Source organism: Mytilus trossulus, chromosome 6 (genome assembly GCF_036588685.1).
Source record: "Mytilus trossulus isolate FHL-02 chromosome 6, PNRI_Mtr1.1.1.hap1, whole genome shotgun sequence".
Taxonomy (NCBI): Eukaryota; Metazoa; Mollusca; class Bivalvia; order Mytilida; family Mytilidae; genus Mytilus; species Mytilus trossulus.
In genome coordinates, this window is record NC_086378.1 from 5,008,444 (window position 1) to 5,152,622 (window position 144,179).

Genomic DNA, 144,179 nt, shown 5'->3' on the forward strand with positions numbered 1-144,179 from the left:
ACAGTTTTATAGTTATTGCTCATTTCCGCGTTCTACTTCTAGAACATCATTTAAAAGCAACGAATTTGACTACGTTTGTCTACTATCAAGTAAGACCGATAATGCGCTAAAATGGAAATTACATTCTCGTGCTGTTTTTGTGTCGCTTGTTGCGAATTTAAAAAAAGGCATGATATTTAGCGATCCTAAATTTCGTAGTCTTGTTTACAGACACTTTAACTTTGTCAAATTATTTCTTGGAATTGTAAGAATCTTCCTGACATAGGAATAATATAAATATGTCATAGTCCCAGTTCATGGCCCAGAAACAACATTAGGAGACAATGTACGAGGACCACAAGCCGAGGCCTGGGTTGAAACTTCTCTATGCGGTGGGAAGGCTTCAAGCCGCGGACGAGAGTCCGAGCGGTATACCGTGGGTCTCTCGATCTTGTTATTTTCTCTCCTCATTTTAACGATAAATAGATATTGGATTAAATAAGATAATGCAACCAAGGCGCGACTTTTGTCGAAGAAAGCTCGACATAGGGATAGTGATCTGGCGGCGCCCGGCGTTAGCTAACTTCTTAAAAGTTTTATAATTTAGAAGGTGGAAGACCTGGATGCTTCATACTTTGTTTAAGGATGCATCATGATACGAAGTTTCTGTCAGTCACATGTCCAGTGTCCTTGATCTCATTTTCATAGTTCAATGACTACTTGAAAAAAGTTAGGAATTTTTGTAATGTTAAATTCTCTCTTGGTATAAGTAACAGGATAACTATATTTGGTATGTGCGTAGCCTGCAAGGTCCGCATGTCCATCAGACAGTTTTCACTTGACCTCGACCTCATTTAATGGATCAGTGAACAAGGTTAAGTTTTGGTGGTCAAGTACATATCTCAGATATGTCTAGTATATTCGGTGTATGGAAAGACTGTAAGGTGTGCATGCATGTCCAACTGGCAGGTGTCAGGCTGGGCTTGACCTCATTGAAATGGTTCAGTGGTTATAGTTAAATTTTTGTGTTTTGGTCTGTTTTTCTCATACTGTATGCAAAAGGTCTACCATATTTGGTGTATGGAATGATTGTAAGGTGTACATGTCTAGCAGTCAGGTGTCATCTGACTTTGACCTCAATTTCACGGTTCAGTGGCCAAAGTTAAGATTTTGAGTTTGGGTCTCTTTTCTGATACTATATGCAATAGGTCAACTATATTTGGTGCACATAAATATTTTATGATGAACATGTCAGTCTCGCAGGTTTTACTTGACCTTGACCTGATGTTAACGGTTCATTGCTTAGTGTTAAGTTTTGTGTTTTGGTATGTTTTTTCTTAAACTATAAGCAATTGGTCAAATATATGTGTTGTATGGAAGAATTGTAAGCTGTACATGTCTGTCTGGCAATGTTCATCTGACATGGACCTCATTTTCATGGTTAATTGGCCAATGTTTCGTTTTCATGTTTTTAAAAATCTTGTTTCTAAGAAACCATAAGCAACTGGTCAACTACATATAGTGAATTGAATGAGTGTAAGATGTATATGTATTTTTAGTTTAGTTTTAATGACCTTAACCTCATTTTCTTGGATGATAGTTGTAGTTAATCTTTATACTTAGACTATTTTATATGGAATAGTAACCATAACACCTTTACACTGACAGCAACATTCTGGTATTTAGTTTGCTCAACTACCTCAAGATGGACTTTTGGTTTTATATTAACAACTGTGTATTACATTGTATTCTAATGTTATCTAACTTATTCGAACAATATTGGCTGGTTTTTTTTCCGTTGATTGTATTCAACATTTTATAGTTATTACAAAATGTACATATTTCAGAAAGGTTGTTTTAAAATCATTAGAACCATCAATGTGGCTAATTGTCGTAAAACATTATTTTCAGAGTCAGGATTTCCATTCTAAAATATGCTAAATAGTAAACTGAGACATTTTCAAATATTTGGCCTATTTGTGTATATTTTTGTATAAGTAATATGCGTGTTGTCAGCTAGTACATCGTTATGCATGCATGACCGACAGTCCTACTGCAACAGAATGAACTTTTAGCAATATATTCACGAAAATTATCACAGAAACGAGCGCATTTAGCCAGGGGTGGTGGTGTGTGTGGGGGGAGGGTGGTGTTAAGAAAATGGTCGGATTAAATTCATTCAGACAGAAATAGTTATATATATTTGATATTTTCGGCTCCTCTTCTTTTACAAAACAAAATATTAAGAAACGTTTTCTACGTCTCTCGCTTCCTCTTAAATGCCATAGATTTTTTGGGGATCATAAACGCCTCTTGCAGACTCCGGTCTGGTCAAATATATTTGAAGCCGAACGATTCTGACACAAGCGGAGTTCAAACTCACAACCTCAGTGTTGATATGCAAGTGGTATAGTAGTTGAACTACTTAGAACTTGGCCATCGAGGTCCTCTACACAAGGAAAATATTTTCTTGGATATTAAAGTACAGATATGAGTCAATCGGTCGTATCTTTATACTTATAAAAGTAAATATTTTATCACTTTTCATGCAGGGAAATAACTTGTGAACATTAATATTTATGATGGATGGATTACGCAGTTTATGAAGGAGAATTTCGTTGCAATATTGTCATATTCAATAAATTGGCAAGCATGATTCTTTAATCGTATTGTTCGTGTTGCTAATGTTGAAAAACTGAGGAAACTGTAACGCTGCTAAAAGTCTTGACGTAAATAAAACCCTTCAAAAACAATTAATATCTTTATTAATTTCTCATAAACTTTCTCTTTGCAGTTCACTGCCTTTAAAATTGTATTTTTATATGTAAAGTTATTGCCTTTTTATTTTTTCTAGTCACATAATGTTGTTGGAATTCAGGTATATGACTCAAGTTAAATGCTGATATTGTGTTAATCTCATAAACTTGTTAATCCAGCCAAATACTTCTGAGTGTCCATAGGGAGATATATATTTATTTTTCCTCAATTGTTATATATATATATTTCGTGTACTTTCACAGTACATGCACACAAACAGTCTTGACTTAAGTATTGTCTATACAAAGTTTTATATAGTTTTGAACGACTTGCAAAGACTCGACTGGATAATAATTTGTGGTTAAATATCAATTATGTGTAATAATTTACTATTCAAATGAATGAAAATAACTTCCTGTATGTTCGATACCGGTTTTATAATTGATAGATGTTTAATTTATGAAACAATAAATCCGTGTGTTTCTTTAGGAAATATCTCGTTTGCATATTTCACAAAAGGTGTAAATCGCTCATAACAGCATAATTTACGACCAATCAAAACTGACACTGTGAAAAAAAATTAATTTGGAAACGCTCATTTTTCTTTTTTCAAATTGAAGGATACAGAAAGAGCAGGTATGTTTTTATGCATCAAATAGTTAGTAAGATTAACTTAAATATTATAAAGTGTTGATTAACTTAAATATTATAAAGTGTTTTTAAATGAAGAACGACGAGTTTAAGTAATGCAATTATGATATTATGTAAAGTAGAAACTTCTTAATTTATTTAACTTGTGTTTGATCTTCTTTGTCTATCCGAGTATTTTTTCATATTTTTCTCTCCCAAAACCGGGCATGGCTTGATGTCGGGATGGTGGGTTCCTCATTTATCGTGCGATTGGTTCTATTTGTTTTATTAACAGATGGTTGTCTCCGACAACTTTACTTTATACAGAATATATATAATACAATTATGTGAGAAAGATGGAAAGAAATATTGACGTCAGAACTTGGAAAAAAAGTATTTTAAGAGATAACTTTCGTTGAATATTTCCACAAAGGGAAATTGTGATTACTGAGTTTATAGCAAAATAGATACTCTATTAACATTATAGATTCAAATACCTCACTACTGTATTTCAACTTATTTGAATTTGAAAAAAATGTGTACACTAGTATGACTTTTTTGTCGAATTTTACTAAGTCATTTACATTTGTACGTAGCATTTTTTCCCCCGCATTATCTTTTTGAATGATTGGAATTTGGAACAATTTCAGGGATTAATTTCCGAGATGTTGATGCAAAATATTTGAGCAAACAATTATTTTGCTTTCGAATATATATATTGTTCAACTGTACCCTATATATATATATATACTAAATTCTTAATATAACACTCTCAATCAAATAACTGCCAACAAATTCAACAATAATCAGGTCAATAGGTTCTTCTCTAATTTTTTTCTGTCAAATATCATACATTTGGTAAACAAAAAAGTGTTGAAAAACGATGTTCTAATGAATATTGATTTGCGGTTTACATGAAATTTATATTGTTAACTATTAACGAATACCACGATATGTCAGTTAAATTAAATATTGCAGAATACAAGTATATTAAGTAATCACCATGATCATATATATAGTAAACGTACTTAAATAAAACAGGAAGTGTCCCAGAAATACAGTAAGCTATATAAATTTAAAGAAAGACACGAGGCAAACTAAAGTGCAAGTGAGCAACACGATCCCCCCTTATTTTTCAACTCGGCCCAAAAGTAGGGGAGTGAACTCAATTACTCCGGGAGAGTAGGCAGAAACTGAGCCACTAGTTTGACGTTATCGGTCACAAAACACACTTAGTTTAGAAGCTCCATGCACTGTAGGCAGCAACATATATAAAATATTTTAAAGAATTACTCATTCTATATAGATTTTGAATAAACTTTAGAATTTCGATCTATCAAAATCTAGATATATTTATGAGTAGATCTATATTTAAATTAGATTGTAAGAAGTTGTAAAAACGTACAAACAATGTTTAGATTAATTTGCCTGTGCAAGCAAGAGACCATTATCACCACTTACAAAACATATATAAATCACACAGCATTATGCCATAATTTTTAAGTTTGAAATAAGATGTATGAAATTACCGTTTGTTTCATAATCGAATTAAAACTTGCTTTCTTTGACTGAAAAAAGCAACAACACCTAAAATATATTCTGTTATTATATATACAAAGGGAGATTATTATTTAATCATCTTCCATCAGAATCCCACAATTTATTGTGAAAAGATACACATTTTCCAATAGGCACGTTTCCAATATTAAGTCAAGCTAGATTTACATAGTTTATGGATCTACACTCCCTTTTTTATTAACAAAATTGATATTATAAATAGCGGGATCATTTTCAGTCAAGAAAAGAGAAAGATAACACAAAATTTATCAAATAAGAAAAAAAAATGCAAAAAAAAACTGTAAACCTGTTTACGACTTTTTGTCAGTTTTCGGAATCCTATCAACACCTGACCTGTAGAATCTTTTCAGGGCTATGTACAGAATTTCGATCCCTTTTTAGCGCTACCAAATTCGTACTAATTAATAAAAAATAAACGTATAACAATCCTTCATTTTTTCCGGCAATTAGCCAACTGTTGTACAAATAACAGGTATACAAATAATTTTTTGCTTTATTTGTACTTGTCTAATTCATCACTTGAACAGATATCTTCCTAATGCCAATCCACTCATATTAAAATCGAAGCAATGAAAATTTGGCATAGAAAATACTGGTACATAACATCTTCCCAATGACGATCAAGTTATATTTTTTTATAGTTATCAACGGTCTTTGTAGGCACACTGTGTCAATCGTTTATAATTCGTTGGAGAACATCGAGGATTTGTAAGCTAAAAGCTGTATCCACGAGTATTAGAAGTCAAAGAAACAGTGAAATACCTTTCATGTAGTATAAATGGTTGTATCATGTCGTAGTGCAAATAAAATTTTTGTCCACTGACCGCTACTTTCTTTTCAAAGTTTTATTGCATATAGTTTTAAAAGTAATTTTTGAAAATTTTATAAATCCTTGTTATTTTATCGTAGCATTTAAAAGGGAAAGCTGTTAAATGTATGAAAAAATCTAAATGGAACTATTTCCCGCCCTTTTTGAATTGATTATTTCCCAGACCTATTTGTAACTGTTTTCCTAATTTTTATGTTCACTTATTTATATTATATCCTTTTAAAAATCTTGTTATTTTGAAACAGAGGAGCAAAGTTTTAACATGCTTTTATTATACATTGAAACAATTATGATTGGCAAATCCAATGTATATATGATACAGAAAATCTGAAAGGGGAGATCAGATTATTTTGGTGGAAATGATGAAATAAACAGGAAAATCAATTTCTATTAAATTTTTAATCAGACAATATTAATATTTTTGATTTTCAATCAATCAGTCATACGTACCTTATCTTCTTATTTTGATGTGTATCACGGTTCTTCGCATTAACTCTTCTTAGGTCTTTATAAACGTGCATCCAATTTCAATATATGAATATTAAAAATAATTGTCCCAAGTCAGGAGCCTGTAATTTAGTGGCTGTCGCTTGTGGCTGTAAATCATATTTGTTTTTCGTTCCTTAATTTGTACATGAAGCCAGCCGTAAGTTTTCTCGTTTGAATTGTTTATACATTTGTCATTTCTGTACCTTTTGAAGCTGACTATGCAGTATTGGTTTTGCTCATAATTGAAGGCCGTTCGGTAATCTATAGCTGTTAATTTCTATGTCATTTTGGTCTCTTGTGGCGAGTTGTATCAAAGGCATACCACATCCTCATATTTTTATTTTTACTTTTTACTGTGTAATTTTTTTAATAGGAATATTTATGATTTGTATAGATTTGTAAACTTTCAAACTACTGCAATATAACTTTGTAACGATAAAAAGGCAGTAAAACTATATTGTATTAGCTTCACCTGAATTCCTGAGCTAAATTAGATATAAAATGATGTCAAAATATAGAGTATATTTGTATCTGAATGATGACTTAACAAACGTATAATAAAAAGTTTCATTAAAATATTTATATACGAATTAAGTGACTGGAGTACATAAGTAAAAAATGTACGACTGTCAAATTTGATTAATCTTATCAAGGTGTTAATTTGTTCTTTATTGTTTTAATGAATATTAATCTATTAGAATAGATTTGTCTTCTTTTATACATGAATGGAAGTGAGGCATACTTGAAAATTTCTTTATATTTTGTATTCCATTTATACATGAATGAAAATGAGGCATACTTTCTTTATATTTTGTATTCCAATTATACATGAATGAAAATGAGGCCATACTTTCTTTTTGTTTTGTATTCCAATTAAAAATGAATGAAAATGAGGCATACTTTCTTTATATTTTGTATTCCAATTATACATGAATGAAAATGAGGCCATACTTTCTATTTGTTTTGTATTCCAATTAAAAATGAATGAAAATGAGGCCATACTTTCTTTTTGTTTTGTATTCCAATTAAAAATGAATGAAAGTGAGGCCATACTTTCTTTTTGTTTTGTATTCCAATTAAAAATGAATGAAAATGAGGCTATACTTTCTTTTTGTTTTGTCTTCTTTTATACATAAATGGAACTAAGTGCGGGAGTTTCTCGTTGCATTGTAGACCCATTGGTGGACTTCGGGTGTTGTCTACTCTTTGGTCGGGTTGTTGTCTCTTTGGCACATTTCCCATTTCCATTCTTCATTTTAAAACAATCTGTAGTAGATCTTGTGTCCGCTTTGAGCATAACCTCTGCTGTGCTGAGCTATGTCCTTGCCGCAAGAAGTGGTCTTTATATGAATATGTTGACCGATGAGAATGATGCGATAAAAAGTTAAAATGTAGCTCTGATATTCCGAAACCTAATTGGTCCAACAACTAATATAGTCCATATTTTGATTGGCGTACAAATCATCGGGACGTTGGACTATATTAGGTATTGGACTGTAGATTTGATATTAAAAGCAATGTCTAGCTATTAAAATAAAATCTAAGAATAGTCGACACTGATCACTGTAGTTAAAGTAGTGTCTCCTCTACGAGTCTTGAACATTAAAACTCAATATTAAATAAAAGACACTGCTATTTTCAGTGTTTGGAACAGGTTGACTGTCACTGTTCAGGTCACAGCCAACAGTTCAACATAGAACTCTATAGGGAAACCAGAGGACCTTTTTTGTCAGAAAACAGTCAGACATCCAAAGATACGACCCACACTGATCTGTGTCCACACTTATTTATATTTGATATATATATCTTGAATAGTTTTTTGTCCCTTTTATATATTGTGTTAGGCAATATTGACAGAATTGTGTTTATATTTAAGAATTGATGATTATTATTGAACTAAACACCTTCTCTATAGTAAATTGATATCTGTATAATATATCTAAAGATTGACATGTACACCTGGTAAAATATTCATGAGCAATTTTAAATAGTTGACAGGAGTCATCAATAATGACGATTTTCATAGACGGTGGTGTCATCATTTTAGAAATATCCGAATCGTCAAAGAATTTCATATTTAACGATGTGTCTGTGTCTCAACTCGATCACTATCAACATATTCTTGTGGCCTTAATTTGTGGCCTAGATTTTTATATACCTTGCAGAATGGTCTTCTGATCTGTATATAACGATTGTGGATTTTTATTCCGATTGTTATGTTATACTTGATCATATTTTTAAATATTTAAAGCCCGAGGCGTAGCCGAGAACTGATACTTAAGTTCGTGGTTCGTAATTGGTTTCCTTTGAAGTTTGCCTGATGTTGTTACATGTCTTTGTAAACGACAATTATTAGTATTGAATTATATTTTCAGATGGAGGCTCCAACTTATGTCACACTTGCCTTGTTAACACTTGGATATGCTGTAACAGTTGTAGTCAGCTTGATAGAACCAGTGTCTCTACCATACGACCTTGACCGTTGTATAACACAGCATATATTACAGTCGAATACCTCTCATACACCGCCTCATTTGGCTGAGGCGTTCTGCGTGAAGAAGTTTATTTTACATAACCCTAATTTGAGGGTGAAAGTGAACTTTACAACAGACGAGACTGATTATATACAATCCTTGTTCAGACAAGTAGAAGCAGACGCCGGTGAAGATACTCAGAAAGGTAGATTCAAACGGCAAACGGGAGGATGGAGAAGACACCGGAGGGAAATTAGATCAGCGCCGTATATAGAGTGGCAACAGTATGTTCGTGCAGTGACACGCTTGAAGAGGGTCCAGGTAATAAAAACTCTCTTTAAAAAAAACTTGTATGCTGAGCCTTTTCAAATTGAACAGAAACAATAAAATATCTCCCTTGCAAAAAGTTATAAATTGTACCTCGCTTGATCTTTTATTTTTATTTTTTAGAACTGACTTAAAAGTCATTTAAAAAAAGACGAAAAAGGTAACGCATCGACATAAAATCCTTTCCAACAGCTATCTTTACAAAACATATCAGTATCTATAGTCATGATCAAATAGACTTAAAAATATATTTTTTGACTTTGTCACAAAAACATAATCATTTACATTGCAGAGCGGAACCAATGGAAGAAGCCGTTATGATACCTTGGCAGCAATACACACTGCAGCAGTTGATGAAGTACATTTTGGTCCATCCTTTTGTCCATGGCATAGACTTTATCTAATACTGTAAGTACTAACACTAGTTCATTTTAAATTTTATTTTGAGGCAAAATCGTTCATCTTTTATAACACGTCGCCAGTAAACTTAATTTGCGACCATCAAATCACCAATTGATGCATGCCGTTGGAGTTTGAAATGTATATGCATATACAATACAGATATCTTCTAAGTAGCTATTTACACATACTTCGAATATTAGGACTCTCCTTGAAAAGCAAAGTTATTTAAAGACAAACTTGATATAAATGTCTCCCCAAATAAATGCGAGTAGACTTAGTTGTTCAAGATTGACACCAGTTTCTGTTTCTCTATTGAAATTAATTTTGCTAACAAGTGAAATATAACTTTTCTTTTTTGAACTTTCCATTTCTTCTTTTTATAGAGTTGAGACAGCTCTTCGAGTTCCCATACCTTACTGGGACCCAACTGTTGATGGTGCCATGGACGACCCAACACAGTCCGTTGTGTGGACCAATAAATATTTTGGTAACGGCAATGGTCCGGTAGTGGTTGGTCCATTTAGACATTATTATACACCTACAGGACCACTTTCTCGTGATATTGGGTCTGATGGACTTTTATTCTCAAAAGAAAATATACAGCGGTTGTTTAGATTTCGTTTTAATAGAGATATTTTTGAACCGGCTTCATTAGGTGATCAGATGTCTACATTGGAAGGACAGCATAACATGGTACATTTCTGGATTGGTGGACATATGAATGAATTTGAATACGCTGCATATGATCCAGTGTTCTGGAATTATCATGCATACGTTGATTATGTATGGGAAAATTTCCGTAGATTGCAAGTCAGGAGAGGTGTGAATCCCGAGCTTGATATTGTGAGGTCTTGGCAACAAGATCCGGATAGTTTTGCAGTTGGATTGCAAGGTTTAAGAATTCGGGAGGGTTATTCCGGACGAATTGCAGGAATGGTGACCTATGAGTCAATGCCAAAATGTCCAGAATGTGGGAATAGTGCTGACATGTATTGCCGCCGAGATGTCTGTGTAGCAACAAGTGGGTCTTATAGGAGAAATCGAATCTCTTTTCCTCGTCGTGTGTTCAACCGTGGAAGTTTTAGAAACTTATTCAGTCGTTTACGAGGGAAACGAAGTTTAATAAGTCAATTCAATGGTGTTAAGGACACCAGTGTTGAATTAACAGATTTGGCTTTTGTGCCTGTGAAGGTAATCAGAAATCGGAAAGAAGACATAACTAACTATACCTCTCCCAACATAACTACTGACATTAGCCAAGAATGTATAAGACACCCAGAAACTCTGCACAATAATGTCATTTACGTAGAGGCTGACGGACTAAACTATAAAGGAAAGTATAAAGACTCTACTTACGTGAATCAGTCAGCTATAATTTACATAGGTGCTCAGAAACCGACAAATGATACGTCGGAGGTCTTTATAACTGCTTATGACAGATGTGGTAGAATATGTATTCCGAATTGTTTGGTCAAAGACAGTCAACCACCAATATATAAAACATGTACAGGGGCAATTCGAATAACATCACAAAATCCAGTTATGTACTTATCATTTCCCTATGACTCCGAACTCCAACAACAAGCAAATACGACAATACCACCAATAGAATTTCATTGTACATTCTGAAGAATCATTGAGTTGGTAAAACATCTTACATATTGCAGAAAATAATTATTTGGATAAAGGTTTATTGTAGTTTTAAGGAGAAAAATACTGCTAATTGAGCATTATGTTATAAGAAGAAGAAAACGTCTTAATTTTTCAGGTATATGCCACCTATAGTACAAGATAATTAAACAGAAAAACGCGGATAAATAAAACACAAAGCAAATAATACTGAATTCAAAGAATTAGTGACATGGCCCTTTTTAAATTTTCAAAAAAACAAGTTAGATATAAAGATAATGATAATAAAATTAAAATAAAAGTTGGGCAGATATATCAGTATGTTTCAATATTTGTTTAAAAAACAAATAAAAAAACCCACTACAAATCAGAATAGCACAATTGCAATCCGTCCCGTAAGATAGTATCAATGATACCTTGAATGCAGTTGACACCAGAAATATAAGCCTGGTTGATATCTATGATCAGTTTTTGCATGCTTAGAAATAAATGTGTGAATGTAGATTTCCCATTCGTGTCAAAAACGTATACATTAGTCCTTTGAAACATGTGGTTATTTTTCTTCTTGTTTGACACATTTTAGTGTATAGTTTTCAGACAAGAGGGAGCGAAAAGAGCCAACTACGTGTATCTGATGAAATGTATAAGAAATTAAAAAAAATGTTTGTCATTGATTGAATGCATAAATATACAAATTCTTTTCTTGTGTATAATTTGTAATGAATATGCTGTTTGGGTTATACCCCCTGTTTCAAATAATTAACGTCGTTGACATAGGAACATCGATGAAATATGAATGCTGCATGAATATTTATGAAAGGAAAATCTCAATAAATACATGGTAGTAACAGAACAATGTTTATGTTATTCCTTTTCCAACCAGTTATTGGAGTGTGTATGTTACTACGAACTCGAAAATAAGACGAGTGTGTTTGTTACTACGAACTCGAAAATAAGATGAGTGTGTTTGGTGTGTTTTTTTTGTACATTACAATCATTTCGGAAATACATATAAATATACACTAAAAGGGTAGCTTCTCCAAGTTTTGAACATTATAATGAAGTAGACGCATCAGTATGCATTATATATCCCATATAAAGCGCATGAGCCTTTGAAATAGTTTTTTTTTATAACCATAGCCGTATTTGACACTTGTAATAAGGACTAATAGTTAAAACAAGAGGCTCCCAAGAGCCTGAATCGCTCACCTTAATTCTTTTGGTTAAATCTCTCATCAATGATTATTTTGGCTTTTTAATTTATTTAAATGTTTTTTGGATCGTCCTATTTTCTTCAAAAGCCCCAAAAAATAATCATTTTCTCCTATGTTCTATTTTAGCCATAGGAGCTATGTTTCTTGACATACAAGGAAATAAAATATAAAATTTATACTAGATACTCTGAAACTCATTTAGCCTAAGTTTGGCTGAAATTGATAAAGCAGTTTCAAAGGAGAAGATTTTTTAAAGTAAGTCAACATGATGAACAAATTGTGAAAAAAGTCTTTAAAGGGCAATAACTCCTTAAGGGGTCAATTGACAATTTTGGTCAGATTGAATTAATTGAAGATCTTACTTTGCTGAACATTATTGCTGTTTACAGTTTATTTCTATCTATAATTATATTCAATATAATAAACAAAAACAGCAAAATGTCCTTAAAATTATCAATTCAGGGGCAGCAACCCAACAACAGGTTGTCTGATTCATCTGAAAATTTCAGGGCAGATAGATCTTGACCTGATAAACAATATTATCCCATGTCAGATTTGCTCTAAATGCTTTGGTTTTTGAGTTATAAGCCAAAAACTGCATTTTACCCCTATGTTCTATTTTTAGCAATGGCGACCATGTTTGTTGATAGATCATAACTTCGTATACAATTTACAAACTAGATACCCTAAGGAACATTCAGTTAAAGTTTGGAAGTATTTGGCCCAGTAGTTTCAGAAGAGAAGATTTTTGTAAAAGATTACTAAGATTTACGAAAAATGGTTAAAAATTGACTATAAAGGGCAATAACTCCTAAAGGGGTCAACTGACCATTTCCGTCATGTTGACTTATTTGTAAATCTTACTTTGCTGAACATAATTCCTGTTTACAGTTTATCTCTATCTATAATAATATTCAAGATAATAACCAAAGACAGCAAAATTTCCTTAAAATTACCAATTCAGGGGCAGCAACCCAACAACGGGTTGTCTGATTCATCTGAAAATTTCAGGGCAGATAGATCTTGACCTGATAAACAATATTATCCCATATCAGATTTGCTCTAAATGCTTTGCTTTTTGAGTTATAAGCCAAAAACTGCATTTTACCCCTATGTTCTATTTTTAGCAATGGCGACCATGTTTGTTGATAGATCAAAACTTCGGATACAATTTATAAATAAGTTACCCTAAGAAACATTCAGTTAAAGTTTGAAAGTATTTGGCCCAGTAGTTTCAGAGGAGAAGATTCTTGAAATAGTTTACGACGACAGACGACGACGGACGACGACAGACGACGGACGACAGACGACGACGGATGCCAAGTGATGGCATAAGCTCACTTGTCCCTTCGGGACAGGTGAGCTAAAAAGTAAAGGTTTTGCTCCAGTTATCTGAAATCTGAAAAAGAAAGAGGACCGTCACATTGAACACAGTTTAACATAGAACACTCCGTGAAAGGCAACTTGAAAAGAACGCCCAAAAACATTGGAAGGAGACAATCAATATATAACCTATAAACAATTACTATCCACATGATCTGTGTCCAACTAAACTAAGTTATTGTCCGGAAACGTATTGCGTCTTCGAACGACAACATAGCATTATACGACGCAAAAATATGTTTGCAGTCGTATAACAAATGTTTTATAATATGAAAGAGAAGATTGGTAAGATTGCCATTGAGACAACTCTTTACAAGAGATCAAATGATACAGAAATAACAGATAAAGGTCACCATACGGCCTTCAACAATGAGCAAAGCCCATACCGCATAGTCAGCTATAACTTAAATGCTCAGGAATTAAAAATGTTAACAATTCAAAAAAGATTTGAAAATGGCTTGATTCATGTACACAAAAAATATAATGTAACACAGCAACAAACGACAACCACTGTCTTCCAGCAATTAGTCTACAATATAACATTTTTTTTTATTATCATTCCATGTAACCGTAGCATGTGCCTTGTTTATTTTCATTGGCTGTTGTGCATTCTTGTATTTCTCCATGGGTTTGCTGAACCGAAAACTATTTTCTCTTCTGTACACATTTGATTCTAGTTTTCATTTTGTGTTTAATACAAAATACTAATACTCATTTTACATGGTCTGTCTTGTGCAAAGTTTATTTTAAATTCTTACCAGACCAAGTCATTATTTTACAAAATCCTCCTGATAGGGGTTCAGTGTTCATTAATTTAAAGGTCAACTATATTTAGGTAAAAGGGGTGAATTTATACGTGTATGTCTTGCCCATGAAAATAAGGTCAAGGTCAAATGATACCTGCAAGATAGAAAAATTTGTAAGGGTTCCGCGGAACCCAGTGTCTCGCCTATTTTTGCCGAAAATCACAGGCTCAACAACAATGAGGAAAAAAATCAATAAAAATATTCCTCTTTTTACTATTTTATGATTGTAAAAAAATCTAAGTCTATTTAGAAGTAAATTCCAGAAAAAACGGAGTTATCTTTTTACAAACTTGACTTCTGGATACAATCTTATGATCATAAATAAGCTTCTGTCCAAGTTTGGTACAAACCCAGGATAGTTTAAGAAAGTTATTAAAATTTTAAAAACTTTAACCACAGAGTAAATGTAATGGTTCCCCGCAGAAAAACTAAGTCTATTTAAAAGTAAAATATGGAAAAAATGGATTTGTTTATTTACAAAATTTACTTCTGGATACTATCTTATGATCATAAACAAGCTTCTGTCCAAGTTTGGTACAAACCCAGGATAGTTTAAGAAAGTTATTAAAATTCTAAAAACTTTAACTACAGAGTGAATGTAATGTTTCCCCGCAGAAAAAACTAAGTCCATTTATAAGTAAATACGGAAAAAATAGAATTTTATTTTTACAAAATTTACTTCTGGATATTATCTTATGATCATAAACAAGCTTCTGTCCAAGTTTGGTACAAACCCAGGATAGTTTGAGAAAGTTATTAAAATTCTAAAAACTTTAACCACAGAGTGAATGTTTTGTTTCCCTGCAGAAAAAAACTAAGTCCATTTATAGTAAAATACAGAAAAAATGGAATTTTATTTTTACAAAATTTACTTCTGGATACTATCTTATGATCATAAATAAGCTTCTGTCAAAGTTTCGTAGAAATCCAGTATAGTTTCAGAAAGTTCTTAAAATTTCAAAAACTTTAACCACAGAGTGAATATTTGTTGACGCCGCCGCCGACGCCGACGCCGACGGAATGTAGGATCGCTTAGTCTCGCTTTTTCGACTAAAGTCGAAGGCTCGACAAAAATACGCCTTACAACCATTCAATACACCAGATATAGTTGTCCTATAATTGCTTATAGTTTTTAAAATACAGATCAAAGTTGAATCCACAAAAACTTAACAATGGACCATGAAAATAAGGTCAAAGTCAGATGGAACCTGCCAGACTGATATGTACCTATTACAGTCATAAAATACACAAAATCTAGTTGACCTATTTGTAAAACAGACCAGAACACAAACACTTAACATTAACCAATGAACCATGAAAATGAGGTCAACATCATATGTAACCTGCCATACTGACATGTACGGTCCATTACAGTCATTTCATTCAACAAATAAAATTGACCTTCTGCTTAAAGTACTATCTAGTATTGGAGTAACAGCCATTGTCATGCAACTTTAACTTTGATCACAGGTTCATAACATGAGGTCGAGGTCAAGTGAAGACGGTCTGACAGACATGTCGACTTTGCAAGGAATACTTTACCAAATATTGTTATCCTATTACTTATAATAAGTGATAAATGCAAATGACGACAAATGATTTTTTTACAAACAGTCGCTGATCCATGAAAATGAGGTAAAGAAAATTAGAAAAGGACACAATGACAACGGTTAATTCTGGTAGTATAATACAAATAGGCTTAACAATGTAAGCTAAATGACAATCAAACCTTGAAAATGAGGTCAAGGTCAGTTAAAACCTGTCTGATATGTATGAAGACCTGAAAGGATTTTATTAACTCTCTGGTTTCCATCACAAATATAGGCTTGCTACCATAATATATACACATGGAAAAAAGTATTGCAACACCTTGATTTTTTAAAAATTGAAAAATCAGCCTCTTTTTATGGATGACAAATAATAAAATATGTGTATAATATTATTGAATCATAGTTCATGATAACATAGGCATAGAAACGAACAAAAAATGTTTGAAAAAAAATGATTTATATAACCACAATTTTTATAACCAGGAGAGACAATCACATAAATTTAAAAACTTGGTTATTTAAAGTGTTATAAAAAACAATGAGGATAAAAACATCTGTTTTGCTGTTTATGGGTACAGTAGCTGCATGTGCAGATAAAAACTCAGGTGATAGAGTGGGGTGCACATTTTCCCACATCTTTTCATGTTTTCTACAGTTTATGTTCAGGTTTAAATGTTTTTGAAGTATACTGATATTTCTATATAAAGATAACTTCAAATGCAAAACATTCTTAAGCTTGAAAACGTGTCTGTTTGAATATAATCATCTGAAAAGTAAGATTAAAGCGTGTTTCGAAATTTCCTGATTTTTTGTCATTGGGGAACACATATTGGCCATTTTTACACATCTGTTTAAAACCAAATAACCACAGCTTTAAACAACATTGATCAAATTAATTTCATTATAGATAAATAGCAGACATTTCAAAGGTGTTAAGAACTAAAATTTATGGCATTCAGTCAAAGAATTACTTAGAAATACTTCTTTGAATTCGTTTTTTTCTTCTTCAGGAAATCGGCCGAAAATTGTTGTCCGTTTTTCGGTCCTTTTTAGTAAGTGCCGCAATTTTGTCTCGGTTTTAAAAAATAATCATATTTGCTATATAATATCATTTACCGGTATATGTCTTCCATTTCAGTCATCCTTTTAAGTTTTTACACCTCAAAATCGTTAAACGGCGAAATTGTGTCCCCACTCTACTTAAAAATAATGGTTAACTAGTTCTATTTTACCAAACTATATCACAAAAAAATAAAGAGTGTTTTTTTAATTTCAATTTCAATTTGGTGTTGCAATACTTTTTTCCATGTGTATATATATAGCCTACATGGGAAACAAGACGTCAAAATGTTCAAAACGACCAAAAGCCTGAAGACATTAGAAAATAAATAAAATCAAAAACTCAAAACTGTTTTGCATGACAAACAATTTTAACAATACTAAACCACAATGCTGCTAATGTCCCAAGGCATACAGAAATTAATTTAAAATTAAAATAGCAATTTGTTCAGGTGTTCTTAACTAGCTTGTGTTGGTTTTTTATACTTGGAAAATACATGTTAATGTATTATAAAATAAATAGTTGGTTAACAAATAATAGTTGCTTGTTAATAGATAATTGTAATACCCTAGGCCAAAAAAATCTCTTTGTCATTCTGAAATTATCAATCCACATGTGAAGGTTGAACAATTTCCATATACTAACTGAGGTTAGCCATAAATACAGAAACAATCAAGTATGAATTCAAAAAAGAACAGATTTTTTTTAAATAACTGTAATTTAGTTTCATAAAAATATTTTATTTTAAAATAATTTTATAACATATATATATATAATAAACTCTTTGTTAATATAATATTCATGTAACAAATTCCATTCTTCCTTTGAAAATAAAATATTCCAATAAAAATTCCAACTTGCACATAGTAGAATATTACAAATAAACATTTTAATAGCACCTCTCCATATGGGATTTATTTATGCAATTTCTTCCACATTATTGGCCAAGATCATGAAGATCAGTCAGTCTCTTTGTCTATTATTATTCAAATTCTATTAGCTTTGTTCCAGCTGTCCCCCTTGTAATCACAACTCAATAAATCTGTTTCTAAAGTGTTTTTTTTAGTTTAAATGAAAATTATTCCAAGTACAATATTTAATTTTTTAGATGTGAACAAGAACTAAACAAATATGTGATCTGAGACTTATCAATCTATAGTCGGACACCCCTCATGTTCTTTTTTCAGTAACAGTTGCTAATGATGCAATGTCATTCATCATGTTCATGTTGGTTGATTTTTTGTTGATTTTTTTTTATCATATTCAAAATATTACAAGGATTGTGGCAGAGTTGTATTCTTTGGACTCAATGGATTTATTAAAAGAGTTATGAAAAAGTTTAAAGACTAACAGTTAAAATGCCATAGACTGAAGGACATTAAGGAACTGCTCACACTGGCATCTTTTTGCTATAAATCAAACCATTGGTTTTTGTTTCCCATTTTGTCATGTCTGAGCTGTTTAAAGGGGTATGGGTTTAGTTATCAAATTATTAAAGTTTGTACAGTGATCTTCGGTTACTTACATCCACATAGTCAAGTCATCATTCAAGCTATGGTCAAATCAGGTGAAATCATGCCACATAATATTCTTTTTTTCATGAAACTTTCCAGATTTCATTCAAATATTCATTGATTGATGCAAAAATATTTCATCATGATCAGTTCAAACATTAAACTTTTATACGAATATTTCTAGAATCAGATAGAATGACACCTTTTAAGGTTTAAAATTTGTAATAAGAAAATCAACTTTGTGTGACTTGTGCTCAGTCAACATTAAACATAACAGATAAGATAAATGTACAATAAATAATGCCATTGCTTTAATTCTTTGTAAAAATTGATAAATCACTTATAATTAATATAAATTTTTGCATGAGTATACTAAATATTAACCAATATCAACTTTCTACTCGACCATTTTTACCGTATTTTATCCTAGAAAAATAAATATCAAATAAAAATGAGATAGCATTGTCAAAGAGTACTCTGTAATGAGTTGGTAAGAAATAAAAATTGAAAAGTTGTGCTGGTGGCCATACAGCTAACTCAGCAACATATAATTTCCCGCCTTTTTCCAAAAATTCTTCTTTCACAGCAGTCAATGATTTCTTTTCTAATAGAGTTGTTATTCCTAGAAATAGTCCAATCACAACAGGTGAACACACCAGCTGATCAACAATCACCTTTTTAGCCAATAACCTATAGCATCTACCTGGAATCCACCAATCAAGAAACAGATACCAATAGTGACAGAATGGTCCAATGAAAAGACCTGTAATAGCTACATCACGTGAACGTAGTATATCGAGGCTATCAATTTCCTTTTTTGTAATTTGGAATCGTTGATTTATGAAGTCTCCTGTTGTAGATAAAGTTACTGCTATACCTACATTGGTATATAATAAATACTTCCTTGAGAACAATATTCTTCCCCTTGCTGCCCAGGTTTTTACAATAGGATGAAATGCAACTCTTACTGAACCAAAGTTCATCTTTGAATGGTAATATCTGGTATAAATGTTTTATGGCACACATTTACTCATTGTTTCTGAAAAAAAAAAAAAAAAAAAAATATTAAAAATTTCAATAATCAGCTTTAGTAACAAATTGCAGTTTTTGTCTGTTTTACAGTGCTTATCCAGTGACCTTTGTGGTATCACAATAGCAATGACTGAAACAGTTTACCATATTGCAGTTAGATTTCTACTCCAACTATCTGATCAACTAGTAAAATTTTTAGCAGATTGCTCAAGTGAAATGTTGTTAGTATGAAGTGAGTGCTGTAAAATAAAAAGTAATACTTACCATCCAGAACCTGAGTTTAATAGTTGATACCTTTGTCAATCATTTCTAACAAAAATAATATCTTACTATAGTATGAGTAACTAAATAAAAAGGTCTAATTTTGACATGGACACTTCCATCATAAATAAATATCATCAACGAATAGTTCAAAACATTGTTTTGTAGGTGTATATTTTATAGCTTTGCCTTCTAAGAGAAAGTTATTGTGCAATTGTGATTCGAATTATATTTTCTATACAAATTACTGATCTGCTGGCATTAAAGGGAAATAATTTACATGATTGATAATCAGCAAAATTTTGATCTGTCTGACAAATATCAAATTTCCCCATTTAATTTGTTTGTAACATTATTTCTGTGATTATTCAACTTTTATCCTCTGTTCTGAAAAGAACAATGAAATTTATTGAGTTATGAAAGATGATTTAAAATATTGAAAAAAGATGTTAAAACCCTGATTAAATTTTTAGTGTACATTTGAACTCAATAAAAATTATTTCCCTTTAATGCCAGCAGATCAGTAATTTGTATAGAAAATATTATTCAAATCACAATTGCACATGTACAATAACTTTCTCTTAGAAGGCAAAGCTATAAAATATACACCTACAAAATAATGTTTGGAACTATTCATTTATAATATTTATTTATGATAGAAGTTTCCATGTCAAAATTGGACCTTTTTATTCAGTTACTCATACTATAGTAAGATATTATTTTTGTTAAAAATGATTGACAAAGGTATCAACTAACTGGTTCTGGATGGTAAGTATTACTTTTTATTTTACAGCACTCACTTCATACTAACAACATTTCACTTGAGCAATCTGCTAAAATATTTTACCAGTTGATCAGTTAGTTGGAGTAGAAATCTAACTGCAATTTGGTAAACTGTTTTAGTCATTGCTATTGTGATACCACAAAGGTCACTGGATAAGCACAGTAATTACAATATGTTCTACATGTTGATAGGCAAATTACATGGTTTGTTATAACATTTTAGATAGATGTATAAGGGGTGAAAAAAAAATTTGTAAAAATTTTCATCAAAGGGCAATAAATCTAATCAGTAGTTGTCGTTTGTTTGTGTAATATATACGTGTTTCTCGTTTCTCGTTTCTCGTTTTGTTTATATAGATTAGACCGTTGGTTTTCCCGTTTGAATGGTTTTACACTAGTAATTTTGGGGCCCTTTATAGCTTGTTGTTCGGTGTGAGCCAAGGCTCCGTGTTGAAGGCCGTACTTTAACCTATAATGGTTTACTTTTTAAATTGTTACTTGGATGGAGAGTTGTCTCATTGGCACTCACACCACATCTTCCTTTATCTATGAGGAGTCTACCAACGATTTTGACCATGAAGATTTATTTGTAACACTTATGCTAATCATTTTTGCTACAGATTTTAACATGTTTAGGAAAAAAGACAAAAAATGAAAAAAAATGTTAAAAAATTTGTTATGTAAGGGCAATGACTCCTATAAGATTAAAGTGAAATCACAAAAATACTGAAATCAGAGGAAAATTCAAAACATTTCAAAGTAATCTGAAAGTTTGGACATAGAAAATTGGTAGAAATCAACACCCTGAACATTTTGCTACAGTCAGATTTTCTAATTTTATAACAGTTCTTAAAATAATCTGACAAAATTTGCATTTAACCCCTTGTCTTTTTTGTCGCGCCTTCAACATTATAGTCAAATAAGCAAGACATAGCAATCCTACATTCCCTAGGTGGCTGCTTCACAAATATTCACTCTGTGGTTTAAGTTTTTAAAATTTTAATAACTTATTTGATCCTAAATTTGTACCAAACTTGGACAGAAGCGTGTTTATGATCATTTATAGCATGATTAGATAGAATCCAGAAGTGAAAAAAAATAAAATCCATTTTTTCCATTTTTACTTACCCCCGTACATGACTTTAAATGAACTTAGTTTTTCTGCTAGGAAACAATACATTCACTCTGTGGTTAAAGTTTTTAAAATTTAATTAACTTTCTTAAAACTATCCTGGATTTGTACCAAATTTGGACAGAAGTTTGTTTCTGATCATAAGATAGGATCCGAAAGTAAATATTTTTTTTCCCTGCATGTTACTTTTAAATGAACTTAGTTTTTCTTTCAGTTAACATTACATACAGTCTGCAGTTAAAAGTTTAAAACATTTATTAGATTTATCTGGGACTAAATACAATAGTCCCAGGATTCATAAACTATCCTGGATGTTATCCAAACATGGACAGAAGCCATATTACAATCAAAAGATAATCAGATAGCATCATGAGTATTGAGAGGAATATTTTTATTGATTTTTTTCCACATTTTTTGTCGAGTCTGCGATTAAAAGCAAAAGTAGGTGAGACAATAGGTTTCGCAGAACCCTAACAAATTTTTAGCCATGTTGGCCATCTGTATCAATATAAATTCTGCCAATGTAGGCACACCTCCATCTTGATTGACAGGCAAGATCATTTGACATTTTTAAAACTAGATACACTGATAATGATTGTGACCATTTTTGTTTAAATTTGGTGCAGTAAGTTTCAGAGAAGATTTTTGTAAAATTTAACAGACCATGACTGATGCCAAGTAATGACCACAAATAAGCTCCATTGATGTATTCATATTGTGACAGAGCTACAGTCACTGTGCTACAGCCTACACAGTCCTTCAAGACGTCATAACTAAATGGACTTCAGTCTACAATGTAACCTGTCCCAGATTTATATCAGGTTACATCTTATCGTGGTTAGCAAATATGGTCCATCATGTATAGGCCTATGCCCCACAGGCACTTGTTTGACCTCTTGTTTCTATCCATTGGAAGAACCACTATCAACGTATATTTATACATATCTCTCCTTCTCTTCATACCAGAATATGTGACAATGTAGACTGACAATGATTGTCCCAAATTCAGCAGATCCTTTGTATCGTGTGTAAAACTTACCCTTATGTTTTATAACCGGTCCAAGGTTATGTAAAATTAGTGAGTTACTTTCGGTTCTCCACGGCATGAGGATAACATATAAATTGCTAAATTTCAAGGAAAACGAATTATCCACACTCAAAGCAGGTGCCGGTTTGATATATGAGTGATTATTATGACATATATGGACGTGTATAATAATCCGAGTAATTATTTTTGCTTTTAACAGCATGTAGGCCTGCAAGACAAAAGGAAAAATGAAAAATATCAACGTTGTACTTCAATTTTACGGAACGGCGTCAGTATTGGCGGGCACCACACTTTTTTTGGCTCACCTGCCCAATAGGGGCGTACATCTCTAAAACCTGGGAGCAGTCAGTAAAACTAAAACATTTAGAGCAAAAGAAAAAGATGAACTTTTATACGCATCAGAAAATGTTGGTTTACTGCCTCATGGACATTTTGCATGTTCAGTTGGTTATTAGGCTATCTTGAACATTTTAATAGATAGAGATAAACTATAAACACTCAATATTGTTCGGCAAAGTAAGATCTACAAATAAGTAGAAGTGTTGATAATTGTCAATTGACCCCCAGAAAAAATGAAGTCAGTTTTCCACAATTTTTATTAATTTTTTTTTACAAAAATCTTCTCACAGAAGTTGCTGGGCCAAAAAAAAAACTTAGACTAAATCATCCTTTTGGGTATCTCGTTTTAAAATTTATCCGATGACTCCAGCCATTCGCAAAGTTGACCCTATGCCTAGAAATAGAACCGGGGAGAGGGGGTGTTAAATTGCAGTTTTTTACTTATATATATCTGAAACTAAAGCATTTCGAGCAAATCCTATGCGATTAAAATTGTTCATCAGTTCATTTTGAAAGATATATCTGACAAGATATTTTCAAACGCAACAAACAACCCTTGTTGGATTGCTGTCCCTGGTTATTTTTTATTTCAAAGAAATCCTTTTGCCGTTTTTGGTTATTATTTTGATAATTATAATACTGATTAGAGATAAAAAAAAAAAAAAAAAAAAAAAGGACGAAAGATACCAGAGGCACAGTCAAACTCATAGATTAAAAAAAAAAAAACTGACAACGCCACATGGCTAAAATATATAAAGACAAACAGACAAATAAAAGTACAGAAGACAAGACATGGAAAACTAAAGACTAAGCAACACAAACCCCACCATAAACTGTGGTGATATTAGGTGCTGCGGAAGGGTAAGCAGATCCTGCTCCACATAAATCAAATCAAAGTTTAATTCATTGTCGAGACATAGTAAACAAAGTACGTGAGCTTTTTAAATCGACATTATAATTAATTACACACAAGCAAATAACATGCAAACAACACACATATATTAATACAAAATACATACAATACAGCAGGATATTAAAAGCACATGCATGACATAAGCAAATAATATACTGTTCATGCAGATAAGATATAAAACAAGAATGTGTCCATAGTACACGGATGCCCCACTCGCACTATAATTTTCGATGTTCAGTGGACCGTGAAATTGGGTAAAAACTATAATTTGGCATTAAAATTAGAAAGATCATATCGTGGGGAACATGTGTAATAAGTTTCAAGTTGATTGAACTTCAACTTCATAAAAAACTACCTTGACCAAAAACTTGAACCTGAAGCCGGACGAACGAACGAACAGACGGACGAACGGACACATAGACCAGAAAACATAATGCCCCTCTATTTTCGTAGGTCGGGCATAAAAATAGCTATTTTTTCCATGTTGTGTCTTCTGTATTTTTATTTGTATGTTTGTCTCTTTTTATTTTTAGCCATTTTGTATGTTTGTCTCTTTTTATTTTTAGCCATTTTGTATGTTTGTCTCTTTTTATTTTTTAGCCATGTGGCGTTGTCAGTTTTTTTGTTTTTTTCAATCTATGAGTTTGACTGTCCCTCTGGTATCTTTCGTCCCTTTTTTTTTCGTTTCTCGTTGTTTTTTATATAGATAAGCCCGTTGGTTTTCCCGTTTGAATGGTTTTACACAAGTAATTTTGGGACCCTTTATAGCTTGATGTTCGGTGTGAGCCAAGGCTCCGTGTTGAAGGCCGTGCATTGACCTATAATGGTTTACTTTTTTTAAAATTGTTATTTGGATGGCCATCTTCCTATATCTATTCATATATGAAGTGGAGAGCTCTTTCCTGTATTTTTTCAATTTTTTGCGTATTTATTTCACTACAGAAATGCCAAATTACCGGACAATAATTAAAATTTGAAAGAATGAAAGAGTAGTAAGCTGTTAGACGTCCAACCTGTTTAGATATTTGCCAATACGTTTAAGAATGTTCATCACATGACCTTCTATCGCCTTCTTGATTAAAAGTTAGATTATTCCCAATAAACGTCACGCACGCTGTTCCTACAACCCCTTTGATTTAAAACAGAATCTTCAAAATTTCCTCCGCAAAACAAAATAAAATGTTAACAAACACTAACCACTATAAAAGCTAATTCAGTATATGTTTTCCTTTATGTTTTTATAGCTTTTGGTCATCTGCTTAGTAATATCTAGTATATTTGAGGATTAAAACAACAAAACTATGTGAAAAAAACGGATGTCCAACGTTACAATTTTGAACAACTGTTTTATTTCTTATGTATAGTGATCCTATTTCTTATTCTCTGATCTTCCCGAAACTTGGCAGACGCAACGAAGTGTGTCAGTTCTTGGTTAAATCAAAGCCGTCCTGCTGTCGAATTTCGTTTGACTCGGCGGCTGCTTATTAAGCTGGAATAAGAAAAAATGTCCAATGACGTTTTTCGTTGACTTAACGGCTGAAAGGTAGTTTTATAAGTAGACATAGCTAAAAATGTCTAAAAAAAATGTGAGATAATTACAACATCTACCGAAAGAACAAACATTTGCCTCATTGTTCGTGAGTTCAAAAATTGTAGATTCTATATAAACCATCTCTACACATTCGTTTTTCAAGTGGTAGCCATTTTGTCCAAGTTGATATTTCATTTGTCCAAGCAATAAATGCAGGTTTTTCATCAGTTAACTGATATTTCAACAAGTAATTTATAATTTACCAAAACAAAAGTTAGATACCCGAAAAGAACATAAAGTCTAGATTCTTTTTTTATTAACTGCATGTTTGGGTCTTACAGGAATAAAATGCTACGAAACCATTACAAAACGGTAGCCATTTTGTCCTAACGTCGAAAAACGTCGAAAAATCCAAACAAACGCTTTTATTTTGACGTTACTTACATGTACAAAAATTTGTTCCAAATGTATATTCCTAATAATTGAAACGAATCGCGTGGTGAAATTTAAAAAAAAAATGCTGGTTGTCGAAAAAAAAGTACGGTGCATGTTGTGCATGAACGGAGGTAACTAAAAGACTTATCGGAAACAGCGACAAAAACAGTTTCATTGATATAATGCAACCCCGTATTATACGCACGATTCAGGAGAAGATAGGTACATATTAGAAAAAAGCAACTTCACTTTGAAATGACTGGGAAAATAATTTTTAAGATCGGGTTATAATAAAAAAAAATAATGGTTGTATTTCGACAAGTTATGTGTCAAGCAAATTTTTAATATAACTCAATTCAAATTAATCAAGGGTAAATATGTTTTTATTTACTTGCAGAGTGTTGGATATATTTGTATTCGGGTTGAATCAAGATATGAAAAATTTACAATGACAGATAATATGCAACATGTACTATTGTATTAGCAGCCTGCGATTAAAGTTTTGTTGTGATTCATTTATTGAAAAACGTATACTTCTGTCCCATTTTTCCTTCCTTCAAGTTCATTAATTTACTTACGACAATACAACATTTTAAGGTAAATTAAGGGTAAAAATTATTTAATCGATTTCCAAAACTTGAGGTAAATAAAATCATGGTAAAAAAGTTTCAGAAAACTCTCTAAATGACGTCGTGGTGGTGTAACGTCGTGTTGTAGGAACATCGGTGCGCAACGTTATATCAATGACCTGGAACTTATCCGGATTTGCTCTCATTAAATTTTGTGAAAACCATTTTTTCACTGTCATTTTCAAGTGTTTTTAGTAACATTATTGTCGCAGTAAGACAGGATATTATCATCTGCATAATTATAAATTGTACACATGTGGCAACCGTCGTGATGCTTATGTTATTACAAAGACGTAAGTATTAATAAATGACATTTATGTATGCGGTGGCGAGTTACCCCAATTTCCCCTATATGCCATTGACAAGAAACAGATGATACCAAGAACAACAATTAAACTCATAAGTATCAAATTTATTTGTATGGAAAGACGGGAAAATAGAGATAGACCGGTCGTGATGGACTATTCTGCCACATGGACGATTGTCAAATATCATGATTAAGGCGGGACTTATATCATTTTTTATCTGAGAAAGGGAGAGGGCTGGTCAAAATACAGGGATATCAAGTTTTTTTTTCTGTATGTCATGAACGCAGGGTAAACATGTCAGGTAAATTAGAGAATATTCAACTATGTGAAAGACTTTGTCAATATTGTAATTTGAATGTGACTGAGGATGAACTCCATGTTTTGTTGGAATGTCCTCTATATGTAATTTCAAATTCAAGAACCATTTTACCTGATGATTTGTTTATGGAATATCCAAAACTAAGAATAGTTAATTCGCAAAACCTATTTATATTGATTTGTATGTAGAAAGGGGGTTAAAATTTTTATATAAATTCAAAGTGGGGGGTTCAATATTTTTTACACATGGAAATAAGTATTTCACATATTTCAAGAGACAAAATGACAATTTGTATGTGGAAAGGGGGTTAAAAAATTTATATAAAATCGGGGAAGGGGGGGGGGGGGTCAAAATTTTATACACATGGAAATAAGTATTTCACATATTTCAAGAGACAAAATGACAAGAAGAACATTACAACAGTTAAATCGAAATATATTTTTAACACCATTCATATGCAGTTTGGTAAGACATCACAAGACTTTGGTGATGTATAGGAAGCTGCATAGGTGCTTCACAATCCAAATAATCCAGTCGCTTTCATGACATGTATATTTCAATCACTTTGATCACTAAGTTAACAATTAAGCATTGCTGTCAATTTTTGTTTTAATCAGCTTAATAGTTTTAGAGAAATTATTAGTATAAATTGTATAGTAATTGAACTGTTAGCACAATATGGAAAATTAGAAATAAAAGTTTAAAAAAAACTACTCAAAGCACTGGCTTGCTCTAAACTACCTATAATAGGCTATTATTTGAACTTGGAATTATTTTTAATTATGGAATTTGCATAATTTTTTGTGCTTGAATATTTTTTATAAATTGCATATTTATTCTGTACTGTAATGTTCTGTGCTGCGCACAACACTTTCTATCACAAAGAAGATCGTTCATTTTCAATAGAATGTTCTGTGCTGCGCACAACACTTTCTATCACAAAGAAGATAGTTCATTATTAATAGAATGTACTGTGCCGCGACAACACTATCTATACACAATATTTTGTATCTAAAGTGTTATGAACAGCTCAAAACAATATAATAACAAATAAACATGGAATTTTAAAAAAATTCAAGAACAAGAAATTATGCAAATTCCATAATTAAAAATAATTCCAAGTTCAAATAATAGCCTGTTTTATATATTTATACAAATCCTTGACCTATATTCATGGAAGAGAGGCCCTAATTCAAAACATTTTCCTCCCAAATATGTTTTTGAATATTAACTCATCATAGATACTAGTATGACCGGACTATTTGGACAGTGCAATGAAATTAGTTTTTAAACAATATTTTAGTAATTCAATGTATATTTAGGTTTTGCATTTATTTTATTATTCTAGACTTTGTCGTAAATTTAGGCATAAGTGTTTAACACGGATTATGTGTCATAATCTTGGACAAAGGTCTTAAATGCATTTACTCTATTTATTTCATTATTTATTTTCTGTGACAGTTTGGACTATAATTTACAAATAAGTGTCGGACACTTATTACTCTTTTCATCTATTGTTATTTATAATTTGTCATCTGTTAATCTGCTTAATCCTTTAATTGCTTGTGCTTATATATATATATTGTTATTGTTTGTATGATACATTACATTTAGTTTGGTGTTTGTTGTTCGGTCTTGCCGGACTGCTAAAATAAAAGTTTAAGGAGCGAATCTTCCTTCTTGATTTACATTTAGTCGAATAGCCATTTCACTCGGCTATATCTGGTGTTAGGACGTACGAGCAACGGATCTTTCGGATACCTTGTTCTACTGTGAAGCTGATCCCCCAGCAAACAGAAAAATGGATTCGCAGAGAACCAGAAATTTTGGCCGAAACTGGAGATACCAGATGTCTGATAATGGAGCTACCTTTCAGACCAGAAATTCAACACAACATATGGACAACTGCCTATGTAAGTTTTGTGGAAAGACTGTGAACAATCAATTTCATTTTAGACAATGTATAGCAAAAACGTCATTTTGCTATAAGTGCAGAAGTTTTGGACATTACGCCAGAATGTGTAGTTATCACAGACAACCGGACGTGAAAGTTGTCAAAGTTAAATCGAAATCAAAATTACGCCGCGACGCAGAAAGGATGAGGATATTCAAAGAAAACAAAGCTATGTCAATATTTCCTTGTGCGGAACTTACCACTATTGAACTGATGGATTTCTTTCCCGCCTTTAATTATGATAGAGAATTCATTGATAGCGTTACACTCAGGCACGACCGAGTGCATTCAGAGAGAGTTAAATTTGAAATTAAAAGTGTGCATTATGAGAAGAAGTTCAAAGATATAAATCAAAAGCATTCCAGTGTCGTTAGCAATTTAGAAAAACTTCAAAAACAAAACGTAGATGACCAAAAAGAAATAGAAAAATTACAGGAACGCAATACGGATCTCAAAGCAGTTCATTCTCGGCTATACGATCAAAGATGTAAAGCCATCGACCAGCAATATCAATTACAGCGCGACAAAGAACGTATGTTGAATCGAATCGCCACACTAGAAGACGAACTTGACAATATTCGGAAAAATACAAGAGCAGATGATCATCCAAACCAAAACTATCGTTACAGAGGACGCTACAATCACAGAAGAAACTTTAGGAACAATTTCAGTTGAATATAATATTAAGACCCGGGACGTGTCTTCAGAGGCCGCGGGAATATATGACCGGACTATTTGGACAGTGCAATGAAATTAGTTTTTAAACAATATTTTAGTAATTCAATGTATATTTAGGTTTTGCATTTATTTTATTATTCTAGACTTTGTCGTAAATTTAGGCATAAGTGTTTAACACGGATTATGTGTCATAATCTTGGACAAAGGTCTTAAATGCATTTACTCTATTTATTTCATTATTTATTTTCTGTGACAGTTTGGACTATAATTTACAAATAAGTGTCGGACACTTATTACTCTTTTCATCTATTGTTATTTATAATTTGTCATCTGTTAATCTGCTTAATCCTTTAATTGCTTGTGCTTATATATATATATTGTTATTGTTTGTATGATACATTACATTTAGTTTGGTGTTTGTTGTTCGGTCTTGCCGGACTGCTAAAATAAAAGTTTAAGGAGCGAATCTTCCTTCTTGATTTACATTTAGTCGAATAGCCATTTCACCCGGCTATACTAGGATAAAAAAAAATAACGCCAGACGCGCGTTTCGTCTACAAACGACTCAACAGTGACGCTCGAATAAAAAAATGTTTAAAAGGCTAAATAGAGTACGAAGTTGAAGAGCACTGCAGGACCAAAAATTCCTACTGAAAAGTTTTGCCAAATACAGCTAAGGTAATCTATTCCTGAAGTTTGAACTCAATCCACTGAGAATATTTCATTTTCAATATTTTCGTGAAATAATGATATGATAAGTGTTTTGCGCGGCATGTTAAAAATTTGGCATGTTTAATAGCTAGAGGACCACGAAAAGTGGGGGGATCAAATTTTTCAAATGATTTTACTGGATCAAGGATCAAATAAAAATAGTAAAATATTATGGAGGGTGGGGAAATTTTGTATGGATGATTTCAAAATGACCAGCCCCTCCCAGGTAAAAAAAATGACTGAGAAGTCATAACAATGAATGCTTGCAGTTAGTATTCTTTATTTGGTAATTTTTAAAGATGACTTCATGGAACGTTTCGTACATTTTATTTTCCATCTGTTGATATAGATCTATACTGTGAACGTTTTAGGGAGCTACCATTTGATTTTTATAGGGGCTAGGATGAAATTTGAATAAAAAAGGCAGGACAGGATTTTGAGTCAGGATAAGCTAAGAAAAAAAAGGCAGGACCGAATAGACTGAAAAATAAAAAGGCAGGACAGAGATTACAGCTATAAAAAAAAGCAGGACAAAATGTTTCATCCTAGCCCCCCCCCCCCCCCCCCATAAAAATCAAATGGTAGCTCCCTTATGAATATATTCATAAAATATTTTAACCTATTTGAAAAAAGTAATTATCAGGTCACCGACTTACGGGTCTTCTTTTGTAGTTCGTTTTGTTTTGAAATTCGAAAAATATCTGCTCAAAACAGGAAGTTCTTCAAACGCCATTTCCCCCGCTAAGAAGAAAGGAACATGTGTTGAAATAAGAGAAATCTTTGAAATTCTCTGTTTAAATACACTCTCATTTCACAAATGTAAGAAATATTTGAATCGTTTAAATCAGCCAGCAAGTCAGGACTAAAAAATAGAGCGCAAACATGATATTTTTTATAAGAAACCTCAAAACATGAAACGATATCCCTATCAGTTTTACCAAGCGGACTGAGGCATTGGTATAAATAACTTGTACATACAACACTTTTATTAAACCATAAACGGTCTGCCGTAAAAGGCATATGAAAGTTCAAGGCATCCGGTTCAAGATACAAAGAAATATGTGCAAAACCATATGATATTGCAATTGGCCCGCTTGACCCACAGGGGCTTGTTACAATTGCCGTGTTTACTATCCATACGAACCCCTAAAAAAACACAAGGGAAGAAGCTAATTTGCGACAATGCTTCAAATTATTGTTGTAAATTTTTTCTAAGACTTTCACTTACTTTGTGACCTGGATAAATATGTTCCCAATTGAATTATCTCTCCAATGACATATATTTGTTACCTTAAGAAACCTATATAACTATTGTAATCCTTAAAACAAACTCGACATTTTTGAAATAGAACGAATCGAGGCCCTAAATTTGAAAATGAAAGAACTAAAACGACACCTATCGGAAAATATATTTTCGGCACTCTCCGGTGTTTACCATAAATGTTATGCTTTTCGGAAGTCTATGGTATTTTTGATTTCAATAATGTAAAAATTGGCGGTAATTTTTCGGAATATACTGTCTTTCATCCTTATAAATATGTAAACTCCCGAGACAGCCGAAAATATATTTTCCGGTAGATGTCGCTTTAGTACTTTCATTTTCAAATTTAGGGCCTCGACAGTCACACCATGTCTTATTGGACAGGACATTTCATGACTTAGACACAACTTACTTTGTTTTTCATTCCTTTATTTTCCTATAATTATTTAAACTAACGTTTAGAAACTAAACCTGGATGCAATACTTTTCTCTTGTATATATATTTTTTATGCAGGTCATTCATGTCTTTGCTATAGTGATGTACAATTCATAATATAAGGTATATGGTTTGCTACTGCCCCCTTCAGATTCATAGAGGGTTAGTTATATCCATACATGTACATTCATGTACAATGTAAATGTAGGTGATGCCATAGACTGAGTCCACCATGGATTTTACTAACCCTCTATGAATCTGTAGGTGGGTCATAATTGGGGTACTTTCATGGTGAATAACCTTAAAAATTCTTGCCCAATGACATTAACAGTAATCATGGTGTTTGACCATAAAATGTATACTTTCTTTCAAACGATAAAAAACATTGGCCGAGTTTGACTAATCACATTATTTTTTTCCAAAAATTACAGTAGGGTTAATTAATTGAGCCCTCTGACGAAACACGATAAAATTTTCACCAATTTCAATTTGACGCTTATGGATGTATGGTAGCCAAAAATTGACTGTTTGACACATGGCGATAAAGGACAGTACTACCCTCCTGTAGGGGGCAGTAGTAATAAACATTTATTAAATTCAAATCATTTATTTATCACTAGAATTTCTGTTTGGTACACTTTTTTAGCGATACAGGTACGAAAGAAAAATATAATTACAACTTACAAACTCATGATAAGCACTAAACTCAATATACAATATAATAACAGTTGTACATTTTCCTAATGTGTGATTACAACATATATACAGTACGCCCAGAGAGTATGTAATCACGAACTCTAATCACCGATTTCCGTGTGTAGCGGATTGACACCGCGAATCACGGATTATACTCCCAATTTCCTCCAAAGATTCCCTCCCAACACAGCGTGGCTGTTAATTGGTTTATTGCCCATCGTATGAACTGAAAATTAATGACGCGTGACAACATCATCGGATTAGCCAGATTTATTACCTTTGTACATTTAATCGATTTTGATTGCACCTGTGTTTTTTAAAATACGGTATTTAAATGTCCTTTCATTGTGAGATAAAAGTGTGACATTTTTATTTAAAACAAGATAATTATTTTTGTATGTTTATGCCCATGTCATTGTCTTATGACAGGCAACGTATAAAAATATGAATAAAACACTTATTTTGTATTTTCATTATAGTCCGATCCAGTCATAATTTTTGTTTTTTCAACAAAGATGATTTTACCACAATCAGAACCTTTTATGACCTACTCAGTGAGCAATATTCGGTTCATTAATAGTTCAATATTATATAATTAATATCAACTGGCTTAAATCAAAATGATGTTTTTACGGTTATATGTATGAGCAATATTCGGTTCATTAATAGTTCAATATTATATAATTAATATCAACTGGCTTAAAACAGAATGATGTTTTTACGGTTATATGTTCAATCTAAATTAAACCCAAGAGTTAATTTATCTGATCAACAAGTGAACTCTGTTTAATACTTTCAATTTATTTTGAAATGTAAAATATAATGTTTCACTACCTCGGTAGATTACCGACTTGAATTATTTGAATTTAAAAAAGAAACTATAAAGTGACAAATACATTTGTAGTTTTGTATGTATGCAATGTGGCAGCCCTATATTCATAAATACTGAGATACATTCGCAGCCTAGACACAACACAATAATCACAACCTTATTTATTTATATGGAAAAAAAAATCATGTGTTTTTTTTATCCGAAATGATCTGTTATTGATCTTTAATTATTTAAAATAAAATTGGATTAGCGCAATCCGTCCGTATTTTACTGCTTGTTAAAAGCCTCGGCGAAATATAAAAAGAAGTATTTCAACAATTTATAAAATAGAATATAAAAATGAAATTATATCGTATTTCAAGAAAGAAATATGTAAAAAAAAAATGTGGATCGGATTTTTACGATATCGACAAATTTTCACAAAGGATCTCTACCAACGCCCATTAGGAACTGAACGACATGCATCCTGTTTTCATCTACCATTAATATATAGTGTTGACTATGGACGTATAAATAATGTCCGGTTTTATGTCCTCTGTTGACTGAGAAACGTAAAAATAAAAGACTGATGTTGGTTTATTCAGAAAAGGAATATAATTTAGAATCCGGTTAATCAATTGTAAAAGGACCTTCTAGAGCCTCAATCTTAACGCACACACATGTATGTCAATTTTATACAAAGCAAGTTTAAACCTTGAATGAACTTTCCCACGGTTATCCAGAAAGGTCACCTGAGTTTACTGTTACATGATACTATTTCCCGCCAAATAAAAATCTCGTGGACAAAATTGATGTCACTATTTTTAGCATTCAATATTGTGAGCAAAGTCAAGTTCAAGTTCAACTACGCACTGTTGACCACTGAGATGTGTATATTCTTCCCACGGCAATTAATTGCTTTAAAAATATTTAAAGATCACTCTTCTAAATACAACACAAAAGTTTACATTCATTGTGCGTAAATGAATATTATGGAATGACAAGTTGATGCAGCTATAGAAGTAATCCTGTTGTAGCCGAAATGTATTATTTATCCTAAAAGTAGTGCTAACAAACCGTGAATAGAAAATGCCGTAGACTTATTAAGCATAAGGAATGGTTAATAGTATTTTCTTTTTTTCTTGCATATTGCATATACAAGTTTTAAAACGTTATTTTCTTTCTTTCTCACATTTTATACCTTCAGCGTTAATTTCCGTTTATTTTCACGCAAGTATGTCTCTTTTCGTAACTTAAGTTATATAAATTACAGAGATCATAATCAAGTATAGATTTTTTTTTATAAAACTTTAATGCAATTGTAAGCATTAACAACAACCTTTTGCTTTTTAAAACTTTTATTTTGTAATTGTAAAATGGAAATTGCGTAGACTTATTAGCATAACAGATAGTGAATAATATTTTCTTTTTTACTTGTATAAACAATTTTGAGACCTGTAATTTTTCTGAACACTGCCTTAATTTATTCAGCGTTAGTCTCTGTTTATTGTTACACAATTATATCTCTTTTAGTAAATTAAATATTTATTAACTGATAAAAAACGGAAGTCAAAATCAAATATAGTTTGTTTTTAAAACTTGATTTAAATGTACAGAGTCAGTGCAATTAAAAGAATTAACAACTATGTTTTTATTTTTATTTAATCTTTCAATTGTTTCAAGCAATCAGATATATACTGATAATCAATAGACAGGAAATGCAATTGTTTAATTACATAAGAAATCTCGCATACCTTGACTGTCGCTTGCCGGCATAGATCAGAAGGATTAGGGCAATTAATTACCTGGTGTGACACCGTGTCACTCCAGACTGGGAGAGATGTCGCTAATACAATAAACAAAAGGTAACGGATTTACGCGAAAGTCGGAGGGAATACTCCCAAATTTCTCCGAGAATTTAGGGAGTGATGTCGGAGTTTCCTGGTGTAACACCAGGAAAAAACTCGGTGTATGGAGTATGGGATGGCTTTCGCAAAAACTGTACTGTACATGTACATGTAATGTTTATGCATGAGTATTTATATTATAATTGATAATATTATTTTTGCACAAATTTCATAGACTTAAACCTCTAACATGTCTAAAGTAAGTTATATTGTCAAATGAAAAAAAAAATAACTGTAAATCTCATGTTTTAATAATGAATACTATGGAACATGACTTGAGTAAGAAATTACTGTATCATTTACTGTAAATTTCAATTGTAAGTGATTACAACATATGTACAATGTGCATGTAATGTTTTTGCATGAGTTTAATCATAATAATTTTATTGCTTTACAGACTTATACCTCAAAAATTGTCATCATGATGCCCAGAATGAGAATGCCGGTTCGTCATATGGGACCCCGTGGCATGCGTCCGAGAGGTCCACGTCCTGTCCCCCCACCAGGAATCAGACAAATGAGAGCTCCAGGAGCACCACCAATGCGTCCACGTTTAGCCCCACCACCTCAGCCAGTACCAGCTCCATCTATGACAGGAAATGCTACAAATGATCCATCGACAGCTAACAAAAGGGTATTTGTTGGAAACCTTAACACAATAGCAATCAGCAAAGAAGAAGTGGAGAGAATATTTAGCATGTATGGCATTATAACTGGCATATCAATGCATAAAGGTTATGCTTTTGTGCAGTTTGCTTATGAACATGAAGCTCGAGTAGCGTGTGGAAGTGAAGATAATAAGACATATGCAGGACAAAAGTTAGGTATGTTGAATGAAGACAGAATAACTGCAAATCTCATGTTTTAATATTGAATACAATGGAACTTAGACTTTAAGTAAAAGATTACTGTACCAACTACTGTCAATGCAGAATGCAGTAATTGCTTCAGATGGTTTATTGTTTGAATCACTGTAAAGACTTTGTTTGATCAAAAACCTTTATAAAAATATGGCAAAAAATGCATACATTTATTTCTGAAATACTATTTCTGATAGAACATTAGTACATATGACATACAGATCATATTATCAGATAATAAATATATAATTATACCCCCGCTTTAAATTATACCCCGCTTTAAAAAAGGGGGGGTATACTGTTTTACCTCTGTCTGTCAGTCCGTCCGTCCATCAGTCCGTCAGTCAGTCCGTCCGTCCCACAAAACTTTCGTCACATTTTTCTCAGGAACCACACATCCACCCTTTCTATAATTTAATATCAACATTTATATATGTCAGCCATACCGTGTGATGCGTTTTCAGATTCATCACTTGACAACTTCCTGTTTACCGACAACACTTGTATGATTTTACACATGATAACCAAATTGAAAATTTTCGTCACATTTTTCTCAGGAACTACAATACAAGGATTTCTGAAATTTGGTTTCAGGATTTATATAAGTCAGCTTTACTGTGTGATGCGTTTTCAGATTCATCACTCGACAACTTCCTGTTTACTGAACACTTGTATGATTTTACACATGATAGCCAAGTTGAAAATTTTCGTCACATTTTTCTCAGGAACTACAATACAAGGATTTCTGAAATTTGGTTTCACGATTTATATAAGTCAGCTTTACCGTGTGATGCGTTTTCAGATTCATCACTTGACAACTTCCTGTTTACCGAACACTTGTATGATTTTACACATGATAGCCAAGTTGAAAATTTTCGTCACATTTTTCTCAGGAACTACAATACTTCTGAAATTTGGTGTCAGGATTTATATAAGTCAGCTATACCGTGTGATGCATTTTCAGATTCATCACTCGACAACTTCCTGTTTACCGAACACTTGCATATTTTTACACTATTAATATTATCCACTTGCGGCGGGGTATCATCAGTGAGCAGTAGCTCGCAGTTTCACTTGTTTTACATGTAAAACCTTCAAGAATGATCAGACTGCCATAAGTACAGGAAATGCAGCATTTCTGAAATTCTTGACTAATCCACCTATCTTGTGTAAGAGAATGCTAAGTTATGAGATTAGTGATTAATCCTAAAAACAAGACCCAGAGGATAGTGTTGTCCCAGGAAATTTTTAATTGAAACCTAGGTTGGAAGAAATTTTAAATAGTACAATGTATCTAGTAGCAAAAACTAATAGCATCAGGGTTACCCAAATTTATTAATAAACCTTTAATGAGTAAGAAAGGAAAGATGCAACGGAAATTGGTTGTATTGCATATTAAAAATATATATGTATATAAATTTGTTTATGAATAACATATATACAATTAATTGAAAATGTTTCTTATTTTGTAGATTGCAATATTGCTTCAGAACCAAAAAATAAAGGTGCAGTAAATCTAGGTGTTAAAAGGTACTTATCTTTTATGTCTTTAATAGACCAGGAAAGGTTGAATATTCACTTAAAGCAAAGCAATAATGACATTTTATGAAAAAAATCCTTGTACAGATGTCAGACACATTGTTCAGTTTAAAAATGTCAATGCAATAAATTTCATTCTTGAAAAAAACCCAGCATAATTTATCACATTATTTTGAAACAAATTGTAAATAAAATATTTAATTTTACAGACCTGCAGTAGCCTTACAGACAGTGAAAATGGGAGGCCCTGGACTATCTGTAGGACCTCCAGCTATGAAGAAAATAAGACAAGATTCCATACCCACAATAAAACGTACCTTAGTAGACCTCACAGGAAATGCAGCTAGTATAGAGACAAAAAAGACTATCACACCAATCACAGCTAACTCAGCATTAAGGAAAGGTAAGGAGATTAACTAAGAATCAATATCAACCTCTGCTATTAAATTGACAGTACAAAAAAAGGTGAAAAAACATCAACCATAGTTATTTAATTAAACAAAAGATAGGTTAAAGTGACAAAAAATGCACAAGACATGGTTATCTTAGAAATAAGAACAGTTACAGTAGGCAAGACACACTTTCATAGCAGGATCAAATACATTGTCTCTGTTTTATGTACACTTTGGATTTTTGATTAACAGTGTGTGAATACACAAGATGTGATATAGGTTAGAAAGTTGATAAATAGTTTGTTTAAGTGATTACTTATTATTTCTGTTTTATGTAGACTAGAGTGTTGATGCAATTGCAAATTAAAAAATTGTATTACTTCATCTAGAAGAAATAAAGAATGGTTGTATGAAAACCCAATTTTTAAAGCTACATGTACATGACATAAAGATGTACAATATGTTTTTAGTTGTCACTAAAGATGTACTGATTTGTGGAAATTGCAAGACAAGTTTCATGAGTTTACACAGTTTGGCACAGCACAAGAAAGTTCCCTGTAAATTACGGTTTGCCTGTAAATGCCAGAACGCTCCTGTTCCAGAACCTGGTAAGTTTATAAACTTTTATGATCCTAAAATTTGATTAATTGCAAAAAAATATTTTAGAGTTCAATTCTGTATTGCCAATGAGAATTTAATGAATAATTACACCTTGTATAAGAATGCTAGATTTTAATTAGTTGTTAGCCAGTTTTCACATGTTCTAATCTATTTTCCTGATTTCATACAAATTTGCCTGTTTTTCACCATCGCATGTGAATATGCCTCAAATTCCACTCTCTGTCATGGTATTTGCAATTTTGGATATTCCTTTTTGCCAAAATGATTCAAAATCCTTCTCACTCTATCCTGATGATTAAGACAACATGGTTAAGCAATTATTGATTAAATTTGACTGAAAACTGTTAACATAAATGTCAGACAACACAGCACCAATCTAATAATATACATATATATATATATCAAAAGACATTGATACAAAGAAAGGTTTAATGATTAAATAACAAGAACTTTTACACATACTGTTAAAGCAGAAATTTTCATGGAGGATTTAAAGGGAAACTTCGCCAAAAAATCAAAAATTGATATTATGTTCATTCTGTATAAAAATGCTCAAATTCATAGATATTAAAGTTTTATTCCGCTAGATAGGTGATCACTATCGATTTTAAATTTAGAGTATCAATTCTCTGCTATCCGCCATTTTGTCTTCTTTCCCGATTAATGAAATGATATGTCTATAAACCGCAAAGAAACAAAACTACAGTAACCGATGTAGTCGTAATTGCGTGTCGATATCTTGTCAATCGTACGGTTGTTTTATCTGACTAACTAACTTGATACAGAAAATATTCTTTAAATTACCATGGTCTGTTGTTTTTAAACTTGATATTGGAATTAGGTGAAAAGTCAAAGTTGAAATCATAAATAAGTGTTCCGTGAAAATTGGTTTCGAAAATCTAATTTGTTCATAATTCTTTAAAGTAATAAACTGTTTTCAAATAAATTTTGATCTTCCCTCTTCTAATTACCAGCATGGCTAAAGGTATTACTTCCAAAGGTATTGTGAGGGGTGTGAGGTGACACGTCCAGGTATTCAAGCGATTTCCTGTCGGGCTTGCAAGTTCACGCATCGTTTCACTTCTGCAGGTATTGATCAGTGTACACGGCTGATAACTTTTAACTTTCCATTTTGAACTATCAGATGCTCTGTCTTACTTGTCATTACCAAACTCATACGCTTGTTTATAAATAGCATTTCTGGTGTAAAGAATATTATTCATAAAAATATAAATAATACCCAAAAAATAAGATTTGATGAAATTAAAATCTATTTAGATATTTTTTCCAAGGGTGAATTTGGGAAAATGTAATATATACTCATTGTCAAAAGTGAAGGACAGATTGGAACATACCAGAAATATTGATTTAAAAAAATGTACGCACTTGCCGACGATTCGTTTATACGACTGGATAGAAAGTTACGGAACTATAGCACAATTTAAAATATATACATATGCATGTATACATTGAACATAAGAAAAATATTTTGAATAAATAGGAGTAAAAGTGTTGTAAATAGACTAGTCCATGTATGCCAACAGTATGTAATCATCGAATGTCGATAGACTATTGTATACCAGAAGAAGAAGAGAACGAATTTGATTTAAATACAGGTCGATGTATAACTTTTGCTTTGGTTCATTGAAGTTGTGGACATAGTTAAATCACAGATTTATATTTCAATAAGATTGTTCTCGAACAGAGGAAGGAATTCGTCATCACAATTGTTATATATGCCACTGGACAAACACTAATTATCCCGAAGGGATGTGAATATTTTGCTGGGAAACTTGAGTATCGAAGTTTCAAATTAATTTCGGGATTTTTTTTTTTTCTTGGTATTCAATAACAGAAAAAAGAATAAATTACTTGTCTGCTAAATAGGGGTATTCTTGTCAGATGAAAGACTTTTAGTTATATTTAAAAAATAGGGAAATATGACATTAAATTGGTTCTGTCTTTTTTTTTAAACATCGTTAAAAAGATGTGTGTCTAAGGTGAACGCCACAAGAACCCTGTAATACTAGTACGAGAGTAAAGAATGTTAACATTCCTTCTCAATAATATGGTTGTATTGGAAATCTTTTCATACAGATTGACAACTCATTGTCCGATATGCATGTAATATTTGCCACATGACGCCCATAGTTCTTTCTACCATCATCGTCTTATTCTTTGATATTGCTGTCAACATCGATGGTTCACACCCAAACAAAATGGGAGTAATGGACCTTCAGAGCTTCTCCGTGTTATACACTTGTGAAATATATAGACGAAATTTCTGTATTGAAATGAATATACATCTCACAAACAGGATTTTCAAATAACGATTTTGAGTAATCACCTTACAAACCAATATAAAAGTATGGCAAGATATAACCATGAAGGAATTTAGTTTTTGTCAGACACAAGAACTCATCACTATCTTAAACGTATACGTATATATGCATACAATTTCAAATATCAAGAACAAGCGGTCGATGTCGATAGTCCGTTTTCTAACTGTTTGAGTTAGACATGTCACTTGTTCATTCTTGAAAGCCTTCATATTCCCCATCTAACGATGGGAACTGTTTCTGATTGTGTTTGACTATAAATGCTTGTATGGTAATTCTGTCGTTTATCTGTACAAGCGGTTGAATTTCCTCTCCTTTCCCAACAAATAAAACAAACAAAACGCTACTAGTCTGCTTTCTCTGGAGCTCATCCTCAATGGCTCTCATACGTCAGGAAACTTACATGTATACTAATAATGATTGTTTCAAGAACAACGATGTATGGACGAACTATTCTAAATTCGTCAATATCAGTTATGCAGGACTAAAATATAACTTTTATTACAACTACTGTATTACTTATTTGGGTTAATGACGGCTATCATGTTCAACATTACACAAATATTATTATAGAATTAAAAAAAAAATCCTCAAAAATCCTTAAAAAAAATAATGCCTTACCTTAGATAATTGGTATTTTTTCACAAAAAGTTCGTGTAAATGATTGTCAAATGATTCAATTATCTAACAATAAAATGTTAAAAAGAAACTAAAAAAAAAAATCATGTATGTTGTATTTTTTTGTCAATTAAAAACTTTAAAATTGCAATAGTTTTATTAGCATTTAAACACAGCCAGATTTGAATACAAGTTAAGAAATTCCGGTAAAGTCAATGATATCAAACAGATGTACAATGGTGTATCAAATTGGGTAATATTGCATTTAGTTTTTATTAAAGATTAAAACTACTATTTTTTACTTAATATTTGAATCTTTACGCCAATTGCTGCTAAGAAAGTAATCAAAAATTGTTTCCTTTTATTTTTATACATTTTCGGAATTACGAATCTGAATTTTATTTTCAATTAATTTACACAATTTAATTATTGAATCTTTATTCTCATCGTGTATTAAATCTTAGTGTATTAACATCGTGACATCATACTCTTTCTAATCCTTTCTGTTTATCCTTTCCAAATAACAACATTAATACCTGTGTACGCTTGAACTCACACCTGCGGCTAAATAGCTACAAGGTAAACGAATTGACCTCAAGCCGAGAAATATACAGTGACCTTTACAAAATAATATACACACTCTGCTCACACATTAGTTGCATTGAAATGATTATCAAAACAATAACGGTAAATAGAACTGAAATATTTTCAGTTCAATATCAGTAAAAATGTTCAATAAATATTTTATGAATAAAATCTCAACAATAATTAATTAAGTTTATTCAAAAACATTTACTAGAGATAATTTTATAGGAGTTTAATTCAATCAATACAAAACGATATATGCATATTCATTTTCGTTCATTCTTATATTGTGGTTAATAACCACGACCATTCGTCAGCTGTGCGCTTTTAATTACGTATATTGTCGATAAGCTATAAGAGTTAAACAGATTTTATTTTTTCCCAGAATTCAATAAATCGGACTAATACGTCACAACCCACTCGAGAATTCAACCAAAAAGTTACAAATACTTGATTTTCTCCGTTATTAGAAGGAATATAAATTTAAAACTTTGCAAATGTGTTTTTTATGTTAAGATGAACATAATTAGATGATAAGTAAAAAATCGCGGAATTTCCCTTTAATTTCGTTTATTTTGTGGAAAGAATATATCCACCTAATTGTAAGGCAAACAAAGATTTAACCTTCATATAAAATCACTTCCATTTAATGGAAACAAAGAAATTAAATCCCCATCAATCTTTAATAGAGACAAAACTAGGAAATTTTAACCCCCCTACAAAATTTAATGTTTCTACAGTAGATGCCATGACGTTACAAAAAGACAGCACTGACATGTATAAGTACATGTATAATTCTCGTGGTTCTAAGATTTCTCTGCACCTGGACTAGTTTCAATCAAAATCTGTTTGGTGTAATTTAACAGATATATCATAATATGGTGGGGTATTTGCAAAAAAAATAGCAGTCTTGGGATAAAAATTTTCTAGCCTTGTGGCTCCCTTGGCTGGTATTTTTTCGCAAATACCCCACCATAATATGATAAATCTGTTTGAAAGATAATGGCAGATTTTTTTAATTCAATTTTCAGTATACTTAAATTATGACAATTTTATTCATCTGCACATATCACTGGTTTGACATGTTTGAAGTATTTGCTTCAGATGTGCATTCACTCATGCACAATTACCAAAAAACTAGGGTATATATGCAGATGGCTTTACATGATTTGAAACATTCATCTGTCATAATTCCTTTGTTCTTGACCTCATTTTATTGTATAATTTTGGCATGAAATCTGTAAAGGTTTTTATCACTTGATCTGTTCAGTCATAATTAGTGATAAGTTTTCATAAAGGAATGTAGATTAATTGCAAGTTAAGCATGTCTGTTACATGTATATAAAATAGAAAGAAGTTTAAATGACACTTAAATCCTTTCATGCACTTAAAATAAACATGGCAAAAGCAAAGGTAAAGTAACAGTAGTGCTTTCATTGCTATCCTTTATTTCAAAATCTTAGTGAGGCCTTGATATGAACATGCTACTAAAGCTCACATCTCACTACAAGTTCAGGATGACTGCTAGCATAGATTTGAATGGAATTATTTGTAAAATGAAGTATCAAAGTATATATATATATATTTGTGTGTTAAAATAACAGACATGGGGATGATTGGGTATTATATAAAAGTATATTTGGCTTAAAAGTGTATTATATATGATTATTTATTATTCAGAATCAACAGATCCAACGACACTTCAATGTGGTACATGTAATGCAGAATTTTCAAGTGCATGGGCTCTAGTACAGCATTGTCACGAAGAGCATAAAATGTCAATATTTAAGACGGTATTTATACTTACTTCATATTCAAGAACATAATCTTAATTTTATGTCATCTTATCCAATTCCACCCTTCAATTATAAGCGCTGTACTCTGAATGGACAGATGTAGTATATATTCTAACTTATTAAATTCCCTTTTACTTTATATTCAAGACGGGAATATAAAATGATGGAAGAAAATGTTTTACATGTTATGAATTTTAACCTATCTACCTTGCCCAAGTCAAGTATACAAGTGTAATGTCACAAAGTCTATATGTTATAATACATGAGATAAAGTTAGCCACATTGACACTTGATTATTATTTACAACAGTAAGACTACAAGTTTTATGCTGACTTAATCACCTGATTCAGAGGTGTATTAAAAAAACCTATATGCCCCTTATAATACAATTGGGAGATACATGATGAATGAGACAAATTGAAACCATCCAGAAGAATATAGGATCATACAATGAAAGATGCATTATTTGCCTGTAAAGCTGACAAAATGTGTCAAACTATAACATGAGATTATTGAAATACATATTTACAGAATTGACCCTCTGAGCTTCCAAAACTGATGATTTTAATAAAAACTTAATAGTTATCAAAGACACAAGGATAGTGTTTGTAATAACATAATAATATACATGCTATTAGAACAACATAAAGCTACAGGACCTAATACCATACCAGCACTTATAATAAAAGAAGCAGCAAATGATATGCATATGGATTCCATCCTTTCCCATCTTTATCAAACCTCCATTGAATGGCGAAATACTAAAACGACTGAAAAGAGGCGATCATAGTCCCACTGTTCAAAAAAGAGAGAAAAACATATAACAGCAAAATATCTGCCAGTTTCACTTACTTCTATTTTATGCACAATTCTTGAACACATTATCCACAGTTCAGTCATCACATTTTTGGAACAGCATAACTTCTTGACAGACATGCAGCATGGATTTAGAGCTTGTAGATTTGTGACACAACTGATGTCAACAATCGAAGGAATGGCAAAACAACTGAAACAGGGAAAGATCAAGTGGATGATATCTTGCTTGAATTTCCTAAGGATTTTGACAAAGTCCCATGCTGCAGATTACTTAATAAACTAAACCACTGTGATATAAGAGACAAAAATCTAAACTGGTCAAAAAAAGGCAACAGTAGTATTATGCTGTTCGATAGTCATAAATTGTTTGAGAGAAAACAATTCCAGGAAACACATCAAATATAAGGGGAAAACAACAAAATAACAGAAACACTGAAGTGCTTTCTTAGAAAACCTGAAACAACAAGTGGGTTTTGAGGGATGAAAGTCCTCATTGGGAGATGAACCTTCAGGGGTTCCACAAAGTACTGTGTTAGGCCTCTTACTCTTCAAAGTATTCATTAATGACTCAGTTATACATTCGACTGTCAAACTATTCTCTTTCAACTGCCTTCATTTCCATCACACCAAAAACTCGCAGGACGAAGCCATACAATAACAGGACCTTTTAGCACTAGACATTCTAGAAGACTGGGAAACCAAATGGCAGATGAAATTCCATTCAGAAAAATGCAACATCATTCGCATTAGCACCAGCATTAAATTTACTACAAATTAAACTGCCACACTTTTGAAACTGTACCAACCAGCAAATATCTAGGAGTAAATTTCAGCGAGGGCTTACAATTGACACATCTGACATGTTGATGTCACTGCATGCAGTGACCTACATGACACCTTGAAATAAGCAGTTGCACTTCACAAGTGCAAAGGAAAACCCATGATGGTAGACATAAGGATATATAAAGATTATATAAAGTTTAAATGACATTTTTTCAATAATTTAATGGTCAAAATGACTACTTAATATTGTCATTAAAATAATTTTAAAACATGCAATCAAATATCAGCTCCACCACTTAAGTAGTAAAGGGACATGAAGTATGAGACATTTGTTCATTATGATTTGCCCCTTTCAAACGGATTGATAAGTACAGGTTTTGATCCAAATTATTCTGATATAAAGTTTGTTTATCATAATTTTAAACTCGAAAGATCTGATTCTATGTCAGGATTTGGCTTTATTTGAGTGTATTCAATCACCTTTACAGTATTTTTATTAGATTTGGATTTTCAAATATTGAGACTTAAGCACCACCTTAGAGACATAATTGTTGAAATAGGTCTCTGGAGCATTTTATGAGTACTGTCAATGTTATAACTAGGACTGGTTTGATAACTCTCAAAGATGACCTGTTAGTCCCTGAAGGTGTCACCATTCCAGAAACCACAGTTTGGATATTGGCTTCACAATAAAGATTTTAATTTATTGAAATTGGCTTTTATATGAGTTAGGAAATCATTTTAAATTATGGAATAAATTTTCTATATAAAGCTCTTATTCCTTGTCCAGATTTGGTTAACTCGATACTCTGAAAGTTCCATGAACATAATGGACACATGTTTTTTTTCCAATGTGATGTATTTCTAAATTGGCCTCTTACAGGCATGCAAGAGAAAACTTAGATTTTGATTAACCAGACATGTATATTTTTTCATTATTCATTTTACCATCTAGCATGTCTAGTTAAAAAATTATCAATCAGAATCAGTTATAATTTAAATTCATCAATAAGTGAAGTAAAATTCTTATATTTTTTTAGGTTTTGAACATGTTGAAGCATGTTTCTGCTTGTTGGTCAAGTTGTTTCTTCTTTGACGAAATTCCCCATTTCCATTTTCAATTTTAAAAAACACTTCTTATCTTTACCTTCAAATTTTTAATTGACGTTTATTGTTTTAACAACAGGAGGGACAAGGTCAGGGAGATGTTGCAACAGTAGAAGAGGTGGTTGAGGTAATTGAGCTTGAATGATACACAATGGTATATTGGGTGAGATAAATAAATAGGTTACAGTAAAACCTTTCATGGAAGGCATTCAAAGAAAAATCCCTGCTAAAAGCTTCTTAAATGAAGAAATATGAAACAAATATAGTATTTTCTAAACACTTTGCAATGGAAGCACTTGAGTGTTATTTCATCTTAAAATTAGAAGATAAATAATCATAAATCCATGTTTAAAATAGATTGCTGTTTATGATGATTTACATTCTCTAGCTATAAATGGACAGGTCTGCAAATGGAGTTTGCACAATTTAATTTTTTAAATAATTATGGTGTTATTCTAATATTTCATAAGGGGTAAAATATGCATAAAATGAAGAAAATTAGATATTTGTGATTTCAAAATTAGCATTCCACGACAGGTTTTACTGTAGTCCAGTGTGTAGAGTACATTACTAATTGACTGACAACCAAGCAAATGGTTATCAAGAATTTTCATTCATTACTATACGGCTACTACCTATCAAGATATAGTTTTCCTGCCTATTGGTAATTTTAACTAAACTTGTACTATTTTTTAGACCTGCAAATTTATTTGCTATGATGCCAGATAGTTTAGTCTGTTATTTGATTTTAAGGCAATAAATATAGTTAAGTAGTTCACATGGTAATGCATTGTCAAGTTTTGTTGGTTTTTGACCAATGATGCCAATGTTTGCCAATTTTTAAAATTGTATTTCTGGTATCATTCATCAACCTTTTACTATAATATAAGAGGTAAATCCACACGTTTTTGTTTGTTAGATGTATTTCTTGATTTTTCATAGTATTAAACATATTCTGAGGCAACAATTAATATAATTGTTTGACCTCAAAAAATAAAACATTCCTTTAATACTGAAAGGTGGTGTTTATTTTTTTGGGGGTGGTTAGAAAAACATCAGAAATTTCTACACACTTTAAGGGAAAGGGAATAAAGGTGTCATTATTAATACATTTCATTGCATCATTTGTTGTTTTTTCATGTTGCACTTATTCAATCATATCATTATTTTTATGCACTATTCTATTATACTTCTACAACTATAGCTGACCAATTACACTTAAAAGTCTTTTTTAAAAGGTATGGTAACCAAAAAAAATTACAACCATGAAAGTTGTCTTATGTTCTACAGAAACAAACATTAACATATCAATGATTTGTTTTAGTAGCATTTTTATTGTAAAAAAATTGCATTAGGGTATTTTTGTGCCATTCATATTATAACTATTCACATTTCAAAACTGATTTACAATTTTTCATTGATAAAGATCATTTTTGTTGGTCTTTTCAATAAATTTTCATAAATCTCAAATAATATTAGAATGTAATGAAAATTTTACTTCTACTGTTTTTAAATATTGATTCTTGGTCAAGATTTTTTTTAGAGATGTCTTTTTGTATGGTGATTTTTTTATAATTTCAGCAGGTCATAGGAGTAAATACTTTTTAAGAAATATTTTGTGATTTTTTTGAAAGATGATAATTGTATATTTTACTGTTTTATTGTTAATTTTTGTTGAACTATTTCTTTTTACAAACAGGAAGTTGTCGTAGTCCAGAGTGAAGGGGATGTCAATGGCCAATAGATGGTGAATGTGTACATATTTTTTGCACATCAGTAATTTTACTAGCTATCAACCCTATGGGACAATTATTGACCTTGGTTTGGGTGTTGAATTTGATGATCATTATTTTGAAATAAAACATTTTTGTAAAAGACCCAAATATTCATCTGTAAAATAAACTGCACACAGGATATTTTTGAGAATCAATAAAGACATGGAGAAAATCTTATCAGAGATAACAGACAATGAATTAGATAAATTGAATTTTTGTCATTTATTATTTGATAATTGTTGTACTACAATCATGATATCTTTGTTTGCCATCACCAATATAATATTGTTCTGTCATGATAAATAAATAGTATGAAACATATATGAAACTTTAAAAAAAGGTATGCAAATCAAATCTTCTCTAGCCAATCCCATTATAGTCATGTAAATAAATGACTTGAGATATTTGAAAATTTGGCAGCTGGTTATTTAGATTTTAATATTTAGTTATACATGCAGGTATACACTAAAATCAAAATAAATTTTCATAGATCAATTATTATCTACATCATTATTAATTATTCATAAAATAAGTAGCATATGCCAGACATCAACAATGTTAATTTTAGCCACATGCCATGAACTGTAAAATATTGACAATGTAGATAATGTGATTATTCTAAAATTGACTGCATATAGTTAATATGTATGTTGATATTCTTGTCAGTTGTAAAATGAATTTTGTAGTATTTGATGTCCAATAAATATTTTAGTCTATATTTTTGTTCAGTTATTACACTGAATGAGTCTTTATATCATTTAGTGGTTGTTTTTATCAATTTTCTTCTTGAAAGGAAAAAAAATGTATTAATTTCATGATTGCATTTAATACATTAAGATGGACATGCATTTTCTTGTTTTATGCTAAAAGGAATCCTATTCTTGATAAAATAAATAATTCTTTGTTTCCAAAAATTAAAATAAATATTTGACAGTCTATTTCTTGATCTCTTTTTGTTTTTACCTAGTTCATGGGAATTTAAAGTTGCAATCATTAACACCAAGTTTTTCTTTCTACTTCCAAGATAAAAAGGTTTATGCATTTTTAAAGTCAAACCTGAATGAGTAAATATCTAAGTAGTAAACAGTTGCAGAGTGTAAGCTTTATATCAATTTTTCTTATATGTTTTTTTTACACAAGAGAGTGTACTTTAAAATTTGTTACAGTTGGATATTTTCACAATGCTTTATAGAAATCAAATAATACTTACCGTACATTTGGATCATACTATTTCCTTTAGAGTTATGCTCTATTGAATTGCTGAATTCAATTTATTCCTGGATGTTATTGATGGGATATGCCTCTAACATTCATCAGAATGAGCCACTGTTGTTAAACTACTGTTATTGATTATGCTGCAGAGCAATAATCAAGTCTGAGTTATGCTGGTATATTTTGTATGTTTATGATCATAAGGTAGTATCCAAATATAAATTTAGTAAAGAGATTTTTTTTCTGTAGTATTCCACATATAAATGGACTTGTTTTTCTGGCAGGCTACATTACATTCCTTCTGTGGTTAAAGTTTTTAAAATTTTAATAACTTTTCTTAAACTATCCTACATTTCTAACAAACAAGGACAAAAGCCTGTTTTATATGATCAGAAGATGGTTATATAATCCTGAAGTAAATTTTGTTTTAAAAAAAACATAACATTCACTCTTCGGTTAAAATTTTTGAAATTTTAATAACTTCCTTAAACTATCCTTGATTTGTACCAAACTTGGACAAAAGCTTGTTTATGATCAAAAGCTAGCATCTAGGAGAAAATTTCGTTACTGTATCTGTTTTTTTGTATTTTACTTATAAATGGACTCAGTCTGTCTTCCAGTTAATATTACATACAGCCTAAAGTTAAAATTTTGTTTTTAAAACATTAGATTCATAAACTATCCTGGATTTTTACCAAACTGGGACAGAAGCTTCTTATAATCAAAAGATAGTTTCCAAAAGAATATTTTTATTATTTTTTTCCTCATTTTTGTTGAGCCTGCAATTGACAGCAAAAGAAGGTGTGACACGGGGTTCTGCGTAAACCTTACAGATTTTTCTCAAACAAAGTGTTTTGTAAAATTGTTGTTTTTCATCACTTGGATTAAAACCTGTACTAAATATTAACGTACCATTACTGTGCCTATCCAATAAGCTTTGTGGTAGTGAATTACCTATTGCCTGACCAGTTTAAAAAATTGTCAATACAATTTGTCCATTTAAATTGTACATTAGGTATTGTGAGATCTATTATCAACAGGTGGTCATTTAACTACCTGTAGATTTATTTACCTGGTTTGTTTTTGACAGAGCTAATTTAAATGAATGATACATGTAGCTAGCTTGCTTTCCTCATTGTTAATGTCCTGAATGAACTATTCTATTTAGGTATGGGACATTTTACATTAAATACAATATTTGTTCTTTTTAATAAAGATATTTATTGTAAATTTATTCATTTTGCTTACAATCACAAATAAATCATTGCTGGTAAATCCCACTTTCATAATGTAGAATAAAGCATTGACATTTCTATTCACTAAGCCATTTGTACTTTTTTTGATATATTGAAAATAAATTTTTAACAGTAATTCCAATTGGAGTAGATCCTGAATATTAAATGAAACTCAGCATCACTACTATTCCATTTCAGGAATCTTAATATAACATGAAAATATATCCCATTAGAAAACACCACCCCACAAATAATTCATCTTGAAGAATTATTCACAAATAGATGGGCTTATATCCAAAAAAATCCATTTCACAAACACTTTAATTCCATTCAGGAATCAAAAACTTAAAATACATCCCACATTAAAAACACCATGAAGCAAACATATATCTCCTTTTTTATAAACTAAATCCACTGATTGAAATTTTCATCTTGACTATTTAGAGACACAAAAAGAAATGGCTTAAAATGTCCCATATCGAAATAGAATAGTCTATTCAGGACATTGGTCATGATGCATGAGGAAAGCAAGCTAGCTATGGATCATATAAATTTTACCTTTTAGAAATAGTGAAGATTATTTTACTGGGTAGTTAAATGACCACCTGTTGATGAGCTCTCACAATACCTATTGTACAATTTAAATGGACAAATTGTGTTGACAATTTTTTATTCTGGTCAGGCAATAGGTATTTAAATACCCCAAAGGTGATGGGATAATGACAGTAATTAAGTTAGAGTGGTTACATGATTCAATGGAAGCCATCATGAAGTCAGATGTTATAGCAGTATATACTGGCAAGGCAATTATTATTATATATAAATGTGGTTAAACAAGCCTTTTTCGTGTAAAGGTTTCTGCACAATTGTCTTTTTAAAAAAAACTTGGGAGACTGCAGTTTATTAGGCCTAAAATAAAATATTGTTTGTTTCCCCAATCCTGACCGACCTTGCAAAAATGGTGCTACTCATAAAATTTTATTTTTATAACTAAGTCAAATATTATTTTATTCATTTTGGATTTTCAGGCTTGCCAGACTGTTCGATAATATTCTAGCTTTTTGGAAAAATAAAATTATTTCCCTACCTACCGACCAACACATAGCTTGGCAGGGTCAGGATTGGGGAAACAAACAATATATTAATTTAGGCCTTAAACATTCATTAAAGATGCCACAGAAGGAATTAATCACATATCACACTTGTTTTTGTGAATAATGTCAAGTAAAAGCTTTTTCATAACAACTCTTTTGTTTAGATCAATGCTGTCCGTTCTTAATGGCAACTTTTGTAGTGTGAAACATTCTTTTGAGTTTTATTTTATATTTGTTTGGCCCTGTATATTGCTTACACAGCAAGTGTTCTCTGATTTTTCAATTATCATATAAATATTTGCACTGAAGGTTTTGGAATTTCTTAATTAAGTAGGCCACCCTGAGCTAAGCAACTGAATTAAAAATCCTTTTTTTTTTTTAGCTTTTATTCCATATTTATTTCATATTGGGTTGACATTTTATCAATGTTACTTACTGTACAACTATCATGACTAGCAAATCAGTATAAAAAGTGGACCTGCAGTCTTAAAGGTCTTTCCATTTATTGAATTTTACATGACTTAATAATTTTTTGTAACTATAACATATTTACCCAATGAAAAATATACAACATACATTATATCACATTATGAATAGGTACACATGAGTTTAACACCATAATCAGTTGTATGGTTTGAAAAATAAATGGGGGGGGGGGGGGGGGGGGGAGGGGAAACAAGAAAACAAGACAGTTTCTCTCTAAAGAGAACTGAAAAAGTGTTAATGGACTAGTAAGAAATTTAACTATGACTGCATAGTTTGAAGCAATATCATCACAACTTGACCAAACAAAGATGTTTATAACATAAAGGTGTTTTTACCGGGTTTTTTGTGTTACAAAAAGATATTGGGACCAGTTTGTTATAATGATGATACATATCAAATTAAGATCAGAACATCAACTCATAAAGAACAACTTATAAAATCATATTTGTTCAATAGATCTGTTATGAAAGTATATAAGAAGAAACATTTTTAAACTGTGAGAAAATATATTAAAGCAGGACAACATGAAGGGGTAGTAAATTTTTTAAGTTCTGACAATTTAAAAGTTGTGGCAATGTCAAGAATGATAAAGTTAAAAACAAATTCTTGAAAAAAACAATAATGGATTGAAATGCTGCAATTTTTGTTAAATCTGTGAATACAGAACAACCAGGGAAATTTATCTAAGTGGTTTTACATTTTTATTACTAATCATATGTCTAGAATAATCTGATGCAATAGTTATATACATTTCATCAAATTTAAATGTTCTCTGTTAAATATAACAACTTGGTGTATTGAAAAAAAAACACATTTGTCTCCTTTTCCTATAACATTCTTAATATTTTCATTAAGGGTACATACCTACATTTGTTAGGGGTATGAACATTAACCAGAAAACATATCAAGTTGAAAAAGATTATAAAGGGAAGTTACAGTACTGTGATATTTAAAAAAAAAACTATTACTGTAATTGTTTATTTTGTTTTGTATAAAAAAGGGAATAATGAGAATATTTCTCAAAAAAGATTATCAGCTTTTGAATATAAAGTGAATTAGATATTTAAAACTATTCTGTTTTTGGTATGGGCAAGATATTTTAAAACATCCGTGGCATAGTTTTGATAAATTGGTATAATCGCCTTAATGTAGCTTCAAATCCTATATATACAAAAACGGATATTACATTCCTTTTGTCTATTATTACTGAATAAAGTATTCAGTTGTGACAATATAACTACCTGTTTTCGAATGATTTTTGCTATATTTAATAACTCCATGTCTTAATATGTATGGCATAAGTGCCTGAAATAACTTAATCACTGGCGGGCACAACATTATGAACTTGTGATTCCTTGATAACAATAAAAACAGATAAGGTACTGTTTGATAAAAATACACCATTATACAAAGCACACTCCAAATATTTATGTTTATTGGTGTTACTGGTTATATTTTATATTTCAGGGGTGGATATTTTCTTTTATGAGTTAAATTACTATTGCTTTGGAAGACATATTGTTGGATCTTTTTATACATCCATGACTGTTGTCAAATTTTCTTTCTAAGTCTTCCAAACGAATACATTATACATTATTATGCATGTTTTAACAAAGTTTCTTATTAACCTGATTGTAAATTAAAGAGTATAAAGAGAACATGTCATCTAGAGCTGTCCCAGCAAACAAATATTTTTTTCTTTACATATTTACACTACTTTTTAAATCTTATTTTGCCCTTTGTTCTTTTTTATTATCTCAATTTTTGAATGTTTTCAAATGGTCCAGATACTAAGACCGCATATTCAACCTTCTATAAAATATGTTGAAGAAAAATTAAGGTGAGAAAAGAAATGTGTTATTGCTTGTTTAACAAGACTGCACAATTTTTTTCAGACAACACTCATAAGAAGTAGGTCATTTAAGTTCATTTTGAGTTAGATAGTTAAATTAATTGTTAAAATGTGCAACAAAGGAATGGAGCATAAATTCTATAAAACTGAAAGGTATATAATGATGAAAGATAATAATAAAACTAAATGAATCAATGTTCAGGTTGAAACTGTAACAGATTAAACATATCCATCATAAAGACCGTTCATTGCCAATAGTTGCATGCATTGTGTGTATGATATAAGAAGATGTAATACCAAAAGGAATCTAAACTAAGATATTAAAGTTGAACTTGGTTAATCATAAACCTTTGTTTTAGTACAATCTACACACATATATCGACAGATCACATCTCGAATGAAGATAATAGTATTGAATATGACATCGATCAATGATGATAAAGAGTATTTACGATTTAAAAAAACGATTTTATAACAATATTTTAAAACATATTTAAAAGAATTAAAAAGGCTGTTGCAGAGGTATAAGATAACAATTCCCCTAGAATCTATCAGATTTATAACTGGTGTAATATCAGTACAATAGAAGCTGTATTCCTTAATTCTGCAAGGCTTTCTTTCATGTTAAATTTTATAGGTTTGTAAATGTTTCAATATACAATCAAACGTCACGCATTTTGAATTGAGAGTAGCAACTGTTCTTGTGTTTGTTCATCTACTTATGTGAAAATTGGTTTGGCCTTCGATATGTATACTAATGTAAACATTAAGATTTTCCCTAATTGAACAAAGATGAGAATACAAGTGAGAGATTGAACTAGCTATAAAACCAGGTTCAATCCACCATGATCTACATCAGAAAATGTCTGTACCAAGTCACTAATATGACAGTTGTTATCCATTCGTTTGACGTGTTTGAGCTTTTGATTTTACCATTTGTTTAGGGACTTTCTGTTGAAAATTTTTCTCGAGTTCGTTATTTTTGTTTTTTGTTATTTTACTTTTTGTACAGTATTTAGCATGACTTCAGTAGGTTTTATAATTAATTATGGTGCATTTTGTTTATCCGATGAGAATCTGTTTTTAAACACACTGACATGTAGATATGACATTCTCCTTGTTGAAATAATTTTGGTGAACAGGATTCAGAATGCATCGTAATAATTACGTATTTTGAAATCTGATTCTTTTCATGAGTTATCGAATCCATACCATTGTCTACATGATTATTTTCACGTCTTTAATACAGAGATTAAGTATCGTGTATCTCGGGAACTTCAAATTGCTAGTCAAGGTTTTATTGACCGTTCTCCATGTGACAGGATAAATCAGTCATATACTTAGTATATATATAAAAACATAAGATATTGAACAACATGCAAGTGTTTACGATGTCAAGCTCAAACAATTAAGTTGTAAATACATTTTACCTAGAATAATTAAAACATGCCACCAACAAACAACCGACCGTGCGAGGTCTGTTAACAAGTCGAGGTTGCTAAACAAATCTCCCATCATCATAAGGACAAACACTTTTTTTATTTATAAAATTCGCCCTTTAATCTTAATATATCTGCATCCGCAGAGAAAAGCATTCTATTGGTTGGTCTGGCGTTTTTTTGTTGTTTACGAATTCCAAAAAGATATGCGCAACATTTTGATTCTTCATTTAGAAGTTTATAAATTTTCTTTGAATAGTTATACCATCTATGGTTTGACATTAGTCTTTTTTGGACCCTTTCTAGCTTGTTGTTCGGCGTGAGTCAAGGTTCCTTGCTGAAGGCTGTATTTTGACCTGTAATGGTTTACTAACAAGTTTTGACTTGGATGAAGATTTTTCATTTTGGCATTCATACCAAATCTTTCCTACATTTATTTCAGAAATTTGCATATTTTTTGTAATTAAAACATGTACAGCAAGATGCCTTATACTGAAAACGGCTATTCTTTCTTTGAAAATTTTGTGGTTTAGGTATTGAGTAACGCCATATAGATAATACAACTTCCAACATGTATTATCAATTCGCTTTCTTATAGTAGGAGTTATATTTTTAATCCTGGTAATTCGGTTGCAAAATCATTTACCGAATCCATTACTTGCATTCACATTCTACCACTACAACGCTCTATTGTTGAAGATTCATTTAATTCATTTAATTCTATAGATTCACAATTATTAAATATTGTAAATAAAAACCTGTTTTCATTGATTATGCTTATTCCTCTTGCGATTTTTTTCCTGTAACAATTGTACACATAAACTTGTGAACAAAACGCACGTCTCGAGTATACATTTGTATTTTATCCTGGTACCTTTTATGAGTTTATTCATTCTAACTCCATGAAAAGCCTGTTCGTGTACTATATATAGATGTTACAGTATCCCAGTCTATGAAGGTGAACTAAGCTTGTCAGCGCAAAACCTCATTAAGTTTATTTTTCTTTTATATACTTAAAATTTATAATTTATAGACAAACTAGTAGTGAATATTATCAGTATTTTAACATTTGACAATTATTCACAAGATCTAGCAATAGATGGATTTGCATATTTTTTTAAATGTCTGCCAAATCCGTCGTTACTTTTCTTTTTTCTTAGCTGGAATGTTTCAATTCAACAGAACTGAATGTTCAAACACACCCTTATGGTTTGCGCTATGCAATTAGAACTTGGATTTGATTAATTATTACGGAAAAGATGATGTGTTGGATGATTGTTTTATTTTTAATTGTGAAAATAAGGTTCACTTAACGTGGTGCCTCTTCAGCCGCTAAACTCTGGAAGTTAGCGGAAGTTTGGCGTGTTGTTTTTTGGTCTCAAATGGTTTTTTTTTACAGATACTCATGGTGTGCATATATTTTTAGGATAAGTATTGACTTAGGGACGACATCAAAAGATCAATGTAAGATAAAATACTTAATTAAAATAGTTGGGGGTGGGGGGGGGGGGGGTGGGGGGGGGGAGGGGGTCAAAATTGCTGCAAGTTTTGTTTAATTGACATCGATTTTACATTTATCCTTATTGGTCAATCAATTTTTCCCATATTAAGTTTAAAGGGAGGGCAGGGGTGTAAGTGAAAAAACTGTGAATTAAGTTTTTTATCCTACATTGAACTTTTGATGTCGTCCGTTAAATTCTGAAGAAACTTGTCTAGAAGATTTATTTTAGTTAAATTACACCACGTGCACTATTTTTCAGCTGAATTGTTTCTATTTCAACCGTTTTTTTAGATGGACCTTTTCTTTTTATAGAATGCATGACCTAATATGGTATATTTGTAATTGTTGAATTATTATTTTTATTGTGTGGAGATTTTGCCAGGATGATTTTATTTATCAATTGTAAACGATTTTCTTATTTAATGGCCGATGCGACTGCTAGTTGAGTTTTTATTCCCCGAGAGTATCCTCAGCATAGTAGTCAGCACTTCTGTGTTGACATGAAGGATCATTTATATCGTCATCATTGTATTAAATGTTAACAAAACTTTTAATTTTTGAAATTCTAAGGCTTTTCTACATCAGGAATAGATTACTTTAGCTGTATTTGACAATACCTTTAGGAATTTTTAGTTCTCATACTCTTTCAAATTTCTTTTTTTCAAAAATTTAATGTAAGCGTTAAGTTTGTTCGTTCTATATAAATCCTACCTCTGTCTTATCCTACAATGGCAAAGTTAAATATTTATTGGAAAGAAACAAACGAATGCATAAGGAATAGTTTATTTCGATGTACACATACGTCATACATAGTCCAATTGGGTTATGAAAACAAATGTAAACTGAAATGAGACACTTGAAGAAAATTTCATCTGCTTTTAACGATATGTGAATCGGTTCCTGAGGAAATAGAAAAATACAAGAATGTAAGGCATTTCAACTTTTTATAAAACATTTATTTTCACTCTCCATCAATATCGGTTGTTTAATATACTGCAGAATTGAAATGAGTGCAAATTGTTTTCTATTGACGTACGACCGAAAGGAAGATCAAGCATGTTTCATTACATATTTTTGTTTAAAAACAAGTAATTGATTGGTGGAAGTATATATAATGAAAATAGAACGAATAAAACTTCTGCATAGTTTTTCATGAATTATATTTACAAGAACGACTGTTTATAAAAATCACATATGTTTAAGATTATGTATGAGCTTGGAGTGACACCACATATATTAGCAAACGGGCCTATTTGTATGAGAAGTTTTGTCACTTAATAAACGAAACACCATAAAATTTGTACCACAAAACTGTAAATAACAGTTTTGCGTTTTCTAATTTAACCTCGGGATAATATCAAGCAAGTTTAGAATCATACAAAGTAGAATGATAAGATTGATAAACAATTTCGAAATGTAATCTTTTGTGAAGGTGCGTTCGAAGCCCTTCATAATAGACGAGTATTGTCAGTTGTCTTGATGAAGACCGTTGGTTCTCTCATGTTACTCTGATTTCCTCCATGATAAAGCAGATATCACTGAAATGGCCTATAACACCTTCAATCAGTCATTATTCAAGTATAATTTCTTCTATACACCTTATATGACCATATCAACTACACTTTAAAATAAGTCGCTTGTGGGGTAGAGACCGTTGTCCATTCTGTGGCACTCATGTTAAAGTAATCCTTAAGTTTTTTTGGTTTTGGTTTTTTAAAATATATGATCTACAGGTTATATCTGACATTGAAATAATATATGTTATGATCAAGAAAATTATTGTTTTTATCCATTGGGATAAATCAAGTCTACAGCAAACATGGCAACTGTTTTGAATTAGTAGTATTTTGTTATTTCACCTATGTTATGCCAATCTTAATGAAATGGCATTTGCTTCTTGAATCGTTTGATTTATTAAATTTAACAACTTTCCTTACGTGAACTTTCACTACATTTATGAGTCATTTATAGATTTATATGAAACATTTGTGTATGTAATGTTTTTGTCTCCTTGTTGTTTTTCGTTTGCTTTGTTTTAATTTGACAAATATGTGTTTCAAACTATGATCTCAAAGACTTAAATATACTAGCAGTCAAAACAATTGAGCAGGCGATACATTTCGTATATTTTTAGAGTACTTATAAATTCCATTAATTTCTGCACTATCTGCATTTTTGACAATATTGCAAATATTTTTATGGTAGAAGTTTGCAAAACAGGTCGACTCATTAAAGATGTAAAATCTGAAGCGTTGTGTTATTTTTGGCAACAATCTTTCCCCGCCAAAACTGATTGCACATTTTTATTATTTTTTTCTCGTTTATCAAATGTTAGAGCCATCGATTATTCAAGTATAATTTCTTCTGTACACCTTATATGACCACATCAACTACACTTTAAAATAAATACGAGCTATTGCTGCTTTTGTTTATCTCGTTTGTATTTGAAGCCATTTATGTGTAACCGGCATATTTGTATATAATACCCGAACTCCATATAACCATGGTCAACATCAACCACGCTAGTATATGACAACAAAGATAACCAATAGACGAGCTTGGATGTTAAATTTTAGTCAGAAATGTAAATATTGACCTTTTTTTCTAATAATTCTTGAGATTTGTGTAAGTATGAATAAATTTATTTATTAAAACTGTATGTATTTTATTATAAAACTTATTAATATCAAATTAAATTGTATCCGTATAAGTTTTTTTTTAATTATAATTCATTGAGTGCTTTAACTTGTAGATGTTTTAAGTGTTTTTAAATTATCAATTTTTATGTTAGAATACAATAATTTGTTAATACATGTTAAGATCTTTGAAAACTATTAAGATGTGACACATTTATACGCAATTTTAACATTGTGTTTAGCACTGTAGTACACATTGACAGAAACTAAAAATCAGGTTATATCTTTATATATAAAAAAGATTGCGCAAATTCAGTTTTTTGTATGACATATTCTTTAAAAATGTTAGAATAATATTAACATCTTTCGTTTAATGTTATCATAATGACGCAAGTATTCGCTTTTATTTATCTCTCATAGTTACAGTTATAATGCCATTACTTTTGGCAATTGTGTTGTCTAGTTATCATTGAAGTAACGATTTTTGATTCCTCCCTTTGGTATATTCTCTTTCTGTTAAATAACTAATAAATACACATTACTCTTCTATTAACACTTCGAAAAAATTCCAAGAAAATCCAATATAATACCGAAACAAATATATCGACGGACAATTGTAATTTTGAATATAGAGAGCATACAATAGACAATAGACAAATTTACGAAATGAAAAATACCCAATGTGGCAACGCAATACATATCTGATAGTCGCATTGCACGATAGTATATTTAAAAAGTTCTTCATTTTGATCTAAAATGTCCATAACATTATAACGCAATTCCAATAAATTTATATTTATATTTTTTTCCTGAGTTTGTCAATTCTTACATGAATGTCTACATGACAAAAAGATGACAGGTTTTTGTATAGTAACATTGACGAAATTGTCCAACTAGTTAATCTCGTTTCAATTAAAATACAAGAAATAATTCCATAGCCAATCTTGTCAGCATCGCATCTGCAATTTGAATAAAGATGCACATAAATATAACAGGTATCATTAAAAATAGTAAATAAGTCAACACTCCACAGCAACACCGACTCTTTAAAACACCAAATTAATACAAAAACACGGTTTAAAATATGCGTATAATATATAGATATATTAATAAATATTGAAATCTATTTATAAAAAGAAATGTTTTAATTCCAGGATATTCAAAGCATTTTGCTTTCATCTTACAAAACACTTGTAGAAAGAGAAATACAGTCCTGCAATTACCAATGTTTATCTGAGCTCCATAGAGATGACGGAGTAACAGACTTTGAAAATGACAATGGAAGTGAAAAATTGGACACCAACAATAATGATAGTTCAGACACTGTTGAAGTTGTGAAAGACGACATTAAAGCACAATTTATCAGTTAAAAAATAATAAAGTCGTCATAAAGAGTCATACGACTGGTGTATGTGGCAGTTGTTGTGACAATAGACTGATTTACTGTAGATGTGAGTGATTGAAGCAATGGGCTCAGGGGTTGATGAACACCCTTAAGATTCCAGTGCATTAGGTAATTATTATTTAGATGACACTAGTACTATTGCAATGCACTGGCATGACCAAAAGTTGAAACTTGCTGTATAAATAGATACTTTTGCAATTTGTATATTTGAATGTTGAAGTATGCATTCATTGATTCTATTTTCTTTTAAACGTAATTTCAAAATGGAATTCCTCGCGGGAACATACCCTTAGGTACACGTTAAAATATCAAAGCATTTTCTTCGACTTCCTGGGTACAAATTGCAGTTTGTTGTGATATAAAGGAACTAACTGTGCTACAATTTGCATTAAGCTTAAATACTCTTCATTCCTAAAATATTTGCAAAACCATTACTTTTACAGCTTATATGGTATTAAAAAAAAAAAACTAGGATAAAAATTCGTACGGAAATGCAGAAAGAAGTTGTTCAAATTGAAAAAAGAATATATTTTTTTTTAATAACGATATTTTCAAAAGGTTGTCAAAATGCTAGAAATTAAAGAGCAGTTTACCGATGTTCAAATATTAAAACTATTAAGAAGATATAACCCAAGGTAGAAGACAAAAACAGATCTAATAGTAGTGAGAGAGTAGTTTCCACAGGCGAACATCTCCTGCAATATATTCGTCGCCCGCCATGCTCATCAAAACTTTGCCAGAATGTCACAATCGGGAAATTATCTCATCATAGATACAAGAATTAAAATTTTATATTTACGCCAGACGCTCATTTCGTCTACAATAGACTCATCAGTGACGTTCAAAATTAAAAATGTTTAAAAGGCCAAGTTGAAGAGCATTTACGATAAAAAATTCCTAATAGTTTTGCCAAATACATCTAAGGTACTCTATTCCTGGGGTAGAAAAGCTTTAGTTTTTATACGACCGCAAATTTTGAAAAAAATTTCGTCGTATATTGCTATCACGTTGGCGTCGTCGTCGTCGTCGTCGTCCGAATACTTTTAGTTTTCGCACTCTAACTTTAGTAAAAGTGAATAGAAATCTATGATATTTTAACACAAGGTTTATGACCATAAACGGAAGGCTGGTATTGATTTTGGGAGTTTTTGTCCCAACATTTTAGGAATTAGGGGCCAAAAAGGGCCCAAATAAGCATTTTCTTGGTTTTCGCACTATAACTTTAGTTTAAGTCAATAGAAATCTATGAAATTTTGACACAAGGTTTATAACCACAAAATAAAGGTTGGGATTGATTTTGGGAGTTTTATTTTTCAACAGTTTAGGAATTAGGGGCCAAAAAAGGGCCCAAATAAGCATTATTCTTGGTTTTCGCACAATAACTTTAGTTAAAGTAAATAGAAATCAATGAAATTTAAACACAATGTTTATGACCACAAAAGGAAGGTTGGTATTGATTTTGGGAGTTTTGGTCCCTACAGTTTAGGAATTAGGGGCCAAAAAGGGACCCAAATAAGCATTTTTCTTGGTTTTCGCACCATAGCGTTAGTATAAGTAAATAGAAATCTATGAAATTTAAACACAAGGTTTATGACTATAAAAGGAAGGTTGGTATTGATTTTGGAAGTTTTGGTCCCAACAGTTAAGGAAAAAGGGGCCCAAAGGGTCCAAAATTAAACTTTGTTTGATTTCATCAAAATTGAATAATTGGGGTTCTTTAATATGCCGAATCTAACTGTGTATGTAGATTCTTAATTTTTGGTCCCGTTTTCAAATTGGTCTACATTAAGGTCCAAAGGGTCCAAAATTAAACTTAGTTTGATTTTAACAAAAATTGAAACCTTGGGGTTCTTTGATATGCTGAATCTAAAAATGTACTTAGATTTTTGATTATTGGCCCAGTTTTCAAGTTGGCCCAAATTGGGGTCCAAAATTAAACATTGTTTGATTTCATCAAAAATTGAATAATTGGGGTTCTTTGATATGCCAAATCTAACTGTGTATGTAGATTCTTAATTTTTGGTCCAGTTTTAAAATTGGTCTTAATTAAAGTGCAAAGGGTCCAAAATTAAACTAAGTTTGATTTTAACAAAAATTATATTCTTGGGCCTCTTTGATATGCTGAATCTAAACATGTACTTAGATTTTTGATTATGGGCCCAGTTTTCAAGTTGGTCCAAATCAGGATCTAAAATATTATATTAAGTATTGTGCAATAGCAAGTCTTTTCAATTGCACAGTATTGTGCAATGGCAAGAAATATCTAATTTCACAATATTGTGAAATAGCAAATTTTTTTTTAATTAAGAGTTATCTTTCTTTGTCCAGTATAGTAAGCAAGAAATATCTGCAAGAATTTTTTTTAATTGGAGTTATCTTTTTTTGTCCAGAATCAACTTAAATCTTTGTTATATACAATATACAATGTATATTCACTTTTTACTACCAACTGATAAATTTAAATAATCTTTACCATTCAGTGATAACAAGCAGTTTTTTTACATCATGTATTTAAATGAGTAGTAATTGTTGCAAATTCCATTAGAATATTTTAATTGAAATTAGTTTTGGAATAAGGGAAAGGGGGATGTGAATAAAAAATTGGGTTAAATTTTTCTCATTTGAAATTTCATAAATAAAAAGAAAATTTCTTCAAACATTTTTTTGAGAGGATTAATATTCAACAGCATAGTGAATTGCTCTAAGAGAAAACAAAAATTTTAAGTTCATTTGAATACATTCATTCTGTGTCAGAAACCTATGCTGTGTCAACTATTTAATCACAATCCAAATTTAGAGCGGAATCCAGCTTGAATGTTGTGTCCATACTTGCCCCAACCGTTCAGGGTTCAACCTCTGCGGTCGTATAAAGCTACGCCCTGCGGAGCATCTGGTTCAAAATTTGAAATTTTTATTAACAGTTAATTTATAATTATGAACATATCAATGATAACTCAGGTCAACACATAAGTGCTGACTACTGGGCTAGTGATATTCTCGGGGAAACAAATCTCCACCAGCAGTGTCATCGACCCAGTGGTTGCAAATAAAGTCATCATAGATGAATGGGACTCAATCGGTAAACATAGATCAGACGACTTTTCTGTTATAGAACGAAGACCGCAAACTGTGTCTTTGGTGAGGAGCAGTCCCCTGATAAAACAGTCCATATATGTACAAGCGCTTGAAGCGTAACGTTACAACTAAGATATACAATCAATGTACGATTGGGTAGAGGATATTTTAATGCTAAGAATTCAGATATTGGGAGTTAATTTATTGGAAATTTGAAAATCTCACATTGTCACAGATTCTAGTTTAAACTTGTCAATCTGTGTTAATATTGTGGAAGATAGGAAGCAAAACTTATATTTTTCCAAAGTGTTTATCAAGTAACAGTACGAACTTTGTTTGACACAAAAAAGTTTGTTTCTGTATTTTGTGACTGTTGAGAAAGCATTTGTATAATTTTCTATTTTATAACCATATTGTACCGTTATCAATCTGGATGATTTTTGGGCTTCAATTTTGAACGACATGGATCTCGTCTTATCTGAAACTAAAGTACACATTTGTATGGGTTTCTATCAGCAAATCATGCAATGCTACAGTGACCCTTGCCCTTCCCTTGAACTGTGAAAACAATTTGGGGAATTTTTCTCAACATCTTCGCCTATTGTAATGCCATTTTGCATTTATTTTGGGTTTTTAATCTCAGGTCTTTCGTTTTTGTTTAAATTGAATGACAGTATGTTTATTTTTTTTGTCGGGCTTTTTTCTTTGTCAATATTCTATTTCCATCTGCACTTATCTACTACCCTTTTTATCTTGTTTTCTTCCCATCTCGTCGTTAAAGTCGGAAATTTCAGTAAAAGAAAGTAAAACTTTTAAAGATCATTGAGAAAATGTTCGATACTCAGCCAGCACATCACTGCAACAGAAAATTATCTTTGAATATATCTGAAAAAAATGTCAAAATTATTATCCCAGGCATAGATTACCTTAGCCGTATTTGACACAACTTTTTGGAATTTTGGATCCTCAATGCTCTTCAACTTTGTACTTGTTAAGCTTTATAAATATTTTGATATGAGCGTCACTGATGAGTCTTATGTAGACGGAACGCGCGTCTGGCGTACTAAATTATAATCCTGGTACCTTTGATAACTATTTACACCACTGGGTCGATGCCACTGCTGGAGGACGTTTTGTCCCCGAGGGTATCACCAGCCCAGTAGTCAACACTTCGGTGTTGACATGAATATCAATAATATGGTCATTTTAATAAATTTCCCGTTACAAAACTTTGAATTTTTCGAAAAACTAAGGATTTTCCTATACCAGGCATAGATTACCTTTACCGTATTTGGCACAACTTTTTGGAATTTTGGATCCTAAATGCTCTTCAACTTTGTACTTGTTTGGCTTTACAAATATTTGAATATGAGCGTCACTGATGAGTCTTATGTAGACGAAAAGCGCGTCTGACGTACTAAATTATAATCCTGGTACCTTTAATAACTATTATGAAGATCTTGAAATAATTTTTTTATTAAATTTCAACATGTCAGTTATTTTAACAAAGTCTGTATATTTTTTTTCAGGAACATCGAATCGAGAAAATAAACACATGACGACTAGAACTGTGTCAGATTTGTAACACTTTGTCGACATTGTATGGAAGGCAAAGTTAATGTTGTGTGTGCAACCGAAACCAAGAAGAAAAACATGTCATAGTATTTCATTACTATCAATTCTTGTTGTCTTTTGATAAGAATTGTTTCATTATATTTATTTTATTTATGTTGTTATAATTTATAAACAATAATATTAAAAAAAAAATGGACAAATAAAAGAGTTTAAAATGTTTAAAAGTCTCTTTGTTAAAAAACTCGACATATGTATGGTGACCCAGTTGCGGCGGCGTTTACTAACCTCTTAAACGTTTAATATGTCATGCAGAAGGTAGAAGACCTTGATAATTAAGAAATAATTCATGGGGGGTTGAATATATCGTTATTTTACCACGGGTTGGCCCTTTATGACAAATATTTTACCCTGAGCGATAGCGAGGGGTAAAATATCGTCATAAAGGGACAACCCGTGGTAAAATCTAGATATATTCAAGCCCCCATGAATTATTTCGATTCTAATAGGACAAATACGGCTACTTTTTTGGATCGAAGCGCCCTAGGTGGAGGCCATTATTTGCCGTTCCCATAAATTCACGCACTTTTAGATTGGCGTAAAAGAACGGAGCAAACAGAATAAGTGACATGCTCAAACTATTTACAAAACTTATAAAGATAGATTTCGATGAATTTTAATGATAACTTACTTATATGCCTTCTATGTATATAAAAAAAATGGGCTAATACCACATTTTTGCATCGTTTGTTTACGTTTCCTTGTTGTGATGATTTTCGGTATCAAAAGCGTGTATTTTCCCGTAAAATGCTTAAATTATAACGTCATCATTCTATGACGTCGGGTACTTCATTCATTAAAAAAACATATGACGTGGGAGTACGATCGGAACAGCCAATGCAATATATTCATATTTTACCACGGGTATGTACTCAAAGCGTTTGAAGGACGTCATGTTAGAATTCATAATTTGTATATAGATGCCTTATGTTGTGAAATGTCTGTCTGTCATATTGTTCTTGGCTTCGTTTTATGGTTCACTTATTACTTAAAAACAGTTAAGATTTCGGTATGGGCGTACCTTGCAATGTTTCACTTGACATCGACCTCATTTCATGAATTACTGAACAAGGTCACGTTTTTGTGGTGAGGTCCATCTCGGATACCCTAAGCAATAGGTCTACTATATTTGGTGCATGGAATGATAGTAAGATTTACATGTCCAACTGATATGTGTCATCTAACCATTTACATGTTTCAGGGGTGTTATGTTTTGTTTTGTTTTTGTCTCGCACTGACTTGCCCCCATAGTCATGGTCTATTGACTTTAAAAAAAACTTTATTAACATGTATTAGTTGGTGACTAAATCAGTTAAACAGGAATCATTAGTGTTAAGTGGTATTCATGATCAATTGTATAAGCATTAGAACATATCTTTTCCATGGAGAATATTTGACCCGCCTCCTCTGTCGTGGTCTATTGACTTTGAACCTTTTGCTTTGTTTACATGTATTAGTTTGTGTGATTAGATCAGTTTAAGATGAACTATTAATATTAAGTCAATGATATTTGGCCATGTAAGCACAATATGAACATCTTTCATTTAATGTTATTCTAATTGACATACGTATTCGATATTTACCTATCTCACATAGTTACAGTAATTATGCCATTAATTTTGGCAATTCTGTTGTCTGTTATTATTTGATTTTTGATCCCCCTTTGTATACGACCACAAAAAATTTTGCGGTCGTATGTTGGTATTACGTTGTCGTCGTCTGAAGACACATTGGTTTTCGCACTATAACTTTAGTTTAAGTGAATAGAAATCTATGAAATTTAAACAGAAGGTTTATGACCACAAAAGGTTTGATTTCAACAAAAATTGAATTCTTGGGGTTCTCGGATATGCTGAATCTAAACATGTACTTAGATTTTTTTTTTATTATAGGCCAAGTTTTCAAGTTGGTCCAGATCGGGGTCCAAAATTAATTTTTTTTTGATTTCAACAAAAATTCAATCCTTGGGGGTCTTTGATAAAATTGAGAATGGAAATGGGGAATGTGTCAAAGAAACAACAACCTGACCATAGAAAAAACAACAGCAGAAGGTCACCAACATGTCTTCAATGTAACGAGAAATTCCCGCACCCGGAGGCGTCCTTCAACTGGCCCCTAAACAAATTGATATGCTGAATCTAAACCTGTATTAAGATTTTCAAGTTGGTCCAAATCGTGGTCCAAAATTAAACTTTGTTAGATATCAACAAAAATTGAATCCTTGGGGTTCTTTGATATATGCTGTCTCCAACCATGTACAGCTGTATTTAGATTCTTGATATTTGGGCCTGGTTATCAAATTGGTCCACATTGAGGTCTAAAGGGTCCAATATTGAACTTTATTTGATTTCATCATAGATTGAATGTAGGGTTCTTTTATAGGCTGAATCTAACCATGTATTTATATTTTGGATATTGGATCATATAAGGTAAATGTCCATTTTGAAATTTTTAAGTTTAAGTTCTTAGACCACATTCATTCGGTGTCAGATACCTATGTTGTGTCAACTATTTTAAACTCTGGTTCAAACTCTGCGGTCGTATAAAGCTGTGGAGCATCTGGTTGACATCTTTATCTATAATGTATCTACGTTTTGTTGTTAACATAATGGATTTGTATGCGACTATCATACAATTTAAAAGTAAAACCAAAAAAACCAACACTGAACTCCGAGGATTATTAAAAAAGGAAAGTCCAAAATCAAATGGCAAAATCAAAAGTCCGAACACATCAAACGAATTGATAACAACTGTCATATTCCTGACTTGGTACAGGCATTTTCTTATGTAGAAAATGGTGGATTGAATCTGGTTTTAAAGCTAGCTAAACCTCTCACTTGTATGACAGTCGCATCAAATACCATTATATTGACAACGGTGTGTGAACAAAAAAAACTATTCAGGTAAAAATGTCACAAATAGGGGGTACACAGTCTAATTCGGAGGTCACTTTCGTGTAAAGGGAACAGGATGGTTTCGATTGTTATAAATCCATGTTTAATTCAAAATTTAAACTGGCAAAACCTGTACCAAATCAAAAATGGGACAGTTGTCATCAACACGTTTGGTGAGTTTGAGCTTTTGATTGTGCCATTTGATGAGGAACTTTCTGTTTTGAATTTTCCTCGGAGTTCGGAATTTATGATGTTTTCCTTTTTTCTCATATTTTTGGACAGGTGCAGATTTGTTTGATTTGTGATGTCATATATAATTGGTTCTGACAATGACATAAATGATTTTGCTTACTAGTTATCTGTTAAAGAGTTTACTTACCTTTTAAGGTGAGGATTTTTCAGAGTTTGATCACAAAATGTAAAGCCTAAACAAAGTTAAATGGGGAAGACGCATGTAAGTTACTTTACAGAACTCCGTTTTAACGATTTTATAGTATTATGTTTCATAGATATATGAAGATGTGTTATAAATGCGATCCAAGTCACAATTTGTAGAAATAAACAATTTTAAGTCAAAGTACCGCCTGTAACACGGAGCCTTGGCTCACACCGAACACCTAGACTGAAAGGGCCCAACAAATGACTAGTGTAAGACCATATAAACAAGAAAACCAACGGTCTAATCTATTTAACAAAACAAGAAACCAAAATCAATTATTAAATTATTAATGTTTTTACCAAGTCCGGAATATGACACTTATCATCAATTATTTGATGTGTGTGAGGTTTTGATTTTGCCATTTTCCGTTTTGAGTTTTCCTAGGAGTTCAGTATTTTTGTGATTTTACTTTGTATTAACCACACCAACTGACGACAACCACTGAACATCATGATTGCCATACAAATTAATTTTAAATCTAATGACGATACAACTTGGACGCAACCCGCTCTCTGAAGTTCATGCGGTTCTTACAGTTATAGTTATCTTTCCTTGATTGGTACCTTCCTATGGATTTATGAGATATGAAAACCGGTTCATGGGTTGGTAATATTACATTACAAATACATCAATATAATATCCTTACTATAATTACGAGCGCTAATCACTTTGTAAAAATGGAACTTATGTAAAAGTACTATTTTAAAATAACTATGGTAAAAATGGAAAATACTCAGTATTTGGCATGAAATGACAAAAGACACAGATTATTAATAGTAGAGTAAGTGAAGAAACCGGAAGCTAGATCAATGTCCAATCTAAACAAATAAATGTGCCATGTCTTCCTGGATTAAAAGGATTTTGTTTAAAAGTCTATAAAAAAAGGAATGGCTTCAAACAAGTATGCACGTTTCAACAATTGGTGTATCATTGGAAACATTTTTTTATCGCAAAGAATAGAATCTTTTTCGTAGGAAATAAAGAAAATGACCAATTTACAAAATAACTATTTAAAAGAAGTAATAACAAGAATCTATATACAAAATTTGACACAACGACATACATCACAAAACAAATACATCAACCCTCGCTTTCTCCCATATCGCACACATAATTATAAACACCCTTTCACAATATTTACTCACACATACACCGTCACACAGACTATCCTCTCTCAAGCACACAGATCGACACATAAACACATGTATATTCCACAGCTCAATATTAATTAAAACATGATCAAAGTCAATGGTAGTCGTAGTTCTTTTAAAAACTATCAAATTAGGTCCATATCTCTTCAGTGTTTATGTTAACTTCATGTTTTCTGTAGATTTACAAAAGAATCCCCATTTCTTTTGACTCCAAGGGTTTGACTTGTACCATCCAAAGGCAACTTCTGACTCGTCTGTTACAACTTTCAATTTAATGATCATTCCTGAAATTCAAAATCTGATGAAATTAAAAACATGTAAAGATAAAACATAACTGTAACATTATATAAAAAAAATGACAATCACTATTCTCTGGACTTTTAATTATTGACTCCTCATTATTTATTTGGTATATTTCAATCTACTTTAGGAAAACATGAGGTAACAAATAGACATCATATGTCTTGTGTACTGTTTAAGAAACCATGTCCTCTAGGATTTTTTTTTATCATTCAAATTAACTAATTTCGTCACACCTCCTTTTATTCAAATATCCGATTACTTTTTTTGATTTGAGCAAAACCATGATAACTGACGCGCATTTTGCCAAAAATTAACCTCGTTCATGAAAAGTGTTGAAATTGTATGCCCTGTCCATATATCTTATTAAAACCCTAATGTAAACTTTACCTTCTTCGAGTTTGATGAAGCACTCATTTGTTCCCTTTGACAAGTCTTTTGTCTTCACATATACGTTTCTTAAGAAGTTGTACTGGTTGTCTTGGCAACTGACGTCTACAAAATTAAACATTGAGCACATAATTAGCTTGAATAATTGTAAAAAGGTAGCTGTCAGCTTAAATTCCAATTTGGGCTCATGACAACCTCTAGTTTGTCGGGTTTTAGAGAGTCTCACAAAAATAATTAACTTAAAATTCAGTTCAAAAAGTGGAAATCCATAAAAAGTGAAAAAATAAAACGTTATCAACGTATATTGTAACTTAGTTTTTTTTATTGTTCTGAGATATTTGCTCTGGACATGTGAAATGCCGTCAACCTTTTAATTTATCAAGTATTTTTACCAAGAATTAACTTTACAGTGAATTACTGGATTATAGTCAGCACTTCGGTGTTGACATGAATATCAATTATATGGTCATTTTTATAAATTTTCTGTTTACAAAACTTTGAATTTTTCGAAAAACTAAGGATTTTCTTACCCCAGGAGTAGATTACCTTAGCCGTATTTGGCACAACTTTTTGGAATTTTGAATCCTCAATGCTCTTCAACTTTGTATTTATTTGGCTTTTTAACTATTTTGATCTGAGCGTCACTGATGAGTCTTATGTAGACGAAACGCGCGTCTGGCGTATAAAATTATAATCCTGGTACTTTTAATAACTAATTATATCTGAAAGTTTTTTGGCATCATTAGCCACAACAAAATACCTATGATAGAAAACAAATCTTTAAGTTAAATACTGCGGTCTCAGATTTAATGGAACTGAAATAAAACATAGTTAAAACATTTCACACATCTCTGTGCTTGCGTGTACACTTTAAGACCATCACTCATAGAACCCATGTATGAAATGTGTGACTTTGTGTTACAAATTAAAGCAACTGACTTACTATTATTATTGCGTTGTTCTTTTGTCGGCTCAAATGCTTGTTCCTCTGTTATCATTTGTTTGTCTGCTTTGTAGTTAATATATTGTACATCTGGAAGCTTGACTTTTGATCCATTTGCAGTGTGAAATTCCTACAAGTATAACCGTGAAGTTACGAATATTGCCACCAGGACTCACAAAAATCATATATGAAAATAATTGTATTGATTGTGTGTTTACATTGTGTCCTAGATCAAATGTATTCGTTAAGTGTATGTTTACTTGTGTTAATTTGTCATTTGATTGAGTTTAGTCATTTCAAGTGATATGTCATAGTGAGTCTTATAATAAAAATACGTTCACCAGCGATAATTTAGACCAACTTCCATTATGCATTGTTATTTCGTGGATGTGGAAACCTAGTATATTTTAATAGTTATTTAGGTTTTACTTGTTTATGATTGAGAAGATCCCGTATTACTTAATATGGTATAACTACGATATTTGACACAATACTTTTTAAGAACAGACCGTGTGCAATACAAAAAAAAACATTGCCCCGTTTTATGATTGGTTATAGGAATGGAAAGTTCACTTTTGAGAAATTAAGTAATAAATGTAATCAATGTAAACTATCGGTTGTAAATATAAAACATTAACCAAAAAAGGCTACAATGAAAATATATTGACTCAATGAATGAATATTTACCTGTGGTGAACTAAACTGGTATTTGGAGCTTAGTTTCTCTATAATTGATTCTGCAGCCAATCTGCAGTCAAAGTCGTCAATGTGAGGTAGTATTTCATAGAGTCTACAAGACAAAATTTTATGGTCAACAGGGAACTGTCTATGTACTTGGTAAATGACATTAAACATAAACGCTTTAGTTTCTGGTTATCATTTTTTATTAATGATATTGGTTTTTATAAAAATAACTAACTTTGAATTTGATTGAAAATAACATAAACAAAATTGCAGATTGTAAATATTCTTTCCCAACTATTTAATCTGAACTATGTTTTGGAAAAAAATATATGTGCGCATTCAGGATTAAAAAAAAGTGTCACTGAATTTTTCTGCAATGTTAAACTTACTTGTTAGTGTGTGTTGCTAAAATATGTTTCACAGACAACAATCCACTGTGTATCCGATCTGTTAAATTGAATATGATGTCGTCCAATAGGTCACGTTCAAGCTAGATAACAAATAAATTGTGACTATTAACATAAAAGATCACAAACAACCGAGCTCGAACTAGAAAATTGTTGATTGGTGTTCTATTTCAACTCGATGAAACGGTTGATTTGTGTTCTAGCAGTGTGAACCATGGAACCATATAGTCGAATCCCATATTCTAACAGTTAGAACCATATAGTCGAATGATCTAACAGTGTGAACCATGGCACCACATAGTCGAATGATCTAATTGACATACGTATTCGATATTTACCTATCTCACATAGTTACAGTAATTATGCCATTAATTTTGGCAATTGTGTTGTCTGTTATTATTTGATTTTTGATCCCCCTTTGTATACGACCACAAAAAATTTTGCGGTCGTATGTTGGTATTACGTTGGCGTCGTCGTCGTTGTCGTCGTCCGAAGACACATTGATTTTCGCACTATAACTTTAGTTTAAGTGAATAGAAATCTGTGAAATTTAAACAGAAGGTTTATGACCACAAAAGGTTTGATTTCAACAAAAATTGAATTCTTGGGGTTCTCGGATATGCTGAATCTAAACATGTACTTAGATTTTTTTTTTATTATAGGCCAAGTTTTCAAGTTGGTCCAGATCGGGGTCCAAAATTAAAATTTGTTTGATTTCAACAAAAATTCAATCCTTGGGGTTCTTTGATAAAGTTGAGAATGGAAATGGGGAATGTGTCAAAGAAACAACAACCTGACCATAGAAAAAACAACAGCAGAAGGTCACCAACAGGTCTTCAATGTAACGCGAAATTCCCGCACCCGGAGGCGTCCTTCAGCTGGCCCCTAAACAAATTGATATGCTGAATCTAAACCTGTATTAAGATTTTCAAGTTGGTCCAAATCGTGGTCCAAAATTAAACTTTGTTAGATATCAACAAAAATTGAATCCTTGGGGTTCTTTGATATATGCTGTCTCCAACCATGTACAGCTGTATTTAGATTCTTGATATTTGAGCCTGGTTATCAAATTGGTCCACATTGAGGTCTAAAGGGTCCAATATTGAACTTTATTTGATTTCATCATAGATTGAATGTAGGGTTCTTTGATAGGCTGAATCTAACCATGTATTTAGATTTTGGATATTGGACCATATTAGGTAAATGTCCATTTTGAAATTTTTAAGTTTAAGTTCTTAGACCACATTCATTCGGTGTCAGATACCTTTGTTGTGTCAACTATTTTAAACTCTGGTTCGAACTCTGCGGTCGTATAAAGCTGTGGAGCATCTGGTTGACATCTTTATCTATAATGTATCTACGTTTTGATGTTAACATAATGGATTTGTATGCGACTATCATACAATTAAAAAGTAAAACCAAAAAAACCAACACTGAACTCCGAGGAAAATTAAGAAAGGAAAGTCCAAAATCAAATGGCAAAATCAAAAGTCCGAACACATCAAACGAATGGATAACAACTGTCATATTCCTGACTTGGTACATACATTTTCTTATGTAGAAAATGGTGGATTGAATCTGGTTTTAAAGCTAGCTAAACCTCTCACTTGTATGACAGTCGCATCAATTACCATTATATTGACAATGGTGTGTGAACAAAAAAACCAATTCAGGTAAAAATGTAACAAATAGGGGGTACATAGTCTAATTCGGAGGTCACTTTCGTGTAAAGGGAACAGGATGGTTTCGCTAGTTATAAATCCTATGTTTAATTCAAAATTTAGACTGGCAAAACCTGAACCAAATCAAAATTGGGACAGTTGTCATCAATACGATTGGTGAGTTTGAGCTTTTGATTGTGCCATTTGATGAGGAACTTTCTGTTTTGACTTTTCCTCGGAGTTCGGAATTTATGATGTTTTCCTTTTTTCTCATATTTTTGGACAGGTGCAGATTTGTTTGATTTGTGATGTCATGTATAATTTGTTCTGACAATGACATAAATGATTTTGCTTACTAGTTATCAGTTAAAGAGTTTATTTACCTTTTAAGGTGAGGATTTTTCAGAGTTTGATCACACAATGTAAAGCCTAAACACAGTTAAATGGGGAAGACGCATGTAAGTTACTTTACAGAACTCCGTTTTAACGATTTTATAGTATTATGTTTCATAGATATATGAAGATGTGTTATAAATGCGTTTACTTTTTAAATTGTTATTTGGATGGAGAGTTGTCTCATTGGCACTCACACCACATCTTCCTATATCTATAAATGCGATCCAAGTCACAATTTGTAGAAATAAACAATTTTAAGTCAAAAGTACGGCCTGTAACACGGAGCCTTGGCTCACACCGAACACCTAGACTGAAAGGGCCCAACAAATGACTAGTGTAAGACCATATAAACAAGAAAACCAACGGTCTAATCTATTTAACAAAACAAGAAACCAAAATCAATTATTAAATTATTAATGTTTTTATCAAGTCCGGAATATGACACTTATCAATTATTTGATGTGCTTGAGGTTTTGATTTTGCCATTTTCCGTTTTGAGTGTTCCTAGGAGTTCAGTATTTTTGTGATTTTACTTTGTATTAACCACACCAACTGACGACAACCACTGAACATCATGATTGCCATACAAATTAATTTTAAATCTAGAGACGATACAACTTGGACGCAACCCGCTCTCTGAAGTTCATGCGGTTCTTACAGTTATAGTTATCTTTCCTTGATTGGTACCTTCCTTTGGATTTATGAGATGAAAAACCGGTTCGTGGGTTGATATTACATTACAAATATATTTATGTAATATCCTTACTATAATTACGAGCGCTAATCACTTTGTAAAAATGGAACTTATGTAAAAGTACTATTTTAAAATAACTATGGTAAAAATGGAAAATACTCAGTATTTGGCATGAAATGACAAAAGACACAGATTATTAATAGTAGAGTAAGTGAAGAAACCGGAAGCTAGATCAATGTCCAATCTAAACATATAAATGTGCCATGTCTTCCTGGATTAAAAGGATTTTGTTTAAAAGTCTATAAAAAATAAAGGAATGGCTTCAAACAAGCATGCACGTTTCAACAATTGGTGTATCATTGGAAACATTTTTTTATCGCAAAGAAAAGAATCTTTTTCGTAGGAAATAAAGAAAATGACCAATTTACAAAATAAATATTTAAAAGAAGTAATAACAAGAATCTATATACAAAATTTGACACAACGACATACATCACAAAACAAATACATCAACCCTCGCTTTCTCCCATATCGCACACATAATTATAAACACCCTTTCACAATATTTACTCACACATACACCGTCACACAGACTATCCTCTCTCAAGCACACAGATCGACACATAAACACATGTATATTCCACAGCTCAATATTAATTAAAACATGATCAAAGTCAATGGTAGTCGTAGTTCTTTTAAAAACTATCAAATTAGGTCCATATCTCTTCAGTGTTTATGTTAAATTCATGCTTTCCGTAGATTTACAAAAGAATCCCCATTTCTTTTGACTCCAAGGGTTTGACTTGTACCATCCAAAGGCAACTTCTGACTCGTCTGTTACAACTTTCAATTTAATGATCATTCCTGAAATTCAAAATCTGATAAAAATTAAAAACATGTAAAGATAAAACATAACTGTAACATTATATAAAAAACAAATGACAATCACTATTCTCTGGACTTTTAATTATTGATTCTTCATTATTTATTTGGTATATTTCAATCTACTTTAGGAAAACATGAGGTAACAAATAGACATCAAACGTCTTGTGTACTGTTTAAGAAACCATGTCCTCTAGGATTTTTTTTTATCATTCAAATTAACGAATTTCGTCACACCTCCTTTTATTCAAATTTCCGATTCCTTTTTTTGATTTGAGCAAAACCATGATAACTGACGCGCATTTTGCCAAAAATTAACCTCGTTCATGAAAAGTGTTGAAATTGTATGCCCTGTCCATATATCTTATTAAAACCCTAATGTAAACTTTACCTTCTTCGAGTTTGATGAAGCACTCATTTGTTCCCTTTGACAAGTCTTTTGTCTTCACATATACGTTTCTTAAGAAGTTGTACTGGTTGTCTTGGCAACTGACGTCTACAAAATTAAACATTGAGCACATAATTAGCTTGAATAATTGTAAAAAGGTTGCTGTCAGCTTAAATTCCAATTTGGGCTCATGACAACCTCTAGTTTGTCGGGTTTTAGAGAGTCTCACAAAAATAATTAACTTAAAATTCAGTTCAAAAAGTGGAAATCCATAAAAAGTGAAAAAATAAAACGTTATCAACGTATATTGTAACTTAGTTTTTTTGTATTGTTCTGAGATATTTGCTCTGGGCATGTGAAATGCCGTCAACCTTTTAACTTATCAAGTATTTTTACCAAGAATTAACTTTACAGTGAATTACTGGATTATATCTGAAAGTTTTTTGGCATCATTAGGCAACAACAAAATAAGAAAACCTATGATAGACAACAAATCTTTAAGTTAAATACTGCGGTCTAAGATTTAATGGAACTGAAATAAAACATAGTTAAAACATTTCACACATCTCTGTGCTTGCGTGTACACTTTAAGACCATCACTCATAGAACCCATGTATGAAATGTGTGACTTTGTGTTACAAATTAAAGCAACTGACTTACTATTATTATTGCGTTGTTCTTTTGTCGGCTCAAATGCTTGTTCCTCTGTTATCATTTGTTTGTCTGCTTTGTAGTTAATATATTGTACATCTGGAAGCTTGACGTTTGATCCATTTGCAGTGTGAAATTCCTACAAGTATAACCGTGAAGTTACGAATATTGCCACCAGGACTCACAAAAATCATTATGAAAATAATTGTATTGATTGTGTGTTTACATTGTGTCCTAGATCAAATGTATTCGTTAAGTGTATGTTTACTTGTGTTAATTTGTCATTTGATTGAGTTTAGTCATTTCAAGTGATATGTCATAGTGAGTCTTATAATAAAAATACGTTCACCAGCGATAATTTCGACCAACTTCCATTATGCATTGTTGTTTTCGTGGATGTGGAAACCTAGTGTATTTTAATAGTTATTTAGGTTTTACTTGTTTATTATTTGTTGATTCATTTATGATTGAGAAGATCCCGTATTACTTATTATGGTATAACTACGATATTTGACACAATACTTTTTAAGAACAGACCGTGTGCAATACAAAAAAAACATTGCCCCCGTTTTATGATTGGTTATAGGAATGGAAAGTTCACTTTTGAGAAATTAAGTAATAAATGTAATCAATGTAAACTATCGGTTGTAAATATAAAACATTAACCACAAAAGGCTACAATGAAAATATATTGACTCAATGAATGAATATTTACCTGTGGTGAACTAAACTGGTATTTGGAGCTTAGTTTCTCTATAATTGATTCTGCAGCCAATCTGCAGTCAAAGTCGTCAATGTGAGGTAGTATTTCATAGAGTCTACAAGACAAAATTTTATGGTCAACAGGGAACTGTCTATGTACTTGGTAGATGACATTAAACAAAAACGTTTTAGTTTCTGGTTATCATTTTTTATTAATGATATTGGTTTTTATAAAAATAACTTAACTTTGAATTTGATTGAAAATAACATAAACAAAATTGCAGATTGTAAATATTCTTTCTCAACTATTTAATCTGAACTATGTTTTGGAAAAAAATATATGTGCGCATTCAGGATTAAAAAAAAAGTGTCACTGAATTTTTCTGCAATGTTAAACTTACTTGTTAGTGTGTGTTGCTAAAATATGTTTCACAGACAACAATCCACTGTGTATCCGATCTGTTAAATTGAATATGATGTCGTCCAATAGGTCACGTTCAAGCTAGATAATAAATAAATTGTGACTATTAACATAAAAAGATCACAAACAACCGAGCTCGAACTAGAAAATTGTTGATTGGTGTTCTATTTCAACTCGATGAAACGATTGATTTGTGTTCTAGCAGTGTGAACCATGGAACCATATAGTCGAATCCCATATTCTAACAGTTAGAACCATATAGTCGAATGATCTAACAGTGTGAACCATGGCACCACATAGTCGAATGATCTAACAGTGTGAACTATGGAACCATATAACCGAATGATTTAACAGTGTGAACCATGGAACCATATAGTCGAATGATCTAACAGTGTGCACCATGGAACCATATAGTCGAATGTCAGATCTAACAGTGTGAACTATGGAACCATAAAGTCGAATGATCTAACAGTGTGAAACATGGAACAATATAGTCGAATGTCAGATCTAACAGTGTGAACTATGGAACCATAAAGTCGAATGATCTAACAGTGTGAAACATGGAACCATATAGTCGAATGTCAGATCTAACAGTGTGAACCATGGAACCATAAAGTCGAATGATCTAACAGTGTGAAACATGGAACCATATAGTCGAATCCCATGCATCAGTAAGTATTTACTCAGTTTGTACTTTTCGTACATTGCACAAAAGTCACAAGTATGTTCTCCTGTAGAGTATTGACACTTAAACCACGGTAATTTTTTTTACATTTTTAAAGTTACATTGAATTTTGAATGTTTTTGCTAAACTTACCAATCTAAGAGTATTTCTGGTCATGTTCTCTTTCTTTAGCAAAGTGTGGTATCTCCTGGCTGTTTCTGCTGCTTTCTGCTTTTTATCATTTAATATATTCTGTAATTGTTTGATGCTGTCATCTCGAACTTTCAGGTTTTTAATAGATAGTTTGTCCGCGAGGTGGTTCCGCGATATCTTGGCTGTCGTCAGGCATAAGTCGTACTTCTGAACCTTACTGTCAGCAATCCAACACATCTTTAAATGTAAAACAATTATATCCAATTGTAAGTTATGTTAAACACAAAACACCTCATTTTCTAAACGGTAGCGAATCGATATTCTTACACTTAAAATTTGAGAGTGGTGAAAAGAATAGCTATTATTCAAACGTTTCAAAAGAGTCATATTTAAGAATTAAAAGCAAAAAAAATGTAACTGCATTTTGGTCTTAAAAACGATGCCATGAAAACTCGAGCAATTTGTATCTCTAAATACTACAACTTTAAACTTGCAATTCTTATGAAAAGTGTTTTATAAAATTACCTCTTGTTGTCTTTGTAGCTCTTTATAAATGTAAGTATGGGCTCTCATTAGTTTATTCATTTTATTGATCTTTGAATAGTATTCCTCGGTTTTTATCTGATCAAATCTGAAAATATACAATTAATTATTGAAAATCTCACGTTCTTTACAATGCACATTTAGGTCAACTCTTTTTTCCTCTCGAAGAGATCTACACGTATGTAGAAAATTCACATATATGCATATAGAGCATCTTTACAAAAACTTGTTTTTTTTTGTTCTCTTTAACGAAATGTTTACTAAATATATAATACTCTAAACTGTGCAAAAGACCATCTTGAACTTGCAATGAGGGGACAATTTTTGTTTTTTGTTGAAGGCCTTACTGCGACCTTGATATGAAGAACAGCAAGAAAGTTCCGTTTGGTTGTTTTTCATGTGCATGTAGTTAACGTGTGACGTTAATACAAGACATCATTTAATTCTAGACAAGAATAAATTCAGCCTTTTTATGTATCGGGTTTTTGTTTATGGAAATACAAAATAAATATGCATGTACACTGGTTACTTTAAAAACACACAACTTACGTAGGAATAGGCAGAATACTGTCAGATGATGTAACCAGGGTTTTGAACTTGTTCTGAATTCTTTCAGCAACGGACTTCTTTCTTATATAGTTAGTGGTCTCGTGTGTCCCAACAACACCCAATACCATCTCAGACAGTAAATAAAACATCTTATTTATTTCAGGAAACTCTGGAAAAATAATTAAAAAAAAAAATGATCCACGTCGCTCGAATGAATGTGTTAAAAAATATAAATAGTATACATGTCCCTCAATACCAGTTGGTATGTCTCTCCGAATTTATTTATATCAATAGCTTTAAATAGTGTTGATAATCGAGAGAAAAAAACCAAGCCAGAAACAACGGACATTCGTATTGTTTAATTTTAATAGTTTAAATACAACCTAAATTTCTCATGAGTGCTAATCGTGAAATGATTCGGTTACATGTATGTCCACCTCAAAACAACTCAGCCTTTTAGAGAGTTAGTATTTGTATGAACTCTATTATATGTGCAGGCGTTGAATTGCGTATCCATTAAAGAGTTTTTCAAGTTATGTTATGTATGTCTCAGTTCCCATTTTAAGATGTCAAAACACACCTTCTTCTTACATTTTGATATGTTCATCTTTAAATATTAAGTACAACTATTTACTTGTAACCGGAGAGCATGAATTTCATTAAAAAATTTCTTGTCTCCACCGGGACTCGAACCCAGAACTTCTGTGTTACACGGCAGCGCTTTAACCGACTGAGCCAAAGAAGTACTTCCTTAGCTCAACCGCTTACGGCTGACTAAGTATCTAGTAAATGTTCTAAGTGAAGCAATCCCGTCATATTCTTACCCATATTCTGTCTGTATTCTACCATTTTCTGCATGATACTTATTACTTGATGTCTGGGGAACTCAGCTGTTTCCGAATTGAAGCTGACCTCTAGGGTCTCGCTAATAGTAGCAAACACATCAACTCTGGAAAGAAAGAAAGTAAAATTGTTCTTGATACCAAGTGAACAATTTACTTATCTTACTTTTGTTCAAACGGCATGGTTATATGACCGTATTGAAAGCAATGCATTATAAATTCATCAAATAATAGCAAATAGATAGAATCGTTTTTATTTCCTTCATCATCATGTTCTGCCCTAATAAATGTAAAGCGGACCGTTAAAAGGTTAAACGTAAGTTAGATTCCCAATGAAATTATTAAAAATTGTCGATTTTTTTAATAAAAAAACTTACGTTCTGTATGCAACTGATGTTATGCTGAAAATATCCGGGAAATAGACACAATCCATTTTCTTTTCTTTGATTTCTATCAAAAATACTGCTACTCAGAATATTCCTGCTGGGCTTTCCGTCGTAGTGAGGGAAAGATAGCCCGGATGGCAGAAAGAGGAACGTCATAATCTTGAAGTCTTCTTGTTGGACGTTGAAACAAAGGGAGAACGTCACAGGATAAGTATATTTAGTTGGTCGCTGGACGAAAATGAAACATACTATGGAAATTTTGTTTGCATTTAGATAGATTACGTTAAACTTTACCTGAATAAACTATCTAAAAAACCATAAAAAATTGAAATGGGGGAAAAAAACACGATAAAGAAAGTGTTTTCCAACATGAAGCAAAAACAATGATAAATAGACATATACAAACTTTCTAAATTGTGTGCGTTCAATGCGCTTTTCTGGATTTAATTTCAAACGTAACTTTCATACATAAACATGCAATACGCATTTATAAATAATTATTATGTAGAAATGTAAAAAGAGTGATTTCGGTTTGGAAGTGCGGCTGGGATGTATAAATACGCAGACACGTCCGGTCGGAACATGGACAGTTAAATGACTTAAATGTAATGCCTCATTTTGTGAGAGTTAGGTTGTTATCTCATTAATTATAATTATATTACCGATAATATCTCTTTTCCCTATAGAAGTAAAATACAACTAGAGAGTTCTGACTTAAAGTCATATGAAACGAGTGAGTGGTGAAAATAATGTTTGTCCAATTCTTGAACCAATGCATGTTTACATTATAAACTTAGTCCTCTATGTACGATTTTATCATTATTTTCGCAAATATATCATATAATCGTCAATGTTTTTTTCTCTCTGTTTGTTATGATTTAACAAATATGGCTGCTCATTAAATGCCGTGTTTTGAAGCCGAGTTTTACCGATTGTCACCTTGTAGTAAAAAATCACAAAAAGCATGGGTATTGAGCACGTGTTTAACATGTATAATTAGATATTTGTTTATTTCAATGACAGATCCATGCGTATTATGGTCACCGGATTTTTACGAGGAGGGTTACGCTCGGGTCACTATGCATACGGAAAATATGTCGGCGAATTGCTTGCTGGAAGCAAGCAATTAGAAATAAGTAAACTTCTTCTAAATGTGGACAAATTAAAGAATTTTCCTCAGAAAAAAGTATATGTACATAAGTTGTATAATGAAAACTATCCATTTAATTATAAAAAACATTTGCATATTTTTTTTTTAATTTGAGGTTTCTTATGACTTTAATTTTAAGATTATTAACTTGACTAGGAATACCTTCAGTTGATTGGGTTTTTAACGGATTTTGCTATAACGGACTACTGTTGTTTCAGAAAAAGGGAGAAGGTTTGGATCCATTAAAACGTTTAATCCCGCTGCAAATGTTTGCACCTGTCGTCCTAAGTCAGGAATCTGATGTACAGTAGTTGTCGTTTGTTTATGTAATATATACGTTTTTCTCGTTTTGTTTATATAGATTAGACCGTTGGTTATCCCGTTTGAATGGTTTTATACTAGTAATGTTGGGGCCCTTTATAGCTTGTTGTTCGGTGTGAGCCAAGGCTCCGTGTTGAAGGCCGTACTTTAACCTATTATGGTTTACTTTTTAAATTGTTACTTGGATGGAGAGTTGTCTCATTGGCACTCACACCACATCTTCCTATATCTACCCATGATTTGCGCTTACCCGTAATTTTCTTAAGAGTTATGTTGTCTTAAAGGCATAAAAAATAATATACAGGTACCATTACTAAATCACATTAACTGTTACATGTTAACCAATACACGTATTTAACAATCGCCTTTGTTTCGTGTCTTAATGTTGCTGCTGCAGAGGAAAAATTGGAACCAACAGAATCAGTTGTGTTTGATTATTATAATGATTTATAAAAATTGTGCTTTTTGTCCGGCTTCAAATTACACACCAACTCATTTTTCCAAAAGGAACATTAATTGCCACATATGAAATATTACTGTATCATAATGACAAAGACATCTAAGAATTTGATAGGCAATGCGTGTTAAACAATTGATTCCTTTTTAACGTTTATTGGTTTAAAAAAAACATCAACATAAAAGCCGTGCCATTTTGAGATATAAATAGAATCTTATATGCTGCCCTTCAAACACTTTGTGTTCCTACCTTGCAAAACTGAACTATTGTATTCATTGTTTTTTCTTGTTTCTCTTCCTGAATATACATGTAATATTTGTCATTGGACGTTAAGCAAGCATTCGTCAATCGATTATACAGTTATAAAGCTCTCATAAAAAAGGTGAGCAAAATGTTATACATAGACAATAATAGTGCATTAACTTGACATATTAACAATATACGGATAAGGCTTAGAAACGGGGAAATGCGAGGCTGTGCCGAGCTATTTTCCCGTTTCGGGCCGAATCCTTATATCGTTGATATGTCAAGTCAATGCACTACTATTGTCTTTATACTGCAATCTAAAAAAAAAATCATTATTTGTTTAATGCGTTGAGGTTATTTATTTGATTTAAATATTGGGAGAAATTTTTAAAAAGGCCTCATATCATGCAGGCGCAGTCCGGAATGCGGTTCGATAAAATTGCTCCCCTTGTTTATTTCGCTCTCCTGTCAAATCATGTAATTTCGCTAATTTACTCCAATGTAGACGCTACGACGATGGGTGTCGTCAAGAAAGTTACGATTAAAGGACTTTGCCAGGAATTAGACGATCACCATTGGTAAAGGTGAGTTGTTTAATAGTTGTTTCTTTGGGATAACTGCATATTTTGAATTAATTCTTAATCAGGAATAGCTAGAAGGAAAAGAAACGTGTTACTACGTGAACCCGGAAAGCGATGGAAGAATTTTTTCAAAAAATCTAGAGACGATCGTTCTGAGTGTGCCACCTACACATTCATACGTGTACACAAGCACAGTATTCCCTATCTATGTAATGTGTTTTCATAATTATGTGATGTAGGGCAAAAAAAGGTAGCAGTTTTTTGTGTCTTGTTGTTAAGCATTTCCAGGGGAGATAATGTTATTTTTCACGGTGTGTTTGATAGGTTTGTTACAATGTAACATTATATAATATATATACACACTCATAAAGTGGATTGAAATAGCCTCCCACACTCAATTAACTGAATTTCAATTATTTTATTTACCGTAGTGCTATTATATAAGACTTCGGAGGTTCATATCACTTATATTCAACGTTTTATATCGGATTTTTTTTTACTATTGATGTTGCACGGTTCATAGTAAAAAAAATCCGTTAAAACAGTTGAATTTAAATAATACGAACCTCAGAAGTCTTATATATCGTCCTTTAATATAAGACTGGAGGTTCATATCATTTACATTCAACATTTTTTATCGAATTTTTGTTTGCTATTATTGTTGAACGGTTGAACGGTTCAACATTGGTAGTTAAAAAAAATCCGATAAAAATTAACGGTTCAACATTGATAGTAAAAAAAAATCCGATAAACATGTTGAATGTGAATTATATAAAACTCTGAAGTCTTACATTATATGACTTTCGTTTATCAGTTCTTTTTCCTAACTAAATGGTTTTTTTTATATTACAAAAAAAAGGGGGTGCTTTAAAAAAAAAATTACCTTAACAATCCTACAATATCATTCATATTTTTCTCACATGTGTGTTAGATATGTTGAAAACACAGACAAATGTTTAGTACGTGTATCCATTCCCTCTTTTTCAATTCATTAGTTAAAGATACAGCTCTGAAGAATATGCACTAACCTAACATTGATAATTTAGCTAACAATAAATTCAGTACATTTTTCTAACATGTTTATATTTTGTGATTCTAATGTATAAATCCAGAAGCAGATCCGGGAAAGAGCTCGGATTCCCGATCCGTTTGTACGGGGGGAATGTGGTTCCAACCCAGCCCCTCTTTAATTGCCTGTTCGATTTTTTGTTTGCAGTGTCGAAAAGGGAGATAGACAGCAGTTTTATCAAATTTTATCAAGAAGTTATGTGAAAGTTCCGCTATACATCTGACAGTCAGGAATTATTCTGAAGTACACATGTCGACCAGAGGCATGGACAGAGAGGAGAGGTTTTAAAGTTCCAGATGCTAATCTGAGATTCAAATTTGAACTAAAGAAAGCAATATATAAAAATATGTAGGAGAAATAATCTAAATGAATAAAGTTATGACACAAAAGAAACTTGTTTTTTTTTGTATACAGAATTTGTCAAACGTATCCATAACAGAAGAGATGTGAATGCATCCTGCATAGTCTTGTAATACTGATGGTAATAATTTATATAATTTCCGAGATGACATAGCAGTGTCGTTGGTTCCCCCTTCTCCTTGTTCAAAGAATTTTATCATCTGAACTCATTTTTTTTAAATGGAGCCCTGATCAAGAACAGTTAAAAGGGAACATGCTTATTTTTCGTTATCTTTTAGAATCATCATTTTTTTTAAACAGGTTGTACATTCTACATAAAATATGTAGTCGGAAAAATATGTTTGATTAGATATATAGAAGCACTCAAGCATGACTGGAGCGGGTTCTCCATCAGCGGCCCCGTAATGTAAAGTTCTCGATCAGCCACTGAATATTGGCTTGAGCAGTGCAAAGGAAGTCTTCAAATGTATATATAAAAAAAAAAACATAATGAAAGTCTTTGTGCTGGTTATTAACATACGGGAACGAAAATTTTACTTCAAATTGTGAAAAAGAGTAAGGGGTAAGATTCATTCCAAAAAAATATCGTCTGATCCAAAATTCGTTCGAAAAAATATTGTTGTCCGGCAAAATTTAAGACTCCAAAAAATATTATGAGATCTGATCTTCTAAAACCTTAGTGTTAAGTCTTGGAAGAATAAATATTTTATTGATGGAGGCGGACAATAAATGTTCGCTCAGACAAAAAAAACATCCCCCCTTTGAAGTTAAATAATTAACTTACTTCCTTGTTGATGGATTGTTTCCTGGCTTGCTTTGGTAGAGTATTGTTGCATGTTTCACTCTCGAGTAATATAAATACACATGTGCAGTACATGAAATATGAACATACCCGTGTACTACTGGTACTTGACTTGTAATATATTAGTGAGCATGTATGAGAAAAATAGAGTGAGCCACCGTATACTGTCTGTAACAATTGATTTAAGGGAACTCTGATATTCTTGAACCTGTTTCTGAATTGTGAAGAACTGACATACAACTAACAGTGGGACGGTTATACAAGTAAAGTACTATAATACAATCGAGTCTTTGTGTGATAAATTATAATAAAATTGAGTCTAATGTAAAACTGTTAAATAAGTAAAGACTCTTAATGTCTTGCAAATTTTCGACTGTAGTTAAACTATTAAGAAAAGAAAAAGATATAAATAGTAAATTCAAATCGTTTGAATCGTATGAATAATATTAGCGAACAAAAAAAAAGTATCACATTATGTCGACGGACAATTGTAAAATGCTATAAGATAGAATAAAAATGTATCGAAAATATAACACAAAAGAAATCATGAAATAACTCGGATTCAGTGCAATCCCAATTTAACTTGCAAACACATAAAAACAAATCACACCATGTCGCCACATGACACACAACAAAAACCAACTACAATCAACAACAAGACGCAAAGAGTCACAAGAAATAAAAAAAATCCATTCGCGGGCAACTACAAACATATTATACTGTATGATCGAATACAAACATAGCCAAAATAAGACGCAAACTAAATTACAAGATCAATAAATGATGTATAAGCAAATAATTCCGAAAGTACAATTGGTTAACACAAACAAAAGGAATACAACGATATAAATCTATGCTATACCCCAAAAAACTCAACTTCAAAATGGTCAACCAATCCGGGTTACCTTATAACTAAGGTGTAACAAAATGTGTAACAAAACTTTTTAAAATAATACAAAAATCATGACTGTCGGTGTAATTGTAATTGTTTTTAAGAAAAAAACATGTCAAACATGCGAATTTTATTAATAGAACTTTAGTTTAATCGCTTAAAAGTCATGTGATGTTACATATATAGGACGGATGTGTTCGATGCGTAAATTAATTAACAAAACCCCGTCATATAACATCCAAATTTGAAATTGCGTACAAATGTCAAATTTGGGTGTGCGACTTTGTGAATGGTCTTAAACGATTGACAATTAATTTCTCAATTTTGGTAATTTTTCCCAGATTTTTTCTATGTCGGGCAAAAAAAAGTAGCAGTTTATAAGGAGCCCCCCTAAATGACGTAACAACTTGACTTATGGTCGTTTCAAAAACGATTTTTTGCAAGTTGCATTGTTAACAATTGTACAATATGAAAATTAAACAACGTGAATGCAAATATTTATAATGACTTTACGGAAAGTAACTTTTGTGACATCTTGACAACCGTATACAAAGTTCATTTCACTTTTCTACCTTCTAAACACAAGAGGTTGAATTCTTTTGTCCTATCTAAACCGCATATCGGACTGGAAGGAGAAATGTACAGCACAATGAAATGAACATTTACCTGTTGAACCCAACTCTCGATGGACTGAAAAATCAACCATAAGCATACAACATAATGATTTATAGGTTGCAAACAAAAAATATTAACAAATAAAATATGTTTTTTTCAATAATTGCAAAAGAAACAAGGTTCAGTCGTTCCGCGCATCGTTGTATGCATTGGAAACAGGAACAGGTTGGCCCCTACACAAAGATATACTATTTCAGTGATAATGAACGCCATACTAAACTCCAAATTGTACACAAGAAACTCAAAATTAAAAAATAATACAAGACTAATAAAGGCCAGAGGCTCCTGACTTGGGACAGGTGCAAAAATACCGTTTTACTTAACATTTATCTTTGTGGCTATAGACCAAAACCTTTTCAAATAAAAGGTTTAAGAAATATTCACAGAATTTGTTAATAATAACTAACATCAACTCATAAGAAAATGTTATTTATTAAGAAAAAACCCCTTTAATAAACATACATACATTTAACTCACAGATTCCTCACTCAACCCCTTTCACCCAAAAAGCCAAGCATACTCATATAGATACAAAAAGTGCAAGCATTCTGGTCTTTCAGTCCACATGCGCATATTCGGACTATCTCACTCATACATGCACCATCTCACACTCACAAAGACATATATATGTCTTCCATGTCTCACTCATACATGCACCATCTCACACTCACAAAGACAGATATATGTCTTCCATGTCTCACACAGACATGCATACTCTCACTCTCAACACACAGATTAACCCATATATACGTCTACATATCACAAATGAAACACTAATAGACATATTCCATTCGTTATTGCACTAGAAAGTCACCACCCCGTCGATTTGGGGAACTGAACTGGTATTTGGAGCTAAGCTTCGCTATAATTGATTCTGCAGCCAATCGACAGTCAACATTGTCAATCTGTGGAAGTAGTTCATAGAATCTACAAGACAAAAAAAAATCGTGAATCAGCAATATTAAAGTTTTATAAATATATCAAACAGAACTGGACTGTTTGTTCTCATTTTAAAAGTTTGATTGTTCTTATAACATACGGGCATTTATTTTGAGTTGCGTGCATTATTGAAGCAAGTGCTAAAAAATCCCAACAGGATCCGTTGCTTATTGTGTTCTAAAAAATTGAAAAAAATAATAAGCAAAAATGATTAGTCTAGAGAGACCCAAAATGTCCACGTAGCTGAATTCAAGTATTAATTAGATAACGGTGTTCAGTTGTGTGCGTTATTTCTCATTAACACCTATTCCATTATTTCCTTTAACTTTCCATTTTAAACATATCAAATCATATTAAATATTATATCCTATCAGCTTACTTGTTAGTTTGTGATGCTAAGATGTATTTCAGACACACTAGTCCGCTCTGTAGACGTTCTACCAAGTTGAATTGTATGTCATCCAATAGTTCCGTCTCGAGCTAGATAATATATAATAAAAAATATCGTGACTAAAATCATCAGATACTGAATAAAAAAAGTCTAAATACGAATGAATTGGCATTGTGATTTTGGACCTCTTCTACCCCTAGCACTTGTAACTTTTTATGTTCTTTTTGTTTTCCGATGTGCACATGTGTTTTCTCCGTTCATTTTCACTGAATAAAATACAACTGACAGAAAGTTTCAACCGTTCAATAGCAATCTCCGGCGCAGAGTTCATATCCGTTCCATACATGCTTTGCAATACTGCACTTAATATGAGTGTAGTGTTACAAAGTATTGAACGGAACGGATATGTGATCTCTGCGCCGGAGATTGGTTCAATATATGATTCGTGTCGTAGAACCGATAAAATGGTTCTTTAGACAGTGTTCTATATACAAAGATAACGGTTGCTACTACATGTAGAACCGATACAATGGTTCTTTAGTGTTCTATATACAAAGATAACGGTTGCTACTACATTGAGCATTGTGAACCATTTTATCAAACACATACACCTCTGCAAACAAACTTATCTTTTTTAACTTGAGTGTTTGAAAACTTACATAACTATTTTCCTAATGGTTATTGTTGATTTGAAGATTTTCAATTATTAATGTTTATTTTTTTTTATTTATACTAACCAATATCAAAGCATTTCTTGCTGTTTTCTCTTTTGTCAGAATAATTTGGTATATCTTGGCTGTTTCCGATGCTTTTTGCTTTTTATCATTTAGTTTGGTCTGAAGATGTCTAATGTTTTCATCTATGGCTTTCAACTTTGAGATGGGTAGCGTGTGTGCATTAAAATATCTTGACAACTCGATGGGCTTCAAGTATGATTCGCATTTCTTTATCTTTCTCTCAGCAGTCAAATACATCTTTAAATGTGAAACAATTTATTTCAATTTATAAGCCATATAATACTCTCCATGTTCTTAACACTAACCACAAAAAGATGTTCATAAACAATAACATTCGGAGAGTATTGGAAAATGTAAAAACTAGCATTCTTTTTCCCACCAAGTTCTAGGTCTCATTGTGACTTTGAGATCAAGAGCAGCAATAAAATTGCCGTTCCTTTCAACTTTGTGTTTTTTTTTGTTGAGCCCACAGTTCGAACTTATTAAAACAAAATCTGAAAAATTACTTTAACATTTACTACTTTTCACTCCTATGCCTACAATGCCACCAACAAATGTAAAAAGATTTTCAAACAAGTGGTTTATATTGTAAGAATTTACCTCCTTTCGTCTTTGAAGTTCTTTGCAAATATTTTTGTGTGCCATCATCTGTTTATTCATTTCATCTACCTTTCTATAATACTCCTTTGTAATTATCTTATCAAATCTGTAAAAGCATAGTAGGTATAGAGAATAATATCTTTACAAGAAGACTAAACTTGATGATTTCCAGCTTTATGTATATTCTCATTTACACGTTTACAGAAGGAATAAATTCTGGAAAGTAATCAGAGGTATGTCTTCTCAAAATTACTTTTACAAAAATAGTCAGCCGTTGCCAACCTCCGGTGTTATGTTTTTTTCTCCCTACGTTGAAGACTCATTAGTGGCCGTCGGCAGTTATCTGCTCTTTTGTAGATTGTTTCATATATACCATATTCACCATTTCCATTATCAATTTTATAAGAAAGGTATAAATTGATTAGATGTCCGTCCGTATAAGGCTTTTATTTATTTAAAACAAAAGCTTATGGTTTAGCATGATGTGTTTTGGATACGAGAAAGACTTCAAGAACAGATTACCAGTATTTTGAGACAATCAAATTTATTTCACTAAATCAGTTGGTTTTTTTATGTAATAGAACATCTGTTAACAGCATATGAGAAAACAATATGCATGTTAATTATCTGAATACAACAACTTACGTTGGAATTGGCCGAATGCTGTTGGAGGATGGAACCAGCTGAACGAGTTTATTCTGAACCCTTTCTACAACGGACTTTTTACTATTAGCTGTATTATGTGTGGACACAACAACACTGAACATCGTCTCCCTCAAAAGGTAAAACAACTTGTCCATTTCCGGAAATTCTGGAACGAAATAGAAAATTTGCAAGCTTATTTGTAATTGAAGAGTCTTATGATTAGATTTCTTTACATTTAATTCAGTATTCTTTTTCTTCATATTAACCTGCAGAAGTTTATTAAATGTAATATACTGTACAAACGACAAGAATGTAGAATGTATATGCACCCAATCGAACGCTTAATCTATATTGTTTTAATTTAATTATGGTCAAAATATATATGAATTATACTGTTTCGTCAACATAAAATGTGCAGGCGATGATTTGAAAGTCTATGTGAGCATTTTCAGAGTTATTTTGATATAAATCACTTTTCTTCACATTTTTCACCACATACAATTTCGTAACATTTAACCTTACCCATGTTCTGTCTATAAGCCATCATCTTCTTGATGGTGCTTTTTATTTGTTGACTTGGGAAATCAGTGGTTTCTGATTTAAAGTTCACCCCAAGTGTCTCGGTAATTGTAGAAAATGCATCAATTCTAAAAAAATATATATTTTATGCTTGATATCAAACGGTAAAAGAACATACTTATTTTAACTTTCTTGCTTACATTTAAATAAGATTGTTCAATTTTTAAACGATTAACATCACTTTTTATGGTGAAATAGTCCGCGCCCCCACCGGAAAAAAAAATAACTATTACAAAATCAAAAGGGTGAAAGGTACATGAAATAAACCTGAAATTTTACACAAATGCCAAACAATTTCTATAAACTAAATATACTTACGTTCTTTTTGAAACAGATGTTATGCTTTTAATGTCAGGAATATAGACCCAATCCATTTCCTTTTCTTTGATTTCTTTTTAAAAGAATCCAAATGAGAAGTTTCACGCTAGGCTTTCTGTAGTGAAGGAAAGATAGCCCGGATAGTGAAAGGAGGTAACGTCATAATATGGACGTCTTTTTGTTGGACGTTGGAATGAGGATGGATACAGAACGTCACAAATAATGTAATTTTTATTTGGTTGCATTGGTACATGTACCATAGAAAAAACATGTAACCCAATAATGTTAATTAAAAGTTGAACAGAAAAATGGGTAGGCAATTACCCCCCCCCCCCCCCCCCCCCCGGTTGTCTTCCCCCTCATAAAGGTCGAAATCTTAAAGTTGGCGAATAAAAGAAAGATTTCTAAAGAGCCTATATCATTTTCTTAAAGGGACTTAATCTAAACTATGATTTTTTTCAATCTTGTAAAGTGAAATATTTAAGCAGCTAGTATGGTTAAATTTTGTCAAAATAAGCTACGAAACATTGATAATGAATTATTCACTTGCAAGTAGATAATTCAACCCCATTAAATTCGAATTCGTGTGAACTTCAATTAAACCTCTTAGCTACAGGACTCGGTTGCTCAAAACGTTGATAGTGTTAACCATGGTTAATGCACGATTAAAGGAAAAGAATGGCAACATTGAAAGTGAACTAAAGGTAATTCATTTGATTGTCAGTCCGTAAAGTTCCTGCTCTCAATGTTTTGGTTTTGTTTTTGTTTTGTTTTGTGTTTTTTTTAATCCTGTTCAGCTTTATGAATAAACTTTCTTGAGTGTTTCGATTATTTCTTATAATATAAATACTTGATCAATAAAAGTTCAAAGTTAAAAAGTGCAACAATATGAATTTATAGATTGGAATCTAATGGAGAATTGTGCAGTGCTCTTAAATGTATTTTGACAGATAAATCAGAAAAGAAAATTATTGATAAAATTTATGATCCAAGTTTGATAAATGTGCTACTTAGTCGGGACTTGTTATTGCTGATTATAGGGTAGGGAATTTTTTCAATGTTGAAGACCGTATAATGACCTTTAATATCGCCTCGTGATTTTAAATCTGGTGGATACTTGGCTCGTTGACAATGACATTGCATCTTCTTATCTTTATATTGGACAAAGCTAGTTGATAATATTTCTTTTTAAATCTAGAAATATGTAGATTATTAAAATTTTAAAGGAATATGCTCTTATTTGTATTTAGAATAGCTTGTCCTAGCAATGCACGTTTATCAATGAACATTTTAAGGTGACCTCAAAAGCCAACTTAAATTTATGACAATAAACACGAATTCCATCTCCACATTACCACAAGTACTTACGAAACTATGTCGATTTACACGAATAGAAGAGTGTTTTTTTTTGTAATAGAGTTACCTTTCTTTAAGCAGTAGACATAAACTATGAATTTTCGCAATTGATTTTTAAATTATCTTTGAATTCAATGAATCGAACAATTCTTTACCAAAATTAAGATATTAAAAAAAATGAAATAAAAAAATACCAGTACTAAAAAATGAAAATAAACAATTCCTCATTTTAGAATATAGGCAGAAGTATCGAAAAAACAAGTAAGCTCTATATAAGCTACCTCTATGGATATAACATTAGCCTAAGGAATTCTCACATTTTGACATTTTTTAAGACGAATTTCGATCAGGAACATATCATTAACAGTGCTAAATATATTTTGTTTAAAGCATGATAACAGAAAAAAATTACGCTGAAATTAATCGCAAAAAAATCTTAGTACAATCACCATTCAAGTTTCATATTTGTGAAAGATTTGGAACTATTGTATACTTTTAAGTTCATAATGTATCATTCTTAAAGTACTATAAATATATCGTGTTTTTATATCAGAGACTATATCATTATACGAGTACAAGTAGAAACAACGGCAAAATGTATACTCCACAAGACACCTAATATCATACTCCCCAATTAGCAATAGAAGCATCCATGTCTGAATGCGAGACGAGTCACTTGCCATAATTCTAAATTGTAGAATAAATTGTCATTAGACAAGAGTTCAGTATTAAATTGGTTAATCACATCATTTGACAGATATTTTTAAATTGTCATGCAGCCTATATCATTTTCTTAAAGGGACTTAATCTAAACTATGATTTTTTTCAATCTTGTAAAGTGAAATATTTAAGCAGCTAGTATGGTTAAATTTTGTCAAAATAAGCTACGAAACATTGATAATGAATTATTCACTTGCAAGTAGATAATTCAACCCCATTAAATTCGAATTCGTGTGAACTTCAATTAAACCTCTTAGCTACAGGACTCGGTTGCTCAAAACGTTGATAGTGTTAACCATGGTTAATGCACGATTAAAGGAAAAGAATGGCAACATTGAAAGTGAACTAAAGGTAATTCATTTGATTGTCAGTCCGTAAAGTTCCTGCTCTCAATGTTTTGGTTTTGTTTTTGTTTTGTTTTGTGTTTTTTTTAATCCTGTTCAGCTTTATGAATAAACTTTCTTGAGTGTTTCGATTATTTCTTATAATATAAATACTTGATCAATAAAAGTTCAAAGTTAAAAAGTGCAACAATATGAATTTATAGATTGGAATCTAATGGAGAATTGTGCAGTGCTCTTAAATGTATTTTGACAGATAAATCAGAAAAGAAAATTATTGATAAAATTTATGATCCAAGTTTGATAAATGTGCTACTTAGTCGGGACTTGTTATTGCTGATTATAGGGTAGGGAATTTTTTCAATGTTGAAGACCGTATAATGACCTTTAATATCGCCTCGTGATTTTAAATCTGGTGGATACTTGGCTCGTTGACAATGACATTGCATCTTCTTATCTTTATATTGGACAAAGCTAGTTGATAATATTTCTTTTTAAATCTAGAAATATGTAGATTATTAAAATTTTAAAGGAATATGCTCTTATTTGTATTTAGAATAGCTTGTCCTAGCAATGCACGTTTATCAATGAACATTTTAAGGTGACCTCAAAAGCCAACTTAAATTTATGACAATAAACACGAATTCCATCTCCACATTACCACAAGTACTTACGAAACTATGTCGATTTACACGAATAGAAGAGTGTTTTTTTTTGTAATAGAGTTACCTTTCTTTAAGCAGTAGACATAAACTATGAATTTTCGCAATTGATTTTTAAATTATCTTTGAATTCAATGAATCGAACAATTCTTTACCAAAATTAAGATATTAAAAAAAATGAAATAAAAAAATACCAGTACTAAAAAATGAAAATAAACAATTCCTCATTTTAGAATATAGGCAGAAGTATCGAAAAAACAAGTAAGCTCTATATAAGCTACCTCTATGGATATAACATTAGCCTAAGGAATTCTCACATTTTGACATTTTTTAAGACGAATTTCGATCAGGAACATATCATTAACAGTGCTAAATATATTTTGTTTAAAGCATGATAACAGAAAAAAATTACGCTGAAATTAATCGCAAAAAAATCTTAGTACAATCACCATTCAAGTTTCATATTTGTGAAAGATTTGGAACTATTGTATACTTTTAAGTTCATAATGTATCATTCTTAAAGTACTATAAATATATCGTGTTTTTATATCAGAGACTATATCATTATACGAGTACAAGTAGAAACAACGGCAAAATGTATACTCCACAAGAGTACAAGTAGAAACAACGGCAAAATGTATACTCCACAAGACACCTAATATCATACTCCCCAATTAGCAATAGAAGCATCCATGTCTGAATGCGAGACGAGTCACTTGCCATAATTCTAAATTGTAGAATAAATTGTCATTAGACAAGAGTTCAGTATTAAATTGGTTAATCACATCATTTGACAGATATTTTTAAATTGTCATGCCGTATATATATATATATATACTAGAACACACCCGTGATATTGCGGGTCCGTGACTGAATCAAAGTATATAACTATGCGTATGCCTTATTTTAGTATTGGTATTGTCATCTGATCAAGTCGTGCCGATTATAAGATGCACAGTTTTCTCTGTTTTCAAAATCTTTCTGTTTGAACATGTTGAACCCGTCGACCTGGAACCTATCAATTATTGGTAATATTATTAATTTGCAAAACAAAAGGACCGTGGAGTACTTTTTAACAGTATACAGCAAAATTCTAAATACACCGTTTGGTGGTGCGCCTGTCAAATGCGGAACATACAGATCATGTAGGAATAGGTAACAGTTGAATATACTATTGGTATCGGTGTCGGACTCGACTCGGAACTTCTTATTTATTGGCAGTATTAATTACGTGGAAAACAAATGGGCCTGGAGTGGTGTAATTTTTAATCAACACTATTGTACTATATTAGTTATATATAAGGTTGAATTCTTTGATTCATCGTTTTTACGTTATGACGGCTGACAAATTGGACCTCGTAATTTTAGTATTATAGATATATCCTTTACTATAGATAATTGAGCTGATCTGTAACAATAACATCTACATGCATATATATCATGTACTGAAGCACGACGCTAGATTAAAACTGACGAGGAAAGGTAACACACGGTCACCGAAAGCTTTATTATTGTAGAGCCCAGGTGGTCGTGTGGTCTAGCGGAACGGCTGCAGTGCAGGCGATTTGGTGTCACGATATCACAGTAGCATGGGTTTGAATCCCGGCGAGGGAACCTAATTAACATTGTTGGGTTTATGTTTAGACGAGTTGTATATATAAATATATGTAAGTTATGAACTGATCAATAATCTAGGATAATACTGATTATAAGAAAGCGTCATCCTAGCATATTGCATTATATTAAACTGTCTTTAAAAAATAATATATATATATATATAACTCGTCTAAACATCAACCTAACAATGTTAGATCTGTAAATTTGAATATACATATCTGCCGATCTGCCGTATGGCTTCATACCTCTTGTGTTTGTTGCAAAACTGGGGAAAACTTCCACTGTAGGCGTTAAATATTAATTCATTAGTGTGCAGATGTTTGCCAAGGTTTTATTCAGAAAGTTGTTATGTTACTAAATGTTTATGTTACAGTAAATATGTGAAATTATGAATTACATGTACATGTATGATGTGATACCCGATGCACTAAGTTAATATACGTGATTATTCCTGAAACTAATCAGTTAAAGGTGTAATACCACCAAATCATGGTACGTCACATCCGGTTGCATACGAAAGTAGGTCTAAAAAAATATTCCCTTGAATTTGACATTTGTAGGGAATTAATCCTACATTTTATTGCAATAAAACTATTTCTGTGTCATAAACATATGTCTAAGGTATTTGAAAACACCATTATTTTTTATTTGTGATTTCTATAGAAAATTTTGTAATCTTGAGGTTACATGGTGACTAAACCTTGTACACAGATAGAATAAGGGGAGAAATTTGATTGGTTAACTTCCAATGATGGTTATTTTCTTATATGCAATGAAAAGTTATGTGAAAATTTTTTTGTAGAACTGGACAGGATAAAACTTTACTCATGCCAAGTATTTCTTTATTTGAAACAAAGATAAATTCTGCACAATTTTTTGAAAAGGGCAAATTTAACAAAGACTAATAGGGGAAAATCAATGGTGGTATTACACCTAAAACCAGCAAGTTAAAATTCTGAAATGAATTTTTATACCTGTTTACAAACTGTTAATGCTGTAATATGCTTAGCTGATCAACAAGCTAGGATAATACTGATTAAAAGAAAGCGTCATCCTAGAGTATTGCCTTATATTAAACTGTCTTTAAAAAAATGTAAAAAAAGAAACCCAGCCCAAGGCCATAAAATGGGTCTTCAATACAGTGAGAGGAGGCGGGCTTCAGTGGGTTCTTAAAAACAAAAATGTGTACTAGTTTAGCGAAAATGGACGTCAAACTGAACTCAGAAACATATAAAAGAATATATTCGTTGAAAATTGCAGATGCGATAGTTAAAATATTTGCAGATGGCCTTAAATCCTTGTGATTAATGATGTGAATAAATAAGGTTTTAGACACATCGGAAAAATCATACCATAAATCACCACATATACCAAAAATAATAATAATGCCCCTCTTAGTCTATCGGAAGCTGGTGCTCTTATAAGGATTAGTGTCCTTGGCGTCTACTGCGACATTTTCGAAATGTCGATAGCCACTTACCATATAATAAACACATACAATTAAAAATGGAAATGGGGAATGTGTCAAAGAGATAACAACCCTAACAAAGAGCAGAAAACAGCCAAAGGCCACCAATATGTTTCAATATTGCAAGAAAATCCAAATGGGTCTTCAACACAGCAAGAAATATCACACGCAGAGGCGGGCTTCAGTGGGTTCTTAAAAACAAAAATGTGTACTAGTTTAGCGACAATGGACGTCACACTGAACTCCAAAACTTTTAAAAGAACATATTTGTTGAAAATGGCAGATGCGATAGTTAAATAATTTACAGATGAGTTGTTGAAATAGTGCAATGAAAAATGTGATTGATGCAGGTAGGAAGTGCTTAAATTTGGTCTTAATAAAGTCATGTAAAAGAGAAACAGAGAAGATGATCCTATTTTGTATTTTTTTCTCTCTTGAAGAAACATTTGATGCGACTATCAGGTCCCACAGTTAAGAGTGTGTCGATGCAGAAGGAACTGAACCAGAAATATGGAATATATTAATTGTGGCTGACTCTTAACTTCATCAATTTGCAAAAGTATATGTGTGAAGAATGTCAGCTTCGGTTCAAAAATCCGGCAAAACAGAGTCGTGGTCAAACGCATTTTGTGAAGCATGATGCAAAAAATTTACAGAGAGTTTCAAAAATGAAAAAAAAAACAATTATTTTCCTTTAGTTCCTAATTTGGTTTTTTGAATTACGTCTAGAATTTTAAAGCGAAGTTATCACATTTTAGTAAATAGGATGTTCAATATCAGTAAATGCATGTTATTATTAATTAAGTATTAGTAATTACAGGCCTAGGTATTAACCTAATTTTTTAGTAATTAAGTAAAATGACTAATTTCACCTTTTAACTGTTACATTTTCACACAACGAAGGTTAAATGTACTTATGGGGAAGGTTTTGGCATATGTCTTATTTTGCCAAAACTTAAGTGTAAAATGGTAATGGAAGGTCAAACATATCAGTTTTATCATCATAAAAGATCATAAAAGATCAAAATTGCACAAACACAAAATTTGATTTTAGAAAAAAACTAACTGAAAAAAGTAGCAAAAAATATAAACAAAATTAAGATAAAAAAAAAAAGCTACCGGAGTAGATGGCATACCAGCAAAGTGAAATAATAATCGTGCTGATTACACCATAACACCATTGATAAGTTAATCTGTACAAACTGGTGTATTTCCTGATATATTCAAGCAGGCACAAATGAAACCACTGCACCCTAAAAACAACCAACTTGACAAAGATAACTGAAGGCCTGTCAGCGTTCTACCATTTTTGTCGAGCCTTCAACTTTAGTCGAAACAGCGATACTAAGCGATCCTACATTCCATCGTCGTCGGTGTCGTCAACGGCGTCCACAAATATTCACTCTTTTTTTTTATTCAATCATATTTACAGACTATACAATTATTACATGTATTCATCTACTATAATATCACAGTTTGAAGATTTTATTCAATCATATTTACAGACTATACAATTATAACATGTATTCATCTACTATAATATCACAGTTTGAAGATATTCCCTACAATACCATATATATAGATATTCGTTCTTTATAAATTGCAGCATTTTGAAAAAAATTCTTTTGTTTTTGAAGTTGATGTTATTAGTTTTTTTTTCAAAACATTAAAATCTGAATTGACAGAATGTCTAAACCCAAGCAAAAAATAATAATTCTTATTCATATTTTATGCAACATCCCTATTTGTTAAAACAAATATGCTTATATGAAAACAAAAATTGCATGTATGTGGATGGATTCCAATGCCTTCACACATTCAACTCTATTTTAGCATTGAAAGTTATTAACTCAAAGGCATGTTTGTAAAAACGAATATGACAGTTCTTGTCCATTCGTTTTGATGCGTTTTGTTTTTCGTTTTGATGCGTTTTGTTTTTTGATTTGCCATGTGATTATGGACTTTCCAAATTGATTTTCCTCTGAGTTCAGTATTTTTGTGATTTTACTTTTTCGAACATAAAATACTTTTTTTCAAGTCATGGAATAATCAAGTTTTAAAAACAATAAAAGAATATTCTCATATACAAAATAAATCATTTCTTATGGACATAAAGCCTATCATCAATTGCAAAAGTAGCAATCAATAAAAGGTTGGAATGAGTGTTTGAAAATTGTGTTTTGCTCTCCTGTAATTCAAGTGTACATTTATCTATTACAGTGTCTGTTTCTGTGCTCCTTACATTTGTAGTTTCGATCTCCATTAATTGATCATCTGTAATTTCAACAGTTTGTTTAACAATCCTTTTATTTGTTCTAAGATTGTCAACTGTATTTGTAAATTTTTCTATATAATTTTCCATTCTTTTGTTATTTCGGCGTTCCGTAGATGTTGACTTACGTCTACTTTGTTTTATACTCTCACTTTGTCCAAACATTATAGATATTCTTGCTTTCCTTTCATCCCCGTGTATTGTGAATAATATATTGTTAAATATGTTGCAGGCATTTTCTATTGAATTCACCAAATAAACAGGTAATTTATCCATTTTCGATAATGATGGTCTAGGTTAATATCTAGGTCGATGGCAAAGTTGTGAACATTCAGCTTAAAACGTGTCTTTTTCAAACAGGGATATTACGGTTTTCAACAACGAAACATTACTTACTTTAAACGAGTAAGTCCTTCATCCAAACATGGATACGAATTCAAGAAATCCAAAGAATCCTACATATATTGGAGATTTTTTTTCTTTGTTGAAATTAACGTCCTTGTTATTCAAAGGTGCGTTCGATCTCTCTGGTTGAAACCATACTGGATTTCTAACAAACTTGGACAGTAGCTTGTGTATGATCATAAGATAGTATCCAGAAGTAAATTTTGTAAAAATAAAATTCCATTTTTCCGTATTTTACTTATAAAAGGACGTAGTTTTTCTGCGGGAAAACATTACATTCACTCTGTGGTTAAAGTTTTTAAAATGTTAATAACTTTCTTAAACAATCCTTGGTTTGTACCAAACTTAGACAGAAGCTTGTTTATGAACCTGTGTATCTGTATTTTACTTATAAATGGACTTAGTTTTTCTTCCAGTTAACATTACATCCATACAGTTTTTAAAACATTTATTAGATTCATAAACTATCCTGGATTTTCCCCAGACTTTGACAGAAACTTCTTACAATCAAAAGATAGTATCAAGCGGAATATGTTTATTGATTTTTTCCCTCATATTTGTTGAGCCTGCAATTTACAGCAAACGTAGGCGAGACACTGGGTTCTCCAGAACCTTTACTATTTGTATTCTATTGTATATGTTTATATTAAGTAAAAAGCTCTGAAGAGCTTATGTTTGTATTGTTGCATCATATGTGAACCGAATCTAAATAAAACTTTCGTATTCGTATTTGTATAAATTCACAGTTCAACTGTTGACATTTCCATCAGCAGACACGTACATATTGTAGAGGGGTTTATACATGGTCCGAGAACACAATTAATTCGTAGTGCATGTCTTTTAGAACATAAATGAAAATAAAAAAAATCCCACCTGCGCTTTCTCAAAGAAACTTTTACAGTGTGTTGTACTACTTTTGAGACAAATTATATCAAATTTATAGAAAACTTCATCGGTTCTAACTCAAAATATGGACAATTTTATGTTTAGGGCGTCTTGAAATCTTTTGACAGCTTCCGAAGTGCTCATTTTCAACCTTTTTCAGCTGGACCAAATCACTACTTTCCTTTAAAATTCAGGACCCAAATTTTTTTACTGTGTAATTTCATCCCCCTACAAGCAATTAGAGGCATTGCACATGGAGAAATAAATTTGGAAGGGGTATGAAAATTAATGGCAATTAACCCACTGTCAACACTAGGGACTATTTGTGAACAACCGAAAATCAAGGGACGACAATGGTGGTCTCGGACCTAATATGTAGAGTATCAAAATAAGTATGTCTCTCTCCATACATCCCGCGACGTTGATAGTTTAAAGTAGATAATAAAATTAACGGTACCAATTTTCTTGCACCAGATGCGCATTTCGACAATACATGTCTCTTCAGTGATGGTCGTGGCCAAAATATTTGAAATCCAAAGCTTATATAAAAGATGAAGAGCTATAATCCAAAAGGTCCAAAAAGTATAGCCAAATCCGTGAAAGGAATCAGAGCTTTGCATGAGGGAGATACATTCCTTAATTTATAATAATTTCTAATATTACAAGTAACTTAGAAAGACACTAAGAGCAAATGTTTCATTTTTCCAGCTTTTACATTGTTTTTATTGCAGGTGATTGTTCTCAATGACTTGGTGTTTTGGGGAATATGATGTTGAGGATTTGATAACAACTACTTAAATATATAACGATGCATGTAAGTGTATCAATATGACTTTTGACACATGATCTTATCAAATTTTATTATTTTGTATCTTTTGAATACAAGATGAAATGTAGTCAAATTAGTTATCTGGGTACACATATCATGACAAAACGAGTCGGGTGACATTCTTATTTATAGATCACAATGAGAAAACTTGATCTTTAATTAATTTTATCCATAGCTTCATGTTATCTATTTAAGAAAACACTGACACGATTAAGATCGGATTTTTTAATAAAATATATCATATCTAAGACCGAAATAAATATCCTGAACCAAATAAAATCCTGAATGCATATTTAAAATGGTTGGCATTGTTATTCACGTAATGTTGCATGTAATGAAATAAGAGTAATTTATAAACAGAATAACTGCTGCGTCATTCGTACCCTTGTACTCAGCTGTAAACTAGATAAAACAGTTTCTATTTTGAAATAGATTTATCTTTTACAGAATTATTGATGCATCTTCATATAAATATGTTATGAATACATTTGAATTGCGTGTGCTTAAATTCAACCACAAAAAAGACAATGTTTGAAATAACATAAACGAATCGTTAATTTCAAATAGATAATAAAAATAAACGATAGAAAAAAGGAGACTGGTATATCTAATGAAATCTAATGAAATGTGTTATATACATTTCAGCATGCATATTTATGTTATTTCACGATTAATTCAATAATCAAGATTATGCTTGCAGTTTAGTGACATTCTTGACCGAAATCTATCCATACCATACTTACTTAACCTTCGATGGGGATTAAAATGGGTCGGTTATATTGTGGTCTGTGCCTCCAGGAAGTCCTCCAGGAATAACCATTCTTATCTCATGATATTATTTCTGATTACATATGGTATTAGTTTACGACGGTTAGTGTATGAGAAGAGGATATCGCATTCGTTCCAGAATACCTTCTCTTTAGCGTATGTATTTGCCTTTTAACTGCTTACAGTTTTTGGAAACATTGTAGTCGTTTTTTTAAAACAATTTCCAAACCAGTTGGACATATCAGACAACAAACCATTCGGATAGCGAAATTATAAACAGAAAAAAGGCAACAGTAGTATACTGTAGGATAAATCCTAATGTTTAATAGTTTCACGAATAATTTAATCAAAATGAAGAATTGTTATTTAGAAATAACTTTTAATTAGTATCGTCAACGGCATGATTTTTATATTGATTTTCTCGACTTTTTCATAAAAAAAGAGTGATATTTTAATTCTTTTCGCGTCATTGGTTTTGACACTTTATGGAGAAGCCTTTTTTTTAAATGTGAAATTGCATTTAAAAAAATCCAGTTGTATCTTAAGAGAAAAAAAGGTGTGCAAGTGATATTAAGAATCATATTTTTTTTTTATTTGAGCATCTGCCAGTTTCAATGTATTAAATATTATATGATAGTAGCATCACACAATTAAATTGTTCTCTCTGAGTTATACGAAATAAACCATAGCTCACATATTATTCCCCCTTGGAGTTATACAAACAAAACCATAGCTCACATATCTTAAAAGAGCAAAGGCTCAACATGTCTTTTTTTAGGAAAAAAACACCAACATCTTGAAATAGCATCAACTTCATGCATCGAAGATGATTTAGAGTTGACAATCTCAGAAAATAACACAGAAAAAAAATAAAAACATAGTTGTAAATCTATTATGGGTCAACTTATGATTTTTTTAAAAAAAAATTACGATTCCTGTATAATAAGTATAATCTTCATGGGCGGTAAATTTGTTTTGTTCATAAATCCTCATAAACCATAATGATTAATGAGAAAAACAAATTATATTCAAATAATTTAAATAAATTCAAATGAAATAATTTTAAAAAGCTTCTCTTGTCGTTTTATGTTATACCTAAAATTTTAAGTGTATAGTAGACGAGGAAGACTATGTGTTATACAAGAAATAGACTATGGTTCTCTTCTTATAGTTGATGTGTTTTCCTCAGTTTTGGTTTGTAACCCGGATTTGTTTTTTTTCTCTCAATCGATTGATGAATTTCGTACAGCGGTATACTACTGTAACCTTTATTTAGTATTCAAAATGTGGATTGGAGTTATATTATTAATTTTATTATTATTATTATTTTTATTATTATTATTATTATTATTATTATTATTATTATTATTATTATTATTATTATTATTATTATTATTTTTATTATTATTATTATTATTGCATAGCAATATAATATTTTCCACAGAAAATAACCAAAAGTTAGCGTACAATAAATTCTAATATTGCACTAGTGCAATAAATCTTCAAAATTCATCAACGACAAAATGTTAGTTCAAACCATTTTTTTCTTTCAAATATTATATTGATATACAATAAAAGGGTTATTGCATGAATATTGGGGAATATTGTCCCTTATAGAACATATATTGCACTTGCAAGCTCGTGCAATATAAAATTCTACTCGGGACAATATTCCCCCATATACATGCAATAACCCTATATTATTATTATTATTATTATTATTATTATTATTATTATTATTATTATTATTATTATTATTATTATTGTTATTATTATTATTATTACTATTATTATTATTAATGATAGTAAAGATAGAAAGATATTTTAAGATGTTGTAACTCATCAAAAAAATACTGTATTTAGATAGTTATTGAATATTTGTATAGCTTATTTTATTTCGCACGCCAATTATCATAAAAGAATTTACAGTGTTGGATTTGAACACAGATTGAAATTATCCAACAACTAATACAGAAAATCTTTTCATTGATCAAGGAATTTGAACGATTGAACTTGTAGCCACGAATACGGTACATTTTAAGTAAATATAGAATGATTGATGTTTATTTAAGAATTTTAATGCAGTTCCTTTCATAAAATGTTTGAAAAATGACCATAAAACAGTGGGAAATGTTTTACACTTGACAATTATATGTATTGAACCTAACGAACCTAAATAAATTGGAGTATCTTTACGGGTAGCCTTCAGTTTTGAATATTATATTTATTGCTCAAGCAATTTCCAAATAAATAAGTGTTTATATTAAATCACATTTGCCGCGACATGCAAAAGTCGTTTACATCTATAATGAAGAGTTCCTTTGTATAGGATTTAAGGATCCCATTGTGAGCATAGCCTCATGGGTAATGTGGCGTTCAACATGAACTATTTGTTTGTGAGGACAATAAACTTCAAATAAAGGGTGATAGCTATAATGACAGTTAATGCCAATGAAAAATTGATAGCTCTTAAAATATATATTTAATCAAGTAAAATAGCTTGATAAATTGAGAATATGTAATCATTCAGTACTCAAAATGTAAACATAACCGGTGTCGCCTAACTAAGGGGTATTAGGTTCATCTCCATACGGTTTACTTAAAACAAACTTCTTGTTCTTGTTTTTGGCGTAGAGCTAGAATTCATATGTGCTTACTTTGAAGACCTCCTAAGAAAGAACTCTTCCATTGGTGATAGAAATTTTTCAGTGTTGTAGTCGAAGATCGTTTGTGGGCCTGAATCACCGTAAATTAGAATTTTACAAATATTGTTGCCCAAAGCAGATTTTTCTTCGCATAGTTTTTTATTAACTGATTTACAGTATATAAATTTTCTCGAATTACATTTTCCTTATATTTAGAATCAGAATTTCACAAAAATTGTTGCTTAAAGCAGATTTTTCTTCTCATTTTTTGTTGTTATTAACCATTATAGTTGTATATTTATATTCTGGAATTATTTTTTTCTTATATTTAGAATTGAGAAAGGAACAGAGATGGTTTAAAAGAGGCATAAAACGTCAAAAGGGCACCTTTATCTTTCATTATTTTACATAAGGTGGTCAAGCTATGTTCTCTCTTTGTAATTAAATAAAAGAAGACCACAAGCGGTATGATTCAGGTTGCATTTTATTTCAAGTTTCAAATTTCCAATGTAAAACAATATTCCTTCATAAAAAAACAACAGTTATTCAAACAATTCCCCCCAAAAATTAAAAATTTATCCTGCAACCCGCCGCTAACTTTTGTACAAATAACAGGTAAATTTAGAAATCATTGCTTGATTAATTATTAATTCATTTTTTTAGGAAGGCCACAAATCCGGGATTATTTATCTCCATTTCAGTAAAATTGGCGCACAGTTGTATGCATTGGATATCAGGTTGCGTGTGCCTATTATTGCGAAACTCACCCGGGCGCATTATTCGCATTCATAGAAATGTCGCAATTATTTCGAAATTACTAGTAACAGGAAACAGATGCATTTTCTAAAATAATTTAATTTTGATTGTGTAAAGTCTTCTAATTCTCTGAAATCTTATGCCTGACAGCACATAGGCATACATACGTCATGTGATCATGACGTTATCAATATTTTGTTCATGAATTACGCCTTGAAAATGGAATTTATAAACTAAAAAGTATGGTGTGCGCTTTTAAATGACACGTTCCTGGAGGAGTTTGATGCAGTGTTTTCTATGAGTTTAATGTAATATATATTTTCTTATAGTTTGAAGCAGTGTTATCTTAGAGTTTCATACAGTTTATCTAAGAGTTTAATGTAGTGTTATCCAGTACTTTGAATCATTGTTATCTTGTAGTTTGATGCAGTGTTATCGAGGAGTTTTATTAAGAGTTATAAAAGATCACTATACATAAACATATGTAAAAGCAAATTGACGCGATAAAGAACTTTTCTTGCTGAAGCGGCGTAAAGCAATAACAAATCAATAAATACAATCCGCCATCTTCTCTGATACTTTTTAAATAAACTCATCATAGATACCAGGACTAAATTTTGTATACACGCCATACGCGCGTTTCGTCTACAAAAGACTCAACAGTAACGCTCGAATAAAAAAAAGTTAAAAAGGCCAAATAAAGTACGAAGTTGAAGAGCATTGAGGACCAAAATTACTAAAAGTTTTGCCAAATACAGCTAAGGTAATCTATGCCTGAGGTAGAAAAGCCTTAGCATTTCAAAAAATAAAAATTTTGTAAACAGTTAATTCATAAATATAACCATATCAATGATAAAACACTACTACTGTCCAACGCATTGCTACCTCTCATCAGTTAATTAACTACCATGGTGCTTTAGCTTTGTAAGTGTGACACGTGCAAGGCCCATTAACTTCATAATTTTATTCCTTTACATCACGCGTTCAGCTAAGTACAAAACGTTATGTAAAAATGTAACCTTGATGTATATAAATCATCATTAACTATAGGTATTCACATTAATCACACATCAATGTACCCACTTGGAAAATATCCAGTTTAAATGTATTTTTGAATGAAAATTAAGTAACGCTAATAAGTCAAAGGTATTCACTTACTAAAAGGTTCAATAAATAAAACATTCCATTAATTGATTTGACACTTTTACATAGGTTCATGAAATACGAGAAAGTCGATCTATACATCACGCTCAGTACACCACGACTTATATTCAAATAGTTATAAGCTGCACTTTAAAAATCTATTAACCCTTATGTTGTAATGTGCTTTGCATTCCTAAGAAATAGCGATGTTTATTTTACGCGCATTAGATTGCAATGTTGTAATTCGTTCCATTCGAAGGTTGCGATATCTTAATTTTACACTATCAAATAGCTTTGCTACGTCTGATTAGACAAACAAACAAAGGCTTTTGAATAATATTAAGTATATTAGTCTATTACTAAGTCAAATACTGGTACCAACAGAGAGGCAAATATTCCTTGTGATTTTTTTTTTATAAAAAGTATACATAAATAGATTTTAAGATATATGGGAAGAGTGTCTTCCGTTTATATGGAATATAAAACTATTGCACCACTGCATGCATATACACTAAGTCCTATTTGCAAGTTTGTTTAAAGATTATTACCAGTCCATAACACATTATCTACAAATCATTCATAGTTCAGTCAGTAATTTTAATGAATCGAGACCTTGATAAACAATCAACCTAGAATCATGGAGGATGTGAAAAATAAGTGAGGTGACATGACACTGTGAAGGCTGTTCGATTCCATTTATTAATTAAACTGCGTCATTGCAGTTTAACAATGATTAGATGCGTTAATATTTTCTCTGAACCAATTCACACTATCTACCTACGTTTGATTATCCTTTCTTTCATGACGAATTTGTTCTTGCACTTGCGCTTTATGGTTTGTCGAAGTTTGTGTTTTAGGTTAATATATACGGACAAATAATGGCAACAGTAGTATACCACTGTTCAATAGTCAAAAATTGAAATAAATCTGGGTCACAAAACAAAAATGAGGGGAACAAATCATTTATAAGAGGAAAACAACGGAACAGCAGAAACATTGAAACCCAAACAAACATCAGTATAATAGAAACCTACTATTTGATAACAACTGCCATATTCCTGACTTGGTATTACCGCAACAGCTTTTTTTGTATTTGCAAATTTTAAAGCATTTTCGTTTTAAAAAAAGTCCATTGTCCAAGTGTACAAAAACATATTCAACTTTTTATATCAAATTCATGTGATATAAGATGATAAAACAATGTTGACTGCTGTACCTCTATTTTTGATATTTTTACCTATTGTGTCTGTTTGTTTTGTTCGCGCATCGTTAACAATATAATGGAATTTGATACTGTCATAAAAGTGAGAGGTTTAGCTAGCTGTAAAACCAGGTTCAATCCACCATTTTCTACATAAGAAAATGCCTGTACTAAGTCAGGAATATGACAGTTGTTATTCATTCGTTTGATGTGTTTGAACTTTTGATTTTGACATTTGATTTGAGACTTTCCTTTTTCAATTTTCCTCGGAGTTCAGTATTTTTGTGTTTTTACTTTTTTTATATCATCATATGACTTAAAAAGTAAAGGGTTTTATGGGTTAATGCAGAAGATATATAACACAATTCAAACATTTAGTTTTCTTGGCCATGTTTTATCGTCTTTCTTTGTTTTGCAATGGTAAAGTCGATTTTTCTTTGACTTATGATTTGTTGTTGTGTTGTTGGTATCTGCAACTTATTGTTAATCCGTTTTTTGTTACGTTCTTTCGTGCTTTGGTAGTTAACCACTTGGGTTTAAGAAAACGAATTGAAATACATTATCTTACTTTATTGCGACTTTGAATAACTGAAATATAGAATTAATTTCCATTAGAGTGGTTTTAACGCTGAAGCATGTCGTCTTCAACATCGCTAGCACGTCTATGCAAGTTTATAAAAATGTCGGAGTAATAATATTTTTTGATAAAAATGGAACTTATGAACATTTTACTAATTGTCATTACATAACTGTGCTATGACAAAATCTAAATGGTTTGCATTGATGTATACGCGAAATGGAAGACTATTTGGATTTTAAATAAAGGCAACAGTAGTATACCGCTGTTCAAAACTGATAAATCGATGGACAAAAAACTCGTACGCCACCAATCGTATATCATCAATATCAAATATATGATTTTCTTCAACAAATCAGAAGATACAAAGATGTCGGTCTTTAGTAGAACAAAAACTGACTATACCATAATAAGAATAATGTCAGTCGTTTTATTCAGCCGATCTCCAACTTAGCCCTGGTTGCTAAATTGGATATAGTCCGCTTCAAGCGTTGAATTATCGGAGTTGACAATACGATGGCAAACCAAAAACCCCAAAAAAAATCAAAAAAATCAAAAAAAATCAAAAAAAGAAAAAACGAAAAATAATCCGAGACGAAAACAGGAACTATAGTCCACAAACCTTCTCTGGAATAGTAATCATAATACATTTGTTAGTTCTTACTATGAAATTATACATGTAAGTTGTCAATTTTTACTTCTTAGTTAAATTTAGATGTAGCATTTCAGACTTATGTACAAATGATCATGTGATGTTAAAAGAAAGTTTGTTGACTTGTGTGAGATATTCATTTATTAAGCTTGCTTTTTACATATTAATCTTTTATCTTAAAATAGGCGCTAATTGAAACATTTAATAAAGCTCTAACAACGATTAACGTACGAACCACCGACGATGATTAACAGGTTCATGCCTGAACCATCGGTTATTTACCTTAAACAACCTCTTCCAAAATTAATCGTCTTCTGTTTATTAAACATTTTAAATATATTTCAAGATTAATCTCTTATAAAAGTTCATGATGAAGTTATTTTTATTTTGTTTTTGTAATTGTCTAAAATAATAAATAAAACAAAAATTTGCATGTCCCTTTCCGATTGTGCAAATGCTTTTTTTCTATTTTTCAAATATACCAGATACTAAATAAGTGCACAATTCTGAAAGTAAAAGAAACCACCCCACAGTGAAGCAGAAAAAATAGAAACCTGGATGAAATTGTGAATATAGTTAATCAAGTATTGAAAGAAAACAAATCGAAAGTTCTTGCGCTCAGTACACATTCTTAAGGTAATTTTATGGAGTTCGGTTGAACGGTTGTATCTCTTTATAGTTTTAAATTAGTTCAAATTAGAATTTAAGAAACCATATTTTTTATATAGTAAACACGTATTGAGAACATTAAAATGGATAAATTTGAAATTTGAAATAATGCGTACAATTTGTATTTTCATATCACATTATGATTATCTGGAGAATAAAATAGCATCAACATTTGTACTTGATTATAAGAATATCAATATTTAAGAATATTTATTGTTCCAATCAAGATTGCGATGATTGGGTTTACATTGTTGATGAAATAAGACACGCTTAATTCACAATTTTCATACATAGATTAATACATTAACGACTTCACGTTTATGTACATGTATTTAACCACGACAGAACGTCAAATTTCTGAGATCTACGTTTTTGCTTCGGCAAAATACTTTTCATTGTAAATTATAATAAACAAATTTATTACATGCACATTTTTTAGTTTATAAAATGAAAACAGACCATTGTTGTTGTGATCTTTACCTTTTAAATAAGAAAGATCTACGCTAGGAAAGCCAAGACATGTAAATAAAAGCAACAATAGTATACCGCTGTTCAGAAGTCATAAATCGATTGAGAAAAAATAAATCCGAGTTATAAACTAAAAGAGAGGGGAATATCTTAATTATAAGAGAAAAACAACCGAAAAACATCAAACAAACACAAACCCCAATGCAACATACACAGAAACTGTCATATCTCCGACTTGGTACAGGACATTTTATGAAACAAGAAACAAAGTTATACTGTATAATCGATAGGTGTCTTAACACAATTAACAAAAAGCATTTAAGGTTGTGTGGGTGTCTTTCGCCATCTTGGATTGTAAAAAAAGAGAACCTAAGGTTCAGAACTTTTATCAAGTTAGCAAAATTTGATGCAGGAATGCAGATATTTAATGTGAATTGTCATTCAAAAATTTAAAACCCAATTTAAAAGAATATAACTTATAAATATTAATATTTTTCAAGTGTCAATTATTTTTGGTGTTTTTTTAAATGTTTTTAAATTGGCATTTAAGGGGCAGATAAAACAGTGCTTTTTCTAAAGGAATCTACATGGAATTTTCCTATTTTGTATTTAAGCCAGAATAAACGTACGGTGATCCTACCTTTTCTTTTGATATACTCTAAGCATTGTCTGAAAGCTATCTTTTCTTATTTATTTTACAATTCTATCATTTTGTTTAGCTTTAAATCTTAAAATGGTGTTTTTTCCTGTATAATCCATACAAAATTTTCTTTTTGTCACAACTTGTAGCTTGAGAAAATGCGCGATGACCTATCAATTTTATTATATTTTTGAACATATATCAATAGATACTACTTTTTGACAAAGTATGAACCAATTCTATCATTTTTATTTGAGACTTCCATGCCACCTTAAGAATAACTTTTACGGTCAAAGTTTTAGCATGGTAATTATGCATAAATATAGGGTTTTTTAAGTTGATTCTGAACTGTTTTTAGAACATATTTAAAAAAAAATGCAAAATCACTGATCTAAATAACATCACGTAAAAATTTATACTATCATTTTGATTAATCTCCTTAACATATTCTTTAAACAGAATGAAAAACATTAAAATTCTATTAAGAAACAAGGTTTTGTAATTGTTATAAATTTCAATAAAATTTTGATGAAGTGTGTAAGTGCAAAGTATTAGTCATTTGAAGAAGCAGTTTGAATCACTGAGAAAAAAATGAAATATGTAGGTTTAAAGACGCTCATTTATGCGTGATTTGTGTGAAAAGCATGATAATGTTAGAGTTAAACTGAAAAGATTTAAAACATGTAATGATAAGATATGATATAATATGTGGTTATAATAGTTTGATTGCAGCTGACAAATCACTGTTCTTTTATTTTACCACAAATACTTTTGGAATAAGTGTGCATATTTCAATGAGATTTCTAAGTAAATGTACTTAGATTTCTATTTCAGAGGTTATTTGGAAATACGGGTAATAATGAGCTAGGAAAGTCGTGGTGATTATCTATTTAGATATTTGTTAATACTCCACGGAGAATTGACCCTGATTTACCGAGGAAAGGGCGTATAGATGATACTTGTTGATAAAGCATATGATAAATATTCCTCTTGTGTCAGTCCTTACCATTCTCCTTATACAATCATACAAATGTACCGAAACCTAAACGAACCTTCCCTTAAAGGCCCAGAACTGTTATCACCTCACATGAGTGTGAAAACCCAAACGAAAATGTCATAAATTTACACTAGTTATTTTGGGACCCTTTATAGCTTGTTGTTCGGTGTGATATAACACTCTGTTTTGAAGACCGTACATTGACCTATAATGATTTACTTTTATGAATTGTTATTTGGATGGAGAGATGTCTCATTGGCACTCACACCACATCTTCCTATATCTATATAAGACGACTATAAGGCAATTTACCCCTATAAGGGACTTTTTTACTTCTTTTCCAACTTTTTTTTGTAATAAACATGTAATGTATCCAATTTTCAAGTTCCAGTTTCAATACAACCTCCATAAATGCTGAATTTGTAAAGATTGAGCAAAATGTATACTACAGCCCATACTGCGGCCAATGTTTATTTGGTATATAAAGTTGCGCATTGACTATTTTTAAAAGAATGGTGAAAAATAATATGTTTAATACATATGAATTGTTAACAAAAACACACACAAAAAAACAATAAGACAACGACCAATTGATAGATACAAATAGTTCCGAACAGTTCATATACAAGTCTTCCACAATAGTAAATGTCTCAGTAGACATAGAACAATTAACCAACAATACAAAATAGTTTCTGATCAGTTAGACACTCATGTATTGAGCAATTTATTAGATGTCTGGTGAAAAAACAACAAATCATCTGATAAATAAAAACAGTTTCAACACTCATGCATTAAACAATAGGTTAGGTGTCTCATTAAATAACGACTAATTAAACAGTTTTCGATCAATTGATACTCATGTTTTCAATAATAAAAAAGAAAATATCCTTTGACATCGACCAATTAACCAAACAGTTACCAAGTTACCAACAATCATGTTTTCAACAGTAAAAACATGTCTCTGAATACTAGAAGGACCAATTAACTGATAAATACTTATAGTGTTCCGAGCAATAAACATACACGTTTTGAACAATAAAAAAAACCCCTTCTTTAGACAACAACTAATTCATCTAGATTACGAACAGTTTCGAACAATTTTAAAACATTCGATTCTTCAACAAAATGTATACACAGAATTTTAGAGCAGTTAAAAATAACGTTTTCCTAAAAGAAAGGCATTACCAACTAACTAATAGATGACAAAAGCAATAAACAGTAGAAAAAAGTCTTGGAAAATAAACAATCAATTAACTGATGTATATAAACAGATTCCGAGTAATTAGCACGCATGTATTGTACAGCAGAAATAAAAGTATCTAAAGACAACGACCAATTTACCAAAAAAAAACAAACTGTTTCCGAGTAATTATCATAAACGTCTTCAACTATAGAAAAAATATCATAGAACAACGACGAATATACAAAATGTCCGATCAGTCAAAAATCACATCTTCAATAGTATAAAATTCCTAAAAAAACGACTAATTATCTGAGTTATTAAAATACACGTCTTCAATAGCACAAAACGTCTCCTTAGGCAACTACCAGTTGACCAAACAAAAAAACAGTTTGCGAGCATTTGATAATCACTTTTTCAATGATAGAAAAATGTCCAATATGTCAATCTTTTTATAATAGAGGGCTGTATTCATAACAAATCGTCTAACAATGACCAAATACTTAAGATATATGAATAAACTAGGAACAAACTTTTGATGCTTGGACATGATTTGAAGTACTCAAATGCTACGCTTTTTTATTCTCGCCATTTGGATACCAAAGGATCGTTGACATTTTTATAAACAGTTAGCCTTTTTACTTATTACTTAGTATGCATGTTTTATTTTGGCTCACACATTGTTTTTGATATAACGGAAATCTATCCGACTGCCATTTAAGTGAGAGGTTTAGGTAGCTATATTTCATGATTAAAGGCAACAATTTCTACCAAATGGAAAGGGAACCACGTCAGGAATATGAGAGTTCTTTTCTATTCGTTTGAGCTTTTGATTATGCCATTTGATAAGGAATTTTCGTTTTGAAATTTTCCTGGAGTTCGTTTTTTTTCATTATTTTACTTTTTTAAATCCGTTTTCGTGGTTGGTTGTATTTAATCTTTCAGCAACGTCATGAACAGAAATTGAAGACTTTATATCTTTATATACCTAAAAACTAAACAGAAAGAATAATTCAGTCATGTTTCAAACTTTAGATATGCTAATTTGAAGTTAAAGAGAGGCAAACAAATAAGATATTGTAATTTGAATACCACACGTACAACAATTGTATACGTCACGTGTGTCTGAAATAACCTTCATCACCGGCCAAAAAATATAAACTGTAGAACAAACAAACCACAAGGGACTAAATGATATGTCAAGAGTGACTTGTGACATACCATTGTGAAACGTTCCCACATTTATACTCACATACCCTGCTAAGTGATTATTTATTCATTTTAGCATAATTAACTATAAATGCAATTTTATATGAAAACTGTTCAAAATGAAAGAAAAAAACCAAGAATGTGCCCCTTGTATACGGATGCCCCATCTGCACTATCATTTTCTATGTTCAATAGACCGTGAAAATGGGGGAAATCACTAATTTTGGTATTAAGATAAGAAAGATCATATAAGGAACATGTGTACTAAGTTTCAAGTTGATAGGACTTCGACTTCATCAAAAACTACCTCGACCAAAAACTTAACCTCGACCAAAAACTTTAAACTGAAGCGGGACGGACGAACGGACGCACAGACCAAAAAACATAATGCTGATAAATGAGTCATAAAAATAAAAGTAGATCTTGTAAATTCTAGTAAAATATAAATGAGGTCTTTAGGTACACGTCTTGCAATATTGTTTTGTATCATACTACTTGACGTGTTGCCTTATTTCGCTGACCGCGTTTTTTTGTTATGTTGTGCTTTGCTTTGTTACTTTTTTTCTCTATTTTCATTCGACCTTTATATACTGACAAGTGTCGATAGCACCAAACTGTAAATGTAAAGGATATATGTATTTTTCCTTCTTTTTTTACACTAATGTACGTGTGAAAGGTCGTAAAAACAAGAGTCCTGGGAGGTGACATAGTTGTTTGTTTCTATTATGATTCGGATTATAACTGACCAACCCGTTGCAATTTGGTGGAACATTTACTATTTTTTTTTATGATTTAGTCATGTATAGAAAGCATTTTATATTGTTTTTGCTTGACCGAGTACCAGGATGTTCTACCACTGCTGGTGAACGTTTCGTTCCCGAGGGTATAACCAGCCCAGTATTCGGTGTTGACATAAATATTAGTTATGTGGTCATTTTTATTCATGTTAACAAAACTTTCAATTTGAATTTTTCGAAAAAACTAAGGATTTTCTTATCCCAGTAATATATTATCTTAACCGTATTTGGCACAACTTTTTGGAATTTTGCATCCTCAATGCTCTTCAACGTCGTACTTGTTTGGTTTTATAAATATTTTGATATGAGCGTCACTGATGAGTCTGATGTAGACGAAACGCGCGTCTGACGTACTAAATTATTATCCCGGTAACTTTGACAACTACCACAGAAAAGGTAACCAATCAAAAAATATTGATGACGGAGTCAAAAGTCGGCAGGATGAAAATTGAGTAATGAATATTTATTTCGATAAACAGTGACGATTTGTGTCGGTCAAATTTTACATCAATGTGAAACGATTTACCTTTGTTTTTGTTGCACTTCAGTGTTTCTGACGTTCCGTTGTTTTACTCTTATAGTTTGTGTGATTCCCTTGGTTTGAATTTAAAACCCGAATTTGTGTTTTGTTCTTTTGTTTATCTTAATCGATTTATGACTTTTGAAAAAAAGTAAAATCACAAAAATACCGAACTCAGAGGAAAATCAATTTCGAAAGTCCATAATCACATGGCAAAATCAAAAAACAAAACGCATCCAAAACGAATGGACAAGAACTGTCATATTCCTGACTTGGTACAGGCATTTTCAAATGTAGAAAATGGTGGATTAAACCTGGTTCTATAGCGCTAACAGCAGTGTACTACTGTTGCATTTATTGGACGCTTGTTTGGTTTTTGGCCTGTTATGGGTAATGAAGTTGTCTCCCTTGAATCTGATTCTATTATTGTCTCTTAATATCTTCATTTTTGCAAGGATAACTTAGTGCTTATATACCAATATGTAATTAGAATATAAAGTCTATATATATTTCTGTATGGAACCTGTTGTGATAAATTACCCTTTAGACTAATATTATTTCAATCATAAGAGTAATTCATAGATTAGATACTGCAAAACAAACACATAGCACACGGTGCAGTATGATTTTATATCATATATAACAAATAATTAAAAAGAAATGCCGTCGTTTAGAAGAATTGTAGAGTGTTTTTATCGAAGATTTTAAATGTTGATAGTTGCTAATTTCAAAACTTTTATTTAGTTCATATTTTATCTTGACATTTTGATTTCACAAAATTATGGATGAAAAAAAAAGAAGAAAAAAGGACGGCTGATGAGAATTGACACATATTTTGAAAGGTTCATACGAGTTTATTTCAAATTATTTCTATAATATTTATAAAAAAAATAGAATAGAAGGTAGTAGACTGAATTCAAATATCGAGATTAATAATGATGTGATAATATATTCGGATACCAACAATCTAGTTTTACCCCTGTCAGATATGTATATGCTTATGACTTATCAGTTACCATATTAGCTGCTTTGTCATAAAGTGTTTTCATATAGGTTCATACGAGTTTATTTCAAATTATTTCAATAAGATTCATAAAAAAATATAATAGAAAGCAGTAGACATCAATTCAAGTTTACAAATTAATGAATATGTTCGGATTGTCTTTTCAGTATTTGATAGTTTAACTATCTAATTGGTAAGCACTGGTAAAATAATGGTAAATGATTAATACCTTAAAAACTTCATACACAAATATGTTTTTTTTTATATATAAGAGTAGATTTTCTGTTTAAAAGTTTTGTAGATCTTGAGTTCATGCCGTTACTTTTTGAATTTTGAAATATCGAAATTAATAATGAAGTGATAATATTTTCGGATACCAACAATCTAGTTTTACCCCTGTCAGATATGTATACGCGTACGACTAATCCGTTACCATATTAGCGGCTTTGTCATATAGTGTTTTTGCTGCTGTTAATGAAACATATTTTATAATTCGTTTCTGTGTGTGTTACATTTTAACGTCGTGTTTCCGTTGTGTCGTATGTTTTCTCTTATTTTTGAGTGTGAATTCACGTTTCTATACGACGTATCACAGTACTTATCTATCCCAATTTCATGTATTTGGTTTTGAGGTTATATTTGTTATCCTCATAGGATTTTGTCTAATGCTTAGTCCGTTTCTGTTTGTGTTACATTTTAATGGTGTGTCGTTGTTCTCCTCTTATATTTAATGCGTTTCCCTCAGTTTTAGTTTGTTACCCCGATTTTGCTTTTTTGTCCATGGGTTTATGAGTTTTGAACAGCGGTATACTACTGTTGCCTTTTTTATGAACATGTTGTATTTACTGTCATAATTTTCTTGATAGAGCGTTGCTGCTTACAATGAAACTATTAAACCACAATTACAAGTAAGTTGTTGTAATCATACTTTTGGAAATGACCGTCACTGATGAGTCTTATGTAGACAAAAGTCTGGCGTAATGGGTCATAATCCTGGTACCTTGGATAGGTAGCAATACACAGTTAGAAGTTTAGTTTCGCATTATGGCCCCTGTGAATTTTTTAAATATGAAAGTTTTTGTACAATAAAATTGATTTTTAGATAAATGAAGAATAATATAGCCTTCTTAGTGGGTTTATATGAACATTTAGATTAATTTTAACATGTTTTATAGGCCATTTCAGTGATTGACAGTCCGTATTTTCCTATCCGTACCGTTCATAGGTCCATAAATTATTGTAGTGTTTATCAACAAAGATTTTGCGCTCGATCTTTTCAATTCAATTTTATGAAAAAACGAGCAGAAAGGCATATGATTTTTTTGGACCACTTGATAGATATAAACCTATGGATTCAGGAAAGGTATCACTGTAATTCATTGAAATTTTCCTTTAGACCAAAATTTTGGAGACTTTTGTGACATGTTCACCCCCATGTTTTGCTATATTTTGTATCTAAGAAATGCAGATTGTTGCCATGGTTACACCCAAAAGGGATTATATTTCACCCTTATGACCATTAGAAATCAAATCTATGGAAGATTCTCTTTCTACAAGTATATACATGCATAACACACATATAAAGCCTTCTTTATTAGACAGGAGGGGAAAGAGGGTGTTTAAAAATTATGAGTGTCAATTTTAAGTTTTTTTCCTAACTGTGTATTGCTACCATAACTGTTTACTAACGCCAGAACGAGTTGGTTGACCGCCATGACTATGAATATGTTTGAGTTGCAGCAAGGGCAGTTTAAAACAAGATATAACCAACTGTCCTATTATGAACTCCTCCTCTATTTATAGCACTGCGGAAAGGATCCGCATGTTTTGTAAAGATACTACTCTTATCAAATTACCTCACAGATAGTTTTAAATGCTAGTTTAATAAATGTCTAAATATCAAACTGAAAAGGCATTTTTTTTATGAAGTATTTGTTTTTATTCAGTACAATGGTACTCTAGTAACATATAAAAAAAAAAATCGACTTATATGGTAAAGGGTTCAGCGTTTTGCCTGAAGTGAGAATATCTTATTAATAAGACATTTGATGCGATGTCTTAACTTTATGATGAATTTAAGGATAAGTTCAAACTTGAAACATCTATAAAGACATCGACTAAAGACCTTAGATATGTGTTTGAACCCTCATGGAACTGTCTTAGTTTTGAGACCCCTTCGAAAACATGTACAAGGAGAATAAGATATTGCTCACAAACAATTTCAACCTTGATATGTATAAATGAATTAAAAGTATCAGTAACAGTGACAGAAAACATAGTAAGATAAAAATGTTTGTTTTGGTAGGCAGGTATTTTACAGTTTAACAGTAAAATAATGCTGACAAAGCGTCAGTTTAACTGTGTTGAACATAAAAATACGAAACCACTAGTTTAGTACGTCCAATGTCTTGCGTTATTTTAATTTTCTTTAAATTCTATACCTATGTTAAATAGCCTTACACGTTTCTATAAGGGATTCGTCATGTAGCTAGTTCCTTTTTCATTGCCAGCCAAAATTTCCGTTTGATCCACAATGCAGAATAAACAAATTGGATTTTCGAAAGATGGTCAAATTTTTTCCGTCCACTATGTACATGGGGAAAATTTATCACTACACTTTCGAGAAATAATCATTAATCAAATTATGAAACATGAATAAACAATCATTTTCAAAATCATATGTAATATATTTAACAAAATTTTCAGAATACAGTACCCAAGCACGATATATATGCAAAGTCAATTGCGTAAAATTACAAAATTTCTGAAATCTAAAGCATAATTTTAAAGTCACCATTTTATTCGAGCATTTCCCAAGGTGACGTTTAAGTAAATAATACATAGCAAAAAAAATCAATTAAACAAAGACCACTCCAAGGTAGTCAATGTTTAAGTTGAAAAATATGCACTCATTTACCAGTGACAGAATTGGCAAAAAAAATGTTACATACTTTGTGACCCTTTTTCTTGAACTATATATGGACATGAAAAAAGATACAACCATATATTATAACTCCTGACTTTTGCAACATTTATATTTTGTGGACTTCATAACCCCAGATATTTCACACATGTTTTATAAAAAAAAAATAATATCTTCATTTTTGTTCTTCTTATGAGAATTATATTCAAACGCGTACGTATTGAACTCGACATCAGCGCGTCAACATCTGTGGAGTAATATGTTTTGTTTTCATTGAGAACTACTTACAAGTAATGCATTTCATTATTTGTGAGTTTAATTTATTCAATAGCTTATTTATATAATTATTCAATTTCATTTTTTATCAACTGCATTGTTTGATTAATTTACTTTTATGTTGAGTTAAAATTTCGCTAAAGATGGAAAAATAAAATAAAACAAAATTAAACGTTGATTTGAAACAGGAAAAAAGTTTTAAAATCCGCGTGGTTTTGAGTACCATGGAGTAACCAGGTGTTAAAACGACGTAGATGACACTTTCTATAGGTAATGAAAAGAAAATGAATATATCATAAACATAATTACTTGTTCATTAAACTATGTAAATAAAAACCAAGGTACCTTCAGGTTGAGTAGCATCAACTTGACAAGTCTCCTCGTTTTAAATTTTCATAACCTATTTCAAAGAGTATCTTCTTTCATAAACAAAATAATGACGAAATCTGATGATAACAGATGTGACATCTAGTGTCGGACACATTTATTGCAAAAAAGTATTTAATGTCAAAAATTTTAACTTTACAGTTACCAAAGGTTAAATGTAAAATAATACACATAGTTAAAATTCTAACGTGCGCCTGGGAGGGTCTTAAGTGTAAATCTTATTTATTGTTTTGCAAGTGCGAAGTTAAAGGCAACAGTTACTGAAGATTAAAGATGTTGTAATTTGGAATATACATATAAATTAAGCTCAATGAAATATAATGTAAAAAGAGACCTTAAAACATTATAAGCGCTATTTTATCGAGGATGAAAGTAAAATTTGAACTCAATTTGATAAAACGTACCAAATAGAAATTCGTCTGTACAATGACTATTAATGAATAAAAAGAAACTTCTAAATAGAAGAAATTTATATAACATGCATTAAACCAATAATTGTTTACTTTTTACAAATTGTAACTTGGATGAACAGTTGTCTCATTGACACTCATGCCACATCTTCTTATATCTATGAACATGTAAACCATGGAATATAAGTGAAATTTTTTTACACAGATTTGCCAAGCTTATTTTCGTGATGTGTATAGTCGAGAACGAAAGTCAGAGGTTCGAAGACGATCAGAGGGTGACAATAAGCGATGTTAACTTGTGATTATTACTCCTTGATTAAGCCTTTTAAAGTGCTCATCGTATTTAGCTATTACTAAACATTTTATATTTAAATTTCCCCAAAGTCATGTATAGCGCCTCGAGTATTACCTTTTAAATTTGGGTTAAAGCGTTACTGATGAAGAGAAATACACAAAATATCCTCAGAGGCACATGATTTGTTAAGTATTATATGTTGTAACATTTACTATAAAAAATTAAGAAAATTCATTGATAATTTTGGACGTGTTACAACACAAACAACTATGCTGATTATTTGGTACTTTGCATGGGAAGGGGCAGCCATCTCTGTTTCCTTGGATTTCATTGCCATACCAAAAGCTTGGTCAATCAACAAGACATGAGAGTTAGATATATCTAAAGTAAAACAGTTGGAAACCGCTTCAGGGCGGTATGGGTGTCGTTCGCCATTCTGGATTGTAAAAAAAAGAGAACAATCAAGTTAGTAAAAATTGATGCTGTTCTTTTTTTGGCAAAGCATGAACAAATTCTATCATTTTTAATTTATACTCCCATACAACCTTAAATTGTACATGTAAGTAGCGGAATCGCGGTTATGTTTTATCAATCAAAATCCACTTACATGAATTGTCATAATTATTTATTTGTGTTTCATCGTTCATGTTATTTACATTTTCTCAATCCTATTTTATGAATGAATTAAGAATTCTAATCATAGTATAACGTACACCAAACTTGTATTACGTGGATTGTACTTGGTTTCGCGGATGACACATTTGAGATGTATCTTGAATAATAAGAAGTATAAATGAATGTTTACTTTCTGAAGTTATTCGGTACTTATTTACATTTAAAAATCTCGGTTAGTCACATTAATGAAACGGTTTTATTCTTTTAATTCATCATAAATATTTCCTGTTATATAACTGAGTAAGCATTTTTTTGTAACGGGAAAGAAAAACAATTGTTTTTAAGAGTCAAGGTTTCAATTTGGCAAACCGCATGCAACCTTAATATTATTATTATTACCATGTGGTTACAGCTTGTTCTATTATTATACAAGATAAATGTGCTACTATGAAAGGATTTATTTGTTTTTATGTTAGTTGTGCCACACTTAAATCCTTTGTTGTTCCAACAATTTTATTATTGTATTTAATTCTTCTGCCTTTAGCATTATATGAGTTTAAAGTAAAAAAAAATTGTGAATTTTGAATCAATTTTTGTCAGTCATAAATGTTTGTTTAGAACCAGAAATCTCTAACTAGATGATCGAATGTAAAGAGCTACTGCCCAGAAGACGTTAATTAGTTGAAAAACTTGTGTCTAATCCATTTGTCTCTTTTTGGAACAACAAAATATGTTGAAACTACTGCCCAGAAATTGCACATGATATGATATTGCATTAAAAATTGTATTTAATTTTTATAAATTAAAACTGATATACAATAATAGTATTCTAATTATTGATAAAATACTGATTTAGAAAAATAGTACAATATTGATATGAAAGTCATACTATATACAAAAATAGTATTATATTTATATCATACGGAAATGCAAAAATAGTATTATATTTATATCATACGGAAATACAAAAATAATATTATATTGATATGAAACTCGTACTAATATACAAAAATAGTATTATATTTATATGATTCGGAAATGCAAACATAGTATTATATTGATATGAAACTTAAAATAGTATTATATTATGATATGGATATACAAAAATAGTATTATTATTAACAAATAGATATGTTACTGATATACAACTGGACATATCTAATTACTCAAGCATTAAAACGTAGATATATGTTTACACAAACAGAAAAAAATTATGGTATTGTTGTATAAAAACGTACTATATACAAACTAAAAACAAGAAAACACCTAACTTTACAACATACATTTATCTTATGAAAGAACTTACTTGCTTCAAGATGAAGATATTTCATGGAATTTTCAAAGCATCTACTCGGCTTAGTTTGAAATATTTTCGTTTTAAAGAAAACAAAAAACTTCTTGTTAAGTTGGAATAAATGCACATTTGCTAGAAAAGAGGAATTAAGAGCTTACACATCTATTGTGTGGTTAATATAAACATGAAAAGATATGGTAGGATTGCCAATGTGACAATTCTCCACCAAAGAATATATTCCCCATTTCCATTCTCAATTTTTTTTTTTACAGAGTTTGTCTTTAGTGCCGTGTGGAGGCAGTAGATTGCCTCCCCGTGCTTCAGGTTTATGCTCTTATAATATACTAGATTATGGAGTGTGTGTCCGAGCGAGAACTGCTCTAGTTCATTACTTTAGGAATGTTTATTTATACATTCCCCATTTCCATTCTCAATTTTATTATGTAGAAGCAAAATCTCCTAATCTCTTCGAATTTAGGTTATAACCTACATTAAACACCCTGCATATTTTTTCTTATAAAACATATATTTCGCCAGATAACAAAATAGCCAAACCGAATGATCGTGTTTTTAATTGTGTGGTTTAAAGAATTTGATATCTATCATAACGGGACGAAGAGTGCAGGTGAAAAGATAGGATCAATTATATCTGATCTTGTCATGCAGACTACCTGTAACGATTTACGATAACCTGTAACGATTAACGATAACCTGTAACGATTAACGATAACCTGTAACGATTAACGATAACCTGTAACGATCCGTACCTGTAATACATGTGTTACTCTATGTATTCGGAATACTGTCTTATCGATGTTAAGTGTAAATATTCTATAATATTTAATTTTTCTCTTTGTACTTTTAAGTTAATTATTTCTATGGAATGTACATAGTTTTTTTTATATAAATAATATATTCTAATTAGTAATACTTAAATATTTACACCTTACTTGTGATCAAAAGAACTGATAATATCTCGGTACTTTTACGCAAAAAGTACTTTTTTATCATCTGATTAATTGCTTTTTAACAGGAACTAAAGTACAATTATAATACTATTTGGAGGAATTAGCTGAGAATTTTTGTAAAAGGAGGTCTAAATGAAATTTAGTTAACTTCATACACCCACAAGGAGAGAGAACACAAATTCAATTTATCACGTTTTTTAAGTTATTTCTTATACAGTTGTTGCGAAAGAGCAGTTTCTGGATATCTGACAGTTTTATGATCAACCACCTACGTTTGACTTGCAAATAATTTGTTCATTCACTTGCTTGAACATGCATGGCTAATATTAATATAATGCATTAATAATTGATACAGAAAGAGTCTTGTACAAAATTAATAAAAACTCAAGAAACTTATTTGATGCAACAAATGTGAAAATATACTTCGGAGATAGAATCAGCTTGTTTTTGGTACCATATGCTATGCCGTGTCATATTTTGGAGTGTGTCATGCCAGGGATTGCCCGTGCATATGCCGTGCCGTGCCGTGCCGTGCCATGCCGGTGTATAGGTCATGCTGTGCCGTGTCGTCATGTGCCCGTGCCATATAGTACCATACATTCATTACGTTACAACTCGTCTTATAGGAGATTAAATTATTTCCTAATCGCCTTTATAAAACACAATTTAATCCGATAGCACACATAAAACCGTATTTCAGTGAAGAGATAACATGATATCTTATTTTTACAGATGAATAAATGTAAAGTCATCTTACAGTTAATGTTGGTGCACTGAACTCGTGAGGTACTAATGGACCTCATAAATTAATGTCGCACACAAATATTAATTTTTAGTAAAAAAAATATTAATATTAACTGACCTAAAAGTATTCAATTCAACAAATTTTACGCTCTTTCAGATATTCTCGATTTAATCTGCAATAATTAGGAGATGTAATATATTTTAGTGAAAATTTAATTGCATCCCCCATGAAGGTAAAATTAAAAATCATAATTGAAATGTTTATTCTTTTATTTTTTTCAAATTTGAGAAGATTTATATGGCGCCATTTGCATAGGAGGCACACAGTACTTATACTTTAGAAAAATTACGATTGTAATATAAATTATTATTTGAAAGACATTCTGTCAATAACCAACCCCATAAATTGTACAAATGCATGTCACTAAAAGGACTCTATAACCACCAAATGGCAGAAAGATGGGCAATGTCAAAATGCTTATGAATGTAGCAATTATTTTATATCAATATTTGTTACCAACACTTTTTACATTATTTTTCTTTCGAAGTTCCGACTTTCTGAGGTTCTAGAAATGAGGTCTTTAATTTCCTAGATATTCTACTTCAAAGGCCATTTTCTCTATTCCCTCTCCATCTTCTCCATTTTTGTTCCTTATTTGAATAAAGTGCACCCCATTTTTTCATGTTTTATTGCCTTTTTTGTCTATTCTATTTTTTTTTTGGGGGGGGGTGGGGGTCCCTTTATTTTGTATGTTAAGCCTAATATTCATTTAGCTGTAAACTCCAATACAAATCAAACTGTAAACCATGGTCCTACATAATTGGGAACGAGTCCTGCTGAGATAATGACATCAGTTGTGCTGCTCATGGCAAACATCTTTAATGGTCGATGTCATGAACGAAGTTGGATTGAAACTCAAATCTGTGTCTTGGATTGAAACTCAAATCTGTGTCTTGGATTGAAACTCAAATCTGTGTCTTGGATTGAAACTCAAATCTGTGTCTTTGGGTCTTGGATTGAAACTCAAATCTGTGTCTTGGATTGAAACTCAAATCTGTGTCTTGGATTGAAACTCAAATCTGTGTCTTGGATTGAAACTCAAATCTGTGTCTTGGATTGAAACTCAAATCTATGTCTTGGATTGAAACTCAAATCTATGTCTTGGATTGAAACTCAAATCTATGTCTTGGATTGAAACTCAAATCTGTGTCTTGGATTGAAACTCAAATCTATGTCTTGGATTGAAACTCAAATATATGTCTTGGATTGAAACTCAAGTTTGTGTCTTGGATTGAAACTCAAATCTATGTCTTGGATTGAAACTCAAATCTATGTCTTGGATTGAAACTCAAATCTGTGTCTTTGGGTCTTGGATTGAAACTCAAATCTATGTCTTGGATTGAAACTCAAATCTATGTCTTGGATTGAAACTCAAACTGTGTCTTGGATTGAAACTCAAAACTCTGTCTTGGATTGAAACTCAAATATATCTTGAAATTAATAAATCTATGACATCGGGGAAGCCTCCATACTGAGCATCAGCACGTAAACTATTTTCTCGATAGGGGTCTTTAACAGTTTTTCTGCATTATGTTTTTTTTCTAATTTTTAAAGGTCATTTGTTGCTAACTTATACATCATTTAATAAGGGGTTGTCTCATTAGCAATTATGTCTCATGTGCATATGCATTCTTTATAAAGGTAACATTGTAGAAGGTTTACAAAATTTGCTTTTTTTTATATAAATTCTGATGTTTTACTAGATTACGACTTATTTTTTATTTACTTGTTTTTTTTAATTCAAATAACTATTTCGCATCATTTGCTATGTCAAACACGTACGCAGTGCAGAGGACAAAGTCTGTGAATAACAGGTTACCTTTAAAGTATGCGTAAAATGCTCATTTTTAGTATAATCATACTGATTACAAACACAATACCATATATATGTCAGTAAAACTATTAAATCGAGAGGGCAACAGGTATATATATTGTTTCAGGCCAGTGAAAATCAAGGTTAGTGAAAATTGTCAATTCATGATAGACGTAAAACTAATTCTACCTTTGGCAAAACAACAAAGGGAAAAGTTTACTTTTACCGATTTGATCTTTAAAGCCAATGATCCGATGAATAGTCGGACAATTACTAAACAAAAACATGCAAAAAAATCATTCATAAAAAATTAAATCTGATTAATAAATTCATACCATATAAGTAATATCTCCGTAAAATATGTTCTATCCGTCATCAGATAATCAGAAAGTGTCAAAAGGACACGCGACAAAAATATAAAAAGGTGTGTTTATTTTCATGGAACAAAAAATGTTTACACAACTGACAGACTTTAAACAATATAAACAAATAATTAAGACGTTTCGATTTTCAAGATGATTTACTTAATAAACCATTAGTGAGATCTTAGCTGATAGATATATGTTTTTAGACGTAAACGAAACCCAGTAGACGTCAAAATATGACAATACTTGACCAAGCAAATTTTTTTGACCCTGTTTGTCAACACTAAACCATAAGTATTTGTACTTAATGTCTTAGTGTTTGTACTTCTTTATCTTTAACTTTAATGGCAGATCTCTTGTATTAATACTTTGAATTATTTACCTTTATATAAATGTGTATGGCAATACATATAGCCCATTAAAGGCCGCGACAAACATGACTTAAATCTAACTTGAAACCGAGAAGAGACAGCATATAACAACCCCGCAGCACCCTATCTCACCTAAAAAAAAGAGCAGAACAACGCCGAACATATGAAATAATATGGCATATCTGCTTACAATAGAGAATATTTAAAGTAAAAACATATTAAACGATTATAGTGATAAAAGGTCTTTTTAAATTGAAAAAAAATAATTCTTGTGAATTACCAGAATGATAAGCTAGATATTGGCTATGCAAAATAAAGCCTGGTTAGTATAGGTCTTATTAAATCGAAAAGCTACACATAAAATTCTATTGTTTGATTGCTGTCCAGTGTTAACAATTTCATGTACTATATTCAGGACATGAAACAAAAAAACAAGACAGAAACAGTCTATAACACAAAAAGGTCAACCAAGTGGGTCGCTCTAGTTATAGAGCGCCAGAATGCTAGATTTCTCCTTGACAAAAAACAGGGAATTGTGTACAGTGACAAACATATAATCTTTCAGCAGACCTACTACGGAAATCAACGGATTGACCACCGACAATGAGACGAGAAGCAGCCGCGTGTTCAAATTCATGTTGCATAGCCAAATGATTCTCACTACGAGATTGCAGAAGTTCAGATGATAATATTTTGATATATATGCAGTTAAATCTCTGTTTATAAACAAACATGAAATTACTTTGAAAACTTAAGGGAACAACAAAGCAAATCTCAGAAATGATTACACAGAACAATAAGCATTTAACTATATTGAAAACGAAGCATTGGTCAGGAAAATTTGTTGCTATATTGTTTTCTTTTATTGTTTAATCTTTATCTATATGTGAATACTGTTTTATTACAAAAAAAATGTAAACAAGAGGTATAAAAGGAAAAATTGGAATCGAAAAAAAACCCCTTAATAATGCAAAGTACACAAGATAACGTTAACAATCAACACCCGCTTCTTCCAGAGAAATCCCCATACAAAACAAGTAAACAACACATGGCCCAGATAAATACCTGCCTTTGGTGAATCCTGCATATGGACAACAATGCTATGTGTTTATATACATCATCCACGAGGAAGGACTTAACTCATAAAAGCTACTTTTATATAATAATGGATGTGAGGCTGCTTCTGGTGCATGGTCAATAAACACTAAACATTATGGGTTATGACTACATATATTATTAAATCAATTTATATTAGTTCATGTGTTGAGATTTAAAAAATTGAGAATGGAAATGGGAAATGTGTCAAAGAGACAACAACTCTACCATAGAACAAAAAACAGCAGAAGGTCACCAATAGGTCTTCAATGCAGCGAGAAATTCCCGCACCCGGGGGCGTCCTTCAAGTCCTTTACACAAATATATATACTAGTTCAGTGATACTGAATTTGTATATACTGTCTACATTATAATTATAATTGTTAAATATAAAAATCATTGTACATATTATGCCCATAATGGGTCCTCTTTTGGAAATAATTTATCTACCATGGTCAAGCTAAACTAACTTGGATGTGGTCAGGTTAAAAGTGCACACAAACCTCCCTATAACCTGTCTCGGGTTAAAGTTAAAAGTGCGCACAAACCTCCCCTTTGCATGTCTAGACAAGATGTCGTAAAATCTAAAAAATATACAAATGTAAAATAAAATGTAACAACATGTACTTGCAGCTATCAGTTAAGACTAATGACCGTTAACGTGAACAAGGAAATAAGAAAGACACACCATTAGGAAATAAGTGTTAAAATGTAATTGCATCATACGAAGACAGTGCTACAGTTGTTGGATAGAAAATGCTGAACCAAGAAAAAAAAAAAAGACCCGAATAAAACATGACAAAAAACCCTCCTGAACTCCAAAATTAGTTAATCGCGCGCACCTATTCTTGTGTTTTTAAGGTCTTTCCACTACGTTCGGAAATACTTTACTGTTTTTCTAATGTTTTTTATTTTGTTTCTATTTTTTTCTTCCAACATTTTTTGACATGCCCTCCTCCCATTTCTATTGAAGTTATTAAGACCAAATATGGAACATCGATATACTTCGTCATGAAATATTACCAGTTGACCCTGTTTTGGATTTCATTTTTTATTTGTTATTTACTTTACCGCTAAACAAAATTTCAACGTACGAAATGAACCTAAGCATGTCATACTGGACAACGTGAATGGTCCGCGTACGGAATGAACTTTATAATGTTCTACCGGACAACGTCAACGATCGGAATTTAAGTGTGAAAAATGAATTCCAGTGTAACGATAATGTACCAAATAACATTGTATCAAAAATGACAAGATTCATCTCGAGGACAACAAATTATATGTTCATGGTCAAGTGTGACACTTATTGCAAATTGCTTGTCAAATTGTTCTTAATAAAGCCATGATAAAGTAGTATTTATATATGCTTGATTATTTCTACTCAATGAACCGTATTCGATATCAGAATATCCCCTAACGGTATTAAGGTACTTAGAAACTGTGTGTGCCGTGTCGATATCAGAATACCCCCTAACGGTATTAAGGTACTTAGATACTGTGTGTGCCGTGTCGATATCAGAATACCCCCTAACGGTATTAAGGTACTTAGATACTGTGTGTGCCGTGTCATTAAAACCGTACGAAGGTACTTAGATACTATAGGTGCCGTGTCAGCAACTCCTTACTAGGGTACTTAGAAAATGTAGGTGTCGTTTCAGCAACACCGTGGTACTACGGTACTAAGATACTGCGGGTGCTGTGCCAGTAACCTTAGCTGAAGACAATTAATAAATTTAGTGAGGTTATATAAATGGACTCGATGCGATGAATGCTCGATATATTGCATAGAACCGTGTCCGATATTCAGAATACCCCCGCAATGTACTACAATACTAAGATACTGTGGGAGCTATATCAGTAAGTTAAGATGAATACATTTAATAAATTTAGTTTGGTTATATAGGTAGACTTGATGCGATAAAAGCTCGACATATTGCATAAACACCTATCTAGATTTTGTTGAAAACCGCATGCCTACCTCTAGAGTTCCTTTTAATTTTTTGTTTGGTTTGAGAGGGTTTTTGTCTCATTGAAGAATAACACCAACTCAAAACTTCGTTTGACTATAAATATATAATGAACCTAAATATAAGACATGTTAAATGTATTAAATAAAAAATGTGGAAACAAATCTATAAACAAATACTAAGTATGAGATGCAAAACTTAAGTACGTGCACTAGCTTGGTGTGAAGTTTCAAGGATTTAGGTTGAAAAACGACAGAAATAGATAAGTATATACGCAAAATGATAAATATCTTTTATAAACTTTTCTGAAAATAAACAGCATTAATTTTTAATATGTGTTATCATTTAATTCAATATGAATGGTAAAGTCGTTTTACTAAAACAATCAAGTGCAGTTCGACATAGAACATATCTATCATATAAATATGTAACGTATGTTACCATCCATCTTAAGAAAGGTAAGCTTCAGTAATATAAATTAAAAAAAAAATATATTGCCAAAATGGCGGAAATTTGTTTAGTTGCATTGAATAATTCTGATTCCCTGTCAATAAAAAATAAAACCGAAAATTTCATATGTCAAAAAGATTTATGTAATTTAATTCCCTCCGCTGTCAAAATGTTGCCAAGAATGTTGCATCAACACGTTGCCAATGATGGCTTATCAAAACGTTGCAAATTACGTTGCATCAAAATGTGGCCGAGGAAGTTGCCGATGATGTTGCATCAAAATGTTGCCAAAGATGTTGCAGCAAAACGTTGCCAAGGATGTTGCGTCAAAACAGTGCCAAGGCTGTTGCAGCAAAACGTTGCAAAGGATATTGCAACAAAACGAAGTATGAACGAAAAGGATCTAGTGTTTTGCTCTGTATACTTGTGATATAAACAACAGTGATAACTCACTCAAGCGAAATTGTAGAAAAGTAGTTCTAGTAACTTCTGATATTGCTTTATACATAAACATGGACTTTTATAACACAAGAAAATACTGTTAACTCAGGAATGTACAATTTCTATTTTGTTGTTTATAAAACAAACCCACTTTAAATGAATATTTCAGAATGCGTTTGATAAGTGACTAGGGCCGTCTTAAACTTGTACTGAGAGAAGAGGTTTTTGGGCTCGTGTTGATGTCTCATTTTGACTTTGAGATTAAGAACAGCAATAGAAGCCCTGTTCTTTTGCTTTTTATATGTTTGTCGGAAATTTACGAGTTTTACTCCATGGATGGATGGACATATCCTTTGTTTTTCTATTACATGTGCATTTCTGTTGTTAATATTTCCCTGATTTCATTCATTATTTCAATTTTTTAAGAAAGGAATATGCAATAATATTGACAACTTGAAAACTAAGAATTAATTTTGTTCGTCCTTTACCTTAAATCTTGATTTGAAGGAGATTGCACCGCTCGAATATTGGACGGCAAAACATAAACTTGTAAAGATGATATGCTTTCGTATGGTGTATGATTTAGTCAAATGTTAGGTGGGTGCATTAAAGTGATCTTTTGTTGTTGCTGATATCATTCACTGTTAATCACTGTTAATGCAACTGCTGGTGTACGTTTCGTCCCCGAGGGTATCACCAGCCCAGTAGTCAGCACTCCGGTATTGACATGAATATCAATTATGTGGTCATTTTTATAAATTTCCAATTTTGCTAAAAACTAAGGATTTTCTTATCCCAGGCATATATTCCCTTAGCCGTATTTGGCACAACTTTTTGGAATTTTGGATCCTCAATGCTCTTCAACTTTGTACTTGGTTGGCTTTAACAAATTTTGATCTGAGTCTTATGTAGACAAAACGCGCGTCTGGCGTACTAAATTATACTAGTCAACAAAAGAAACAATATTTTTAAAAATAGAAGTTCCAACTAATGATGCCAACCTCTCATTTGAAGGTAGAGACAGGGTTTGCCATCAATTTGTTTTTAAAATTCATACAGTCTCTTCGGTTTTTTTTAAGCAAAGTTCGGCCCCACGAGAAATCGTTAAAATGTATACATTATCAACTGATTTACCATAGACAGTATGTGTACAGTGATATTCAAAAGCGGTAACAATCTTAAAGCTAATCCGAAAGGTTCCAAATTTACGAAAAAAAATAAAAATATTTTGCATTTTTTTAGTTTTAAAAAAACACTTTTTTTCCTAAAATTTAAAAAAAAATATTTTTCAGCCCATTAGTTACAATATGAACATTACTTGATAAGCATATTGACTATTTTTTAACAAATTTGATTTTTTTTCAGTACTAAGAAAATTATGTGTCGATTTTTTATTCAACTTTCCGCAAAACTAATTTGCATCCTTTGATCGTTCACACGGAATTTAGATGCTTTCCGACAAGTTTTGTTTTTCATTATCACATGTGCATACATTGCAAATGAAAGCTTTTTTAAATTGTGTATCTCATTTTGGTTTATATTTACTATTTTTTTATGAAATTTTTTTCAAAGTCGTGTATCGTTTCTTTTGTTGACTAGTATATAATCCTAGTATCTTTGATAACTATAAATCAAACCGTATTTAGGTTTCAACATTCTTTTTCGCAGCAATTATATATTATATGAATCAACTTATTGATTATCACATCACGACGGGTGCCTCATCTGGAGCAGGATCTGCTTACCTTTCCGGAGCACCTGAGATCACATCTAGTTTTTGGTGGGGTTCGTGTTGTTTATTCTTTGGTTTTCTATGTTGTGTCATGTGTACTATTGTTTGTCTGTTTGTCTTTTTCGGCCCCACGAGAAATCGTTAAAATGTATACATTATCAACTGATTTACCATAGACAGTATGTGTACAGTGATATTCAAAAAGCGGTAACAATCTTAAAACTAATCCGAAAGGTTCCAAATTTACGAAAAAAAATAAAAGAAATTTGCCTTTTTTTAGATTTAAAAAAACACACTTTTTTCCCCAAAAAATTAAAAAAAACAATCTTTCAACCCATTAGTTACAACATTAGAACACATCTAGTTTTTGGTGGGGTTCGTGTTGTTTATTCCTTGGTTTTCTATGTTGTGTCATGTGTACTAATGTTTGTCTGTTTGTCTTTTTCATTTTGAGTCATGGCGTTGTCAGTTTGTTTTAGATTTATGAGTTTGACTGTCCCTTTGGTATCTTTCGTCCCTCTTTTATTGCGTTTGAATATCTCAGCTGGTACGCTATACTCATATGTTACCACTATACGGACTACACAAGATAGATGAGGTCCTTACACAAACACTTGTCTATTCAGGCAGAATTATTAGAGAAAAGGACTGAAATCGCTATGCTGAAATTTAATTATTGGCATTGGGCTGTTTTCTGCTCTTAGGCACATTTCCTGTTTCCATTCTCAATTTTACTACATAAGTTGACGGTCACCATCACTAATGGTATGATCGACACGATATGTGTTCGATTTAAATCACTGATGATGCATTCATAGCAGGAGATGATGACCCTGTCAAAGCAACGGTCCGTTTAAAAAAATACAATCGATTTCTTCACTTGTCGTCTATTACATTGATTGACTTCAAAAAGTTCTGAGATTTCAACAACAGTTCCGCAGGTGTTTTTTTGTCATATTTGCTTAAATTTGAAATATCTTGACCATGAGCTTCACTGAAGAAAATTTAATTGTCCAAATATGCAACTGTGAAATAGCTCTGAATTCATGTCTCGTTTTGGATAATTGTCTGGCTCTTTTTGGTTTTTATCAGCTAGACATTATATAAGATAGCAAAATTTTTCATGATCATCTTAATTGCGCAACAGGTGCAAGGCATTACTAGGTCGGTTGAGTAAACTGTTAGAAACCCGTTTACATTTGTACGAAATTGAATCGATCTTTATTTGAATCCATCGTAAAAAGACCAGTTCGCGCTCACATTTGCACAAGTCTCCGATGGCATCATTATCATAGTGGCTTAGTACATCAGTGCTGGGAATTTGTTTTATTAAATAAGTAGTTGTGTTATGTGGATACAAATTTCTTGTGTTCGGTAATGCAAAAGAGGTACGAAAGATACAAGAGGGACAGTCAAACTCACAAATCAGAAAACAAACTGACAACGCTGTGGCTAAAAATTGAAAAAGACAAACAGACAAACAATAGTACACATGAAACAAAATAGAAAACTGAAGGTGATTTAAGGTGCTCCGGAAGGGTAAGCAGATCCTGCTCCACATGTAGCATCCATCTTGTTGCTCATGATAAATAACAAATATGGTAAATAGTCTAATTCGGTAGGTCACATTAATGAAAGGAAAGGGGATTATAGTTACGACGTAAGGAACATATCCGATATCGTCTGTGAAACAGTTATTCCGTAACGGTCAATCAACTCGTGATGGTTTCCGAAAAATTTACGAAGGGATGATTTCAACTTTTGGTTTAATAGCGTCCTTGTGAGCATCAATCCGCTATCAAGCAAATTATGATAGGAAATGCAAGCACGGGAATATCGTATCAATTGGGAGATATATACCGCGTATGCAGGTGCTGCTGGAATGTTGCTACTTAAAAATGGAAAGTTCATCTTTTTTTTCGTAAAGTTTTGTTTTCAAGCGACCCTCATTGTCAATTTCTTGATTTAATGATATCAGCCTCATAATGATAAAGAAACTAGTTACTTGGTTAAAAAAGAACTGATATAAAAAAAAAAAAATCAAAATTACAAAACAAACAAACATATATCTCGAGGATGATATCATCAAAATGACTGTTAGTCTCCGAGGGTAATACTATCACTAACCTAGAAAATCGCTACGTTACATTACCGATATTGGTCTTTTTAATTTCTGGTATGTTCTTCACGCATAGATCTGATTCCTGGCACAAATATAAAATTTCAATCCTTGTATCTATGATGAGTTTATTTACAACCATTGGGTCGATGCCACTGCTGGTTGATTTTTCATTCACCGAGAGTATCACCAGAACCGAAGTCAACACTTATGTGTTGACATGCATAGTGTAACTGCTTGTAGTCTGTTGTTATTTATGTATAATTGTCATTTTGTTTATTTTCTTTGGTTACATCTTCTGACATCAGACTCGGACTTCTCTTGAACTGAATTTTAATGTGCGTATTGTTATGCGTTTACTTTTCTACATTGGTTAGAGGTATAGGGGGAGGGGTGAGATCTCACAAACATGTTTAACCCCGCCGCATTTTTGCGCCTGTCCCAAGCCAGGAGCCTCTGGCCTTTGTTAGTCTTGTATTATTTTAATTTTAGTTTCTTGTGTACAATTTGGAAATTAGTATAGCGTTCATTATCACTGAACTAGTATATATTTGTTTAGGGGCCAGCTGAAGGACGCCTCCGGGTGTGGGAATTTCTCGCTACATTGAAGACCTGTTGGTGACCTTCTGCTGTTGTTTTTTTATTTGGTCGGGTTGTTGTTTCTTTGACACATTCCCCATTTCAATTCTAAATTTTATATAATCATTGATATGGTCATATCTATCACAATTGAATTTTTGAAATACTAAGGCTTTTCTATTCAGAAATAGATTACCTAAGCCGTTTTTGGCAAAACATTAAACCATTCGTGGTACTCAATGCTCTGCAACTTTGTATTTTATTTGTCCTTTGACTTGTTTGATTCGAGCGTCACTGATGAGACTTTTGTAGACGAAAGCTCAGCTGCCGCAAATACAAAATGTCAATCGTGGTATCTATGAAGAGTTTTATTTAGCTGTATAATGTTTGTCTTAGGTTTTGGATTTTGAAATTAGGTTGTCCTTTAACGTTAGTACCTTAAATGGTATCATTATCATTTGGTCGGTACATCTGCTGATGAAATGTTAACTTGAATGTATTACCAATCCAGTAACTCTATACTTTAGTATTGGCATGAAATAAAGATATCTGTTTGTAAAAAAATGCTCATATAAGCTTATCGAATTATCGAATGTAACTATCGTTATGTCGTGACTCCATGTCTGGATGGTGCGATTCCTTTTAGGATACCAAAAAAAATAATACCAGCACTACAGCGATTGAAAATAAGATTTTCAAATATACTGCCTTTGCGGGCTTTTCGAAAGATACTTTTATTGCAAATGTCCATCTGATGCAAAACAATTGGTTAATTTGATCACTACTTATTTATCAATATTTCGATATTCCTGCTGTTGGATTAAATATTTCTTTATTGCATAAGCAACTTTGCTTTAGCAACAAAGCAAGGTATATACATATATAACAAACATGACAGAAATACAGAGAACAATTAAATAATGCAAAGATAACTTATAATAACACATACATTGTGTACAACATATCAACTGATAATTTGCGATCTTGACATTTGGCACCATCTAAATGCTTGGATTTTTGAAACAACACATATTGAAATTCAACCTAATATAGATATAGTCATGTTTGGTCTTTATGATAACTATAAACTAAATTTTATAAAAAATAAAGTCATTTTACTAGTTAAGTATTTTATATACAGATCAAAGATGCGAGAGGAAAAACCTCATATAAAGGGACTTAAAAACTATATCAAAGAAAATTTGATTTAAAAAAAAAACATATTTCCTCAAAAAAAAATATGAGTGTGAAAGATTATAACATGTGCTGGAACCCCTGGGATAAAATCATTAATTAATTTGATAGTGAATTATTCTATATAGATGTGCCTGAAATGTAATTTCCATTATCACTATATATTTTTGATGAAAATGTTATACTTCATCCATATTTATATCATATCGTATTATTAGTTATTTTTGTTTACTCTTATTTGCTTGATTATGCTTATTTTTCTTGCTTGCTTTATTATGTGCCACTATAGATAATTTATGCAAATGCCTGTTAATCCATGAATAAAAAGAAAAAATAAAAAAAAATAAAAACATTTTTGACCTAGCATTTTTGAGTGTAAGTCAACGATGGCAGTACCACCCCAGCAGATAAGTACTTTGGCACTTATATAGGAACATATACTGTTGTTTAAAGTTGCAAATGAGCGCAAATTGTCTGCCCAGTCGTACAAGGATGCTTTGTAATTATTTTTATCACACTACTATTTGTTGAAATGTACAATTGTCAAAGGAGAAACGCAGTTTAGACCATGACTTTTATGTAAAAATTATTAACATTGATTATCTATTATTTCATATTTCGAACTTTATATGACATAAGTATGAAAAATAACGACTATTAATTTCCACCAACGCAAATGTTGTGGCGACCTATTTGTATAGTAGCTATAAGGCCTTAGATTCGACATTAATTACAGTTTTACAGTTAATTACATTTGTGAAACTGAACAACTTTGATGTCAGACAGTGCTTTTTATGCCTTTGGACATTAAAATTGAGATGCAGTTTTTTGTTGTTGTTTTAACCTTGTTATTAACTTTCCAAAACAAATTAAGAATTTCAGCCTGATTGAACTTTTTGTAATTAATTATTATATAAATTTCTTGTAACCAAAATACTGTAAAGTAAGAGGTTTACATATCCGTTAGCTAAACTTCCCACGATAGTGTAACTTCTGAAAGGTCAACTGCCTTTGTAATGGAAGACATGTCTCTGAGGAAAGAGAAACATAAACCAGTAACTAAATTAAGATAAAGACATGACGTACAATTAACTAGGAAGAATTTAACTATTTAACCTTTAACAGTTCGGAAGAAATAAAGGCTAAACTGAAGACAAAATCCGTCAAATTGACGAAACAATTAATTTCGGCCCACGGAAACTGTAAGTCTTGCAGGCAATAAGGGAATATCATTGGTTTTAAATTGGTTTAGTAATATATGTCCAATTCAAATCAAGTTATCTTTGAACTTTACGAAGTCGTTCAGATAAATATCAAATGCATACCACATAAATTGACTCAATAATTTCTAAACACTGAGATATAGGCTATGTCTGAACAGTCTGTGCAGGATTTTATCTTTCAACGGAATTTTCATCAGAAAAAAATGCATAGTGTTACCAATATCAATAAGACAGCTTAATGAGATGACTTGTATCAATTATCAAATAGAAGGCTTCATGAACAGAAATTGTATCAAATATCAATAAAAAGATGGCTTCGTAAAACGGGGTTTTATCAAATATTATTGAGATAGCTTTTATTTCTATGTAGCGACTTTCAGCAATACTCGCATATGGAGCATATATATCTTACAGTTGATAAAATATTCCAGAACTGAGATTTGCTATAATGCACGATTTCTTTGATAGAAGGTTGCCGCTAACAAGAAAGCTTTTTAAGAGTTTTAATTTGAGATCATCCCTTCGAAAATATAACGGTTTCACATATGAAAACGGATATAATTTCTTTTTGCCAAAGCTCATCATATATTGCCCTCTTTCTCGATTGTGATCTACTAATTGACAGGTTTTATTGTTTGTATTGCTTCTGTACTTAATATTCGGTTTCCATCTATCAAAAAATATTTCTTTTGTTAAATTTGGTACCATCACTTTTGGTTTTAGACAGTAACAGTACACATTATTTCTAACTATGTTTATTAATCGATATGTGATATATAAGGGTTGTCGGACTGAAATATGGTTAACTGGTGACATGGAAGCGCATTAAATCTTTTTTAGGCCGCAAGTATTAAGTGAGTGGCTTCGAAAAATGACACTGCGTTTTTATATTATTCTGTGAAATGTTTTAGGATATTAACATACGCGAGATTATCTTATTAATGCAACCTTTGATCCACCAGAGTTTTACAGACTACAATCGAACTTCAAGGCATGTGATATCCTAAGAATCAGGAATATGCAACCAGAGAAGGAAGTTGGTTGTCATCAAAATGCCAAATGTGAGTTCAACAGACTACAATCATTGTAACATCAATTGACATGTTTGAGCTTCTGAATTTATCATTTGATAAAACGATTTTCGTTTATTATTTAATTAATAATTTTACTTGAAGTTCGGTATGTTTGCTTGTTTACGCTTTTCGTGGTTTAAAACAATCCGTTAGTAACATCAACGAGATGAAAACAACTGTAATATCAAAATAAACATTTTTTAAAAAAGGAAACAAAAGATTATTCTGTAATTTATTTTTCTATATGTATTATATTTTCTGCACAAAATTGGTGTAAATGAAACTTCTTTTAGTAAATTTCCCCTTATGAAATCGAATTTCCACAATATATCGCGATCGTTATGCTTGTTACGTTACCAATTACTCAAAAATGATTCGTATTTTCATCTTGCTTCATTTTGTTTTATTATCATACTAGGATATATAATGGTCATCGAAATATGTGATGCCATTGCAAACAAACAAATATCTTACCAAAATAAGAAATGTAAACCCTTTGAATAGAGACCAGCGAATCATTTCTTTATCGGAAAGGAAAACGGAATACTAGGAAAACTCGTCCTCTTTCATTTTACCGCGTCGACAATGTTAACCTATAAAAAAGATAGTTAGCATATATATAGAATTCGAGCTTGTAAATAACTCATAGATTAACGGAATGAAACGAAAAAATATTTTGTTTCTTTTCTAAAGTTAGTCGGTTTTCATTTTGTGCCTTAAAGTTCTACCACGCCCTCAACCTCAACATGCCAAACTGGTCATAACAACACTAAACTTAAACCACATGAAGAATTACTTTTAACTTTGCACTGTCCAACCTAACAGTCTATTAACATAATTTTACCTTGTTAAAGACAGCTAATATTTCCATTCACAAATTTTCCTAAGGTATATAATTTGTTTACAAAAATGAATGGCTAAATTTTATGTAAAGTTGTACAACAGTTCCTAGTAGTTAATGTTAAAATTAAAGTACAAATTTAAGACAACAAATTTTATTTCCTTTACAAGTTTTCGTACTTAATATTGTTAAAAAAAACCGTCTGGTACTGGCTTCTGCTCAAGCTGTAAAATAATAGGTAAATAATTATTTTATTTAGTTGAGATAGTCAAAATCGGAAAGATGATAAAAACCTAGTAAAATTAGAGAATCCGAGAGTATGAACTATACAATATAACGGGAAGGACTGTTCCTGATATTCATATGATGAAATTATAATCTTTCAATCAGTTTAATTGAAGTCTGGAGCTGGCATGTCAGTTATCTGCTTGTAGTCTGTTGTTATTTATGTATAATTGTCATTTTGTTAATTTTCTTTGGTTAAATCTTATGACATCAGACTCGGACTTCTCTTGAATTGAATTTTAAATGTGCGTATTGTAATGCGTTTACTTTTCTACATTGACTAGAGGTATAGGGGGAGGGTTGAGATCTCATAAACATGTTTAACCCTGTCGCATTTTTGCGCCTGCTCCAAGTCAGGAGCCTCTGACCTTTGTTAGTCTTGTATTATTCTAATTTTAGTTTTTTGTGTACAATTTGAAAATTAGTATGGCGTTCATTATCACTGAATTACTATTTACGTTGAACCACAAACGTCAAAATCATTCAATCGCGTAGTGGAATTAACTATTTTTTGATTCTCATAAATTCTACCTATAACTTTTAGACTAGATTCTCGGTCTATTTCTGTAATTTATTCTTACATACTTTTGATTTTTAAACCCTGTATGCTTACATTGCCTATATAAATTTTAAAACTGTTTGTATGTACATTGAACGACAAATTTATGTGACGTATACAAAAATTTCTGACGTCAGACACTCAAATCAATCAATGTGTTCGTAGATAGAAGATGTTTTTGTGTTCTGTTAAATTGTCCCTTTTAAAATTGTTATACGATGATGACTGATGTACCCGGATTTTGACTATTTTATTAATTGTGACTGTTGGTTTAACGCATCATGTGAATATAACGGAATTTGATGAGACTTTTATTAAAGTGAAAGGGTTAGCGCTATAGAACCAGGTTTAATCCACCATATTCTATATTTGAAAATGCCTGTTCCAAGTCAGGAATATGACAGTTCTTGTCCATTCGTTTTTGATGCGTTTTGTTATTTGGTTTTGCCATGTGATTATGGACTTTCCGAATTGATTTTCCTCTGAGTTCAGTATTTTTGTGATTTTGCTTTCTAGTATATATTTGTTTAGGGGCTAGCTGTAGGACCCCTCCAGGTGCAGGAATTTCTCGTTACATTGAAGACCTGTTGGTGACCTTCTGCTGTTGTTGTTGGTCGGGTTGTTGCTTTTTTGACACATTCCCCATTTCCATTCTCAATTTTACTTGATATGTTTCTGGAAAATTATTTATATATCCATTAAATCAAAATGCTATTCTTTACACATGTTTTCGTGGTTTTGGTTATAAGACACCCTTTAGTCAGATGATCTTTAATTTTACCGACTGATTCCTTCTATGGCAATTCAATTG

At 31.5% G+C, this 144,179-nt stretch overlaps 5 protein-coding genes across 10 annotated transcripts; 2 read left to right on the forward strand and 3 right to left on the reverse strand.

Annotated features, from left to right (window-relative positions):
- The first annotated feature begins 3,047 nt into the window (after window positions 1-3,047).
- Window positions 3,048-11,891, forward strand: LOC134720634 (tyrosinase-like protein 1). The gene is made up of 4 exons (XM_063583001.1): window positions 3,048-3,372; window positions 8,638-9,057; window positions 9,356-9,471; window positions 9,849-11,891. The coding sequence occupies exons 2-4, from the start codon at window positions 8,638-8,640 to the stop codon at window positions 11,092-11,094; spliced, it is 1,782 nt and encodes a 593-aa protein (XP_063439071.1). The 5' UTR covers window positions 3,048-3,372; the 3' UTR covers window positions 11,095-11,891.
- Window positions 11,892-18,904: 7,013 nt separating this feature from the next.
- On the reverse strand, window positions 18,905-23,073 carry LOC134720635 (mpv17-like protein 2). Of its 2 annotated transcripts, none has more exons than XM_063583002.1 (2): window positions 22,869-23,073; window positions 18,905-19,660 (listed from the first exon to the last, which is right to left on the reverse strand). In XM_063583002.1, exon 2 carries the CDS (start codon window positions 19,602-19,604, stop codon window positions 19,011-19,013), a length of 594 nt encoding a protein of 197 aa, XP_063439072.1. In that variant the 5' UTR covers window positions 19,605-19,660; window positions 22,869-23,073; the 3' UTR covers window positions 18,905-19,010. The 2 variants fall into 2 exon arrangements, with proteins under 2 accessions (XP_063439072.1, XP_063439073.1); XM_063583003.1 differs by having other exon boundaries at window positions 22,793-22,930.
- Window positions 23,074-31,395: 8,322 nt separating this feature from the next.
- LOC134720636 (uncharacterized) lies at window positions 31,396-61,941 on the forward strand. 4 transcript variants are annotated; one of them, XM_063583004.1, is made up of 8 exons: window positions 31,396-31,513; window positions 36,203-36,629; window positions 38,138-38,195; window positions 38,414-38,607; window positions 39,067-39,204; window positions 44,440-44,552; window positions 47,341-47,388; window positions 61,646-61,941. In XM_063583004.1, exons 2-8 carry the CDS (start codon window positions 36,227-36,229, stop codon window positions 61,859-61,861), a joined length of 1,170 nt encoding a protein of 389 aa, XP_063439074.1. In that variant the 5' UTR covers window positions 31,396-31,513; window positions 36,203-36,226; the 3' UTR covers window positions 61,862-61,941. The 4 variants fall into 4 exon arrangements, with proteins under 4 accessions (XP_063439074.1, XP_063439077.1, XP_063439076.1 ...); XM_063583007.1 differs by lacking the exon at window positions 61,646-61,941 and adding an exon at window positions 48,961-49,752 and having other exon boundaries at window positions 47,341-47,424; XM_063583006.1 differs by lacking the exon at window positions 61,646-61,941 and adding an exon at window positions 48,961-49,752 and having other exon boundaries at window positions 47,341-47,415.
- A 15,108-nt stretch (window positions 61,942-77,049) lies between these two features.
- Window positions 77,050-82,867, reverse strand: LOC134720638 (uncharacterized). The gene is made up of 10 exons (XM_063583010.1): window positions 82,735-82,867; window positions 82,340-82,464; window positions 81,516-81,684; window positions 80,949-81,054; window positions 80,424-80,660; window positions 79,587-79,687; window positions 79,199-79,301; window positions 78,493-78,622; window positions 77,836-77,940; window positions 77,050-77,426 (listed from the first exon to the last, which is right to left on the reverse strand). Exons 1-10 carry the CDS (start codon window positions 82,788-82,790, stop codon window positions 77,296-77,298), a joined length of 1,263 nt encoding a protein of 420 aa, XP_063439080.1. The 5' UTR covers window positions 82,791-82,867; the 3' UTR covers window positions 77,050-77,295.
- Window positions 82,868-89,748: 6,881 nt separating this feature from the next.
- On the reverse strand, window positions 89,749-102,460 carry LOC134723155 (uncharacterized). 2 transcript variants are annotated; one of them, XM_063586792.1, is made up of 7 exons: window positions 102,338-102,460; window positions 93,131-93,255; window positions 92,609-92,774; window positions 91,964-92,069; window positions 91,364-91,600; window positions 90,615-90,715; window positions 89,749-90,223 (listed from the first exon to the last, which is right to left on the reverse strand). In XM_063586792.1, exons 2-7 carry the CDS (start codon window positions 93,153-93,155, stop codon window positions 90,091-90,093), a joined length of 768 nt encoding a protein of 255 aa, XP_063442862.1. In that variant the 5' UTR covers window positions 93,156-93,255; window positions 102,338-102,460; the 3' UTR covers window positions 89,749-90,090. The 2 variants fall into 2 exon arrangements, with proteins under 2 accessions (XP_063442862.1, XP_063442861.1); XM_063586791.1 differs by lacking the exon at window positions 102,338-102,460 and adding an exon at window positions 93,506-93,630.
- Window positions 102,461-144,179: the final 41,719 nt, after the last annotated feature.

Bases quoted from the DNA above. Each gene is read 5' to 3' on its own strand.
- LOC134720634 (XM_063583001.1), top strand. From the start codon at position 8,638: ATGGAGGCTCCAACTTATGTCACACTTGCCTTGTTAACACTTGGATAT. The intron at 9,058-9,355 runs GTAATAAAAACT...TTTACATTGCAG, and splicing joins CACGCTTGAAGAGGGTCCAG to AGCGGAACCAATGGAAGAAG. The intron at 9,472-9,848 runs GTAAGTACTAAC...TTCTTTTTATAG, and splicing joins CATAGACTTTATCTAATACT to AGTTGAGACAGCTCTTCGAG.
- LOC134720635 (XM_063583002.1), bottom strand. From the start codon at position 19,604: ATGAACTTTGGTTCAGTAAGAGTTGCATTTCATCCTATTGTAAAAACC.
- LOC134720636 (XM_063583004.1), top strand. From the start codon at position 36,227: ATGATGCCCAGAATGAGAATGCCGGTTCGTCATATGGGACCCCGTGGC. The intron at 39,205-44,439 runs GTAAGTTTATAA...TTTATTATTCAG, and splicing joins CGCTCCTGTTCCAGAACCTG to AATCAACAGATCCAACGACA. The intron at 47,389-61,645 runs GTAATTGAGCTT...TTTTAATTCCAG, and splicing joins CAGTAGAAGAGGTGGTTGAG to GATATTCAAAGCATTTTGCT.
- LOC134720638 (XM_063583010.1), bottom strand. From the start codon at position 82,790: ATGGATTGTGTCTATTTCCCGGATATTTTCAGCATAACATCAGTTGCA. The intron at 82,465-82,734 runs GTAAGTTTTTTT...CTTTCTTTCCAG, and splicing joins ACATCAGTTGCATACAGAAC to AGTTGATGTGTTTGCTACTA. The intron at 78,623-79,198 runs GTAAATATTCAT...TTATACTTGTAG, and splicing joins ACCAGTTTAGTTCACCACAG to GAATTTCACACTGCAAATGG.
- LOC134723155 (XM_063586791.1), bottom strand. From the start codon at position 93,561: ATGGATTGGGTCTATATTCCTGACATTAAAAGCATAACATCTGTTTCA. The intron at 93,256-93,505 runs GTAAGTATATTT...ATATTTTTTTAG, and splicing joins ACATCTGTTTCAAAAAGAAC to AATTGATGCATTTTCTACAA. The intron at 92,775-93,130 runs GTAAGGTTAAAT...ATTTCGTTCCAG, and splicing joins GGCTTATAGACAGAACATGG to AATTTCCGGAAATGGACAAG.